Genomic DNA, 118,866 nt, shown 5'->3' on the forward strand with positions numbered 1-118,866 from the left:
AATACAAGGTTTTGGTCTTCTCCCCGTGCTGTAACAAATTTAGGGAATGCTGGAGGCAGGAAAAAAGACAAATGTCAACAAAATAAAGGCACTGGGAAATGAAGGTATTTAGAATTGGAATCCCGAGGCTTGGAGGAGGAAGTGAGTGTGTTTTTCAGGTTCTTGAAGCATCTAATGCACAGAACCAGGGGAGTTACTGACGGTTGTATACTTTATATTTTGCTCTTCACGAAAGATTAGAACGGTTGTACCTAAAGGGAAGAGATTTTAATTTAGAATACTAGCTAGCAAGACTTAAGAGCGTGCAATAATTGTAAGGCACAGAAAACAGAGAGTCCCGTGTGCTGCTAGTGAGTAGAAGAGCAGCATTGCTGGGTGGATCCGGAACCCCGGGAGGCTAGTGCGCATCGGAAGGGACTACAGAGTTTTACGGTAACTCAGTAGCTCCTTGGCCTCACCCTCGTGCGCAGGCGTGGAACCGTTGCCTGGGGAGCGGTTGCGGGGGTGCCCAGCGGTTTGCTGCACGGTGGGTTGGCCAGCCTGACATCCTGGCGACCGCCCCGCACCGAGAAAGTGTTCCGGGCGCCCGCTGCTCCATGGCTGCGTCAGCCCGAGGTACGGGAGAGTGACCAAGAACGAAAATGTAGGATTTACCAAAGGCAGGAGCTCAGGTCCGAAGGACGTGGGAAGGTCCAGTCCTCAGGCTGCCCCAGACCCCTGGGCGGAGGGAACCCGAACAGGGAGCTTCTACCCTGGAGACACTGAGGCACAGAGAAGCCTGGGAGGAGAACTGGAGCTGTGATAAACGCGTCCTGCGTACCGGCGGCCCAACAGGGGATGAAGACTGGTGTTCTGGAAAACTGAGGCTGAGGGTCAGAGCTGTGGCACAGGCGCGGGCTCAGAGTCCTAAACCCCAGCATTCTGAGCCACAGACGCCCAGACCATACCCCGGGGTCGGAGTGCGCGAGTATGGGAGAATTGTTGGGGGCCAGGGGTCGCTTCGGGCTTTTCGTGCATAACTCACGCCGAGCTGACCCTCCCTCTTCTCAATCTAAAAAAACTGAACTAACTCTGTCACCGCTCACTCAGGTCGGTTCTTTTGGACCGGTTCGAAATGACACTTGCCTCTTCCTGATGCCTAGGCTCCATCGACGTGAGTCTGGTGGTAGTAGTCCATGGTGGCGGAGCCAGCAACATCTCGGCCGACCGGAAAGAGCGGGTGCGTGAGGGCATAGCCAGAGCAGCTACCGAGGGCTACAACATCCTCAAGGCCGGAGGGAGCGCGGTTGATGCTGTGGAAGGAGCCGTGACTGTCCTGGAAGACGACCCGGAGTTCAACGCAGGTAAACCATGCTTTGCCTAGTGAATAATGCCAAATTGGAGCAAGCTCCTTCCCAAATAGATGCAGTGTCGCTGAGTCTGGCTGGCTTTGTAGTCAAACAGTATGCTAGGACAAGATGCAGTATTGAATTTATTCACTCTGCATTAAGCAACTTGTTTTGAGAATTTTAATCTATTAATTCACCTTTTATTTAACCTGATCCCAAGAATTCAATACCAAAAACAAAGCATCTTACTGGGTAACCCTCCATAGCCTCAAATTCAAATGCTGGGGTTACAGATGTAGACTTTTTATATTTGTGAAAATGTAGTCATTTTGATTTGAAGAAGTGTGTGTGTGTGTGTGTGTGTGTGTGTGTGTGTGTGTGTGTGTTCTCTGCCTTCCCCTTTTAGGCTCAGAAATCCTGAAACAGATTCTGGGAGAGTTCTTATTGTAATATCTGGTCCCTAATAAATAATAAAGTCCCTAATTATCTTTTTAACTAGTAAATTGACTTTGGATATGTCTCTAGGTGGAGAGGGTTTTTTTTGTTTTTTTTTTTTTTTTTTTACAGACCAAGCCATAAGTGGAAGCTTGGGGTTTACAGCCCCTCTTATCCTCTGGGAAAGAGAAAAGGGTTCCCACACTCAAGCAATCCAAAAAGCATCCCTGAATTTGGGAGTTGGGAGAACTTCCAAGTTGGTAAATATGGCCACGTGCCAGTCCCAACTCCACAGCAAAAGAAAACCCTGCATCTGGTCCTCCTCCAGACCCAACTTCACAGCTAAAGTAGGCCCAGCACCCAGCACCTTTCCTGACCTGGTATGGGTGTCTTCATCTTGCTGCTTGACTGCTCCTTTATATAACATGTTGGTAATTTGTCTGACTGAGTTCTGGGAACTGCTCTAGAAAATTAAGGCTCACAGTCATCTGGCAGAAGTTACGGATTAATCTACTGCTTAGAATAAGCATCTGAAAGAAGGAAGGAATCTTGGGGGACTAAACCCCTAACCTGTGGGGTCAGGCTCTTCAAGTGGCTAGTGTCAGAAGGTCAGTGTCTGCCAGAGCACTGACATGGGGAGGGAACTCACGCATCTCTGTCAGAAGTGAAGTGCTGAGGATGTAGGATACCCCAGAGCTCTTTCCTGCTCCCTTGGAGTCTCTCCCCGCTTTGTCGCCAGCACCAGCCTGTTGACCTACTTTTGTCAGAGGAAAGTAGCTCTTTGTTTCCTAAAAACTCATATAAATGCAATCAGAATGAATTATTTTGTGTTTGGCCATGTTCTAGGATAATAATCATCATAGTTAGTGTCTCTGCACATCCCAGGTAGGAGTGTTCTAAGAAATTCAGATTAACTCACACAATCTGCACTGTGGTGCTGTGAAGTAAGCATAAATATTTTGCTCATCTCTCAGAACACTTCAGACCCAGAAAGATTAGCTTACTGGGAAGACATTTATTTCTTTTGTCCTAAAATAGAAAATCTAAGATCTTAAGATTAAAATACTTCTTAGAGCTGCACCACTCATACACCATCTGTCATGGGAAAATTTTCAGAATAGCATAACCAATTAATCATCAATTAGTCATCATATATGTACTGAGTGTTTGCTCTGTGCCTTGACTCTCTTAGGCACTCTGACACTTAATGAAAAATTCCATAAGTCAATCCACCTATCTATAGATTGAGACATTACAGTGCACTTTCATGGAAGTTTCTGGAGACAGAATTTATAGCTGCTTGTCAGTCAGTGTGCCAGCAGGGTGGGCCACAACCATGCCTGCGAGGGTCATTCTAAGCTGTGTCTACTTGCAAGAAAGATCAGGCATGCTTGAGACATACAAATATACATGCAGGCAAACACTCATACACATAAAATACAAATTTTAAAAAAACATAACCAAACAGAAAACAAAGCAAAACCCTGCTGCATATTAGGTGGCTAGAACATTGAAACTTGATACACACCTTGAAGCACACAAAATTGTATTCATAACCAAATGCACCTAAAATTTGTAGAAGAAAATGTTTAGGAATAGGGGCTAGAAATTGATTTTCTTGCCCTTATTTTGAAACCTCCAAGTCAGTGTGAAGTGTCACCAAGCTTAGAAGCCACTATCAGAGTGCTTTACAGTTTTAATGTTTTAATCTCATGTATTTACATGCAACAAAATCTCCGTTCCTAAGGGATAGTTCTTCCTGCGACAAACAGATAGTATGCTAACCACTGCCACAGTGAAGATACAAAACGTCCCATTGTCCACATCCCTTTGAGTCTGTACTTCATGTAGCCATATCCCCTGTTAGCAGCTATTTCCTGTGCCTGTGGTTTTTGCCACAGTGTCACAATGAAATCTTGTGACATGGTAAGTTGTTGCATCTGAGTTCTGCTTACCGTGATGTGTTAATGATCTCCAGAGCCACAGGGATCCATGATGTCATTCTTTTATAGCTAACAGTGTTCCGATATCTAGTACGTGCATCACAGCCAAGGAGAGCCCAATACAGGACTTACTTACTTAAAACCTGAATTTCTACATTTTATTAACTCAAGTTATGTGGCTTTTGAGTGTGAACTTCGGGAATAACAATGTTGTGTTAGAGAATCAAAAGATTGGACCCTACCCCCACCCCGGTAAATGTACCACCACCTGTATAGCCGTTCACCAGCTGAGCATGATCCACCTGGAGACACTTTAAATCACTGTAAACACAAATAGAGCATTTTCTCGTGAACTCAAGTTTTACTTCTTGGGCATTCAAGAGAGGTTGTGGTCTCATTTGACAAGAGTGCACATAGCTTTACTAGGAACTTGCAAACGCTGTGGTTGTTAATGCCTTCTTCTGTTTCCAGGAACACACAAACACTCCAGTGGACTGGTTTTTTTTTATTATTATTATTTTAACTTTAGCCAGCATGACAGTCAAAGTAAACATGTGTTGTAGTACTCATTTGCATACCCTAAAATGGTAAATGATGTTAAACGGCTTTTGTATGTGAAGTACCTATTCATTCAAGCCCTCTGTATGTTTTTATTGGGTTATTTTCCTCCTGAAGAGTTCTGGGGATTTTTTTATATTTGAGCTATAAATCTCTCATCAGATATATAAATGTGATCAGCAGATGTTCCTTCCTCACTCTGACTTTGTCTCTTCTGTCTTTTGTGCATGTCTTTCAAAGAGTGTAGAGTAGAATAAGGTAGAAAAGACTGGTTATTAGATAGTGGCTTTTTAATTTGTTTAGTGAATCACTTAAAGCACTGCCAGTACTGCCTGTTTGTCAAGCCTGACGTGACTTTACTGTTAACTGGAGCAGAACAACCTGGAGAATTAGCTGAAACAATGGGCCGTTACCCTTAACAACCTGCTGACTGCCATGGATCCCTCTGTAAAATCTGGGTTTGCTTGCCCGCCCCATCTTGTGGTTTCTAGAGTTTAAAATGAAAATATAATCTGAACCTAAGGCCATGCTGGCATCAGCCCAACGGTGCCACCTCCTCTTCCACTCCCCTTGGTGCGGGAGGACCTTCTCCAGAAAGAGCCCTGCGTCAAATGCATGTTCTTTATTTTGTAGAAGCACAACTTATCCATTTTTGTTGTTGTAACAAAGCATGTGTTTCCTATCATAGCTTAAAGAATAGTTACCTAATTTTTTTTCTTTTTGGTTCTTGTCTAAAATTTTTAAATATATTTGGTTATGAATAAAATTTTGTGTGCTTCAAAGCATGTATCAAGTTTCAATGTTCTGTATAAATCATTGGAAAAATATGTAGGAAAACCAAACTGTGTTTCCTTTTCCACATTTATAGAATATTTAGCAGGGCTTCGTTTTGGTGTTTGTTTTATTCGGGGGGGGGGGTTGTTTGTTTTGTTGTGGTTTTTTATTTATACTTTATGTGTACGAGTATTTGCCAGCATATTTGTGTGTCTCATGCATGTCTGGTGCCCTCAGAAGTGAGAAGAAGGTGCTGGACCCCCTGGAAATGGAATTTACAGACAGTTGTGAGCCACCATGTGAATGCTAGAAAATGAACCTAGATCCTTTGGGAGAGCAGCCAGTTCTCTTAACCACAGAGTCATCTCTCCAGCCTGAAGCAGGGTTTTTAGTACCACCAATTCTCTAAAACTCTGGATTCGATCAACTATTTTTTCTACTTCAGTGGTTCTCAACCTATGGATCATAACCCCTAGAGGAGTCACATATCAGATATTTACGATTCATAACAGTAGCAAAATTAGTTATAAAGTAGTAACAAAATAATTTTATGCAACATAAGGAACTGTATTAAAGGGTCACTGTATCAGGAAGGTTGAGGACAATAGCTCCACCTGGAGTTAGTATAGACTCAGCACATGTTAAAGGCTCAGTTGCACAATCCTGTCTCCTGCATCAAACACCAATCACAGATACTGAGTCCCCGGTTGGTTATACTTTTACCTGTAGTCAGGTTTCTTCATCAGAATGGTTGAAGATGGAAGTTACAAAATAATCCCACACTAGCTCATAATTACATATACTAAAGGGTTATTTATTTAGGGGTAGATTCACAGATCTCAGTCTTCTGCACAAACAGGGAATAAGAACCGAATCCAGAAGCCAGGAAAGAGAGAGCAAGCATACACTTTACATCAGCATTTATAATATAATAGGCCATGCACAAGTAGGTTGGTATCTTAAAGACTACTGACTGAAGGAATTCCTACAGCACCTCCCCCTTTTGTTTAAATAAAAGAGTTCTAAGCCTAATACAAAACTATATATAATAAGAACAAATACCAAGTATAAAAATTAGGATTATAACCAGCATAAACAATATTAAGCAAGGAACATATGCTAAATGTTGCAATAATCATTCTATCCTAAGGAGTCTAAGTCTTATATAGGAAATGGCTTGGCTAAATCATAAGAGGAAAGTAATTACGACTATCTAATCTTCAATCCCATCGAAGGCCTGAGAAGGGATATAGTAGTACTTGAGTAGGCAGGAAGTGCAACCAAGCAGCTTCCAAAATGTACAATAGATGACAGAGACAACTGACTACCTGAGCAATCACCCAAAGTCTCATTCGCAGTGTTGAAGCACCATGGCTAAGGCCTAGAGTAACTGACAGACCATTTTCTGAGGCAGGAAAATTTTCAGAATTGTCTTATCCTGTCTTGGCAAGTTTTGGCAGTCTTTTTTCTTGTATCTTGCTTGTCCTGTCCAGACATCATGCATTTTGTCAGTGGTCGAGGCATGGGCGGTTCCTTGCCCAAAAGCCAATTTTGCCAAGAAGAAACAAGCTCCAGGTACAATGTCTTTGGTGCTCAACATTCTCTCAGGAATAGATCAGTGCTACCAGGAGCAATCGTGTCTCACATCAACAGAACCCTAAGTTATTTAAATTCCATGTTCTACGGATCTTTGAAGTGGTTGAAGATTACCTATCTATGCAGAATTCAATCTCTATGTATCTAAAGAACCTGATTAGTCTAACTATAAGTATGATAAATATGGATGACTATTGACCTATAATACTTAATACCTGTATAACTTAAAGACTAAGACTTCATATTAGAATATTAAACAATCTTTAAACAAATGTGTAGCAATTGAGGACAATGACCTCAAAATGTAAACAGCATACAGGTATCTTGATCAGAGGTAGAAGTGTATAATGCAATATGATAAATATATCCTAAAATTGTATCAATATACAAAATGTTGAAACAGAGGTAGAAACATGTATGCATACAATCTGACAAGATAACTTTGCATAGATGTACAAATATTGTAAACAGAGATAGAAATATATTCAATATAACAAATATAATTTGAACTTGTTTCAATATACAAGAATCTATACCAATGTAAATTGCCTATAAATAATAGCTCACAAGTATTCACTCTATTACTCACTATTAGTGTGAATAAGCTCACACTAATCTGCCTATTTTCCCATCCAATATCTCTTTTTTTCCAAAGGTATCCCTGAGCCTACATAATTTCCACCCCAACCCCCAACCCTATACCAGTTATAATCAACCCCTAATTGATGTCCCTAACTCTGAAGATAAACTGTTGGGAGAGGGGATGTTGTCTTCTAGAATTGTTTCCAGTTGTCATGGGGTTAATGTTCTTTCTATGGGATTCTGTAAAAGTAAAATGATAGGTAAGTTTCAAGATTATTGTTTGGTATAATTGCAAATAGTCCCCAAATAGTTGATAGGGTTTTGCTGAGGTTCCTATTTGGAGTTCTGGCCAGAACATTGTATTTAAATTTTAACCAAGTTAAAACCATCTTAAGCAGCTGGTACCCAAAACCAGTCTTAAAGTAGTGCTATCAGCATCATGACATCATATCAACCAGGTGAAGTCGTTGTTGTGGAGCCCTATCTTCTTCCTGGAAACTTCAAATATTACTGTAGGAAAATCTATTGTTCATTGTGGAAATTTTAAACATTATTCATATAGACATATATTCAACAAGAGATACAATATAGACAAAATAGGTATGGAGAAAAGTAAAATTTTTCCTAAGATCTTTCTTCTTTCTGTCTCATATAAGATGACTCCTGACATGAGACAGAAACTATGAATTTTTCTTTTAACAACATTTAGTGAAGGATAGCCATTGTCCAATTCCAAAGCCAGCTTTGATTTTTAAGTGAGTTATATTTCTACTGGGTATTAGATATTTAATAAAGAATGTACATATGAAATTTTCCCTGAAAATGACCTGTCCTCATAAGTCATTTTCCTCTTTAGGCATCCAAATGTCCAAGGTCTCGTGACTTTTTGAAGATGTGTATTCTTTTGGAAAGACAAGAGCATGACCCTGCCCCAACCCCTTTGAGGTTTCCTTACCACCTGTATGATTGTCACCTCTGTGGATGAACTGTCATTTATCTGTCTCAAGGGGTTTCTCCTTTTCAGAGCGAATGTTTATTAATTTTGATGGTATCATAGCTTGTCTTCTCCTGTGGACACAAGAGCAAAACCCCTTCCCCAACGTAACACATCTCCTGATTTTCATTCTGAGGTCAACACATCCCTGAAATACATACACCAGCTGATTTAATTCAAAAGTCTTTTCTATTATCCAATGTCTCTCTGCTGCCATTGTTCCCTTCTCACTAGCATTAAGAAAATTCAATTTTAATAAAGCATTATATAATCTATTTCTGGAGGTATTTTCCATCCTTTCTGTTTATTTAACATGTTCTTTATAGTTTTATATGATCTTTTTATAACTGCCTGACCTGTAGGATTGTTTGGTATACCTGTAATATGTTTTATACTATAATAAGCAAAAAAAAAACCTTTCACTTTCTTAGACACATACGCTGTACCATTGTCTGTCTTTATTTGTGCAGGTATACCCATGATGGCCATAACTTCTAATAAATGTGTGATTACTGAATCAACCTTTCTGAGCTTAAAACAGTTGCCCACTGAAAATCTGAATAAGTGTCAATGATGTGGTGTACATATTTTAATTTTCCAAATTCTGTAAAATGGAACACATCCATCTGCCAGATTTCATTCTTTTGAGTACCCTTTGGGTTAGACCCTGCAGGTAGCGGTGTTTGATTATAGAAAGAGCAAGTGTACATCTCTTTATATTCTCCTTAGCTTATTGCCATGTAATAGAAAACTCTTTCTTTAAACCTTTGCTATTGACATAATGTTTCTTACGAAATTCTGAGGCCTTCAGCATGCTTCAATCAATAATCAGTCAATTTCTGCATTACCTTGAGCTAGAGAACCTGGAGGACCTGTGTGGAATTGGATGTGTGTTATGTATATGGGACAAAGTCTATTCCTGATTTTATCTTGAACCTGTATGAATAATGAAGTCAATTCTGTATCATATGGTATAAATTTGACAGTTTCAGTATGCAAGACAACTCTTTCTGAGTATTATGAATCAGTAATTATATTGAAAGATTCTTTAAAATCTCTTAGTACCATGAAAATAGCATATAGCTCTGCTTTTTGGACAGAATTATAAGGGCTTTGTTCCACCTTACTTAAACCTGACTTGTAGCCTGCCTTTCCTGACCTGTTTGCATCAGTATAAAATGTACAAGCTCCAATTATTGGTGCATCACATACAATTTGGGGACGAGTCCAAGTAGTTCTATTTATTAAATTTATTTTATTGCTTTTGGGATAGTTGTTGCTAATCTCCCCTAAAAAAAAAATCAGCTTTTTGACATGGTTCATTGTCTTCCCTTAATTTTTTAATTTTATCAGTAGTAAAAGGCACTGTAATCTCTGCTGGGTCTATACCTGCTAGTTGACAAAGTCTCAATTTACCTTTTATAATTCAGAGAGTTTTTTCACATAAGTTTTTAAATTTTTACTTTGTTTATGTGGTGGAAAAGAAAGATCCATTCTAAGATATCTTTCCTATGCATTAAAATTCTTGTAGGGAAAATTCTGGAAGGCAATTTGACTAGAATGCAATTAAGATTTGGATTCACTCTATCCACATGTGCCTCCTGTAATTTCCCTTTAATCACAGTTAATTCTTCCTCAGCTTCAGATGTTAATTTCCTGGGTCTATTTAAGTCTTCGTCACCATCGGAGGTTTTGTTTAAATGAATTATCAGATCAGGCATTCTCCCAACAGCTGGTTATAGTCTGGAAATGTCTTCTAACAATCTTTGAAAGTCATTAAGAGTCTGCAATTGGTCTCTCCTAATTTGTGCCTTTTATGTTCTAATTTTCTGTAAACCTATTTTATAACCTAAGTAAGTGACTGAATCTCCTCTCTGTATTTTTTAGGAGCAATTTGTAATCCCCATTTAGGCAAAACTTTCTTTACTTCTTCAAACATTCTTTCTAAAGTATCTGAATTTGAATCAGATAACAAAATATCATCCATGTAATGGTAAATTATAGACTTAGGAAATTGCTTATGTATTATTTTCAATGGATGACTTACAAAGTATTAGCACAGGGTAGGATTATTGAGCACTCCCTGTGGGGAGGACGATCCACTGGTATCTCCTAGTAGGCTGTGAATTATTATAAGTAGGCACTGTAAAGGCAAATTTTTCTCTGTCCTTTTCTTGTAAAGGTATAGTAAAGAAACAATCTTTTAAATCAATAACTATAGGAAGCTATCCTTTTGGTAATAGAGAAGGCAGAGGAATTCCAGATTGTAGAGGGCCCATAGGTTGAATTACCTTGTTGATAGCTCTTAGATCTGTCACCATTCTCCATTTTCCAGATTTCTTTTTAACAACAAATACAGGAGAATTCCAAGGGCTAGTCAATTCTTCAGTATGGTGAGCATCAAGTTGTTCCTCCTGTACCAACTGTTCTAAAGGATGTGGTTTGTCATCTGTTAAAGGTCCTTGTTTAACCCGTATTAGTTTCTCAGTTAACTGTTTTAAAGGCAGGGCCCTTAGTATCTCTGAAGATTTGATAGTTGCTTTGTGTTCTTGGACAGCCTGAATGGCTGGTGCCTTTTGTTTATAATACCTTATAATATCCTTCCTAAAAACATGAGCTTTTTGAGACTGCAAGAATGTTAATCTTGGCATTCCATCGCTGCAACAGGTCACAACCCCATAAATTCACTGCAGTATTAGCTACATATGACCTCATCCTTCCTCCTGTCTTTCTGCCTCTATGAATTCAACCCATCTTGTGCTTTGTTTCATTTGAGATAGGGTTCCAGTTCCTAGGAATTGAACATCTACTTCTTGAAGAGGCCAATTCAGGTGCCAAGATTCTGGAGTAATGATACTCACATCTGCATATGTGTTTAGTAATCCCTCAAGTATAATGTTAATTGATTTTCACTCATAGCTTTAGGTTTTGATCATTTATAGAAGTCTGCCAAAATATACGTTTCCTATTTCCTACTGGAGATTTGATTTATCCTCCATGTCTATTCCATCATCCAAAACAGTATGGCTTTTTTTACAGTAGGCACTGGATTTTTTAATTTTCATGGTGAGACATGTTCCCCACAGTGACCGGAAATGACTGGACTACATATGACATGGGGGCCTGCAAGAGGTCCCCCAAGAGTTTCCTGATGGTATTTGGGTTGCCTTGTCTGTCTTTTGTCGATCTACATTCATTGGTCCAATGTCGACCTTTGCCACACCTCCTACGTATTCCAGAAGGCTGAGACTGCCTATTTTTGCAATTTCCAGAGGAGACTTCATTCCTAGGAATTCCTTGTCTATAATCCCTTTTCATATGTCCTATTCTACCACAGTTAAAACATTTGGCATTTTGATGTCTCCTCATACCTTTGGAAATTGCTTCTCCTACCCAAACCTCAGTACTATAGTCAAATGTCTCAACGTTCATTGTATTCAGGATCCATTCGTCCATTACTACTGATCTAACCTTTAAAGGCCCAAGTATCTTTTTCCATTCTAAGTTGGTGTTTTCAAAAGCTAGAGATTCAATTAGTACACATCTGCTTCTTGGTCTGCCACTCCTACTTGTACAACCTTTGATAATCTTTGTAAAAAGTCACTTAAGGGTTCTCTCTGGCCCTGTTCAACCCTAAAATATGGCTCAATCCTCTTTTCTAGTTCCTGAATCCTGTCCCAAGCATTTAAAGCTGCTGTGCTGCATAGGGACAAGGTGTGTTTGTCGTAGAGAGCCTGGTCCTGAGGATCAGAGTAATGACCCTCACCAAGAATTTGATCTTGGGAAGTCTCAAATCCTTTTACTTTTCCCTGTTGTTCTAAAATGTTTGCCTCTTCTTGCCAGTAGCATTTCCATAGCAGCTGGAGTTCATTTTCTAGGACTGCTGAGATTAACTGAAGCCTGAAGCCATTTGTGTGGAGTAGCCTTATTGCTTGAAGCCCACTTTTTCACCATTTCCCTAACAAATGGTGAATGCAGGCCATAGGATACTATTGCTTGCTTAATTTCTTTTAGATTGCTCATACCTATAGGTTGCCATTATATTCTTTAACTACCTTAAGGTATTTTGTGCCATATGGCTTCTCAGAGGATATTACCAGATAGGCAGCTAAAATTCTGGGTAAGTCATTCAGGACTCTGGCACATACTGACGAGGCTAAATCCTGTCCTTGTTCCTTTTCTCCCTGCTCATCAGTTTCAATAATTTCCTCAATCTTCAAATCTCTTTACCACTGCCTTTTGTAAAGTCTAAATCTCCTGTCCAGTGTTCTGTTCTAATGCCCTCATTGATGATTCCAGGGTATAAAATTTGTCCAATCACACCTCATCCTTGGACATAATTTTGATGGCATGCATATTGCCTTCCTGGAGAGATACCTTACCATTAACCTATCATAACTTTTAAACAGATTCCAATGGTTAAATTCAACAGCACAAATTCTTTCAGATAATGTCTCAGCACCCTTCAACATTGCTTGGATTTTGTCTGTCAAATTAATATTAACCTTTTCAATAGTATTAATTTTTTCAACTAGTTGTTTATTATTAGTTTGTAAAGACTGTATTATTTCTAAAAGTGCCTCATTCTTGGCTCTGTTATCAAACCATTTTCTTAATGATATAATATGCAAAACAAAACTAATTCCCAAAATCAAATGAATGGATGTATAGGGAAAATCACATAAGCCTTGCAGCAGGGAAAATGGCAAGCAAGGGAAAGCATGCACAAGCCACGTGGTAGCTCTGCCGTGACTGTGATGAGGTTTGGCAAAGCCTCTTAGTAGGTGAAATCAAGCCAGGCGGGCATGGCTGGGCCATGGACCTTTTGGATCTTTTTTGGCCTGTATCTGTAGGTGTGGAGTTGGGATTCACATGACCGCCAGATGAAGATGGAAGTTACAAAATAATCCCACACTAACTCAGAATTGCATATAACAAAGGGTTATCTTTTCAGGGGTAGACTCACAGATCACAGATCACAGTCCTCTACACAAACAGGGAACAGAAACTGAATCCAGAAGCTGGGAGAGAAAGAGCAAGCGCATACTTTACATCAGAATTTATAGTATAAGAGGCCATGCCCAAGTGTGCTGGTATCTTAAAGGCTATTGGCTATAGGAATTCCTACAGAAGATGATCGGCTCCCTAATAGTGACTTGAAGACTTATTAATTATAAAAGATTGTCCGATAACTTAGGCTTGTTTCTCACTTGCTCTTATAATTTAAATTAACCCATATCTTTTCATCTTCGTTCTCTTGTATGGCTTGGCTACCTATACTTTGCAATGCCCATACTGCTTGCTTGCATCCTCTAGCATTTCCTAGCAACTCGTCCTTCTTCTCAGTGTCCTCTGGAAATCTTTCTATTAAACCAATCAGAGTGACAGTTCTTCACAGTGTACAAAAAGATTATCCCACAACATTTACCTTTGTGGCTACAAACTGGGATTCCTATATTGCCCTGCTCAGGTTCAGTCATTTTCTATGATGACTTAGAAATTCAGAGAAATTATTACTTGTATTTGCTCATTTGTTTTAAAGTAAATAATGAAAAATAATAATGATCAGCCAAGCCAGACATGGCGGCACACACATTTAGTCCCAGCATTCAGAAGGCAGAGACAGGTGTTATCTCTGTGAATTCAAGGCCAACCAAGTCTACATTGTGTAAGACCCCACACTTTTCAGTGGATATCCACACCGAATCCAGGCGCGCTTTCCCGAACTCGGGCCCATAAGAATGGACAACTGTCCTGAGGGTTAAAAGAGACACACACAAAAGAGACCTTTGCTCATTTACCAGAGTAAATGGCAACTTTATTAAATTCAAGTCGGGTATTTATAGAAGTGGGCAGGGGGATCAAAAAGGGCAAGGCCTCCTCCCATCCAGGAGCAGAAGGAGAAGATTAAAGGCCTCCCTGCGCCTCAGGCAGGATCAGCTGGGGGAGGCAGGCTATGGGCCTACTGCTAAAACCTTGAATATAGGTGAAATCACCATAACAAAGAGAACCAGGTTCTTGCTAAGTTATCCCCTCAAGCCAGAGCTAGAGCAGAATCTCCAGGGAGCCGGAGGTCACATGGCCCTGCGAATCGCCAGGAGAAGGGAAAAAGACTTTTGGTACCTACAACATTGTAAGTTCCAGGACAGCCAGGACTGTGTAAAGAGACCCTGTCTCAAAACAAAACAAAAACAGATCCCAGCCACACAAGAGGGAATGTGGTACAAGGCCTGGTCTATTCTAACACTTAGTACATATCTACTGTGGCTGAATTGAAATTCTGCCACTGTGTCTGCAGCTTTCCTGCTTGCTACCACATGTAAATAAACAACTGTGTGTTGAGGTGGGGTGTTAAATAACCAATGAGTGAAGAAGGGTATTTTACACTCTAGAGGCATGGTCCTTCCTGAGCAAAAATCCTTGTGGGCTGGGCTGGGCACTGGGGGTGGTATAATGCATACTGTCATTATAGCTTTTCACAAAGAAGCGAGATCTTCAGTGGCCAGGCTGTCACTTCTTGTCTACCTAGTTTAGATGTGGTCGGATCTGCTCTGGCACCTATGTGTTTTATCGTTAGAAGATTACAATGATGCTGAGGTCACCTGGAGTATCAGTATGATGTCCAGTTGGTCTTGAGAGCCGCCACATCAGTGTACAGGAATATATGATGACATCTGGGGCATGTGATCAGCTCCCGGTACAGCTGATGGGACAGACCAGTGACTTGAGGGCTCAGACTGGTTCAGTCCTTCAAATTCAGGACCTGGTCTTCACACAGCATCCCATGTGCCCGCCAGAGCAGCTGGTAAAATCCAGGGAACATATTTACCAGCTTCTGATCGAGGAGCAGACTGTCTGTGTGTCTGCTAAAAGTGTTTCCCCCTATTATAAAGTGTCATAAGTTACTTGTATATTCTAGACAGAAATATTTTATTACATACATTAGTTTGGTCTGTAAAATTTTATCTCTCAGGTGGGCCAAAGATAAGTTGTAACCGCACTGCCTTTCAATGAGTCCATTTAGAAAATTTGCATTTTATACAACTGCTGATAGGTTAAGGGCTTACATCCGCTATTATGTTTTGGGATCTATTTACCCTCATTTTTCTTTTTGTTCTTTCTTCCTCTAAGTTATTTGAACATCGATTTTAGAAATTTATTTTGCTTTATCAATAGTATTGAATATATATCTTTGCATAGAATTTTAAGAGTTTGCTCTGGAGACTGATATTGATATATGTATCAACTGTCTAATAATATACACATCTTACCAATGGAGGCAAAGTGCAGGGACCTTACCTCTGTGCTCAGGTGGTGCTAAGTTTCAACTTCCAGTTGTTTTCAGTTTTCTTTTCTGTATACATTGGGAACAGTTTCAGGATCTTGTTACTTTTTGCAACAACCAACAACATAAACCAAGGAGGAGAAGGCAAGTCCACTGTATTTGCCCAAATTTTCACTCTTTCTGCAGCTGGTTCTTCTCTCTTGGTTTTACAGGATTCTTCCTCCTTTTGTTGCCTCTCTGCTCCAAGGCCTCTTATAGCCATCCTTCCAGGTTAGGTCCACTGGCACCAGATTGTTTTCCTCCATCTATATTACATGGTACATAGACATACATGCAGCAAAACACCCGCACATATAAAATAAATAAATTTTTAAAAGAAAGGAAAAAACTGGGGATGGCTCCTCAGATAAAGTGCTCAATTGTGAGAACCTAAATTTGGATCCCCAGAACCCACACAAGTCCACAGTAGACCACATCTGTAATCCTAGCACTCCTACAGCACCACAGGAGGTGAAGACAGGAGACTCAGCAGCTGCTCATGTGCCAAACAGCCTGGTGTGTACAGCTCTACCATGATATACAATGCCAGCGCTCCTAAGAACACAGATGATGATCTTCATTAACTGACTAGAGTTCACCCTCCCTGTGGCACCAGGAGAGAGCACTGGAATGCAGTGAGTTGGCGACTACCTACAAACCAACCTCAGAAAAGGGTCAACCTTTCAGGCACTTTGACCTTGGGCTTCCCAGCCTGCAGATTGAGAATTAACTTTCCGTTGTGTAAGCAACCTAGTCTGAAGTATCTTGTTATAGACTAGTATAGTCCTGGTTTCAAAAGCGCAAAGGATGGGCGCTTTTTTAAGACATGGAATTCTGACTTGATAGGTCTTTTCTTTCAGCTCTTGGAAAATGCCTCCATGGTTTCTTCTGAGAAATCCTTTGCTATTATATTTGGTTTTCCCCTATAAGTAAGGTGTCATTTCTGCTTTTCCAGTGAGTGGGATTGAAGCCTTGCAAAGCCCTCTACCATCCCTGACTTCTCAAGATGTTTTTTATATTGATTATTGTGTCTTACTGTGAATATCTCCAGATTTAATAGTATTGGGGATTTGTTCAGCCTCTTGGATTTGTACATTTAGACCATTTGTCAGTTGTAGACAATTTTCAATCATCATGTCCTTGAATGCTTTTCAGACCTAGGCTTTTCCTGCCCTTTGGGGACTCGAGTGAATTAGGTGGTAGACCTTTTGTTAGGCACCTCACCCACCTCACCCAGCTCACCCCGTCTACTTTGTACCATTTGTTCAGTTTGGACAATATCTTTATTCTTTCTCTTGAGTCAACTATTCTTTTTATTAATTCATACCAATTACTCAGATTAATGAAGTTTTCTGTATCATTTGATTATGATGTAATACTACTGATTTTTCTATATTTACTTAATCTATTTGGTTACTATGAAAAGAAACAAAGACTAGGTTGCTTTTATAACCGACTTTTGTTATTATTATTACTCTGTGTGTGATTGTGCATGTGTGTGAGTGTGCAAGTGTGCGAGTGTGTGAGTGTGCAAGTGGGTGCACATGGACAATTTCCAGAAGTCAGTTCTCCTTCCACTGTGGGTTCAAGGAATGGAACTTGGTTCCTCTGGCTTTCATGGAAAATGCTTTCAGCTCATGAGTCGTCTTGCCTGCCCCTTGATTGCTTTTAAACTGAAATTTGGGGTTGTTGGTTTTTTAACTTTTAGTAGTATATGGTAATTAAACATTTTAATAATTTACTCCCTCATTACCCTCTTTCTTCCCCCTCCAACTTTTCCTAATCTTCTTTCTTTTCCAAACTAGTCTCCTGCCCTCTGTTTTTATATTCTTTAGTCTTTATATTTTGGGTTGTTTCAGGGGACAAGCTCTCACAGGGCAGTTCAAGCTGGCCTAAACTCATTGCGTAACCCAGGCTGGCTTCTAGCATATAGTCCTCTTGTGTCTGCTTCCTGAGTGCCTAGGTTACATGAAATTACACATATATGCCGCCCACCAGCCCACAATGTATCTCCTATAATGTAGAATGTATTGGCTAGGCCATTCAGTGGTATGAGTCAGTATGAATAAAGAGATCAAACATACTTATTGGTGGCCAGCTACAGAGACATTTGGGCTCTCACCATAAAGTATGATATAGGCTATAGGATTTTATAGATTGTCTTTATTGGATTGAGAAAATTCCTTCATATGAGACCAGCATTAATCTATGCAGGAGGGTGGATCCCCATGACCTAATTATCTTCCATTAGGCCCTACCTCTTAAAGGTTCTGCTACCTCGATGCTATTGTCCTGGAAACCTGTGGGAGACAAACTGTGTCCAAACCAGTAGGTACCAAGTCAAATGTGATTCCACGATGTTCCTCTAGCAGTAGAACAAAAGGTGGGCTGAAAGAGGTAGGTCGATGGAAAATCTAAGTCTTTTATAAATTTTCACTTTTGCTTTTCAACTTCTTCTTTGTTTAGGTTGTGGGTCTGTCCTGAATGCAAAAGGTGACGTTGAGATGGATGCTAGTATCATGGATGGGAGGGACCTGTCTGCAGGAGCAGTGTCTGCCGTGCGCTGTATCGCAAATCCCACTAAGCTTGCACGGCTTGTTATGGAAAAGGTACGAGTGATGGATGCAGGGCTTCCTGAGAAGCTGCGCCTGCTGCACTTCTGGGGTGAGCGGGCCAGGCTGTGAGCAGTGCTGGAGCTCGCTGTCCCAAACACGCACAGGAAACATATAGTGCCATTGGACTGTCGCAGATCAGCCATTGCGTTAGTCCTGTTTGATAACTAATAACTGTGTGACGCATGCTGACTTTGCCATCTCCTGGCCTTGCTTAAGTCAGCTGGGGACACAGCTCTGCGACAGATCATTTAACCAAAGCTCTGACATTGACTGCCAACACAGAAGAAAAGGGGGCTACAGTTCAATTTTCACTTTGGGGCCTTTTAATGCTAAAAAATAGTTATTATTTCCACACAATAGAACAGGTATTATTAATTATTTTATAATTGATTATATTTATAATTATTTTATAATTTATACTTTTTAAAGTTATTTATTTATTTATTAAAAAATTTCCACCTCTTCCCTGCCTCCCTTTAACCTCCCCCTCCCCACCTCCCCCTCCCTCTCTAGTCTTAAGAGCAGTCAGGGTTCCCTGCCCCATGGGAAGTCCAAGGTCCTCCCCACTCCATACAGATCTATAAAGGTGAGCATCTAAACAAACCAGGCTCTCACAAAGTCAGTCCATGCAGTAGAATAAAATCCCAGTGCCATTGTCCTTGGCTTCTCAGTCAGCCTTCATTGCCAGCCACGTTCAGAGTATCCATTTTGATCACATGCTCCATCAGTCCCAGTCCAGCTGGCCTTGGTGAGCTCCCATTAGATCAGTCCCACTGTCTCAGTGGGTGGACACACCCCTCATGGTCCTGACTTCCTTGCTCATGTTCTCCCTCTTTCTGCTCCTCATTTGAACCTAGGGAGCTAAGTCCAGTGCTCCAATGTGGGTCTCTGTCTCTATCTCCATCCATCGCCAGATGAAGGTTCTATGGTGATATGCAAAATATTCATCAGTATGGTTATGGACCAAGGCCAGTTCAGGCACCCTCTCCTCTGCTGCCCAGGGAACAATCTGGGGACCTCTCCTTGGACCTGGGAACCCCTTTAGAATGAAGTCTCTTGCAAACCCTAAAATGATCCTAGAGAAGCTAAATAAGAAGGTGAACCTGAAGAAAATCATATATTGTTATCCTCCTGGATATTGGAACTAGACAAGATTGCCAGGCAAACTTGGGTGCACAGGGGCGTGGGGGTGAATGTAAGGGAAGATGGGTAGAGAAAAGGGAGAAGGGAAGGATTCGGGATAGCTTGGGGGAATGGGATGGGTGGGATGGAGGAAGGATGGATATGGGAGCAGGGAATTAAATATCTCAACTAAGGGAGCCATTTTAGGGTTTGCAAGAAATTTATACTTTTTTTAAAAAAGCCTTATTCCTCCCTTCCCATGCTGATTTAGACACCTCATTGCTTTCTGACTGGCCATGGTGCAGAGAAATTTGCAGCAGACATGGGGATTCCAGAGATTCCTGTAGAAAAACTGATAACGGAGAGAAGCAAGAAGCACCTGGAGAAAGAGAAGCTTGAGAAGGGGGCCCACAAAGCTGACTGCCCTAAGTAAGTTCCAGATGCCACCCAGACTTCCGGAGCCATAGAGGTGGGGAGTTTGGCAGCGTCCCCTCACCTGTGTTCCCTGAGTGATCCAAACTCTGTGGAGGGAAGGCAACTCCCCTTCATCATAACTTCACCCTTACTTATTCCTCCTGTATGCATAAGAAGTCGGACTAACAGGTCTCTGGTTCCGTGAAGCAGAAGGTTACTAGCCAGGCTTCATGGCACACATGATCCCAGCCATCGGGAGGCAGAGGCAAGAGGACAGGTTTTAAGACAGTCTGAGCTGTAGAGTGAGGCTCTAACTCCAAAATTAGTAATAATTCAGTAGAACCCAGGAGCTCATAGGAGAGCAGAGTTCAGTCTCATAACACTGAGTTGCTAGAGTTTACCGGACATCAACCTTCAAATAACCTAGGCAGATTACATATATTCAGATACATAGTATATGTTATGTATATAATAGATCATATGTATTATAACTATTAAATTATAATTTATAATTTTATAATTAATTTATGCCACCCTTTCCTAAAGAATCGGTTTTGATGGGTCTAAGACAGAGAGGCCAAGCAGGTATCATGTGCGAATCTCTGAGATAATTCTGATGCCTTTCCAGGTTATGGGATTGAAGATGTTAACATACTATTATTCTCTCACTTGCTCTCAGAGAGGATCATGCTATGTAGCTCATGCCAAGCCTGGAATTTGCAGTCCTCCTGCCTCAGCCTCGCAGGCACTAGGACCTGAGGCTCTAATCTTTGTGGACTAGAGTCAGAGAAATGTGGCTGCTGGATCAGGGCTTCATGTCCATTTTCAAAGCTGTCTTCCTATTGCCTTCTGAAAGTTGTGTGTGAGCTGAGAGTGTGGTTCAGCGGGAGAGCATGTGCCCAGTGTGCATAAAACCCTGTGCTCAATGCCCAGCACCAAGAACAAAGCACCTCGAGCTGTCCGTCTGCACCAGCCAGCACTGCTCTTAGATATAAATGGGTGGCCCCTTAGATATAAATGGGTGGCCCCTTACCCTGGAGCTTGCAATTTAGAGAGGTCAGACAGTCTTATCACAGAATGCGTTGGCCACCTTTGTCACTCAGCATTGGCCCAGCATGACTACCCATGGCCTCCGCCCTTGTCACTCACACTCTGCAGCCTCAAGGAAGGAAAAGCTTTTCTGCCTGTCACGCTGCCCCCTCCTGGAAGCAAAGGCTTCCTGAGTCCAAAGTCTGGGCTGTGCCAGTGTTGAGATCAGAAATGAACACTTTGGGGTAGTCTGGGAAGATATAAACAGCAGGACTCAAGTGGAAAATTATCTACAAAGTGACGTGTGTGATACTTACCCCGAAGCATGTTCCCTCACAGTGGCAACAGTCCACTTCTTTGCCGCCACGCATTTCAGTGTAAGCTTCTGAAGGTACTCATGAATTAGTGCCATCTCTCCAAGAGTTAAATCTGTGTATGTGTCCACCTCAATAAGAAGCACTTAGGCCATTTAACTTTTTCTGGTAGCCACATAAAAAAGTAAAAGAAACATAAAAATGAATAATTTTTTTTGTTATTGTTAAGAGTCTACTAGCTGGCCTGGAACTCTATGTACACCAAGCTGATCTCAGACTCACAGAGATTCCCCCTGCCTCTACCTCCTGAGTTCTGGGATAGATGTACTCTTTAGAGATTTAAAGTGCCGGGTGAAAACCGGCCTGCTGGTGGCATGTAGAATAAGCAACAAATGCTCCTTGAGCCTAGAATGTTAACATGTAATGTGGGAATTTAAGCGATTCTAAGTTCCAGTTTCACTTGGCTACTGTTCCTCATCTTTATTCTCTTCCTTTTTCTGCTTATTTTTGGCAGAAACTCAGGAACGGTGGGTGCTGTTGCCTTGGACTGCAAAGGAAATTTGGCTTATGCCACCTCTACTGGAGGGATTGTCAATAAAATGGTCGGCAGAGTTGGAGACTCACCTTGCATAGGTAGGGCTAAGGGGTAGCTCATGCTTCACCCTTGCCTCCCATGTCATCAGATTCTCGTCCTTTCCTGTGTCATGCAGCTCCTAGGAGTGGCAGTTGGGTTGGTACAGGTTGTTGGGGACCGCTGCTCTGGGGTGTTCACATCTAATAAGCACATCAGGTTCCCCTGGATTACATTTCAGGGACATCTTGGGAAGGAAAGTGGAGGTGAGGATTCTGCAGTCCTAACTGTCTTCTCTGTAGCCCCAGTTTCAGGGTCCTTGGGTTGCTTGCAGAAGGCTGAACACATACTACCTCTTCCCAGGCATGAGTCACATTAACAATAAAAATAAAAAACTGGAAAATTTGGGCTGGAGAGATGGCCCAGGGGAAAATACCTGCTGTGTGTGTATGAGGACCTGAGTTCAGATCCCCAGCACCCAGGTAAAAGGCTAGTGTAGCAGTGTGCATCTGTAACCCAGCACTGGGAGAGGCAGAAATGTGTGGATTCCCAGAGCTTGCTAGCCAGCTAGTGAGCTAAACCATCAAGCTCTGGGGTCAGTGAGGGTGAGAGATCCCATCTCTGAAAATAAGGAGGAGAGAGTTCAAGGAAGATGGTGGAAATTTACCTCTGCCTCCACATGTGTACCTGCGTATGCACACACCCGTGCACACACCCACGCACACACCCGCACACAGAGAAAACGTCATGTCTCCAGGTACTGCGTGTGAGTAGCACACTCCACTCCTGTAGACTGAAATGCCCTCATATCAACACCTCATGCAGAACAAAAGCATCATGGGTTTCGCTCTGCTCTGTGAGGTTTGCACTTTCTGGTGGGAATCCCCACGAACCCCTGCAGCTGGGTGACATTTTAAGAAACAGCTAAATTGTTCGTCTGCCCAGGGGAGCAGCTTAGACTTTTAATAGAAAACTTGACCTTGTGTGTATGTTGTGATAGGCCTAGTGATAATTTACACTCTTGAGAGTTCTTTGTACCCTATACGGTGATAGCCTCAGAGGAAATGCATGAAGCCTCTTTAAAAACCAGAGGCCTGCCTGTTGAGGTGCTTCAGTACTCAGAAGCAAACATGAAACACTCACTTTTTTGTTCTTTAGCAAAAACCCTGCTAAAATATGGCTGCTCAGCACTACAGCCTGCATCCATCTGGGATCAGACCAGACCCCAGGCTCCAGGCTCCAGGTTCCAGGCTCCAGGGCCAGGCAGGTCCAAGAGCCTAGGACTAAGTTCAGGCTTTGTGAGTCTTTATGACAAAATACTGAGAAGGAAAATCTGTGATCTGAAGTCCCAGAAGCCACTGTCTTGGTTTTGGGCACCAAATGTGCTCATCTTGACCCTTCTGGTCAACAGTCCCCAGGAGGGCCCAGCTGTCCCTCAAGGTGACACTAGGCAGTTAGTAACATTTACTTTAGCAGTGCAGTTATTATACTGAGAAAGTGGGTGCCCGTGCCAGAATCCATGGAGTCACCTTGACCTTTTGTGACTCTAAAGGTACTGAAGAGAAAATGAAGACTTGGCAGCTTCTGAAAGTAAGGCCCTCCTGACAGCATGGAGTCAGTCTGCTTCACCCCACAGCAAAAGCTTGAAGGAAAGGGAAAAGCCTGCTCCTATCGGAAAACTTTGTATTCTTTACCTAATCTCTGTCCCCTCAGAACCAGAACCATGGAGTTACCTGCTTTCAAACACCCTGGGAAACTAACACTCAGCAGAAACCTGTCCTCCTGAGCCCTTTCCCCATACCCAGCATCATTGCATAAGGCAAATGCCAACATGATGCTCTGTAGCAACCAGAACAGAGTAAAGGGAAAGCCTTTCAGGCTATGGGACCCTCAGACTGGTGGCTCTGTGTGAACAGATAAAGAATGATGGAGAAATGATTATAGAGCTGCTTAGAGTAAGATTAGGGGAGAAATTTTATCAAAATCCCTTTGGCTCCAGAACCCTTTTTATGGATAGCCCAGAATAGTTTAAGCTACTTTCAACAGATAGAATTGCTTTCTAAATCATCATGGTGTGCATCAAGGTAAGCCTTGGAAGGTTTGGTTTTGTCAAATTATTTTAATGTCTAATGGCTGTCCTAGTCATCCAGGTGACGCCTCCAAGGTCATCTTCTTCCTGTGCAAAAGGAGAGGCACCACTGAGAGAAAAAATGTGGCTGTCCTTTGGGACAAAGGAGGCGTTGCCCTGGTGCCCCTGCTCTGTGAAAGGCCACACCTGCCTCCTGAAGGTCCCATCACCCTGCACTCTGTGTGTTTACAAGTGCCCCTCTTGTACACTTTTCCATCACGGACCATGAATAGGGATCTGACCTCTGTCTACACCTCCAGGATATAACATTATGTAGCATGAGCCTTGTGTTTGAACTTCTTGACTATGTTGCTCAGTTAAAACCAGTCACCTTTTTTGAACAGGAGCTGGAGGTTACGCAGACAATAATGTTGGCGCTGTCTCAACCACAGGACATGGAGAAAGTATCCTGAAGGTGAATCTGGCCAGACTCGCCCTCTTTCATGTAGAACAAGGTACGTGGACTGTGGTCAAGTGCGTAACTGGTAAAGACAAGTTCACAGATGCTGTTTATCACTGATGGGGTAGCCTATGGAACCTTTTTTGCCCCAAGGTAGTTCATACTATTCTAATACATGCCTACATTCTGGTAGGATCTGGACTAGAAGAATCTTTAGAATACTATTCTAGAATATTATTCTCTGGGCTGGGGAAATGTCTCAGTACGTAAGAGCACTTGCTGCACAAGCCTGAAGACCTGAGTTCAAATCCCAAATATGTGTAAAATGTCAGGTATGGCTGTACAGGTGCCTATGGGCACCTCAGCCCTGTGGAGATGGAAACAGGTGACTACTGGAATTTGCTGTATGACAGGATGAAATAAAGAAAGAAAGAAAGGAAGAAAGAAAGAAAGGAAGGAAGGAAGGAAGAAAAGAAGGGAGGGAGGGAGGGGGAGGTGGGGAAGGAAGGAAGGAAGGAAGGAAAGAAAGAAAGAAAGAAAGAAAGAAAGAAAGAAAGAAAAGAAAAGAAAGGAGAGAGGGAGGGAGGGAGGGAAGGATAGAAGGAAGGAAGAAAGGAAAGTAACAAGCCCCAGATTCAGTGAGAAACCCTGTCTCAAGGGACTAAGGCAGAACAAGAACATAGTAGGGTAGGCCACCTATGTCATCTGACTTCCATGCATATGCGTGGGCAAGTATATAATACATCACAGAAAGGGTTGACCTTGACCATGGAGTAAAAGGGAAGATGTCTCAGCCCCATTTAAGCATGCATGTTGTGGTACTTTGCTGGTGAGTACGACTAGATGCCTGACAAGGAGCATCTTAAGGACCTTTGTTTTGCTTCACACTTTGAGGATGTATTGGCCACAGTGCTGGGCAGCTTTGTGTCAGTGGGAACGTGCAGTAGGTGCTTGCTCATATCTCAGTGGACCAGGATATAAGGCAGGGCCAGTCCCCTCCCCTTTTCCCAGAACCACTTTCTCCAGTGAAGCCCAGCCATAGATTTCACAGTGTCCTAAAGCAGCGACACAGCTGGAGTCCAGCTGTCCAAACCTGGGAGCCAGTGAAGATTATCGTGTGTGATGCTTCTCAACCTCTTCTTGTTTTCAGGAAAGACCGTAGATGCGGCTGCTGAGTTGGCATTGAATTATATGAAGTCAAAGCTCAAAGGTCTAGGTGGCCTCATCTTGGTGAGCAAAACAGGAGACTGGGTAGCGAAGTGGACCTCTGCCACCATGCCCTGGGCAGCGGTGAAGAATGGCAAGCTGCAGGCCGGCATTGACCTTTGTGACACCAAGACCATGGACCTGCACTAAACCCCAGAAGATTGTAATCTCTTCCTAGCCTGGAAGTGAGGTTGAGCTGCCTGGTGTGGAGACCTGGCTTAATCAATTAGATGCAGACATGGAAACCTTACGCAGTCTGACCCTCCTTTTGTTCCCTTGATCAGTAAGGCAATGAATGTTTGGTTGAGGGTCGGATTCTGAAGCGACGAGATGCCTGTGTTAAGACCAGTAAAGATGGAAGCCTTAGGGAGCCCCTTTCCCAGTCTCCATCGTGCAAGGCTAGAATTTTGACCACAGAACTGCTTTTGGGCTGGGAGAACAGCAATTTGCAGAGGCTAGCTTGGGAGGGTATGAGAGGAAGGGCTGAAGAAAGGTGTTGGAGAGAAAGACCCAAGTCAGGTGAAGCTCAAAATGTTGCAGAGTTCATCCTGAGACACAAGAACACCTGGCAAGATGTGCAGGGAGGAGTTCTTTATCTGTGAGGGGCACTGGATCTTTCCAGAACAGAACACTCAAACTTCTCCAACGCATATCTGGGTACTTGAAGAGTCTCCATGGTTGCCCGATCTGTAGACTAATGGAGTCTGTGAAGTTTCTTAATGTCTTGGGTTTTTCTTGGCTCACAGGTGAGCTCCCAAAGCCAGCTCCACCTGACCCCAGTTCCAAGTTGCCTTCACATGGGCTTGATTAGGCTCATGACCTTTCCCACTTCTCCAGCAGTGGGTTGGCAGGTGGCTGGAGAGATGACACTGACTCACTGAGGGAGTAGACTGCCAATACTTTGGGACAGTCCCACACACGCTGAATCAAATGTTGAGGGGGGTGAGAATGACGCAGAGAGCAGTCTCCTCAATGGAGAATGCCCTATGCATACGTCATCACCCTGGAAATGGCATGTCTGCTGTGCTGTGTCGGCTCAGCTTTTTAGCCTATCGGAGATTCCCCTTCTCTCTGGGAAGAAACTGGTTAACCTTAAATCCCACATGCCACTAATAAAATGTATTTTTGAAAGAATAAATGTGGTTAGGTGTCACTGTTGACCAAGACTGTTGACAAGTCCCCCTCTTGGTCCCTCAGTGCAGGCAGGTATAAGAGATGAGGGGACCTTTTAAGGGTGGTATGTAAGTGTGGTATATTCTGCCACGTGGAGTTCAGTGGGGACTTTTTTAGAAACATTGAACTTGCTCTGAGTGTTTAGGGAGAAACAAAACTACCATTTCCACGTCTCAGCTAAACTCATGACTCTCTCTGCCCAACACTTTGCCCAGGTTCACAGCAGCTCCTGACCCAGGACCCTCTTTGTGAGCCTGTGGATGTGTTAACATTCCAGAATTTTTCATCTATGAAAAGCCTCTAGGACTCTGAAGTTTAAAACTAAGTGCATCAGAAGGATCCTCTGGACAAATTCAGGAACTATAGCCAGTCCCCAGTGTGAGGGCAGCTATGCCTTTATAAACCTCAAAGGCCCCAGCATGCAGTACCTGCTGGTGTAGCAGAAGGCATTTTCTTAAGAAGCATATTTGTTTGCTAATGCTGCTGTAACAAAATGCCTTAGGCTGGGTGGCTTAATTATCAGATTTTCTCAGTTCTGGACTAGAAGTTCAACATCAAAATATGGGATTTTTGTTTGTGTTTTGTTTTATTTTGTTTTGTTTTCTGCTTGTTTCTGGTTGGTTGGTTGGGAGGTGTTGTTTTGTTAGGGGTTTTTTGTAGTTTGTTTTGTTTTTTGAGACAGAATCTCTCTGTATAGTCCAAGCTCACCTTTGAGTTCTTAATCCTTCAACTTCAACCTCCCAAGAACAGAGATTACAATTACAGGCCTATAAACATGTACTACCCTGCCTGGCCACCTAATGTGAGGTTTTTTCTGAACACACAGAGCCCTCTTCTTACAGGGACACCAGTCACATGAATTCAGATTTCCCCAAACCCACAACACTCTCATTTCAAGTTCATCGCTCCTTTGGTGTCCCTGTCCCCAGATCTAACCACATTCTGAGTTACTGGGGAAGCAAGGGGCTCAGAAACCCATCCTGTGAACTGAAGGAGTTACAGTAGACACGCAGAACCATAGTAGGGGTGAAAAGGGAGATAATTGCCAGTGGATACCTGGAAAGGGGGGGGTGGAAACAGAGAAGCCAAACGGAAGATCTGACCTTGAGTGTCTATGTTCTGCCACGCACAGGGAAGCAGCCCTGGTTAAAAGGCCACTCAATCCTTTCCTACGCTGCAGCTTGCCTTTTTGTCTTATTGACAGTGTCTGTTGCCTTACAGAGGCTTTTCAGTTTCAGGAGGTCCCGTTTATTAATTGTCTATCTCAGTGTCTGTGCTGCTGGTATTCTATACAGTTGTCTCCTGTGCTAGTGCATTCAGGATCAAAATAGATAAAGAATTCAAGAAACTAGACATCAAAAAAACCAATAATTCAATTAAAAATGGGGTGCAGAACTAAACAGAATTCTCAATAAAAGAATCTCAAATGGCTGAGAGACACTTAAAGAAATGTTCAACATCCTTAGCCATCGGGGAAATGAAAATCAAAATGACTCTGAGATATCATCTTACATCAGTCAGAATGGCCAAGATCAAAAGCACAAATGACAGCTTATGATGGAGAGGATGTGGAGCAAGGGGAACACTCCTCCATTCCTCCACTGCTAGGGGGAGTGCAAACTTGTACAGCCACTTTGGAAATCAATATGGAGATTTCTCAGAAAAGTGGAACTCAGTCTACCTCAAGACCCAACTATACCACTCTTGGGCATGTACCCAAAGGATGCTCAATCATTCCATGAAGACATTTGCTCAGCTATGTTCATGACAGCTTATAATAACCAGAACCTGGAAAAAACCTAGATGCTCCTCAACCAAATAATGGAACATTTATATAATGAAGTACTACTCAACTATTTAAAAACAATGACATCAGAAAATTTGAAGGTAAATGGGTTAAACTAGAAAAGTCCTGAGTGAGGTAACCCAGACTGAGAAAGACAAGGATGGAATATGCTCACTCATAAGTGGATATTAGCTGTAAAGTAAAGGATAACCATGCTACAGACCACAGACCCAGAGAGGCCAGGTAACAAAGAGCGCCCAAGGCGGGATGCATGGAATTCCCTGGGAAGGGGAAATAGAAGAGATCTCCTGCATAGACTAGGGACTGGTAGAGATGGAAACATGAGGGATTGGGTTGGGGGGATGGAAGGGAGGGAGTAATGAAAGACATGTCTTGATGAGGGGGAGGGTCAGGTACAAGCCTGGTACAAGGGAAATTCCCATGAATTTACAAGGATGACCCTAGATAAGACTCCTAGCAATAGTGGAGAGGGTGCCTGAACTGGCCTTCTCCTGTAATCAGATTGGTAACTACCCCAATTATCATCAGAGAGGCTTCATCCAGTGACTGATGGAAGCAGATGCAGAGATCCACAGCCAAGCACTGGGCCGAGCTCAGGGAATTCTGATGAAGAGAGGGTGAAAGGACTGTACGAATCAAGGCGGTCAAGGTCGTCACATGAGGGAGCCCACAGAGGCAGTGAACCTGGGCTCATGGGAGCTCACAGCTGGGGAGCCTGCCTGGGACTGACCTAGGCACTGTATGTGTGTGTGTGTGTGTGTCTGTGTGTGTGTGTGTGTGTGTGTGTGTGTGTGTGTGGCAGTTGTATAGCTTGGTACTTGTGAGACTCCTAGTGATGGAAGCAGGGCCTGCCCCTAATGCTCTGTCTGGCTTCCAGGCTTTTCCTCATACTGGGTTGCCTTGCCAAGCCTTTGAAAAGGGAGGAACTTAGTCCCACCTCAATGTGATGTGCCACGCTTTCTTTGTTGGTACCCATGGGAGGCCTTGTCCTTTATGAACATAAACAGGAGGAGTGGATGGGCGAATGAAAGGAGAGGAAGGAAGGGAGACTGCAGTAGGGATGTAAAATAAATGAATAAATTTAATTAATAAAATGAAAAAATAAAAGACCACTAGATACCCAGCTGTGATTCTTGGGCTAAGCAGCTGTGGTCCTGGGGTCCCTGATGGTCAACCCCTTTGTGTAAAATCCCAGTGTGTATTTTTGCCTTCAGACCTTGGTTCTAGTGAGATCCACCAGAATTACCTAAGTGGAAACCACAAATGGTTCTCCCTTTTGCTTCACATGTTACTAACAAACTAGCAAGAAACTGTCCAGGAGAGAATGACAAAAGACTGCGTGAGCATTTCTAAGCCACAAGAGGGCAGCAAACTACACCATGTAGGCAGTTTTCAACGCCCAAGCAGAGTCTGGCTCAGAGTAGCCTACCCTACCGAGAACATTTGGAACTGACAGGGTTCCTTATCCCAACCTTCCTTTCCACCCAAACACCACAATTATTTTCAGGCGAGCTGTCCATTATTCAGGCTTCCTACTGGCCACCAGGGTCCAAGGGTCAAGCTGCCTAGCCCCTGCCTTCAGTTGTACCTTTCAGCCAGAAAGACAGGTAAATTGCCATTGGTCACTACCAGCCAGAATGGTGGGATAATTAGGACCAGGAGAAGACAAGCGCCTAGGAAACTGTACATAAGAGACATGGGAGCCAGCCCTCTGCCAAGTGGCTGAGGGAAGTCTCAGGTAAGGAAGGGCCTCTGCCTTGTAACCGCTGCTTAGAAAATGGCTTTGTGCTTTCAGCTAAGCTCTTGGGTGTGGTCCTTATTGGCACAGGTGGGGTGGGTGTCCCTATCATCAGAAATGGAGGACGAAGGGAAACTAGGCAAGGTCACTCCTCCCAGGTCTCCCATTAGTCATCTTTGTACAAAATCCTCCCTGTGTTTGGATTCTGTAGCTATTCTAGGGCAACAGGTAGCGACAGTGACCCCAGGAAGCTTGCCCACCTGAGAACACAGGTGTCCTGCTCCCTGCAGAGGGGAAGCTGTGACCCTGGGAGGAGCTGAGGCCAGCAGAAGTCAGAAGCAGCCCCAAGTCAGGAATGGGGCAGGGAGGATGTTTGGGCTGTGGGTAGGACTGGGATGGGTGGGTATGGAATATGGTTGCCATTTGTGACTCCTTCCACAGCATAAATGCCACTGGTGGACATCCAGGAAAGGTTGAGCCATAGTGAGTTCTGTATCTCCTGAGAAATCATAAATGTGTGAAGAAAATTCGGGCACCGGGCACCATCTAGACTTTGTGAAAAATGATTATTAGGAGGGGGGAGGCTAGAGTATACCTCAGGTCATGTTAAACCTATATATCAGCTTTCCCATTTACAAGTCCTGTAGTCCCTACTGTGATGTCATCCAGATCTGGGGCACTCCGAAAGCACTATGGGTCAGAGGTTGGGAAAACCAATGCATGCTGACATCTTTAAGCTTCAAATCCTGTTTTCCTTCAACCCAACATTAAAGTGAAATTGGGTTCTCAGAACCCAAGCTCCTGAGTTTTGTGCAGAATCTAGAAAGTGCTGATAATTGCACAGTAGTAGGGGTCAGACATGATTAGATTAATAAATAAAACCAGTGTGGGAGAGAATTTAACCAATATCTTAAGAGTTGACATCTACTATGCAATTACCAGAGCTTTGTAGATTCTGTACAGAACTCGGGAGCTTGGGTTCTGAGTATAACAAGAAGCAAAGAGGGGCTGGAGAAATGGCTCAGCCATTAAAGGCTCACAACCAAAAACATAAGAAACAGAGAGGTTGACAGCAGGTACAATAGCACACACCTGTATCCCAGCACTTGGGATGCTCAAGCAGGAGGCTTAGGAGTTTAGGGCCAGCCTCAGCCACATAGTGAGTTTGAGGCCAACCTGGGCTACATGAGACCCCATCTGATAAAACAAAATCAGTAGGTTGAGTCTTCTCATCCTAGAAGACAAAGGCTCAATGGTCACCACTTAGTACCTAGATGGGTCTCAGATTCTTATCTTAAAGGTCAGCAATCTTTCACTAAATACTTTTCAGAGAAAGATTTCTTTGAATCTGAGCACAGTGGTGCACGTGTTGTCTTAACTTTTTGGATGTCTGAGACAGAATTCTTTGAGCCCAGGGTACAAGGCTATCCTGGATAACAGCAAATCCTATCTCAACAAAAAATAACCTTTAATGCAACTAAGTTAGTGCATGTGAAGTGTAGAAATTTTAAAAAGGGTAAAGTAAAATCAATAACAGCTTGAGAGATGATTCAGTGCCAACGGGCTTGTGCAAGCAAGAGGTCCTGAGTTTGTATCTCCCCAGCACTCATGTAAAAAGCCAGGCACAGAGTTGCAGGCATTTAACCTCAGATCTGGGAGACAGAGACAGGAAGACCCCAAGAGCCTCTGGCAACCAGTCTAGCCAAAATGAGCAACCCTGCCTCAAAAATCAAGGTGGAGGCTGATAGAACAAGACACTCAGCATCCACTTCCACACTTAGTACAAGTACACACACTTCTCCTACTAAGAATACATAGTTTTCCCAAAATGAGACCCTACATATTTACTTCAAGTAAATTTTTAAAAACTGATATGTGTTTGAATGTTTTGTGTGTTTGTAATCACATCACGTGTGCCTGCCACCCACGGAAGCCAGAAAAGGGAGTTAGATTCCCTGGAATTATAGTCACAAACAGTTATCAGTTGCCACATGAGTGTTGGGAACTGAACCCAGAGCTTCTGCAAGAGCAGCCAGTGCTCTTAACCACTGAGCCATCTCTCCAGCCCCATGAAACTTGGTCAATATTCTCTACCTTCCCACGTCAGGAAACTGTTATATAATAGTCTGTCCCCATTCAAATATCCCTATCTTTAAGTGGGGTTATCCAATTTCACCACCATTTATTTAAAAGTATCACAGACTTGGATAGAATCCTGCACCCACAATGTGATGCTTTCTCCATTGGTTAAGTTACCTTGAGTGGTTGGGAGAGGCGTGTGACTTAGGACCACAGCCCAGGGGTGCTTGCTGGCTATGTGCCAAATAGACCATTCCCAACAGAAAGGCTGACTTCCTTGCACCACAGAAGCTGAGCAACACGGGACTGTGAGATGGGACCCGGGCAGAAGGCTGGAAAGGGAAACGTCATTTGTGCCAAAGCAAGGGCTCCACCCAAAGTCTGGCAGAGCGTGAGCTAGGATGAGAAGAGCAGGTGAGAGTGGGTCCCCCCAGTGCAGCTACCAGGAAAGGACTGAGCCACCCCCTTCCTCCCCAGGTCACTTCCCCTCCCACAGAGGGTCTGTTTGTTGTACTTCCTAACTACTCTCACCTCCAACCTTTCCCAGGACCCTGGGCCCCAACACAATAGCCAGGCCACCGATGCACCCCAGTGCATTGAAGGCAAAGGGCATCTTCAGAAGTGTTTACAAAGCTGTGCAGCTGAATGCCACTCACTCCAAACCCAGGAATATTTGTCTTGGGCTAAGAATTCAGCGGTTCTGCTGGTCTTTGAGCACAGCCTAGCACTCCCTACCCTGTGCAGATCCCCAAGGACTTGAACTCCTGAACCCTCAGCATTCTAGTCAGAAACCAAGTATTTAAATCTTAAAAGCAAGAAAGAACAAGGCCAAGTTTTCCTTCCTCCGGGCTTGTCCATGCTCCTCCTCTGCACCCACTGAGTGAGGTGTGGGCCCCACATACCTTCGGGCTGACCTCACCCTGATCCAGCCTGTCTGTCCCAGCCTCCCGGAGTCCTGGCCATTTCATCTTATCTCTAGCATAAATCATGCAAATATCACACCATACATGCCTCATGACTAAAACTTGTGCCGCTTTCCCAAGCCCTTTCCCACCCTGTCCCTTTGGTAGTAGAAATTCCAGCATATTTGTTGGCCACTCTCAAGCAGAAAGGGCCAGAACCTGGGGTGGGTCCCTGTCACTTGGGTAAAGCTCCCCCCACCTAGCCCTCAACTCTGCCTCCAGGTTCCCAGCTGAGCTGGACTGAAAGCAGGCTGTGGAGACTGGGTCCCAGACCTGTGGGTGCAGCTTCTCTGCTTTGGTGCACCCCTCCCCTACCCCCCAAAGCTTGCAGAAGGATAAACCAATGTCCTGACCAAGTCTTCGGTGGCCTCCCAGGCAAGGGCTTCCTTGTATTTGAGAAAAGAGGTATCAGCCTTGTTCTCTGTCTTGTTTTCCGGCCCCTACAGTCCGGTGAGGGACGGTTATACCAGGGAAGGAGCTAGTGTCCTACCACAGCGTGTTGAACAATCCACACCCCTCTAACATCAACAGGCAAGGTTTCCCTGCCCTTCACCAGGGCTGTTCTCAGAACACCATGCAATCAGTCCCCAGGAGAGCTGCCTGCCTCTGAGGCCTGGCACACCGGGCACCAGACCCTCAAGCCATTTGGTGCTGCTGGGTCTGTGAGGCCACACCACACACAGCCCACCTTCTGAGTCCATTTCTGCCTCAAGGCTTCCTAGGAACCACATGGGAGGCAGCTGGGTCCAAGCTCAAAGAAGAAGCCTGAGGAATGAGGAAACCCCACCTACTTTCTTGGAATCTGTGCTTCTCAGCCAGTCTGGCATGGACTCTCTCTCCCCAGAGCCCCATTCTGGAAGGCAGAAGGATGATCCGTAGTAACCTCTCCCCGAAGAATGGTGGGGCTAATTACTTAATGCATGGAAAACCCTTCGACAAGTGGCTGACATAGTGCGTGTGTTAACCATTGTTTAATAGTATTGTCATCCCAGACCACACCAACCAGACAGCCCTTTGTTTTCTGAGCCCCTGACGGTTCTTCAGCCTGCTTCTTTACAGTGGGCCTCTGGCTGAGTCGGGTGTTGCAGGCCTGTAATCCCAGCGCTGAGTTCCAGGCCAGCTTCGCAACAGAGTAAGAGTCTTATCAAATAAATAGATAGATAGATAGATAGATAGATAGATAGATAGATAGATAGATAGATAGATGGCCAAGCGTTGGCTATTCTGGCCCATCCCCTAAACTGGCAGAGACTCCGTTGTTCCCTGCCTGACGCCCACACAAAGGAGAACGCCAGTTTCATGTTCTACGGCTTACAAAACATTTCCACTTCTGCTTCTGCAATGTGGAGTAGACAGGGCCGGAACAGTCACTCTCTGGTTCTAAATGAGCCCGACCAGGGAGAGCATGGCTGGAGTTAGGATTCGAGACCTGACATCTGACATGCTGTGGAACTGCACAGTGTGAAGACTTCCACACCAGCTCTGCTTGATTTCAAACCCAGTTTGATTTTTCCCCCTCAGCAATAAGCTCGATCCCAACCAGTTAAGTGTGTCCTGCTCCGAAAAAGAAGCTCAGATGCCAAAATAATTAGAGACAGTCACACAATGAAAAGCAGATGTCCTGCCCCTGGTCTCTGGAGCAGGGAAGGGAGGACAACTGGCTGATGGGTGGCCCCTGCAGCCACTCTGCCCATGAGCTCAGCTGCTGGCAGAGAGTTCTTCATGGAGAAGTGAGCCTCCTGGGCCCAAAAAAGATGCACAGCAGAGCCGGGGCCAGACCACAAGGCTGCTTCAGTCTGGGGGTCAGAACAAAGAGTGTTCAAGGCCGGCCACATTTTCATTAGCTCTCACTAATCTTACCACCCTGGAAGACAGATACTATGCCTGTTTTTCAGAGAATTCTTTCTTTGGATCTTTTCTGAGTCAGGGTCTCACTATGTAGCCCCAGTTGGCATGGTACTCACTGTTATGTTGACCAGGCTAGCCTGAGCTATTCACACTGGTCTCCTGCCTTCTGCCGCCTCCCAAGGGCTGGAAGGACAGATGTACATCGCCACACCCAACTATGTGGTTTTCCAAACTAGCAAGCAGGGACACCAGAGTATGAGCCAGGGTCTGTGGGACTCCAGCAGTCGGGCCAGCCTGCAGATGCAATCTTCACTTCAGGAGCTTTACCTCTGACAGTCTGGCCAAACCAGCATGAAACTGTTGTGAGAGCTGAGACCACATCTTCCTTGCCATATCTGTGTGTCCAACTCACAGGGTTAGGACCCTTTCCCATCCTGGTCTTTAAGGACAGGATTAGCATCTAGTCACTATACAGGCTCTAAGATAGAGTTACCAGCAGGTCAAGGCCCTTGGGGAGGAAGACAGAGCAGACAAGACTCATGAGGATGGGGTTGGGTGGCAAGAAGGGGTAGCAGGCACAGACCATGACTGTGAGGGCTCTATGTCATGGACCCCACTTTACAAGTCTCCCGTGGAGGGCTCTATTTCTGTAACTGATGTGGCTGACCATTTCCCTGACAGGGAAGGCTTGAAGTTGTGAGTGAAGAGCGACCCTCAGGCCAAGCAAGGAGAGACAGAGGCCAAGCCCAGGCCTGTGTCTACCAGGGGCGGGTTCCTGAGCCCCAGGAGAGGCACTGCTTTCATTCATTTAACAAACCACAGCTGTGGCCACAAAGCAGGAACAATGCAACCCAACTCCACCCAAAGCCCAGGCCTCCCTCCAGCTGGTGCAAGAGAGCACAGAGCACAGTGCGACTTTCGAAAAGACCCAGCAGGCTGAACAGCACGAGCGCCTGGCTTTGTCTTCAAGCCCAGAACCACCCTAGCGGCCCCAGGTGCCACTCTGGTTTCTCTTGTGTGTCCTGCCCACAAACTGTACTCCCTCTCCCTTCTGCCCACAATGCTTCTTCCGCCCCACGGTGCATGTCAATACATGAAGCCATGTACAGGGTAGGGAGGGTGCACTCAGCAAGATGGCTAAAGACGATAATGGCATCTTCTGTGCAAGTCTGGTCATCTGTGTTAAATGCCTAGAACTCACCAAAAAAAAAAAAACGTGGAAAGAGAGACTAGGCTCCACAAAATTGTCCTGTGACTTCCACATGAATGCTGTGGCACACACAGGGAAAAGGGGGAGCATTGCACACACAGCCTGTCCCAGCTCCACCAGACCCAGCAGTGAAAGGAGAAAACTGACTCCCAAAAATTGTCCTCTGAACATCATGGCAAAGGCGCAGAGAATAATAGCAATTTAATTTTTTTAAGTGGCTACCTGTTCAGTACAGACACAGTTTCACTTTTTGTATGGTTTTTCTCCTTGAATAATTGATACCATATGTACAAACCTGGTAATGCAGAGGGTTGACTGCAAGGGGCTGACTGCAGAGGATGGCTGCAGGGGGCCAGCTTCAGGGAGCCAACTGCAGGGGGCTGACTGCAGAGAGTTGGCTGCAGGGGGCCAGCTTCAGGGAGCCAACTGCAGGGGGCTGACTGCAGAGAGCTGGCTGCAGGGGCCAGCTTCAGGGAGCCAACTGCAGGGGGCTGACTGCAAAGGATGGCTGCAGGGAGCCAGCTTCAGGGAGCCAACTGCAGGGGGCTGACTGCAGAGAGCTGGCTGCAGGGGACCAGCTTCAGGGAGCCAACTGCAGGGGACTGACTGCAGAGGACTGGCTGCAGGGGGCTGGCTGCAGGGGACTGGCTGCAGAGGATGGCTGCAGGGGGCTGGCTGCAGGGGGCTGGCTGCAGGGGGCTGGCAGCAGGGGGCTGGCTGCACCAGTGCTGGACTGACTGTGGAGGGACAGAGTCTCAGAAGTGCCTGCTCTAAGCCACAGGACTTTTCACACAAAGCTCCAGGCCTTTGAAGGAAAGGAAGAAGAGAGGGTGTGACTTCCCGTCAGGAGTGAACTGTAGAGGGCCTTCTTCAGCAGCTCGGACTGTAAGTGGTCACACTGAAGGTGAAGGTGACGTTTTATGGTAACTGCTTTCTGTTTGCCAGAGTTCTAACATTACCTTCCAGAACGAGTTCTTCTCCTTTCAAACTCTGTAAAACCAAGTTCTGTTGGCAAAGAAAGATGCAGAAATAAAGTGTGACTTCTCAGCTGGGTGTGGTGGCTCACACCTGTATCCCAACAGTCAGAATGCTAAGGCAGGAGGATTTCCACAACCTCAAGGCTAGCCTGGGCTACATAGTGAGCTCTGGCCAGCTATAGAGTGAGACACTGTCTCAAAAAGAGGAGAGTGCAAAATTGCCCTGCTGGCTAGTTTTATGTCTGCTTGACAAAAACTAGAGTCATCAGAGAGAAAGGCGCCTCAGTAAGAAAATGCCTCTATAAGCTCGGGCTGCAGGCAAACTTGAAGTGCATTTTCTTAATTAGTGATTAACTTGGGGGGACAGCCCATTGTGGGTGGTGCCATCCCCAGGGTGGTGGTCCTGGGTTTTATAAGAAAGCCGACTGAGGAAGCTATGGGGAAGAAGCCAGTAATCAGTACTCTTCCATGGCCTCTGCATCAGCTCCTGCCTCCAGGATCCTGCCATTTCAGGTCCTGTCCTGATTTCTTTCAGTGACAGCCAGTGCTGTGGACATGTAAGCCAAATAGACCCTTTCCTCCACATATTGCTGTGGTCATGGTGTTTCACCACAGCAATAGCAACCCTGACTAAGACAGAGCTCACTGGGTGAGGGTACCTGACGTCAGGCTGAACAACCTGATTTCTACTCCCAGGACCTCTCTGATGGAAGGAGAGGACAGAATCCCACAAGTTATCCTCTGACCTTCTTGCATGCGCTCTCTCTCTCTCTCTCTCTCTCTCTCTCTCTCTCTCTCTCTCTCACACACACACACACACACACACTTAGATGGAATTTTAAAACAAATTTATTAATTAAATAAAACATAAAACAAAAGTTTGGCTGCATCCATTACCACATCCAGAAAGGAGACCACAAAGAGCTGCTTGGAATAGGGACGGGGCCAGCAGTCTGCTTAGCTCGAGCCAGCAATATTGAGTGCCGACTGTGAGCACAACACAGGGCATCAGGATGAGAACAGTACACAGACAGAATCTCTACTAACCCCAGGCCAGGTGACAAGAGAGACCTGGGGCTGCAGGGGGAGGGAAGCAAGGCTGTCAATGGTAGAATCAACAATGAAGCACAGACCGCGGGTTAGAGCCAGCCTCCTGTGTTGAAATCCCAGCTTTTCTACTCGATGACTGTGAGGGTCAGGGTGACTTCCTGAGCCCTGGTCTCTCGTCTTTGAAATAGGGCCTGAAAAGCTCTTTCCAATCCTGTTGTAAAGATTAACTTTGATGCCCATTTAGCTAGATGCCTGGCAGAGATAGATGTTAGTTATTGCTGCTGTTGCTGCTGCTATGACTAATGACACTCGGAGAGAGGGGGAGGAAACCTTGTAGGAGTTGCCTTTGGGCTGGGTCTTGAAGGCAGAAAGGATTCCAGCAGACAGATAGAAAGCAGAGAGGTATAGAGGCAAGACAACTGAAATGGAGAATTTCCCAAGGCCAGGCCTTGGGAGTGGCACTGGGTACAATCGTCAGATTGCAAATATGAAGATGTCACACACGTTGGACACTGCCCCTGCTGTTGAGCACATCCCCCCACTGATGTTCACAGACACCTGGAAATGTGGCTGAGGGGAAAAGCTCAGAGCCTGTTCATTCGTCCAATAAATATTTAACAAGCCTCTGCTGTCTAGGCCCTTGGAGCAATGAACTGGGAAGCAGGCAGTATTGAGTAAATATATAAAGAAGGCCACCTCACACAGCGATGAAGCCACACCCTTCATGACAGGGTGAGTGACTCAGGGTGATCAGGAAAGATCATCTGGGGGGCGGGGGGTGGGGGGCGTGGATAAGTGACATTGATGGCAAGGGTAGAAATAGTCCTGAGAACGCCTGGGCTGAGGGAAAGCAAGACAAAGGCCTAGACATACACCTTCCAGCAGCAGGGCACTGCCGTCAGGGAGGGAGGGACCAGGTGAGATCAGGGAAGCACATGGAGGTAGGGTCCTGTGGGGGCTTGAGTTGAATCCTCAGTGTTGTAGCAAGCCCAGGAGGATTTGAAATGACTAAGGTAATGCCATCCTGTTCTGACACCATTTTGTGTCTGCTTGGACAGTTCCCAGGCCTCTACCCCCTCCCCACACAGTCGTGTCTGCCTTGGCAACACATTTGAGATTTTTATGGCCTTGACTTGTAGTCCAGATGTATTAGCAAAATAATTGGTAGGTTGTGTCTCAAATAACTACTATGCTCTGCCAGGAATGAACATTGCAAGGTTACTCTGACCCTCATCTAACTTTGATGTATCTTTGTGGGTTTTGCCATTAGAAAACTCTCTATCTCTGGAGTTGGGCACCAGGAGACTTTTCAGAGGCACAAGCCTGCTCTTGGTCTGGCCATCAACAAAAAGGACTTAAAACTCTTAACTGACTTAATCAATGTTGTAGTCAATAACTATCTTGCATGGATCAGTACAGCTTTACAGAGATGGGACATAACCTGGTGTATGTTTTCATAAACAGTCATGCCAGGGCTGAGCATGAAGTTCAGCTGGTAGAGAGGCTGCCTGCTGTATTAATTACTTCTCTGCGGCTGTGGCCAGACACTGTGACTGGAAGCAACCAATGAAAGAGTTCATCATCTGCCAGACTCTATCCTGGTGGGGAAACATAGCAGCAAGGGGCAGGCATGGAGATGGGAGCAGGAAGCTGAGAGCTCCCATCTTCATAAGCAAACACACAGCCGAGAGTAAACTGGACATTATACTCTCAAAGCTCACCCACATGACGTACTTCCTCCAGAAGGGATACACCACCTAAACGTCTCCCCCGGGAGCCAAATCAAATGCCTATGGGGGCAGTTCTCATTCAAACCACCATACCTAACGTGCAGGAAGTCCTGGGTCAAACCCTAGTACCCCATACACTAGGTATGTAGTATACACCTGTAGTGCCAGAACTTGGGAAGTAGAGGCAGAAGGATCAGGAGTTTAAGATCATCCTCCACTAACTACATAGGAAGTTTAAGGCCAGTTGGGGCTACATAAGACCTTGTTTCCCCCACCAAAAAAAAAAATTATTCCAGCTATTGTGGGGAAACCAGGATTCAAAGCAACACTAACTGGACTTGAACCCCATATTGAACTAGAGCACTCCAGTGGTTTGAAAGGAAATGGCCCCCAAAGGGAGATGCACTATTAGGAGGTGTGGCCTTGTTGGAATAGGTGTGACCTTGTTGGAGGAAGTGTGTCACAACGCAAGCAGGCTTTGAGGTCTCATCTATACTCAAGATACTGCCCAGTGTCTTAGACCACTTCCTGTTGCCTGCAAGATGTAGGACTCTCAGCTACTTCTCCAGCACCATGTCTGCCTGAACACCACCAAGTCCCACTACGATGATAATGGACTAAACCTCTGAACTATAAGCGGCCACCTCAATTAATTTGGTTTCCTTTATAAAAGTTGCTGTGGTCATGGTTCTTTTTGCAGGAATAGAAACCCTAACTGAAACAAACACTAAGGAAGCGGTCCCCATATGTCCCATCACTTTCAGGACAGGTCTCAGATCTGACATTGGTCTGGCCTGAGCGACTGTCACTGGCTGCTGACAATTGTCTCTTGCCTGACGGAGGCAGCTCTGTTTCCAGTCTCTGGAACTGAGGAATGCATGTCCTCATATTTCCTGGCACTCTGGGTCCACCCAGAGAAAGACCCACCAGTAACTTCAGAGGAAAGTAAATTACAGTCAGTTCTGGCTGTTTTCCTGAGTTTTTACAAGGTTCCATTAAGTTCAGAGCCTAAGTGCATTGAGCTACGTTTGCTCATGTGGCACTGGGTACACTCAGAGCGGCGCTCTGCAGCTGGGTCCTCCAGGGAGAGTGCTGGGCTGAGTAGCCAGGCCCCATTTCAAAGCCTATTTCTTCACTAACTATGGAAGCAACCTCTGATAAATCTGTTCTCCAGAAACCACAAGGTAGAGTAAATGTTCCCCCATAGCCTTCCCCGCTCTGCCAGATCAAAGGCTTTCTCGGGAGTTCAGACTTGGGGTAAATCAAAGGCAGCAGTTAAGGACTTCCTAATCTATATCCATCCAAGCACTTGGGAGGCAGAGGCAGGGGGCTCTCTGTAAGCTCCAGTCCAGTCAGCCTGGTTTTCATAGTGAGTTCCAAGCCAGCTAAGACCACATAGAGAGACCCTGTCTCCAAAAATGAGGAGAAAGAAGAAGAAGAGGAGGAATCACGTGAGCTAGACTTTGGCAGAGGAACATTCTAGAAACATTAACCCATAGGTGATTTTTTTTTTTTAATCACTTTCCTTCTTCTCTTAGCTCTGCCATGATTCAGACAGCCTAGTGGCCCCCAAGGCAGGACTGTGAAAGAACAAGGCGATGAAGGGGGAAGACTTTTCCTGGATTTTACAATTCAGACGCCAGGCCTCTGGAACATGGAAAAACCACCAGGTGCCAGCCGTGCATAAAAGGCGGCCTCGAGCCCCATCACATTCCCAGCTGGAGGGCTGGGTGTGGGAAAGCAAGTGTTACTCTGAGACCCATTGCCTTCTGTCTGCTCAAGTGTGGGCAGGAAAAGGAGCTAAAAGCAATACAGAGAAGGGGTTCATTGGAAGTGGAATTGGGGAAAATAAAAGGACAATGTCTTACAAATATGATCAAAATACAAACATGGATTGCTGCCCGCGGTAGCTCACTCAGGGAGGCAGAGGCAGATGGACCACTATGAGTTTGAGGTCAGCCTGGTCTACAGAGTGAGTTCCAGGCCAGCCAAGGCTACCTTTGCATATTAGCTCCTATCTACAAAAAAAAAAATTCTTTTAATTAATTTTGAAGTTAAGAAAATAAAAATGTATACATGTACATTTAAGAATTTTTTTAAATTATTTTATTGGTGCTTTAGCCTGTATGTATATCTGTGTGAGGGTACTAGATCCTGGAGTTACAGACAGTTGTGAGCTGCTATATGGGTGCTGGGAATTGAACCTGGGTCCTCTAGAAAAGCAGTCAGTGCTCTTAACCACTGAGGCATCTCTCCAGCCCCATTTAAGAATTCTTAATTCTTTGTTATAGTTTCTTTATTTAGGGGAGAACATTTGTCACGTGTACCTGTGGATACTTAACATGCCACAGCATACATATGGAGCTCAGAGGACAACCTGTGGGGCTCTGTTCTCTCCTTCCACCTTCTGGATGCCAGGGACTGAACGCAGGTCTTCATACTTGACAGCAAGCACACTCACCTGCTGAGCCATCTTGCCAGCCCCTCAGGCTAATTTTTGTGACCACCAGGCATCAGCAGGTCTCCGCATGGTCGGGGGTAAAATGCCTCTGCTGAGACATTGCTCCATAGAAAGCAGTGCTTTGTTTTTGGTGAGTTTATTGTTTTTTAATTTTTAAAAAGGATTTATTTACTAATGTATTACATGTATGAGTGCTCTGTCTTCATGCACACCAGAAGAAGGAACCTGATCCCATGACACATTGCTGTGAGCCACCACATGTTTGCTGGGAATTGAACTCAGCAAGAGCAGTCAAGTGCTCTTAACCACTGAGCCATCTCTCTAGCCAGAGTTTATTATTTTTAAATAAGCATCTTTTACATGGAAATTATTTCTAAGAATTTTCAGTCATGTACATGATCCCTAAAATGTTCATTTTTAATATTTATCTACCTGCTTGATTGACGAGTGTTAAATGTATATGTTCATGGGGTACATTATCTTATGTTGATAATATGCATACATAGAAGAAAGATTAAATTGAACTTATTAGCCTACCTGTGAGTCCGTTTTATTGACCAACACATTTGTATCAATAGGGGCACGGAAGTGAGAACTCCTGGAAGCCTGTTCCCGACAGCTTCTCGTGCCCATGTCTCACCGGGTGCTGCCGAACCACACATTTAGAGAGATTCTGACAAGGTGACCAGACCACAGTCATTACAAAGACCAAGAGAAGAGAAGCTTTGACATCATTTTCAGCTGAGAACGGCAGTTCAGATCTGTAATCACATCACAGAGGAGACTGAGGCGGGAGAATCATGAATTTGATGCTAAACAGAGCAACTTACCTTTGATGTCTTCTCTATAGGACAGAGAAAGACATCCATGAAATGATGGCTATGAAACCTATCCTGGAACTAACTCTGTAGACCAGGCTGGTCTCAAACTCACAAAAATCTGCCTGCCTCTGCCTCCCAAGTGCTGGGATTAAAGGCGTGCACCACCACCATCCAGATAATTTAATTTCTAAAATCTTTTGAAAGAGGTGTTTTAATTCCATCCTGCTAAACCCACTGGAATATTTATTTTTAAGGGGACAAAGTGCAATTTTTCATCTGGTAAGTTAACCTTGTAAGTCACCAGGGAAGCCATTTACTGAATTTTTATATCTTCAGAACTAAGATACATTCTTTTTATTGTTATTTCTTTATATAGAGTAAATCAGGGGCTGGGATGTGGCTCAGTTAGTAGTGTACTTGCCTAATGTGCACAAAACCATGAGTGTAACACTCCCCAACAAAACATCAATTAGGAGTGCTGTGGGAAGCTCAAGGTCATTCTTGGCTACCTAATGAGTTCAAGGACAGCCCAAGCTACGTGAGATCCTATCTCAAAGTAAAAATTAAATTAAATTAAAAACAGTGCAACTTAGTAATTGCCAAAAATTTGCCTTTTGCAGTATTTTTGATTTTGAGAAAACTTGCTTATTTGTTTACTAGCTATTTATGTAACATTTAATATATCAGACTATAACCAAAAAAAAAACAAAGAACAATTAGATAAATATGCAAACCATTGAATAAACACTTGTGTTTTTATACATATTCGTGTGTGTTCTGACTTTTGTTTGTTTTCATTGGCATGATTTTACGGACACTTAGTTCCCAGGCCCCAGTACAGATTAGGAGCAGCCAGACTGCTGAGCACCCAGGCATGGCTAGACATGATAGAAAAAGAAAGTGATGTGAGGACCGCAGAAGGTGACAAGGACACATTCAGGACCAGTCTCCTTGGCTGGTGACCAATGTCAAGTGTGTTCTGGTGACAGGTGACATCAAGTCCCAGATGCAACAGAAAGTTAAGAAGTTAGGCACCACCCCAGGGAATGCTCCCCAAGATGACCAGGATCAAATTTATATCTGCCCTTAGCACAGGGAACGCGTGAGAATGAAATCATGTCTTAGGGCTGGTGAAATGGCTCAGAAGGTAAGGGCACTTTCCTCCAGGCCTGACAACCTGAGGCCAATCCCCAGGACTCACATGTTTCCCAGATGCTGCCCTCTGACCTCCATACAAACGCCATGTCATGTGCATGTGTGCACACATGCACACATTCATGCACACATTAAATTTTAAATTTTAATTATGTTTTATCTTTGTTAGCAATATAATAAACTGTTTTCAATTATATGTCATATATTGTATGATACACACACAGTGCATGTATGCTATATATGTTATATATAAAATATATAAACATAAGAACATAACTATTAGTTAGAAAATATAAAAATATAAGTAATAGATATTAGATTAGACAGAAAAAGGGAAATGCTGCTTTATTTGGGGAGCACCTCTTTTGAGGACCCTGAATCACCTAGAACATGATGATGGACTAAAATTGTTTGGCAAGGTGTCTAGAGCATCAGTCGGCTAGGGACACAACTTTGGAGCCTCACCAGATTCCTCTGGGCAAGACATCAACTGGTCCTTTAACTTTGGAGTTTAAAAGAACCTATGATCTGCACCCACTCCCTTCGCATAGATGGCAGCTAGAACCCTGCTAGGCTGCTAATTCAATCAGCAATAGAACCTGGTGCTGGTCCATATGTGCCACCACGTCAGCTTGTTTTCCCTGTGATGACCAGCTGAGAACAGAACTTTGTAACCCACAGTTCACACTGGAAACAGAGAAACCTTAGCAGCGGTTATCCAAATCTATGAGTGGATACAAGCTCAGAGCAAGGAAGGTGGCAGTGGGCAGACAGGCACAGAAGGCAGAGCCCAAATGACTCACTGCAGAAGAAAGAACCTGCCAAGGTCAGCGACAGAGTAAGCAAGCATCCTGGGAAAGGCTAACAAGTGAGCTGAATTGTTCTTTCAACCTTCAAATCCTCAGGGTAAGCCTGTAGAAGGGAAGGGAAACAGTTCCCTCCCTGCAGAACAGAGAGTCCCAGAAGTTTCATCATCCACACCCCTCAAAGGGAACTTAGACCCAAATGAAGAACCTGCTGGTTCTGCTGGGACACCCTTGGTTTAGAAAGGCACGTCCCCAGCTCTCACCCTCTGCCCCACCTTTCTATCCCCAAACTTCAGTTCAGTCACACCTCGTGGAGACAGTTCCTGCCTAGTTGGGAGCCAAGAAAGCGTTCATATTTGTAATAAATCAAAGCCTACCTCCACCCTCCCCAAAGCCCTTGGCTCCAGGAACAGAGACAGCCAAGACATTTTATGCTTGAGTACACTTGGCAGCCTGAGGGTGCTGTCTGATTACAAGATGCCATTCTGCAGCCTTGAAGGACATATATGTGCTGAACAGATGTTTGCAGGCTGAATGACAATCTATAGCAATGACCAAGACCTTCTGATGGTCAGAACAGTGGACGTCCCAGCGTGACGACATCTTCTCTTTCCTTCCCAGCTTCCCAGCCTCGACCACCACCTCCAATACCCATTTTGCTGTTGGAAGAGATGGGTTTCCAGGCTGGAGCGAGCCAGCTCCAGCAAGGGCCTGTCTAAACCCAGGCATGTCCCATACAGAAAGAGTACACAGAGCCGAAAATAAATGCAGTATAGCTTGTTAGGGCAGAAAAACTAGAAACTAGTGCCCATCAACAAGATACTGACAAATTAAATCATAACAGAGTCATACAATTTGACATTCTACAGCACAAAAGAAGATCAAATGTGTTTCAAAGTAGCAAGATGTCAGTGGGTAAGATACTTACCGTGCAATCAATTGTAAAGAATTGAGTTCAGTTCTGCAGTGCTAAAGCCAGGCATAGTGGCACACATGGAGAACGCAAGCATTGGGCAGGAGAAGACAAGGGGACCCATGGGACTCATGATCCAGCCAGTCTAGACTAAATGATGAGCTCCAGGTTCAGTGAGAGACCCTGTCTCAAAATATAAAGTGTAGCCTGGTATGGCACCACACACCTTTAACCTGATCATTCAATGGGTGTATCTCTGGGTTCAAGGACAACCTGGTCTACTTATTGAGCTCCAAGCCAAGCAGGACTCTATAAAGACCCTATATCAAAAACCAAGGTGAAGAGAGACAGTGGAAGGCAGCAGTTGTGAATCTCTGACCTCTAAGCATGCCCACACAGGCTAGCACACCTGCACGTATGCACACACAGTTTCAGGAGACACAGCATTAAATGAGAAGAGTAAGACCAGAAGTTCAAGACAAGCCCCAATTATACAGCAAGTTCTAGGTCAATCTGGGCTGTGTGAGACCTTGTCTTAAAAAACAGATAAATAGTGAGGTAAGCAAGAGGCTCGACAGAAAAAGGTACTTGCCATACATGCATGATGACCTGAGTTCAATCCCTGCAACCATGTAAAGGTGGAAGGAGAGAGCCCAACCCCACAAAGCTGTTCTCTGACCTCTGCACCAGGGCCCTGTGGCATATCCACACACAATAAAGACAAGTAAAATGTCAGAAAAATTAAACAAGCAAAAAAGAAATGCACGGTTCTCACAATAAATCCAAGGGGGCTACAGACGTTTTGAAGGAAATTGCACTAGGTTCGACCTCATTGCAGGTAGACTTTAATTTAAACTTTAAATTGCACCACATCTCCATGCAACTGTGTCATAGGTGAACTGAGCTGTGGTTAACTACTTGAATTCTGTCATCTAGATAAATATTCATGATTATAATTTAGAGATCTCCTTCAGCCTTTTAGAGTCAGTGAGATGGAGGATATAGGACCATTATTTTAGGTCCCCTAAAAGCTCAAAGGATCTAGACATCATCACTGCTAAACGAAACAACCAAATCCTCAAAAGGAGCCAATCCCTTTCTAGGAGGGTTCTAGATCAAGGCAACGATCAGCTTTGGGGCAGAAAAAAAAAATGAATCAAACTCATGAGGGGAAAGCTGCTGTTTGGCAGCTGTTTCCTGAACAATCACAGAGCTAGCCACTGGGAGAGGAGGCAGAGACTCTACAACTTGCCCCCCAGTTGACCTCGTGAGCTGACCTGTGGTCTGACCAGTCCTTCCGTGGCTCACTAGGCTCAGAATGGCCCACCCAAGAACTCCAACCTGCTTTCTGGGCCTTGCTCGGACTTGCTCTCCAGCTTCTGCTTTTGGGGATCGACCAAGCGTTGAAGCCAGGGGATAAACATCTGGTCTTAGGCAATATCTCCTGGCAGTACCTGGTGGAGGGCACTGTTGGCTTCACCTTTCCCTCCTGTCATTGCCACTAAATTCATAAGTGAGGAAAAGGAAAGGGCTCACTAGGGGACACCGAATATGGCCCAACAACCTGGTACCCACACACATACTCACATGTTATCCACATACACACTGCATGGTATGGGGGAGGGGCTGGGTGACTTAGGAACTTAAGAATCCAAATACCCATATGAAGTATCCAGGCCCATCCGTCCCCTCAGGCTGTGGATGAGGCTCCTCTTGACCTTTTCTGAACTCAGGCACAAAGCATATCACTGCGGAAGACTCCTAGCTCAGATCTCAAAGTTCTCCATCGACCTAGTGACCAAGACTCTCCAAAGCCAGTCACAGCCAATGCAGGAAGTAAGGAAAGTAAAGGGACCAGTAGGATATATACCAATCCAATACTGCCTTCACGGTGCCAGTAACCAAATGGCCTCTCTTTCCCAAGGAGTTTGTCTTTGCATGGTATACCTGCCCCCAGTGCAGCCAGAGATGGCAGCCACCCTATACCCCGTCCTGTGCTAAGCAGGCTTCGGACTCTAGCCTGAAGATCAAGGGGGGGGGGGTGTCTTAGGGATGGTTCTGGAATTTAAGAAGCTTAACTCTCAGAACCTTGAATGACACACCCCTGCAGAGGTTCAGAGAAGGAGTTTCACAGATCCCAGGGCAAGAAAAAAGGCCCACTCCTACCAAGCAGGGCTCTCCCCAGGGCCAGGATGAAAGAACTTATCTGGTACTCTTGATGGTAGCAATCTAGGGACCATAGCCTCAACGTCAACCTCCAGCCTGTGCCCCCTGAGTCTGAACAAAGCCATCGCTCAGGAACAACACTGCCCTTCCGTGACCTGAGCCAGAGACCCAGTCAGGAAGGAAGGGTGAAATGGGGGAAGAAGCCCCTATAAGTGAACTTGGAAGAAGGGAGCTGGAGAAGGGGACACATGGAGACAAGCAGCAGGAACTAACGCAGCATCCAGACCAGCTTGAAGATCCTGCAAACTACGGTCTTTCATGAGTGTGTGTGTGAGTGTGTGTGTGTGTGTGTGAGTGTGTGTGTATGTGTGAGTGTGTGAGTGTGTGTGAGAGTGTGTGTATGTGTGTGTGTGTGAGTGTGTGTGTATGTGTGAGTGTGTGAGTGTGTGAGTGTGTGTGTGAGTGTGTGTATGTGTGAGTGTGTGTGTGAGTGTGTGAGTGTGTGTGTATGTGTGAGAGTGTGTGTGTGTGTGTGTGTGTGTGTGTGTGTGTGTGTTGTGGAGGCCAGAGGCGGCATCAGGTGTCCTCCTGTCGTTCCCCATCTCGTTTTCCAGACTGAGCCTCTCACTGACTCCGAATCTGGCCCATTTGGCTCGATGAACTTGTCAGCAAGCTTCTAGGCTCCCCTTGTCTCCATCTCCCCAGAGCTGGGATTTCAGACACACCCAGCTTTTTGTGTGGATGCTTGACAGCCAACTTAGTTCCTCATGCACGCACAGTAGACAGTGTACCCACTGAGCCGTCTCCCCAGCTCGATACACTCATTTTAAAGACACCTTGATGACACCTAAATCATTCTGCGCACAGTCACTGGGCTGTGCCACTAAGTAGCCGTGCCACAGGTCCAGAAAGGCTTCACTGTTTAACAGCTGGTTTGGGATTTGGAGGTGGGAAAATACGTAGAGACAACCTCACTCTAGGACTCAAAGACAGAAACAGAAATGCTCTTTACAAAGCTCTTCTGTGGAGGAACAGCTTAAGAACTCTATCTACAGTGATAGCTACATCAGTCTCTGTGCTAGGGTCAGACCAGAGACACAGAAGTGAGCCAAGCCTACAGTTAGAACTGAACTAATGGACAGGACAGCTCAAGAACAACGGAAAAGTACATCCTAATGACCCAGGGCCATTGAGAAAGTGGCAAACCAAATGCTCACAACTTTAAATCCCCTTCCTGTTGTATCATTAGAAGAAGCAAGCAGCCCTGGGGAGGGTGGGATCTTAAGCAAGACAGTGCCCTGTAGCAGGGGCAGACGCCATAGTTAACTAGAAGCTGAAGGCTCTTGGCTGACCACACTCCTTACAGCCACTATACAGGAAGCTCATGAGGGGGTCTTTAAATGCCTCCCCAGGTCTTCCCCAATTCCCGGGCCTACTACAACATTGTAGGTACTGGGCATCTATTGACTAAGTGGATGGATGAACATTTGAGACAGTCTGAAGTCTGAAAGGATTTGTGGAAATGAAGAATGGCCAGGGAGTGCAAACTGGGAAGCAAAGAGACTGGAAAGGTCTGGATTTCAACCCAGCTAGGTTATATGCTGAGACACAAGGACATAGAGAAGTAAAAGAGTAAACACTGAGCGTGGCCTTGGGAAGCCAGCAGGCTAAGGTGAAAGCCTGGGAACTACAAACACTTAAGAACTGTCAACATCAAGAAAGAATGGCCAAGGAAGGAAAACAGGAAAGTGCAGAGTGTGGGAGGGCCTGGAAGAGAATGGAACAAGAGGGAGGAGGCTATAGGGCAAAGGCCAGGAAGAGGCCAAGTCGGATAAAGACTACAGGTACCCTTCAACTGGCCATCAGAAGGACAGGACTCAAGGGCTGCTCTGGGTAGGAACAGACCAAGCCCAATCTGGGGCCTGGGTCTCTGATGTATACTGTGGAGAAGTCTCCATTTGTTTACGTCTGCTGTGTGCAAGGTCTAACCTGACCAATGATGCCCAAGAATCATGACCTTTGCAGCTTGAAGTCTCGCCACTTTCCTTGGAGGGAGGCTGTAGGAGGATCCCAGTGACATTTTAGAGCCCTAGGTCTGTGTCCTTCCCTGTGATTGATGAAGGGCTTCCAGCCTCTGGTTCACCAAGGATGGCAAGTCCTCCAGTTGCTTGCTGGAGCCCAGGGTGCCCAGTGCTTGACTTCAAAAAGAGGACACAGATGCCAGGCAGTGGTGGCACACGCCTTTAATCCCAGCACTCGGGAGGCGGAAGCAGGTGGATCTCTGTGAGTTCGAGGCCAGCTAGTTCCAGGACAGGCTCCAAAGCTACAGACAAACCCTGTGTAGAAAAACCAAAAAAAAAAAAAAAAAAAAAAAAAAAGATACAGGTGTTCAGATTCCCATGACCTCTGACTTGAGTTCCCCACACTGCCTGCAAATCCCACAAGTGGCCTGTTATGTGAGTTCAGTTTCAATGGGAACAGAAACTGGATTTAAGAAAAGAAATTATTTACTTATTCCACAGAGAAGATAACAAAGTAAATAATGCAATATCCTAAGTGGTACCCAGTCCCTGCCCCCGGCCTCTTATGTGCTTCCTGGATCATATAAAAAGCCACCTGATGCCCCCACACACTCACTCACACTGCGACACCTAACCCCACATCCAGAGACCGCCAGAGCCTCCTGGACTCCACCATGAAGATCGCCATCCTCACAATCGCCGTTGCCATGCTGTCTGTCTGCAGTAGCTCGGGTAAGTGCCAAGGCTCCCTTTCCGAAGGTCAGAAGGAAGTGGCCAGTCCCTCTGTGGCTGCCTGGAGGTCCTGAACATGGTGACTCTCAGAAAGCTTGAGTCCGATGGCCAACAGTCTTTATGATCTTGGGGAAAGCGTTGAGCTGTTAGAAAGCCTAGAATCACACCTTCCAGATACTGAACCTCTGCACTCCAGGGGCCAGGGAAACCTGGATGGGAGACGGGGAGTGCCCATCTAGACCAGCATGTCTGCCCCAAAGTGGAGTAGGGATAAGGAGCCCTTCGAAGCCCAGACTAGGACTGGCCCAAGATGCCAAGAGCGCCAGGTTAGGGATGTCCCCACCCAGCTCTGGCAGTCAGTCTGGAAGGGGAAGTGCAGAGACTTTTGCCCTCAAACCCAAGGCAAAGTCCCTTGTCCCGGGAGGAAAGGAATATTCCAGAAAGAGATCTTCCCTTTGGGAAGCTGCCAATCCTGGGTGGAGTTTTTCTAAACATTCTGTCCTCTGGAAAAGGGATTAGAGGTCTCTGGATAGCTATTGCTATCACTATGAAGAATGGAAGAGAAATGAGAGAGGGAGGAGGGAAGAGAAGGAAGGATGAAGGGAGCAAGGGAGAATGGGCCAATCTCTCTCCCTCCAGGCATTTTGTGCTTCGGGAATGGGGTTGGGAAAATTTCTCCCTCCATCAGCTGCTCCAACTGCCCTCTGATAAGTTTGTATTATTTCTCTAAAACCAAACCCCAATTACTGTACTTGGAAAGGTTCATAATGCCTGTGGATACAGGTTTTGTGACTATGGGAATTTAGACCCCAAATCAAGGGGAAGTAGGAACGGTTGTTTTAACCTAACACTTTTATTTGTTTTCAGGGGAAATGACATCACTTTGGATTAAAATGTTTATTAATTAGGTAAACAGTGCTGTGCGTACAGGTGGGCGGCTAAACTGGCAGGATATTCATTTGCATATCCACGTGTTCACATGTTAGAACTCCGACCGGAAAACCAGCTAATGCTCTGTGCAATGTGCTAGTCACTGTCCTCAGCCATTTTACACACTATCCCTTTCACTTTCGTAACAGCCCAGTGAAGTGGAAATACTGCTCCCATTTTACAGATCAAAACACTGAGCCACTGGAAGAAACACCCTGCCTGGTGTTTTGTGGAGAGAGTTTAAGTTGTAGTGAGAATTGTTTTGGTTTTGAGACAGGGCCTTCTTTTGGTCTGAATCCACAGTCATCCTGCCTAAGCCTCCCCAGTGTCATGGGTTAAGTGACAAATGTGAGCTGCCATACCCAGCTGGAATAGGAGTCGGGTCCTGAGTCAGAGCAGTGAGGCCAAATTTGCCCACAATGCAGAGAATTCCGGGGCAGGAAACTTGAACTAGGTCAGAAGACAGAGGGAAGCAGGGTAGGAAATCGTGTTCCCAGGAGTGGGCACCGAAGCAGACAGCACAATCCACACAGCACTGCTGTTGCGGGGAACATGGTGAGGTGAGAGGCTTGTCGGCAAGCTGACTGTGCCATCAGACTAGAATGCCATCAGACTAGACTGTATGCGTACATTCATCTTCCAGGCCAGGTCTGGGGACAATGCGAGGCTGGCATAAGGACTGTGTCGCATGCCCTTGGTAACATGTGGCACAGACCACCACTAGCCATGGGCGAGGAGCGTTTTGGTAGAAAGCAAGGCTCCCAGAGGCCTCCTCCCAGTCCCCATGCCACAGCAAACAGCCAGACAGGCAGCTTCTGTTACCCACTCTGTCTAGAATGATGACAGAAACAATGGCCAACCCAAGCCAGGAATCCAAAGCCAAAAGCTGGCTGTAACCTAGAAAGTGCTCACACGGTGCCAGGTTTCCACACTTGGAGTCTCACCAGCTCTGACATCTCCTCCATCACCCAAAGGCTGCTGTCTCTTGTTGCCCTGACTGGTCCAGCGGGGCGCTGGCCAGCCTTTGGAGAAGAAGCTGAATCCATGTACTTCCTTTTGCCTGTACTCCAGCTTCTTCAGATGTCTGCCCAGGATTTCTTCAAGTCCTTGAGATGCTCTTCACAGACTCAAAGTCCAATTATAAGGCAGCCCTGGAGTTTTACAGCCCTGGCTCAGAACTGCAAGACGCAGGGATGCAGCTGAAGAAACTGGTGGACACCCTCCCCGAGGAGACCAGAAAGAACATCCTGAAGCTCTCGGTAGGCACCATCTGCCACTCACACTGCTTCTAAGTGCTCCCCAACTACAGTATCATACCATTTAGGGGGTTACAAGGCTAATGGATTTCCCTGTGGTGTTCCTTGCTTTCTTCTTGCTGTGTGTATGTGCGCTTGTTGTTCTTGTTGTTGTTTGGGGGGAAGGTCTCTCAGAGGTAGCCTCACTGTCCTCAAACTCCTGGGGTCAATTGTTGTTCTTACCTCAGCCTCCTGAGTAGCTCAAACTATGAACTTGTTCCAGCACACTCAGTTCGCTGACTTTTTCCCCAAGAATTGTATTTATTTAATATGAATGTGTAGGTATGGGTGGCACGTGTGAAGGTCATAGGACAAGCTTTATGGAATTGGTCCTCTCCTTCCATCATGTGGGTCCTGTGGATCACACTCAGGTGGCCGAGTTTGATGGCAGGAGCATTTACAGCTAAGCCACTTTGCCTGCTCCTTTAAGGCCTTTCAGAAGCCATCCAAGGCCTCTACCCCGAGTCCCTTGCAGAACTTACTGTAGCTTTTGTCTCTGTTAAATCTGTATATGCCATCTACTTCTGGGGTTCACTCACCATTATGTGGGGGTTTTGTTTCTTTATTCTAGGAGAAAATCCTAACAAGCCCTCTGTGTAATCAAGGCCTAAACTTCTAAAGCTCAGAGGACTTCAAAGATATTCCCCTGCTAAGAGCCCCCATTGTTGCCCTGTGCCCCCTGACCACCCCACACCTCTCTTGTCCTCCTCTCCGCAATAAACTGCAAGCATCTCATTGGGCCTGTGTGCACTGGTCTTTTCATCCACCTGCTGGAGCCAGAGGTTGGTGCCAGAATGAGTGTCACGAACCAGAACTAAGGGAGGGCAACTGAGTCCTGCCCTGGGACCACACAAGAAATTCCAGAAGGCCTCTTTCCTCTAGGCAGCCGCTGTTTACCATCAGTAGAGTGCAAAGCCCTCTAGCTAGGTCCCACCATCTGTCCAACTTATCCCACAGATCTGGGATACGCCCCTCCCTCCCCAAGTCTGGTCCCAGATGTTACTGGATTTCATCTCCATCCTCTGGGCTACCCTGTTCCAGCCAGGAGCCTAGTGGGTAGCCCTTAGCCCTTCCTTGTCCAATCAACCGAGGAGACCTGTGGAATCATTCACTCCCTCCATATCCACAGACCACACCATCATCCCAGGCTGCTACAAACCCAAAGGCCCCTTTACAGGTTCCCAGCCAACTTACTGCTAAGCAGTTCAGTGACCACACACCTACCACAGGAAGTTTAATCACGTGTAAAGTCTCAGAAGTGCCCACGCACACTCCATCCTTCAAAGCATACAGCACACTGACCATAAATACTCAAGTTCAACACAAGGCCCATACCAGCCCTTGTCTCCCTCTGCTAATGCACCCCACCCCACCCCTATGCCCTTAGTTTCTAAAGCCAAGCCCCAATTCAGGACCTTTGTACAGGCCACACAATATCAGCTGCCCAAAACGCTATTGTTGTGTGATTTAGAATTTGTCCTAATATCAGTGAGCCCCCACTGGAGCCGGGCTACACCATCCGAAGAAGTTAACGAGTATGCAGAAGGCCTGTAGAAATAGGAAGGGCCGATGCAGAGGGCACCTGAACAAGGAGGCTGTGGGAGGGAATGCCAGCCAAGCAGCCCAGCCCGCCCTGGAAGCTACGCTGCGTGGGCGAGCACGGGCCACGCCTGCTTCGTGCGTCATGACCACGAGGGGGCAGTGTAGTCCACGCTGTCCCCCTGCTCCCAACGTTTTTCTGGAACTCCTACCAGGCCCCAGTGCCTTGGCTTTTGGGTGGAGCAGAAGATGAGACCTTCGTTCTCTAGCATTGATCTTGAATCATTCCGTCTGACTTCTAAACTTTGATTTGGGAGAGGTTTTTTTTTTTTTTTTTTTTTTTATAAAAATCAGAATTCTGAGGAAAAAACCCCGGGGAAAGCACGTAAACGGTGTGGCACAGTTGAACCCCGCCAGTGACTGGTCAGTAATTAATTTGGAATTAGCAGTAATTCCACTCCCAGAAGACCTTAAAGGCCGTCCTGACGGAGCTAGACTCTGAGATGGCTCCAAAGACAGAGAGGACCAAGAATCGGAACTAACCTACCTCCACCTGCCTGGTTTTAAAGTTCCACAGCACAAACTGCAACCTTACAACCTTCATCGCTTGCTTACGTTTGGCTTTAACGGTATCTCTTTCATTTCTCACACAACCCAGAGCTCAGGCCCGTCTCCTGTCCTGCTGCTGGTAGAACCTCCCACACAGGAATCTAGAGGGGCAGTAAATTAGAGACAGCGATGAGAAAAGTCCACCGTAAACACCTATGTGTGTACACATAAAACCACCACACCTGCTTGTTCATTGCCTGCCATGGAGGAGGGCCGGGGTTGTAAAAATTCCAGGTCAGGTCAGGGGGGATTGGTGATTCCAAAAGAGATTATTTGTAACAAGTAGGGACCTGGTGGGGACCTGCCCCGCTCCCTCACTCGCAAGGCCCCAGATTCTCAGGCATCCAGGTCATTCTGTCTAAGATGCATACCTTCGCCTCCATCCACCTAGGTGGGTATTATTCAAATGGATAAGCTCCAAGGTCATAAAAAGTTCTGAATTATAACTACCTAGTCACTGCCAGGGAAATATTTACCTCGCACAAACACAATGCAGTTGACTGGGGATAAAGGAAGTGGAAGTATATTGCAGTGGGTTTCTGCCTTAAGAGGACTTTGGTGATGCATAAGAATGTGTAAAATTAACCCAGAGAAATGTACAGTACCTTAGGTTCTTCAAACGCAGAATGCAGGGTAGAGAAGGTGGCTCATCTGAGAAAGTGCAAACTCAAGGACCCAAGTGCCAACCCCGACACCAGCACCCATGTAAATAGCTATGCATGCAGCAAACCCCACACCCCAGTGAGAAAGCCTGTCTCAAGGGGAAAGAAAAGGACATCTGGGATTGACTTTCGACAAATACACGCACGCACACACACACACACACACACACACACACGCACACGCGCGCGCGCACGCACGCACACACATACACACGCGGCAGAATGCAAGAATGAACTCACTATACCCACAGAAAGAGTGGATTATCTGCACAGTGCATATGAAATCAGAGGAAAGTAGGAACTGCCACTGGTTTTTATTATTTGTTTGTTTGTTTTCTTCTCCCCTAGCGTGGGCTAAGCAAATATCTTGATTCATAAGCTACAGCTGGAAGGTTGAGGTCTTGCCTAGGCAGGTTTGGTTTGATGCTGCTGATGGTGTTAAGTAGCCTCAAACTAAGAATGGTTCTTACATTTCAAGAATAAAGAAAGGCTGGGTATAGTGATGCTTTCCTTTAACCCCAGCAGTCTGAGGCAGAGAGAGTATAAGTTCTAGGCCAGCCTAGTCTAAATAGTGAGCTTCGGGACAGATAGAGCTACAGAATGAGATCATTTCAGAAGGGAAAAAAAGGCAGGGGGAGTAAGAGAAAATCCACACTTCTATTAAATTTATATATATTTCTAAAATCAGTCATCTTCACTATGGATATACTAAATTAAAACACAATAGGAACTGGGCAGTGGTGGTGCGTGCCTTTAATCCTAGCACTTGGGAGACAGAGGCAGGCAGATCTCTATGAGTTTGAGGCCTGCCTGGTCTTCAGGGCTAGTGCCAGAACAGGCTCCAAAGCTACACAGAGAAACACTGTCTCAAAAAACTATCATCCCCCCCCCAAAAAAAAAACCCCACAAGAGGGCCTGGCAGTGATGTACATATTTAATCCCAGTACTCGCACTCAGGAGGCAGAGGTGAGTGGATCTCTGTAAATTCAAGGCCAGCCTGATCTACAGAGCAAGTTCCAGGAGAGCCAGGCCAATACAGAGAAACCCTGTCTCAAAAAAAAATCAAAAAAACCAAACAAACAAAAACCAAAAACCACAGAAGGATGGTGTGCAAATATGCCCTTCCTGCATTTGAGAAGTATTAAGCACAAACTACAAAAACAAAAGTTTAAATGTTTCTATATATATATATATATATATATATATATATATATGTATATATATATATATATATAAGCGGGGTCTACTGGTGCACATTCTGAGGCAAAAGCAGACAGATCACCATAAGTTCAAGATCAGCCTTATCTAGAAAAATAAATAAATAGCCAAGCATAGTGGATCACATAAGGCAGAGGTAAGCAGACCTCTGTGAATTCAAGGCGTTTGGTCTATGTAGCAAGTTCTAGGCCAGACTAGAACTATACAGTGAGACAAGAAAGAAAGAAAGAAAGAAAGAAAGAAAGAAAGAAAGAAAGAAAGGAGGGAGGGAGGGAGGGAGGGAGGGAGGGAGGGAGGGAGGGAGGGAGGGAGGGAGGGAGGGAGGGAGGGAGGGAGGGACAGGGAGGGACAGGGAGGAAGGAAGGGAGCGAGGGAGGGAAAGGAAAAAAAGAAATTTTTGCACTCTATTAATTTTAACATTCATAAGTTGAGGACCTCAGGGAAGAGAAAGCCCACGTTTCTTGGTGGCTTTGTAATGAAAACTGTGAATCTGGGTGAGGAAGAAAATTTGAAAACTATGCTACCCCCATCATCTGCAACCGCAGGAATTTTAGCCCAGAAGGGACCACCATTGCAGACTCACAAGATCCATCGGTTATCAGGAAAGCTGCTGTCTGACACATGAGACAGTCAGGGTGAGCCTGGCAGAAGAAATCTGCAAGTGACTCACAAGGCAGGAAGAGGAAAGCAGAAGCAGCCCTACCAACCTTATCAAGATGAAGGGGCTAAAATGCCGCCCAGCTTGCAGCTGACACCAGGCATGCTGTTTGCAAATACCAAGGCAGCTGTGGGTAGTAATTCACCACTACGTGATCAGTTGCTCCAAAGGACTTCAAATAGATTATAAAAGAAGCCTTGATTGATGATGATAGGGCCAGGCAAACAATGCACTCTGAAAGCTGTAATTAGGGGACAGTCCTCCCGAGCACTTACTGAATATATCAACAGGCATATGAGAATGGGAGGTGAGTCATCAGTAACTAGCCACTCAGCTTACTTCCATGAACTAAAATTATAAAATTATGGTATATGCAAAAAAAACTGAAAATAGATTCAGCTAAGGAAGCATGATTGCCAGCTTCAGAATTGATAAACTGGAGCTAGAAACATGGGTTTGCTTCCCTGGCCAGTAACCAGGTGCCCCGTCCAGCATGCAAGCCTTGTCAAGACCTTTACAAAGTACCTGAAGCTTTGTGCCCGTAGCTCTCAACCACCCTGTAGACTAAAGGCATCTCAGTGCAGCACTGTGGGTTCCTCCTCTCACAGAAGTATGTCCTCTGTCATCTAGGACAGGGTAGAAATGTTGTCGGGGTGAGGAGTAGATCTCAGGAGGAGAAAGGACTGTGGGGTGCCGGGATCTCCTGGCCCTCTGACCTGAAGTGTCCGTTTCAGTCTGAGTCCATTTCAACTCCTGGAATTGAATGCCTTTCTCTGCTCCACTGCCTGCACTAGGCCTTCAGCATTATTGTAAGACCTATGAATTTGTTTCCTATGATTGTCTTAAAGGTGCACACCGAGCTTAGGAGGTCAAATGTCCAAAATGGATCTCACTGGGCTAAAGGTACAAACGATCAGACTTGGTGGCTCACACCTATAACCTCAACGCTTAGGAGGCTGAGGCAAAAGGATTGCTATGACTTCGAGGCCTGCCTCAGAAAGGCAAAAACAGCAGGAACTAAATAGATGGCTCAGTGGGTAAAGTGTTTGCTGCACCAGCTTGGGGACTCAAGTTCAAATCCTTAGCACCCACATAAGAAAAAAAAATCAAAATAAAACAGCCAGGTGTGGCGACAGGTCTGTGGTCCTGATGCTGAGAGATGTATTAAGAGGATCCTTAGACTCCTGCCCCGCTCCCGGTCTCCTGTGGGAGGAAGCACAAACTCAGGAACAGCCCTGTTTCCTGCTGCCCACCATGCCTTTGGTTTGTCCCCCTCCCTCACCCCCCAATTAGGCTGGGCAATGAAACTTATATATTAATATCTGAATCCAGAAACAAAATTCATGCTGTTCACACCTCATCCCTTTGCATAAACAGTTCCCAGAATTCCCAGGTGAACCAGTTTTCATCCTTCACGGCCCACACAATGTTCAAGACACGCCTGTGACTCATGGCTCACCCAAAATTTTCATTCCACCAGGCATCCTAAATTTTAATTTGCTAAATCTGACCAATTTAAGATTCCTTCACATCTCAGCATTTCTGGAACTCGGATGCAGTGGAGGGGGGGGTGTAAAGCTCTCTCCTAGCAGGCACAAAGCCCAGGTACACCCTGTGGTTCCAACACTTGCAAGGTGGAGGCAGGAGAATCAGAAGCCCAAACTTTGCTTCCCTGGCCAGTTTATGTAGTAAACACCAGCCTGAGAAATATGAGACTCTATCTTGAAATTTAAAAAAATACAAAAGAACACAAAAGGAAAGCAAAGCCCTCACACATGAGCCTGTATCACAAGGCTTGTGAGTCTCTAATGCAGTGGTTCTCAACCTTCCTAACGCTGCGACCCTTTAACACAGTTTCTCAGGTGTGGTGATCCCCAACCATAAAATAATTTTGTTGCTACTTCATCACTGTAATTTTGCCACTGTTATGAATCATAATGTAAATAACTGATATACAGGATATCTGATATGTGACCCCCCAAATGGGTCGAGAGCCACGGGTTGAGAACCACTGCTCTAATGGAAAAACTGCTATGCACGTGACAACTGAGATAGCCAATTCCATTACAGGGCCCAAGACTCTTTTTATTCCATCTCTCTGTTTCTAGACAGGACCACATCAAGAACCAGCTGTCTCAGAAAGAATACTGGACCCTTCCTTCCAAAGATGACCCAACACACAAAACATTATACTTAGCATTGATACATGGCACAGGCAGTGGTTATATGCAAAATTACAAAGAGCTTGAAATTCAACAAGCCCTGTAGTCCCACATCCTTGTTCCTAATGAAGATGAAATCAGATCACAAAGCTTCTTCCTAAACTACAAGTCATTCTCAAACATATCGTTTCATGGCTGATAAATTTGAAATCCTGATTATTTTGTACTTTATGGATAAATGTTAAATATTAACCAGATAATCCAAAAAAGGTCTTTGAATGTCTGCCACTAGAGAACAAGAATTTCAGACTGTCCCACAGTGATGGGACACTTTGGAAAGTCCTGGATCGAGAACAACGTAATGATTGATTCGCTAAAGTTCTGTTTCTACTTCTTCAGATTAACCAAGGGAAAGAGAAAGGGGTGGAGAAAGAGAAAGGGGGAGAGAAGAAAGAGGAGGCAAGAAGAGAGAAGGATGTGGAGATTCTGCCTGGTTCCTCAGTCATGTGGGCAGGCTGTCATGTGCTGACTCTGAAAACTGAAGAAAAATGTGACAAGATGTGACAAGAAAGATGCCTGCCAAGGGTCAACCCTCCCTGGAATTTGAACAAGCCAGGGAAGAAAACAGAACATCCCGCACTGAGCTAGCAGGTACATACCTGTAATCCCAGTACACTCTAGGTTGAGGCAGAAGGATTGTAAATTTGAAGCCAACTTGGGTTACATTTCAAGAACAGCTCAAAATATAAACAAATAAGCAAAACCCATCAAGATGGTCACAGAACGGATGATGCTTGACAAATGTTTATTGGGTGGATAATAGTCACCTGTACCAATAGCTGCTGAAGCCCACCCTAGTTGCAAAGATAAGCCCACACCCCATCACTTGCGAGAAAAGAAAGCACACATCGATCTTCTGCCTCAGCCTCTGTTCACAAGTGGCCGTAGCTATGATTGTGCAAGCTCTGAAAAGCTACCTCAGGGAAGGTGTCCCTTTAACTTGCAGGTGTTGTTTCCTTTGGCATGGCAAGATATAATTTCCCATTTTTAGAACAATGCTCCAAAGAACAGTCACAAAAACAACCTCCAGCGGGGGCAGTTTTCTTCCTGGTCACTGCTACAGCCCTGTAAAACAACAGAGGGATTTTTTTTTTAATTCCAAACACTATTTGCATCTCTCCATACTGTTCATTCTACAAAGGCTGGAAAAGACCCCCCCCCCCCGCCCCAGCAGTCCTGTTCATTCTGCACAGGCTGGAAAAGCCCCCGCTCCTACCCTAGCAGTCCCGTTCATTCTGCACAGGCTGGAAAAGACCCCTCCCACCCCAGCAGAACCTCAAAACAAATTTGTGCCTAGTAGGAAGCTTTGGAAATTCCTATTGTTGGTTGTGATTGGGTCTGGCTGTGCCTCCTTGCATGGTTTCCATGCAGCAAAGACTTAACGGAAGCTGTGAAAAGGCCGGTATGTATTATTCTTTGGGTGCCTTGTACGAGCCCAAGATCAGAAGAGGACAATGTGTTCTAGAGAACATCCAAATAGCAGATGAAGGTGAGGAGCCAGGAAAAAGAGCAGCCACCTCTAGCCTTAGCTATTAAGAAATCACTTTCAGGGCTGAAGAGATGGCTCAGAGCCTAAGCCTGCTTCTTATTCCTCCAGAGGATCTGAACAGACCTTCTAGCATCCAAGTCAGATTATCCAACTGCCTGTAACTCTATTTCAGGAAACTCCAACACCTTCTGGCCTCTACAGGCAACCATACCCACTGGGCACTGGAGATGGGCACATGGAATGGTAGAGCTCAAGCACTCTACCATTGAGCTATCTCATCACCCCTTTTTACACAGGGTCTCACTAGCTTGCCTAGGCTATCCTCCAATTTCAATCCTTGTCTCTCAGGCCTCCTGAGTAGCTGGGGTTACAGGTACATGATACAATTCTTATTGCTTTTCATCTTCCTTTATATGACTCTAGAAATAACTAAAATTGTTACTTTAGTAAAAAGCAAGAGAAACTGTGACTTCCGTCATGATAGAGCTCATAGATAAGCGATTGCCTGGGTCACGGGACCATTAGCCTCAGTTAATGGTCCACCCAGTCCATTAGCCTCAGCTGTCATGTGGCATCAACAGCCACCCCTGCTCACTTCCAGAGGAAGGGTCCTTCCCAGGGTCTGACTCTTCTATAGTGAATCAGGAAGGGGGGATGCCATCAATCTCCTTGTGTGGTCCGCTTTCTGTGACTACAATGAACTAACCAGGATAATGTCTTTCTAACTGCCAGGCCAGTTAGAGCTACAGGAGACTGAAGTGAACAGCTCACCTTGTGATCAGAAAGCAGAGTGAAAGGGGTAGTGACTAAGGTCCCACAATCCCTATAAGGTTTTCCGTACCTAATATTGGGTTTCTCTGCTGATAAAATAAATCAGATCAGGCCAAATTAAGAAGTCCAGGTTTAATGAGCAAAGCAACTCCTGGGTGGTTTCCAGGAGGGGAAGAAGAAACCACATGTCAGGTGTAGCTATCCGGTCTTAAATACCCTGTAGGTATGGTCTTGAGCATCTCAGCGGTGAAGCTGACCCTTGGCAGGCTTTCTCAGAGGCGAGGTCTGGAATGGGAGAAGTGGGGCTGGGTGGAGCTTCCACCGAAACAATCCCCCATAAGGGCACACCCCTAATGACCTAAGTCTCTCTTACCAGGTTTCACCGCCTTCCAATGGTACCCTGGAGACCAAACCTTTATCCAATGAACCTTTTTACAGGGCGCATTAAACATGCAAACTGTAGCGCCTCTTGGTATTGTTTTGTTCTGAGGCCAGCAGCTTAAAATCTATTCACCCAAACTGTGAGCATGTTGCCAATACATCCATTCCATCCCAGCAACTCCTATTTTCTCTTCGTAAACCTTGGCCATGCATCTGTCTTCTTCCTCTTTCTTTCTTTGTTTCTTTTTTTTTTCCCCATTGTCATTTGTCTAGTCTCTGTAGAGCATTTACACACTTGCCTTTCAAACCTTTCCCCTCTGTCTCTCCTTCCCTAAACAGGGTTCCTCAATCCTGGCACCACTGATCTGTAGGACCAGATCACTCTGTGTTGGGAGCTGGAGCTATAGAACACACATTCTTCCTCATCTTCCCACTGGCAATCAGAAGGTCTAGGAGAAGAGTGAGGGGGTGGCTAGGAGGCAGAATCATCACTTTTTCAAACTTGAAGGGGCCTGAGATATGATCTAATACAACCCCCTCATTTTACAGATGAGGAAACATCCTGAGAGGGGGAGGAAGAGGATGTGTCAGGGCCAAAAATGTAGGGGAACAAGTGCCAGGCCAAACAGGAAGTCAAAATTCCAGGCCTTGCAGCAGGATTTCCAGTCCCACTGGAACACAAGGATTACTTCCCCAGGTTCTTTCTCCCTCCAAAACTTTCTCCCATTTAGAAAACCAGAGTGAGCAAGATATGACAAGCCCCCGGCACAGGAGGGCCAATGTCCATGCCTGGGATTCAGTGCCTAAGCTTCTAGTGAACAAAAATGAACGCCGATCGCATCCAGAATATCTCATGATGACTCATCCTTTGGTCACACCTCAGTGCAGTCCTGTAATCATGACTGAAAGGATGTCATACCAACTGACCACACCTGTCCCCACTGAAGACAATAAAGAACAAGAGATCTGCAGAGCATGGGAGGGGGTCTGGGGACAATGTCTGCGCTGGCCCTTTCTAGGCAAGCCCTCTACCAACTCAGTTATAGCACAGCTGGAAACATTTTTGATTAAACTAAAGGTTTTAAAAAAAATAATCAGGAAAGCTGGGCATGGCGGTGCACACCTGTAATCACAGCAGTTGGGAGACCAAAGCTGGGGAATCACAAGTTCAATGCCAGCCTGAGATGTGTACCTACATTTTATCTCAAAACTCAAATAAATAGTGAGGGATGGCAAAATGGCCCAGCAGGTAAGGTCACTTGCTACCAAGTTGAACAACCTATCTTTAACCTTCAGAACCAACATATGTGTAGAGTCCCAAGAGTTCTCCTCCAATCTCCCCATGACCACTGTGATACATAAACACTCACAGGTATATACACACACTAAACAAATGCAAAACAATAAATAAATAACACTTCAATGTAAACACCAGAAAAAAAAACATGAAACAACAGAAGAAATGGTAAGCGTATCCCACTCAAGTGACAATAATGTGAAAACCCTGCTCGCCTTCCCACACTTTTTAATTTTATTTTATATTTGAGACATAATCTCGCTCTGCAGCCTAGGATACCCTCGGAATTCACTAAACTAGCTGACATTAAACTCACGAGTGATCCTTCTGCTTCGGCCTCTCATGTGCTAGGATTACAAGCATAAGCCACCCACGCACCTAACTATTGCCACATCTTTAAAACTTTTTTGATTTAATATTGAGTCTGTATGTGTGTGAGTGGAGGGGGCAGAAGAATGTGTTGGATCCCCTGGAGCTGGAGTTAAAAGCACTTATGACCCATCTGATATGGATGCTGAGACCTGAACCCTGGGTCCTCTGGAAGAGCAGCAAGCTTTCTTAACCACAGAGCAATCTGTCCAGCTCCCTCCTCTGAATATTATCACTTAAAGATGACTGTGCCGTGTCCCACTACAGGCTGAGTCATTCACTCTTCCTTTCCGGATTACCACCCTTACACCAACTTTCCTGATAGACCCTGCAGACTGCAGGCCACACTCACCCTCTGGCTCCTCTCGTCTCTTTACACACATGAACCCACCATGATTGCAACCATTCTATTATCTGGTGATGAAAAGTGATCCCAGAAAGGCAGATAAATGTTCTAAAGTCTACAAATAAAAGGCCAAGTGTGAAGACAGCAAGGAAAGAGGAAACCCCACCCCATTCCTTCTGCACAACCCTGGGCCTTCTGCCCTCAGTTGACTCTAAAGACTGAAAATGGGAACCTCCCGTGCTCTGGTCCTTGAGCTGAACCCACAAGGTAGATGTTCTCGGTATCCACTATCGCCTACTTCCGGGCCATGGTGGCTCCTTAGCTCCTGGTCTAAGTCCTGCAGGGAGTCCCGTGACTCTGTGGTCTCCTCCAGACACCTGAGTCACCATCAGAACTCTGGTGGTTTAGGGAAAATTTAAAATAACATTTATACATGAGATGGGGTGGAGGCCTGTTTATTCAGCTAACCCCCACTTCACTGGCCCCAGTGACCCTCAAAGGATGTCAGAAGCCATCTGCTGCGAGAGCGCTCCATTGTATACTTTCGGGTGCCTGGCCCCTCCCCTTGCCTGGGCAGGTGCCAGGAAAGCCAAGCCTAGCTGTTGGGGCCATTGTTCTCCCTCAGAAGAGGATCTTGAAAGCAGAAGGAAATTAGAAACAACCACACAATGAATACCAGATTCTCCTTTCTCCCTGCTTTGGTTGCCAGGAGGCTGAGCATGGCTAGCTGTCAGCACACCCCACCCAGCACTTCTTGCCTTCCAGGATGTCTGCACAGCAAGAAGTGCTGGCCCCAATCACTTAGAGTGATCTAGATTTAGCTCCACAGCCTCTCTCTCTCTCTCTCTCTCTCTCTCTCTCTCTCTCTCTCTCTCTCTCTCTTCCAGCTGGATGCAGATTCCTTGAGGGAAGAAACACATCAGGACTTCTTCTCCCTTAAATATAAAGTTCCAGTTACTCCATGTTTGGTGATTGCCTGTGTCCATCTGGACCCACGTGATGGTACAAGAACAAGGGCACAGGCACATTCCTAAACATTTCAGTTTAGGACCCCGTGTCATCGTGCCCGTTACTGTAAACCTAGAGACAGGCCCTAGGGGAAACCTACTGCCACTGCCTTGCTAAACGGACATGCTGTCAAACTGCCTTCTAACTGACTTAGTTTACACCTGTAGATTGGTGCTGTCCTCACCCTGCCCAGAGAAGCTTCTCTCTGCAGTGCGCAGCAGCCAACGCAGAGGCTCAGAACTGGTCAAAGTGCTGAGAAAAAGTGAAGTATTGACTGCTCAGCTCTAAATGAGCTGTCTCTGCTAACTGCTCCCCACAAGACTCAGGAAAGATATTGGGAAAGGGGACAAAAGAATGTCTGACCCAGAAGATGGGGAGGAGGGTTATAAAACGCGGTCTTCTGGATGTGGCAGGGCTGTTCCTCTCACGGGCGCCCTGCAGCTGTGGCTACCTGTACGAGAGCTGCACGGGGTCAAGCCAACACGATCAGGCAGCACTGCACCCAGCAGCCCTGACTGGGCTCAGTGGGTCACAGAAAAGAGAGAGGACTTGAAGTGGGGAGGGGGATGTGGCCTGGTGCTTGAGGGGAGTGGGGGAGGGGGAGTTGGAATGAATACAAGCAAGATACATTGGTTGCAGGTAGAAAATTGTCCAAGAATAAATGGAAAGATACTCTATTAAAATAATAAAGACAACAAATGACCCCCCATGTCAGAGATGACAAAGCAGAGTCTGGGTGGACCAAGCCGGAGTCAGACACAACTGACTGGAACAGTTTGTTGGGACCCAAGTACTCTTCACTTGTGCACAGAGCCTTCTGCATTCTGAGCCCTCCCCCGTGTGCCGGATGAAGAAGGTGGCCTAGGAGAAAATGTCTGGACTCACACCTAGACAGCACAGCAGAACTTCTCAGAGCAGTGAGGCATTTACACGTTCTCTGCTGAGAACTTTTTTTTAAAAACACATTTTTTCCCTGCTGGGGCCATTATTCATTTTAACATAATGTTATGTCTTTAGCCTCCTACGTAAGTAGACACTAGTTTTAAATGTTGCAGGATATCAAGCGCATATATCTAGTCAAACTTCTGTTTGCTTTTTTGCCACATCCATAGAAACCATGTGAATAAACAGAGGAGAAAGACTTGGCTCCCAGTCCTACGAACTGGCCTCATGCCATCATTCCCCAAAACACTAGAGGACAGATGCCAAGAGGGAAGAACCAGCAGTAATGGTGACAAAAAGTTCTGTCTTACCCTGGGGCACTCCGAGTGGTCAGGCTCCCTGGGAGGTGGGAATGCCCTGAGACTAGCCAGCACACTTCACGACTGCAGCAGGAAAGGAAGAAGAGCCACCATGACCCAGTCCTCTACAGATGAAGTTCCAGGCTTGGAGGATGTCAGTGAAACCCAGCTTATAAGTGTTAGACCTGGCTTTGAACCCCAAGTCTCTCTGGACAACTCAAGGGTATCCATCCTCCAAAGTCCACCCAACTCTTCAGGACTTAGAAGTTTTATGCCGTTTAAGTGACCTGGATTCTCTGGATTTCGTCTCATGATACCCATGGCTTTCCGCATGGAAACTCCATCCATCAGAACAAGAAAATGCAAGGATGGATCTATGCTTGGAATTCCCAGAGTATAGCTGCACTGTGGTAGTTCGAATGTAAGTGGCTCCCATAAGCTCATAGGGAGTGGCATTATTAGGAAGTGTGACTTTGTTGGTTGCAGATTCAGTCTTGTTGGAGGAAGTGTGTCACCATGGGGGCAGGCTTTGAAGTATCCTTTGCTCAAGCTTCATTCAGTGTGTCAGTCTACTTCCTGTTGCCTTCTGATCAAGTTGTAGCCAGCACCATGTCTGCCTGCACGCTGCTATGCTCCCCACCATGATGATAATGGACTAAACTTCTGAAACTGTAAGCAAACTACCTCAATTAAATGTTTTCCTTTATAAGAGTTGCCTTGGTCATGGCATCTCTTCATAGCAATAGAAACCTTAACTAAGACACACACAGATAGTATTTTTTTTTTTAGACAGGGTTTCTCTGTATAACCACTCTGGTTGACCTGGAATTTAGTATGTAAGCCAGGTTGGCCTTGAATTCACAGAGATTCACCTGTCTCTGCCTCTTGAGTGTTGGGATTAAAGGTGCACACCACCACTGTCCAGCCAGAGAGGATACGTTTGAAGAATCTGTTATGTCAGAATGTTAGACATAAAGTAAAAGTCAAGGATAGGAATACAATCGCAAAGCGAGTCAGCCCATTTTCACACCACAGGAAAACAAATCTCGAGCCCAGCTGGACCTCTTCATGTTTCACCTGTCCTGTCTTGCTGTTGTAAAAAGCATCTGCCCTTTCTCAGAAAATGTCGCCGCTCATCCAAGTGACAGCCACCACCACTACACTGACTGCATCCCTGTGTCTCTATCAAAGCACGAAAATCAACTATCCCATCTTGGTTCAAAATTTTGACCCTCAAACTGAGGACCCAGCTCAGCAGAGGTGAGGTGCCTGCCATGAAAATATGAGGACCAAAATTCAGCGCCCAGAACCCACGCAATCCCAGCACTGCAAGACAGAAATATGCAGATCCTGGGGCTCACCAACCATCGAGCCTAACTCAGTCTATGACTCCCCCAGGCCAGGAAGAGACCCTATCTCAAAAAATACAAGGTGGACAGTTCCTAAGGAACAACACCCAAGATTGACCTAAATCTCCACATGCACTTGCACCTGTACATATATGTGCATGTGTACATACAAACACATGTGCATGCACACACACAAACCACCACAACAAAAACCTTTAACCCTCCTCCTCTCTCTCTTCTGCTGACTCCTTTCTCCAAATCAACTGCAAATGGAGAAGACCTCCTATGTCTACCTCCTGAACTGCCCCACCATGGTCACTGTCCCACCTCCTCTTACCCTGAACAGCCAATTTTCTGATAGTGTATCTTCACCACCTGAGTGTCCTGTAAGTCCTAAGCCCTTACATCGGTAGGGAAGTGCTGTGGGAGTTCCTTCAGCTCCTTCAGCCAATCGCCGCTGAGTTACCAGCCCATTGGGGCGTGGTCTCTCCCTTTAAAAAAAGCAGCGGCTGTCCTCCACTTTCTCTTTGTCTTCCGGCTCCGTTTCCGGCCCCTGGACTCCTTTCCTGTTCGCGCGGAGGGGCTGTTGTCTGGGACGGTAATCTGTAAGTTTTTTCCCCTTTGAATAAATAACCATTATATTAATCATAATTCCAAACTGGTGTGGGATTGTCTGTGACTTACGCCTTCAGGGAAGCCTAGCAACTCTATGAGAGCTGCCCTCTTAAGAGCCAAAGAAAGGCTGCTAAGCATCAAATTCTGAGGCTGCTCCTCAGCATCTACCCTACCTGGTCCCCCTGTATCCACCAACCCAGGGAAAGTGTGTGCATGGACAACAGTGTCCAGTGCTTAGCCCCAAGCTACTTCCTTCTCTTTGGGTAGCAGAATCTTTTTGGGTTGCAAAAGACGAGTAAGTTTTGGTTTTGGTTGTTTTTTGTTTTGTTTTTTTTTTTTTCAGTGGGATAGGCACAGTCCCTGCTTGAAGCTCAGGTACGTAGCCTTTCTTACCAGTGGGATGAAGCAGGGATTAGCAAGGTCTGGGAATAACTCATCCACCACCAGCATCCCACCAGTAAAAAGGACTTGAAAGACATGTCCGTTCTAAGCTGCCAGGCTACCCTTCTAGAGTTTACACTGCAATACTGAGACACAATAAAGAACACAATAAATAATAATCTTCTGGGACTAGGGGTGTAGCTCTGTTGGATGCCTGCCTGACATGTACAAAGTCCTGGGTTCTCTTCCCAGCAACACATAAATCAGTCATGATGGCCTGCATCCATAATACTAGTACACAAGTTAGAGGCAGACAAATCAGCAGTTCAGGATCATCCTCAATTATGTACCATGTATGTTCAGGCCAATCTGGGATACATGAGACCACACTGTGATCAGGGTGTGTTCTGAATGAATTGATTGGTTAAGACTGTATAAATGGGGATGTGGAACCTGTTTGGGTGGTAGGCAGTAATCTAGCAAGGAAGATTTAACTGAGGTTTAAAGACTGGGAAGGAGTGAGCCATACAAAGTCAAGGAAGGGCATCCCAACAACGAGAACAGGAGTGGAGCATGGGAGGAAAGACTAGCTACGTTGTGGGGACCACAAGGTTTTCAAGATAAAGACATGAGTGACATAGGATGGCAGAGGAAGCCAAGGTCTGATGTGGAACTTTAGACGTCACAGAACACCAGCAGTCGTGCCGAGAGCAGCTAGAAGACAAGGCCAAGGGCAGGTTTGTATCCCCGAGACCCCTGTGGCTGAGGGATGAAGAAAGTATGAGGAGAAGGAGTGGGGACTTTGCAGAAGCCCCTCCTGAGAAGACTTACTCTTTTGTCTTGTTTAGTAGAGCACAGGAGATGCAGGTTCTGGAGAGTAGAGGGGGGTCATTCTGGATTTCTCTTTGGACTTCTATTGTGGAAATGCCAAACTTGCCTGAGAAAAAGAGTGGCGGCACACACCCGTAATTCCAGCACTCAGGAATCTGAGGCAGAAGGATTACTGTGAATCCCAGGCCTACCTGAGCTACAGGGTGAGATTTTGTTTCCAAACAAAACAAAATTTAGGCAAAACACCCATACATATAAGACAAAAATAAATACAATTTTAAAATTTTTTAATTTAAAACCATGAAAGCTGATTAACTAGAAATGACTGTCCTAGAAGTGGGATTTGACATCATGGAGACAGATATGTTCTTTTGAACAAAGGCAGAAAGGAAAACAAAGGGACGCATCTGAGCTTCAGGCTAGAGATACCACTTCTTCTGGTGTTAAATTGCCTATCAGCTCTAAATCCAAAATATCCTTTAACGCTGTCCCGCCTCCACTCCTATCTGTAACCCTCCCAACGCTCACGAGTCCTCCGCTGAAGAACCTGAACCAGTCCCTGCCTCAGCTCCCTCTGCTCATCTTCCACTGTGACACTTGTAAGGTCAATATATCCCTACGTCCCCACTCAACTGCAGCAAAAACACAGGAGGGGAAAAAGGGGGTGATCCCAGAGAAACCACTGTAAAACAACACAGATTTCCCAGACCTGAGCTGGAGAAGCACCAGCTGCAGAGAGAACCAGGTGTCCAGACTGGTGACCAAGGCAACCAGAGAGTTCACAAGCAGAGGCAGAAGGCACACCCTCTACTTCACCCTACACTGACAGGGGTGACTTTATGAGCCCAGTTTATTGATTTCAACCCATGTGATTTCACTGGTACCACCCAGCACCTGGCGTAGCAGGGGAGACTCTAAAACGGGAAATAGCCACAAGAGTCACAGTGACTAACCCCTATTGAGTTGTTACAGTGTTCCAGGCGCTGCGCCAAGCGTTTACAGGTATTCTTAGGAAAACCCTATGAAGTTACTATCAGAGATGAAGACACCAAGGTTTAGGGAGACTGAGGACCAGTTACTAGCATTAGCTTCCTGTTTGGACAGCTGGCTTGTCCCAGCCCTGCTGCTGTGTGAATGGGTTCTGTGAACTCTCCCCAGGCACCTCTAAGGTAGGATTAAATAAGATGAGTCACATTGAAGCATTTTAGCTAATGCCTAGCACAAAAATTGTGGTTTCTATTGATCACTATAATTGCTGTTATGATGGTTAGGATGTTGATCAAAACCAAAGCAAACTCATGTCTCTTCCTCATGTAAAAACCACCAGTGGCCTCCTGATCCCCAAAGGACAATCCCACTATGACTCTGCCTGCTGCAAAACACTCCAGCCACGCTATGCCTCTCAGCACTTGCTGGACGTGCCCTGCGTGCTCCTGCTGCCTCTCTGCTTACGCTGTCCTCACGTTCTCCAAAAGAAAGAGAGAGGCTGCCCAGGCTACGGGCTGGGAAGATAGCTCTGTGGATAAAGTGACTGCCATACACGTATGAGGGTCTGAATTTGAGACCTCAACGCCCACATAAACTGGAGAGACATTGCTCATAACCCCAGCACTCAGATCAAGGGCAGAGACAAGCAACTCCCCGGGGCTCCCTGACCAGCCAGACTATCCTAATGGATGAGCTCCCTGACAGTGAGAGACTCTGTAGTCCTACGATGTTATTATGTTGCTATGCTCTTTGGACTCTTCCGGGAGGCCCGCCACCCGGATCCCAAATGAATGACACATGGAATCTTATTCTTATTTCTAAACATCTGGCCTTAGCTTGGCTTGTTGTTTACCCACTTGTCTTAACTTATATTATCACATTTACCCTTTGTCTCTGGGCTTTTCCCAGTCCCTTGCTTCTTTAAATCTTACTCTTACTCCATGGATCGCTGTGTGGCTGGGTGGCTGGCTAAAAAGTCCTCTTCTTCCCAGGCAACTCTCCCAGCCGGTTTTCGCCTTCTATCCCAGCTTTCTCCTTTTATCTGTTCTCTCTGCCTGCCAGTCTTCTCACCCTTTGTCCTGCCTCACTATCGTCCACTCAGCTCTTTATCAGACCATTAGGTGTTCAAGACAGGCAAAGAATCACAGCTTCGCAAAGATAAACAAATGCAACATAAAAAAGTAACACACCTTAACATGATATTCCCAACAGATTCTGTCTCAAAAATCATTGTGATGACCAAGGAAGACACTGGACATTGACCTCTGATCTTCTCATGCCCACTCACAACTACAGTAAAGGCTGGTGAAGAAATTCCAAGAAGAGCAAACATCTCAGGACCACTCTTAGTGGAGAGCGAGTGGTATCACCTCCATGATTCAAGGGCAGGTCTGGGTCTCCTCTCTTTTCTAAGGAAACCTCAGGACAACCCTTGGAACAAGGCTTCAGTTTAAAAGAAACCAAGACCTTAAGGTGTTTATGGCATAAGTCGAGGACAAGGTGGGGTCAGAGGAGAGTTGCTCCAGCCCACTGCCCTTCCAGGACCTTCCTCATTCCCAGACACTTATCCTCTGTTGTCCCACACCCTTCCCAGACAGCCACACGGTGGGGTGACTGCTGGCAATTGCTTCAAATCATTAATCGAAATTATTATTAATTTATTCTCTCAAAGACCAAAGCCTGTGATTGGAAAGGAAGGAAGGGAGGGAGGAAAGAAGGAAGGGAGGAAGGGAAGGAGAGAGAGAGAGAGAGAGAGAGAGAAAGAGAGAGAGAGAGAAGAAAAGCAAAGCTAATCTCAAGGAAAGGCAGTCTCTGAAGGATCATTAGCAAAATATTCCCATGAAACAAGCTTGGTGTGTCACAAGCCCAGTACCAAGAGAACAACAGTAGAGTTCACAATTTCTGAGTCTTCCTTCATGTTGAGCACTTTCCCTTTGTAGTCTCGAATGTCACCTTTATGTGGTATTATGATCCTCACGGCTGTTGCCCTGTTTCCAGCATGGGGGAGACGGAAGCTGGAACTGGGTAACCTGGACCCTGAAGTCCCACTCACTATACTTACTAAATTGGCTTATTCCATTGCTCTGTCTGCAGAAGGGCTCTGTTAGATTCACATACAGGAAGGTGGAGGGATTTGTGCTACTCTTGTGGTTTCTTTTTATTTATTATTGGGGGGGTCAGAAGACAACGGTGTGGAGCCAACTCTCTGCTCTCACCTTTCTCTCTACTCCCCAGGGATTGAACTCAATTACCACACTTGCTCAGCAAGCACCTTCACCCACAAAGTCACTTTACTGCCCCCCTTCTATTAGTATCATTGTGTGTGTGTGTGTGTCTGTCTGTCTGTCTGTCTGTGTCTGTGTATCTGCATCTGTGTGTGTGTGCATGTGTGTGTGTGTGTGCATGTGTGTGCATGTGTGTGTGCATCTCTGTGTGTGTGTATCTGCGTCTGTGTGTGTCTGTCTGTGTCTGTGTGTCTGCATCTCTGTGTGTGTGTGCGTGTGTGTGTGTGTGTGTGTGTGTGCGCACGCGTGTGTGTGTGGTGACTGATGGCTTTGGTTCAACTTGTCATCAGCTTCCCTGAGGACTATTTGAGCATGGTGGCACCAGAGGGATTTCTTCCACCTCACCCTCATTCTAAGGCAAAACAGTACATTCAGAACCACTTGGAATGGGGAGGTGGAGTGAGCAGTAATAAAAACAAGAATAAAAATTAGCCACCGTTGGGCATAATGGAGAGGCTGAGGCAGGATGTTCAAGGCCAGCCAAGCCCACATATTGAGTACCAGGCCAGCCAAAGCTATATAAGACCCTGATTCAAATAAAAACAAAAATTTAGTCATGATTATCAAGTACTTGAGAACTCAGGGTTCAAGAAAAAGGAAAAGAAGTCAAGAAAAAGAAGCTTAAACCCCAGGAGACTCAGAGACAACAGCAAACAGGACACGTGAACCCAGACAGCACTACTGACCTCCAGGAAGCCTGTTCCTAAGAGTGAGTCAGCTTTCCAACCAGAAAGGTGGGTGACAAGAAGCCTGGTGAAGCCAGGACTGGAGTTTAAATTCTAGGTCTGGACACTGTGCTCTGTGTTCTGGGGTCACATCAACAAGAGGATTAACGTCTATGATGAGAAATTCCGAGTTAATTCCGAAGCTACCAAGGAGTCTGAAAAGGGCTGGGAGAGCCCACAATCACCTCACTCAGGAGGTAGAGGCAGGAGGACCACAGCTTGAGGCCAGTCAGAGCAAGACCTATCTAAAGAACCTGAAAGAATTCCAGCTTCTGCCCCCTCAGAATAACAAGAGGCTCAAAAACTCAACAATCTCCGCATTTCATGGCACGGGGTTGGGGGGGGGGAGTGAGGGGGCAGAAGCAAGCAGATCTCTGCGAGTTCCAGGCCAGCCAGGGCTAAAGAGTAACAGCCTGTCTCAAAACAGACAATTAGTGAGGAGCAGCGATTCATACCTGTAATCCTGCAGCTGGGAGGCTATGGCAGGGTCTCTGTGAGTCTGGGAATTGGGCCTGGCCTACACAGTAAGACCCGTAGAGAGACAGACGGACAGAGAAAGAGGGAACAGGAGCAGGAGAGGGAGCAACCCATGGGTGTGCCGGCCTGTAACCCCCAGCACTTGAATGGAGTCAAGAGCTTCAAGAGTTCAAGGGAAGCCTTGGCTACATAGCAAGTTTTAGGCCAGCGCAAGCTACATAAAGCCCTGTCTCAAAAAAAGTAAAGAGAAGGAGGAAGGGAGGGAGGAAAGGAGGGGAAGGGGGAGGAAGAAGAGATACCCAGGAATGCCAAGCACAGCAGAAAGCAGGGGAGGACTCAGGAGAAACCAGACCTGCTCACACTTGGAGGTTGAGCTTCCAGTGTCCATGCCTGCATGAAAATACATTTCTGCGAAGTTCCCACCAGCCTGTGGTGGAACGCCATTATGGCAGCCCTAGCCCACCAACACCACCTGCATCACTGGCCCCTGTTGCTTCCCGCCACTGATAACAATCCAGGCTACCCTTCACTTACCTCATTGAGTCTTCCAACCTAGAGAACACTATTATCCTCGTTTTAAAGTTGGGGAAACTGAGGCTCAGAGAAGTTAATTACTTCCACCTGATGAATGGCACAGACAATACCGCAATCCAGAGAAGCAGGCTTCAGAGCCGGTGCTCCTGGCCACCGTGCTACACTGTTTGGGACCCTCCCACCACGAGTCTGTAGGAACTCACACTCTGCCCGAGCTCCCAGAATAGTTGGGTGAGCCTTACAGACACTCCCTGGCCAGTGGTGAGGCTTAACCCGATCATCCCAAATTGTTCTCCTGGAACCTCAATGATGGTATGTCCCTCAAGAACCCATCAACCTCATGTCCAGCAGCACACGGCCATGCCTACAGGACTGCCATATGCTAGTTCTAGAGCAAGAACGAGGAATACAAGTGTATTAAAGCCTGGGAGGGAGGAAAGTAAGGAGGGAGGGAGAGAGGGAGAGAGGGAGAGAGAGAGAGAGAGAGAGAGAGAGAGAGAGAGAGAGAGAGATCTGCTACATATGATTCAGGGAGCCATCAATCAATGCATCCATTCTTTGGGGAGCACCTCTTCTCTTTGCCACATGGATGCAGGAATGGAACCCTCTGCTGCCAACTCACTGGTCATGCAGGGGCTTCCCTGCCTCAGTGTCCTTGAGGAAGGTCGTTCATTGACTCAGTTAAAAGCTTTGTTCACGAGCAGCAGAACTGACAGCTGCCTACCAAGCATGAGAATGTGGCCCGTGCCTCTCCACGTACCAGGAATCAGGGCTACAACAGAGATGGGCCCTCCTGACCCCCTCACCAAAAGGACGGCAGGGCAAGAGAAACAGCCATTGGTTCTGCAGCACAGTGGTCTGGTAGAAGCTGGAGTGGACACTCATTTCTCGCCATTGGCACACCCTCTTATGGGCCTCCTGCCAGAAAACACTGAGTCACCCTTTGTAATGGACAAAGCCAAGCTTTCTCAGCACCCAGTCACTCTGGAGGATGGGAGGAGTGAGAAACTTGACTGGTACTCACGATGTTCTGTGTCTAATTTGTAAATCGGGCAGGCACGGGCTGGCTCTCTTCCCTCCCTAACCCCTTGCAGTAGGGTCTCTCAAGGTGTGGTACCCAAACCTTCTGCGTAACTCTCCCCAGGTTCTACTCAATCAGACTCGCTAGGGTGCATTTATGAAGTACCGCGGTTGATTCTGGGACCTATGCCCTGCGGAATCCTTTATTGACCAGTAGCCTGTCTGAGGAAGCTGGACATACCTTGATGTTGACTAGGAAGGAAGCCCACCTGTCCTGGATCACTTGACTTGCAGTACTAAAACCTGGACAATCCGGGTGAGGGTGGGGGGAGCCAAGATGGCTGATGTATGCTACTTGTTCTGCTGCTGTGATAAAATATGTGGTAACCACAGCTTAAGAAAAGAAAAGTTTATCTTGGCTCAAAAAAGTTAGCGGGTATGGTCCACCGTGGTAGGAGTCACGGCAGCAAGAGTTTGATGCGGCTGGCCACCTAGCATCCACAGCCACAGCAAGAAATGAAAGTTCAGCTTGCCTTCTCATTTGCATGGGGTTAGGACCTTAGCCTAATGATGCTCCTCACTTTCAGGGTGGGTCTTCCTGCTTCAGCTAAACTGAGATCACTCCTCACAGATGTGCCCAGAGGCTGGCCAGGTCAGAGATTCTAGGTCCTGCCAAGGTGACAATCCATATTGGCCACTATAGCTAGCCACCCCAGCACCTCTCAAAATCCGCCCCCCCACACACACACACAAAAGGGCCAGGAGAAGGGGTGCTGTCAGGTGAGAGATCTTCTCCACGGCCCTCAGAGTTAGAGTTGGAATGTACCACAAATATACTCAGAATGTACGTGGGTGTGGCTGCAGTCTGGGATTTCACAACATTTCAGAAGAAAAAATGAAAACAGACCGCAAAGAACTGACTCAGGAGCACTGGAAACGGGTCCAGCTTCCGCTGCCTGTCCTCTGCCCAGAACCTACAGTCACTACAAGAGCAGCAAATACCTGCCTCGAGCCTGCTGTCCCCCCGAGAGGAGTGAGTTGTAAGAGCCATTCCTTTCCTTTCCTCTGGAGAACATCTCTACCTCTCATCCTCTGTCAGCAGGGATGAACCAGCAAGCAAACATACTCTAAGGTCAAGTCCTAGGCCAGCCACCAGGAGCTCCTCAGCCCACTCCTGCCATAGCCAAAACGTCTCTCAGAGTACACACTGTCCTGGGCCTTATTTATCATATGAGAAAACGGAAATCTGGGACCCAAAAGTAGGCCAGGTATCCCACAGAGTTAAAAGGTAAGTCCTTCTCCTGACCACCATGTGAATGAGCCCTTCTTCTAAGCTAAAACTGACAGAGCAGAAAAGGAAATCAGTACTTGCATTGAGGAGGTTAGATATAGGCTGGTCAGAAAGCAAGAGTCTGTAAGGGGGCCAGTGAGACGGCTCAGGCACGTGCTGCCATACCTGATGACCTGAATTCAATCCTTGGAACCTACCTGGTAGAAGAAGAAAGTTAATTCCCACAAGTTGCCCTCTCCTGCACCTACACACAAACAAAACATACACATACAAATAAATAAATGTCTTTTTTAAAAAGAAAGAAAGAAAAAGAGTGTGTCAGCGATTAAGAGCATGTACTGCTTTTCTAAAAGATCCTAATTCAGTTCCCAGCACCCACGTGTCAAATGGTCCACAACTGCCCGTACTCTAGCTCCAGGAGATCCAACACCCTCTTCTGGACTCCAAGAGAACTGAACTCCCTCCCCTACCCACCTCTCTATCTCATACACACACACACACACACACACACACACACACACACACACACACACTTAAAAATAAAACTTGGTTTTTGAGACAGGGTATCACTATGTATCTGTGGCTGGTCTAGAACTCACTATGTAAACCAGGCTGACTTTGAACTCATAGAGATCCACCTGCGTCTACTGGGATTAAAGGAGTGCATTACCACTCCCAGTCAGAATAAAATCTCCTTTTTTAAGCACGTGTGGATTCATCAAGTCCTAACACCCACATCTTACAGATGGAGAAACAGTCAAACATCCTTCCCAGAGCTACAGACAGAAACTCCATTCCTGGCCTCCTTAAGGTCTGTCCAGTGGTCATAGCCACAGGTACTGCTGACAGAGCTGAGGTTTGTTGTGTCCAAGGTGACAAAGGCCAGCCAAAAAGTACAACTAAAGTACCTGGAAGACTGGAGTTCTAGCTTTAGGACATCCCTAGCACATGTGAGGCCCTGGGTTTCATTCCATTCCCTGCACCACCAAAACATGATAGTCCTAAAACTAAGAACCATCAAGACAGCTCAGTCAGTGAAGACACTTAAAGTCGAGCCTGGCCTCCAGGACCCAGGTGGCAGAAGAAGAAAATTGACTCCTCCAGGCAGTCCCCTACCTCCGCACATGCACTGTGGTACTCATGGACACAGACTAAATAAATTAATAAATTTATTATTAATTTTTAATTAATAATGTAATTTTTAAAAAACAAAGTCTAAACTTAATTAAGCTAGGGATCACGAAACATTTTTACTCTTCATACCCAAAAGAAGAAAAAGTCAACACCGAACAGTTTTAGAATGAATTCTTCAAAAGCGTTTTGAGTTCTCCATAACTGAGTATTTTCTTTTCAAAAGTTACCATCATTAAAAAAGAGAAGCCATAAATTTGAGTAGGAGAAAATTGAGGAGAACATGGGAGGGACTGGAAAGAGGGAAGAGGAGAGGTGATGTAATTGTGTTTTAATTTTAAATATTAAAAAAGTCACCTTCAAGTTATAAGCCATGACAAAATGGGAGCAATTGTCCAACAATTAATGTGTCTGTAGTTGGCTCAATAAAGCCCTGGCTGTGCAGAAGCCTCCAGGGAATGGATGAGTCACTTCATGAGGCAGAATCGCTGAAGGCAAAGCCTTTATGCTGAGGATATTTCAACTTTTAAATAAACGCTTTCTAAAATGGCCTCTTGTCCCTGCCTTCTGAAACAGAGCACAAGCCAAATACGGAGGTTTATGCTTACAATTCTGGTACTGAGGAGGTTGAGGCAGGAGGATTGACATGAGTGTGAGACCAGTCTGAACTACATGGTAAGATCCCATCTCAAACAGTAATAATAATAATAATAATAATAATAACTGATAAAATAAGTAAGACAGAGCATATGAGCTTGGGATGAAGATCAGGAGAGGCTCCTTCACCCAGATTATGCAAGGCCCTAAGTTTGATCCCAGGCCTTACAAAAATAATAATAATAATAATAATAATAATAATAATAATAATAATAATAATAAAGCAGAAGGCAAGACACAGTGCTTCAGCACCCTCCTAAGGCAGCACACTAGACCTGGGAAGCTCTGCTCCTGTCCCATCCATCAAGACTGCGTATGAAGAACTTCCTATCTCCACGCCAGGCTCTTGTCTCAGCCCATCTCTGTCCTCTAGCTGGCCACCTCAGTCCTCTGACAACCGCAGTTACCACACCCCACGGGTCAGCAGTTTCCTCCATCTGTATTTATTAAAGTGACAGAGCTGGAAACTTCTGAGCGTGTCCCAGAACCACACTGCAAATCCTTGTCCTGGCAGTCAGCGCAGGACGGTGCATGTGCCTGCTCTGAAGTCCTTATACTCTGCTAGGCGGCCAGCACAGGTCACTGTGGCCACATTTTTAAGACAAAACTAAGCTTTACAGTTAAGTAAGGGTCACAGGCGCCTGGTCAGTAAATGGCAGGTGTATAATGTGAGCCCTTACTGCTCCAAACCCACAGGCTTTGCAAATTCTTGAAGTACCCGCTCTGTTTAAGAATCCATTATCCAAAATTCACTAAGAGGGACTGGGGATTTCATGGGTAAGGGCTTGCATCCAAACGTGAGAACCTAAATATGAATCCCCAGAACCCACATAGAGCCAGGCACAGTGGTACACCTTGGTTTGTTTTTAAGTTTTTTCAGCCTTTTTCTAATGTGTGTGTTTTGTCTGCACCATGTTGTCTATGCACCATGTGTATACTGTCCCAGCAGAGGCCAGAATTAGATCCCCTGGACCTGGAGTTACAGCTGGTTACTCGCCAACATGTGGGTGCTAGAAACCGAACCTGGGTCCCCTGAAAGATAGCAGTCAGGGCTCTTAATCACTGAACCATCTTTCCAGCCCAGGACTGGAGTATTGCAATTCCAGTGCTTTTCCAGAGAAATGAGAGGAGGAGACAGGAGAATTCCGGAGAGTTCTCAGTCTAGCTAACCTGGTGTACATAGTGGCGGGGGCATGGAAGGTGCTGTCTCAAAAAAAGGTGGAAGGTAAGGACCAACACCAGAAGTTTACTTTTGAACTACACGCGTGCACGCACACGCACACACAGTCACGGGTGAGGATGGACTCATTATTTATTCTCAAGAGGTTGGCCTCTGCTGTTTCTTCCCAGTTCTACAGACCCAGAATGTGTTGCCAATAATGTATCCATTTTAATTATATTCTAATAGTTTTTCTTTCCAATGAGTTGATTATAACAGTATGTCAGCCTTTTGGCTCACTGCAGAGTACCCAAACCACATTGAGGCTGACTGGTATCCCTTTAGACTTCTGACTACCAATGACAAGCTGCCACCCAGCACTGCCTGGAAATGCCCCTTCTACCTTTGTTAGAAATTCCCTTTCTCCTTTTGCATCATGGTGAGCCCACACCCTATCTGGTCCCCTGAGCCTGCCTCCCTCCCAGTCTTTGCTTTCAGATTACAATCTCACTGATTAAGTCACCAAGAAAACAGAAGCCAAGATCAAAGGCTACCTCATCTTCCTTCTGTCCAGCCTTTTGCCTGCCTGCCTTCATCCAGCTGTGAGTTCTCACAGCAGGCCTGCTCTTTGATGGAATGACCAACTGCCCTGCTTTGCCTGGAACTAAGGGTATTCCTGGGATCTGGAACTTTTCATCTTAAACTGGACTTTTAGCTAAAGCTGGGCAGATAACGCTAATTACAGATGGGCTTTGCTTGTTCCTTGCCAGGGCCAGTACACCCTCCAGGGTGAAAGGATAAACCACACGGAAGTACCATGGCAGGCCCTGTCAAGGTATGCCCCTAAGAGAGCGTGCCATGCAACAGAGTTAGCGCAAGATGTTTATTAAGGGAGGGAGGACGGGAGAGCGAAAGAGCAAAAGGCTGTCTTGGAGTGGGTACATGAGAGAGGCAGGTAGACAGACAGACAGACAGACAGACAGAAAAGAGGAGCAAGAGCAAGAGAGAGGACCATGTGGGCACTTTTAAGGGGTGTGCATGTGGCATAAGGATGGTGGAAAGGCACCTGGCGGCAGGTGATGACATAACATCCTAGACGGACAGTCGAGGCAGGCTGGCCGCTGTGGCAGAAATCAACAGAGTACCAAAAAACCCTCTCCTTCCTTCTCCTAATGCAAGGGCTTCATCTGGCATCTTCCTGTCTTCTGCCTCTTCCATCTCTCTGTTTCTATTGAATCATTGTCCTGAGCAGGCCACAAGTTTTAATATCTGCCATCTTAGAGAATTAAAAAATAATATTACCCAGGGGCTGCAGAAATGGCTTAATCGTTAATAGCACATGCTGCTCTTCCAGTGGACCTGAATTCAGTTCCAAAGTACCCACATCCAATGGCTCTCAAGCCCCGACTCTCCCTCTTATGGCCTCCATGGGTACCCACACATAGATATAGAGATATACACATACACATGAATAAAAATAAACAAGTAAAAACATTTCCCTTGCCCCGGCTTTCTCTTCTCCTACCAGCCGATTTTTAGCCTTCCCAGCTGATTTATCTGTCCTCAATGAATCTCTGTTTCTTCTCAGGCCTCCATTCTCTTCTCCCCAAGAAAATCTTTATCATCACTGGAGCCACAAACAACGTAACCAAGAAAAGATTTATTTGGGCTACAGATTTCAAAGAAGTCATCCTAAGGTTACTTAGTTCAATGTACTTGGACAGAACATCATGGTACCAGGACCCTGTGATGGAGGGCAGAAGAAAGCAGAGTAAAGGAAATACAGGACGAGGCCAGAGAAGGAGACAGACAGACAGATAGACAGACAGACAGGATGAGATGCCTTAAATTCTCAGCATCTAGTCTCTACCACAGATTCTAAACACATATCTTGAGGTGGTCAAGTCTAGCCACACTGAGGAAACCACACTAGAAGCCATGGTTTGCTTGGTAAGGAAAGATGGGGGTGACCAGCATCCCCGGCTACAGTCAGATTCCCAAATAAAGACACAAAAACTTATTAATTATGAATGCTCGGCCTTAGCTTAGGCTTGTCCCATTAACTCTTTTAACTTAATTTAACCTGTTTCTATTCCTCCACATGTTGCTTCGGGGTTTTTACCTGTCTTCATGCTGTATGTCCTACTTTCCTGCTTCCTCTGTGTCTGGCTGCTCTCTGGTATCTCCTTGTCGTCTCTTTTTCTTTCTCCTCAAGCCTAAATTCCTCCTCCTGCTTACACTCCTGCCCAAAAGTAGCACCTATATCTCCTCCCTCATATTGGCCATTTAGCTTTTCATTAAGCCAATCAGGTGCCTTAGGCAAGGCAAAACAGCAGCACATCTTTACAGAGCTGAGCAAATGTTCCGCAACACAGCTCTCCGGCAGCACCTCTCCTCGGGCTATTCAGTGGCTCAAATTTGCCATTCTTCTTTGAACTTGAGTTTAGCTCGAAAAGCACTTCCTGGAGCCTTATCTCCCATCAGGCTCACTTAATAATTCAGAGACAAGGGCTGAAAGATGAGTCATGACAACGTGGTCTCTGACCCTTAGAAGCACAGGAGACAATTAGATTAGTTGTAGTAATTATATCAGGATTAATTATATTCATGTAAGAGCTACAGGGGTGTGTGTGTGTGTGTGTGTGTGTGTGTGTGTGTGTGTGTGTGTGTACTTGAAGGCTCGAAGGAAAAGGAAGGTGACAATTGTTTTAGTTCATAATGTAGAAAGGATGAGGTGAGCAGCAAGTACAGTCTACCAAAGCCTGTGTGTTCTAACATAAACCAAAGAGCAAGCCAGCCCTGATGGCTCACACCTAAGATAACAGCACTCAGGAAACCTAGATGGGGTGAGATCCTGTCTCAAAAAAAAAAAAGAAAGAAAGAAAGAAAAAGAAAAAGAAAAACACTCAGGTTTCCTTGCTACCAAAGCCTCCAGAGTTAGAGCCTCACACTTCATGGCCCTGCTGTTTAGTTATGCCACAGAGTGAGGCTTGTTTGCTGACTAGGCTCCCAGATGCTCATCCAGCACTAGAGGCAGAAAGTTTGCGAATGATGGTTTACCTTCATCCCTCTCCCCTAGTTTTCTTGCAGAGAAAAAAAAAACAAAACAAAAGACTTCTAAACAGGTTGTTCCCAATAAGCCAGTGCTTGCCCAACTGGTAAAGTTCAAGGGAATATATTAGACAGTAAAGATATGGGGCCTGTTGGAGTTCCTCCCAACACAACCCTCCTTGTAGGACAGCCCAGGAACTTTCAGCACAGTGGCCAACCCTGAAAATAGAAAGAATGTCAGAGAAGGATCTGGAGAGAGATGCCTATGGGGAGAGCCTCGGCTTCCTTAGCAATAGGGGTGCAGACTGGACGATGGTGCCTGGCACCATGGGACACTGGCAGTGCTCAGAGGAGTCCTTCTGGCTGAAAATGAAAGTCCAGCAGCCCCAAACCCAAATATCTCGGCAGAGAGAGAGAGAGAGAGAGAGAGAGAGAGAGAGAGAGAGTTAGTTCACATGTGGGGAGTCAGTTGTCTCTTCAGCCATGTGAGTTCTGGGCATTAAACTTAGCAGCAAGCACCTTTACCCACTGAGCCATTTCACCAGCCCGAGCAACAGCATCAACAATTACTGTAGATAGGACAATTCTTTATTGTGTCTTGCAGGAGTCAGCTTTGCATTGTAGCAATCCTGCCACCACATACTAGATGGCAGTAGAAGTCCCCTAGTTGTGACAAGTGTATTCAGACATTAGAAGGATAGCACCCGTGGCTGAGAACCACTGCCCAAGAAAAGAGAGCAAAGACAATGGGAAGAGGGAACCCTAGTGTGGACGGCATGTTGAGGAACACAGAGGCAGGACACAGTGGGGACAAGGGATGTCATGTCTGCAGTAACAGAGGAGTCTGAATGCCCTATAATATCCCCATCTGGCACTCCTCCAGGCCTCCCCTTTGGGGAAGAGGAAAATTAGTCAAATTTAGATCTCTCTCCATACCCACAAGACCTCATAAAGTTAAGAGAGCATCGTCCCTCTAACTTTTTTATTTTATTTTATTTTTTAAAAAAATAAAAACAAACTATCTTTTTTTCATTTTACATTTCAATCCCAGTTCCCACTCCCTCCATCTTCCCCCCTACTGCACTTCCCATCCACTCCTTGAGAGGGCAAGACACATTGCTTTGGGGAAGGTCCAAGGCCCTCCCTACTATATCTAGGCTGAGCAAGGTATCCATCCAAAGAGAATGGGTTCCCAAAAGCCAGAACAAGCAATAGGGAATAAATTCTGGTGCCACTACCAGTGGCCCCCTCAGTCTGCCCCAGCCATACAACTGTCAACCCCATTCAGAGGGTCTAGTTTGGTCCTCTGCTGGTTCCTCCCCAGTCTGACTGGAGTTAGTGAGCTCGCATTAGCTCAGGTAGATTGTTTCAGTAGGTGAAGCCATCATGGTCTTGACCTCTTTGCTCATATTCTCACCAACAGAGGCAATATCATTTTTACTGATAAATCTGTCACTTATATTTGCCTGAACCACTCTAGTCTAAGACTAAGTCTGAGGCCATTTTGACAGTAACTCTGGTGTTGCTGGCTATAACCCGACAGCTGCAGAGACTTCTAGCCTCCATCAGCCTGCTCTCAAATGCACATATATGTGGATGTGAGTCCACATACATGCATATGCAAACAAACATACATTTTTAAATGTATGTATACATGAGTGTTTTGTATGTGTGTAGCACACACGCCTGTACAAACATAGATGCATGTGTACATATATGCATACACACTGTTACATGCACACGGGCATGCATCCACACATATACCCATAATTCCACCATTCAAGAGGTTGAGGTACAAGGACCACATATTTGAGAAGTGAATGGGCTTACACACTGGGACCTCACCTCAAAAAAATAGAAAACAAGGGCCAAGAGCTGACTGACTTACTGAACCTCTTCCACATTGTTTGTCTTCATTTTGTTTTTTTGAAACAAGGTCTCATGTAGACCAGGCCTGCATGAAATTCACTATGTACCCGAGGATGATTTAAATTCTTGGTGTTCCTGCCTCCGACCCCCAAATTCTGGGGTTACAAGTATGTGCCTCCATGCCTGAACTATCTTCTGTCTGTCTGTCTCTCTCTCTGAGTCTTAGCCTTACCCTACAGCCGTAGGCTGGCCTGGATCTCATGCTAGCCCTATTTCAACCCCTCAAATGCTGGAATTACAGACATGAGTCCACACATGTGATATGACCGACTGCCCCACTACCCTGCCACTGTGACTTTTCCGTCACTGTACCCTAGAACTGTGAACCAAAAATCCCCTTTTTCTTCATGTGCATTGTGAGGAACTTCACCACAGCAGGGAGGAGAGTAAGGAATTCGACCCCTTTCAAATACTTCACCCATCTTGTGAGCCACCATTCATGATATCTCTCCCCCTGGAATTCTTAGGCCTCTGTCAACCCCACCACCACTAAGTAATAACAACCAGAAGCCAGGCACCTCCCCTCCTCCACCCAGCCCAGGGCCTCTCTGTGGCTCCTGCCCACTCTGACTCACACCAGCCCTCACCAACCACATGAATTCAGCCTTCCCTTGATGCCTACGCCAGGACCCCACTTCCCCTCCCTCTCTTCCTACCCGCTACCATAATTTCCCAAGGAATGATCCAGACCCTGGCATGAAGATAGCCAGAAGCTCTTGTTTAAAATACTGTGACAGTGAAATAGACCAGACCCAAAGGCGACCCGTGAGTGCACCTTCTGAGGTTACTCAGATAGTTAGCTGTGTAGAGATAGGAGGGTGGCTGCAGGGGCTCAGGCAGGGGGATTGGGAAGGTAATGTTTAATGGGAATGTGCAATGAGGACCAAGTTTTAGCTGGAAAGGAAGGGTTTGTAGCGATGACGGTGACAGCAAACATGGGTAGATTTAAACCACGTAAAAACTATTTATTAATGTGTCACTTCCTGAGCATGATGGCCTGTAGCTCCAGCACTTGTGCCCATCCTCAGCGGCAGAGTGAGTTCCAGAACAGCCTGGAGTACATTAGACCCTGTCTAAAACAATAAATGAGCAGTAACTTCAGCCAGTTACCAAACCCACTAGGCCTCACTTTCCTTATTTGTAAAATGGACACAGCACCTTCTTCTCAGGGATCTTCTGAAGGTTGCATGAGATATAGAATATGACAACTAGGCTCCTCAAAAAAAAGTGAGTTTGAAAGCTTTTAATCCCAGGCACTCAGGAGGCAAAGTCATGCAGCTCTGTATGAGTTTGGGGCCAGCCTGGTCTACACAGAGAGTTCCAGCACATAGAGACCCTGTTCACAATAGACAGACAGACAGACAGACAGACAGACAGATAGAGATTAAAAAGTGAGTTTGAGGGACTAAAATGGCTCAGCAAATAAAAAGTACTGATGACCTGAGTTTGATTTCCAGAACCCAAGGTAGAAGAAATTGAAACCTTCAAGTTGACCTTTGAGTTCTAGGTACATGCTGTGGCACACATGCATCCTTAGTCATACACGTTCTTTACACATATACTATAATATATATATATATATATACACATACATAATGTATTCTCCATACATACATTCATACATACACACACACACACACACACACACACACACACACACACACCAGTAATAATAATGAACAAATAATTTTTTAAAAGATGCCTCTGGCTGGGCAGTGGTGGCACTCGGGAGGCAGAGGCAGGTGGATCTCTGTGAGTTCGAGGCCAGCCTGTTCTACAAGAGCTAGTTCCAGGACAGGCTCCAAAGCTACAGAGAAACCCTGTCTTGAAAAACCAAAAAAAAAAATGTCTCTTTTAAAGAAAAAGGTGAGTTTGTCATCCAATCAGACCACGAACACTTACTGAACACGTGGGTCCTGGGGATTGAAGCAAGGGCAGACAGAAACTGACCTGATAGCCCAGGTGCTCACAGGCAGCAGGGGGGTCCTTTCTGCAGTGCTCACGTGTCTGAAAAGCTACCTGCCAGAGAGAAACTCCTGGTCAGAGGTAAGTAAGGTCCTGATCTTAGAGGCTGAGGCTAGAGTCTGACAGAGCTGGGTGAGAAGGGACACTGTCAGACACGACACGGGAGAGACAGGGGGACAAGAGAGGTCTCTGAGGAAAGCCAGGGTTTGGTTATCTGAGCTGGCAATGGCTGTTCTGAGGCCTGAGGCATTCCTAGTCAGAGACTAGCTCAGAAAAAGGCCCAGAGACCTTGATATATTTGAGGAAGAAAACAGAAGGCTAAGGTTGGTATGCGATGGGAATGTACACTGGGAAACTTGCTGTTTTACTGGGTGTGAGGGCAGGAGAGTGCTCTTAATCCAGGAGGCCTTCAAACATCAGCAGCCCGTGCAGAAGCCCCTCCTCACAGGAATTCCTCTCCAGAGACACTGTTATCTTCAGAGGAGAGGGTACGTGGTCTCCTTATCCCTTCATTCATCCTCCTTCTGCCATGGATCTTGGAGGTTATCTTCCAGAACCCCCTTCTTGTCAGCCAAGCCTGAAGGTCTGCAAGGGTGGGCTGAGCCCCTGAGCTCAGCCCACAGTAAGACCAGACCCTTCTTTCGCTGCTAGCTACTCACAGTCACCCCAGCCACACCCCTCAACAAAACCCAGGACCCAAGCAATCAGTTCTCTCTCATTTACCCACATAGTTCAGAGAACATGATTGAAAAACAGCATCTTAGGCTACAGTGTAGCTTAGGGGTAGAGTGCTTGCCTGGTACCTGCCAGGCCCTAAGCTCCACCTCTATCCTAGAGAGAGAGAGAGAGAGAGAGAGAGAGAGAGAGAGAGAGAGAGAGAGAGAGAGAGAAAGAGAGAGAGAGAGACTAATGGAGGAAAAGAAAAAGGAAGGGAAAGGGGGAGAAAGGGAAAGTAAAACAAGAAAAAAAATGTAAGAGAAAGAATATTTATGTGTTTGTCTGTGTGTTAATGTATTTGAGTGGTTTGTCTGCATGTATGAATATATGTGTACCATATATTGAAGTGCCTGTGGAGGCCAGAAGAGAGTATAGGATCCCCGTAACAAACAGTTGTTAGGAGCCATGTGGATGCTGAGAACAGAACCCCAGTCCCCTGTAAGAACAGTGCTCTTAGCCACTGTACCATCTCTGTAGCCACAAACTGAGTAATATCAACTAATTTTGTACTTTTTTTATCTCAGAGCCTCGTGCATGCTAGACACGAACACCCTCCAGGCCTTCTCCACTTTTTTATTTTATTTTTCTGAGACAGAGTCTTACTATGTAGCCCTGACTGGCCTGGACTCCCTATGTAAACCAGGCTGGCCAGAGGTCTTAGAGATTCACCTGCCTCCATCCTGAATGCTAGGAGGAAAGATGTACACAGCATGTCCAACTTAGAAAATGGCTTTTGCTGGGGCCAAAGAGTAAAGTGCTTGCCTGATGTGGAGAAAACCTTCATTGATATACCAGTACAAAAAGGTGAAGGAACAGCCCAGTTGGTAAAACACTTGCTAGATGTGGTGGTTTGAACAGGAGTGGCCCCCATAGGCTCATAAATGAATGCTTAGATATGAGGGAGTGGTACTACTTGAGAAGGATTGTGAGGTGTGGCCTTGTTGGAGGAAGTGTCTCACAGGGGGTGGGCTTTGAGGTTTCAAAAACCCAAGCCAGGCCCAGTGCCGCACTCTCTCTTCCTGCTGCCTGCCTGCAGATCTGAATACAGAACTCTCAGCTACTTTTCCAGTAGCATATCTACCTGGGTGCTACCATGCTCCCCTCCATGATGATAATGGACTAAACCTCTGAAACTGTAAGCAAGCCCAATTAAATGCTTCCTTTTATGAGAGTGGCCTTGGTCATGATATCTCTTCATAGCAATACAGTGATCAAGACACTGAGCAAGCATGAGGACATTAGTTTGTGATGGCCAGCATTTATAATCCCAGAGCTGGGGAGCCAGAGGCAGCTCAGTCAGAAGCTCCGGGTCAATTAGAGACTAGCCCTCAAAACAGCAAAGTGGATGACCCCTCAAGAACAATACCCAAGGTTGACTGTGGCCTCCAGCCACAGGCATGTGCACAAGGGCACATACACAAAATAAATCATCTTAATCCCCCCACATAACAACAATTCGTTTGTTTTTCTCCTTTTAATTTTCCCTAGTTGACCTCTACAATAGGCAGTGCTTAGAGAAAGGGCACATGTTGTTACAAGAACCACTGGAAGGCTGGGCTTCTTGGCTCGTGCCTGTAATCAGCACTCAGGAGACCGAGGCAGGAGGATCTGGAATTCAAGGACAGCCTGGCTTATGTAATGAAACTTTGTCACACAAAATAATAAAATAAAAAGAAAGAATCACATTAAAATGACCCTTCCTGGGACTCTTGACCCAAAGTACCTCTCTCCCGTTGACACAGTTAAAGATCACAGAGTACCTACTTTGGCACTCGCTGGAATAAGGCCATTGCGCAATTTTTTAAGGGCTTTATTTTTTTTTTTTCTCAAGAGTTCCACAACTTGTACAGTTTGGGGTCTACAAGTGGTAAATGTGCTGGGAGATTACCTAAACATTTTTGTCAAGCCAACATTTTTGCCTCTGGTACAAGAAAGGTTGGAAGGTTGCCAGGCTGCTCAGAACACTTTTATTAAGATGTTTCTCTAAGAGCCTGTCACCACGCAGAGGAGAACTGCCTGGACAAGGAGCAGGCCTCTACTCGGAGGCCTAGTGCCTTCCACTCCCTTCTTCCACTGTGTGTGAGCCAGGTAAGGCACAACATCAAAACCGTCTTTCCAGAACCGGCTGGGAAATTGGGTGATGAAGTTTGAGCAGCTCTGCCCCTTTCACCCACTACACTATGAAGTTTTGTTCTCAGAAACACTCCAAAATGGCTTTGGGGAATATGGGTATCTCACCTCCTTTGGACTTCAGTGAAAGACTTGGCTGGTTCCAAAGAGCTGGAATGCAGGGGAGAGGTGGATAAGGTGTCAGGTGCTTCTTTCTGGCTTGATAATGCCAGGTTGGAGAATGGCATTCCCTTTCCCAGCCTCCCACCATGGCTAGTTCCTAGCAGGAGAGCAGCAGTCGGGCTTGGAAGCCTCACCCAAACCCTGCTCCCTGCCTGCCAAGGAAGTCAGTCCTCTGAACACTGCAGGGCTTGCTGGGGAAAGCATGCTAGACCCAGCGCCAGCAGTTCTGGGCGGTGCTAGCGCCTGCCAAACTTACCTCTCCTCCTGTCAAAGCCCCTCTGTGGCTGATAGTTTCAAAGTGGGAGAAAGTGGAGCTTGGGGATTAGATTAAATCACTGGTCACGACAGAGTTCATTCCACATACATCAACTCTGAGGCTTGTCAGGCCAACTTCGGCTTAGCACAAAAGGGCCTGGCCCTTTCTGAATGGGCCCTGAACTCTGAAGCCCTGACCTTTGTCCTCAAGCCGGGCCTTCTTTCCTGAGCTCTCTGCTATGCAAGGAATTCTGTTGCAATGTAAAAAACAAAAACTCTCCCTGGATCTGCTGCTTTCTGATCGGACCAAGTCAGAATACTCAAGTGGAGGAAGGCCCCTTGCCTGATCCAGCACACTGGCTCACTGAGACTGAAGTCTTCCCCCTTCCCCCAAAGCCCTGCGGGTGCCTTGATGCTTAAGGAGATGTGACCCACACAGGAAACTCTAGCAGCTGGGATAGCCGCCAGGCTGACCTTCCACCAGGAGCTAAGCTGAATTGGGAAGAAAGGTGACGAGGTTTCCTTCTGCATCATCCTAGAGTGAATCCCCAGTGCTGCCTTCCTACCCCAGAAGGTTGCATTTCCAACCCTTTAACCTACATTGTACCCTCAAACCTTCAGAGATTCACTTGCAAGACACTTCAAAGACTATACCCCTATTCATCAAAAAAAAAAAAAACCTCTGCGTACAAACTTTTTCTATTTCTCTATTTTTTTAATTGAGAGAAAGGAGTGTGTGTGTGTGTTATATGGGGTGTGGGTGTCGATGCTCATGTGTGTAGCCTAGAGGACACCTTCATGGAGGTGGTTCCCTCCTTCCCACCTTTACATGTGTTCACGGCTCCAACTCAGGTCACCAGGCCTATGAGGCAAATGCTTTCACCTACAGAGCCATCTTGCTGATCCTGGTTTGGCTTTTCTTTTTGATTCAGAGTTTCACAGTACGGTCCAGGATGGCCTGGCACTCACTGCATAGCTGTGCCAGCTACTTTTATGCCAACTTGACACAAGCTAGTGTCCCCCAGTGAGGAGGGAGCCTCAAGTGAGAAAATGTTTACACAAGGCTGAGTTATACAAGACTATAAAGCGTTTCCTTGGTGATCAGTGAGGAAGGCCCAGCCCATTGTGGGTGGTACCATCCCCAGGCTGGTGGTCCTGGGGTCTATAAAGCAGGCTGAGCAACCCATGGGGAGTCAACCAGTAAGCAGCATTGCTCCATGGCCTCTTTATTGGCCCCTGCCTCCAGGTTCCTGTCCTGACTTTTCTTCGGTGATGAACAGTGATGTGGAAGTTTCCCTTTCCTCACTGAGTTGTTTTTGGTCAATAAAAACCCTAAATAAGACAAAATAACCCAAACTAACCTCATACTAACAGCAATCCTCCTGCCTCAACAACCCTCCAAATGCTTGGATTACAGATGTGAGCTACCACACTGGGTAAGATTTTTTTCCCCCAAGACAGGGTCTCTCTACATAGCCCTTGGCTGACCTGGGGTCAACAAAACAGGCTGAGCAAGACATGGGGAGTAGGCCTCTGCATCAGCCCCTGCTTTCAGGTTCCTGTGTAGGAGAGGCCAGTCTGGAACCCACAGCAATCCTCCTGCTTCAGTCTTTCAAGCACTGGGAGTACAGAAGTGCTTCCCCATGCCCAGTAGGCAAGATCGTTCATGATCTGTTCTCACCCTCCTGCCTCTTCTTCCCCACCACTCACCAGCACATACCCTTTTCCAGGTGGGGCCACTTTCTTATTCCTATTGCGTCTGCCTCTGTCTCTGCGCCATCATTCAAATTGTCCCCATGATGTCAAACCTGGAACCTTCTTCAAGGTCCAGCTTGCCTTCTTCATAAATCTTCATCAAGGTCACAAAACAAAATAAGTAAGAGAAAAGACTTTGGAGCTGCCCAGTCTAGGTTCAAATGCTGGCTCCCCGTGACTTTGGGAAAATTATTAAAGTTTTTAAGACAATACTTTTTTAAGTAATAGTTTCCTCTGAATGTATGGAATATGCAGAATGGACCTGCTCCTTCCTGCTTGCATTTAACCCCTAAGAGACTTGAGAAAAGGCAGAGACAAACTAACTGTCCAGAACATAGAGACACACGATGTCCTAAGACTCATTATCTCGTGCAGTTAACACCTCCGAGACATTTAGAAGTGCCACAATTTTTACACCAGGAAACACTGCATGAAGAGTGGCCGCCACCAGAGCTGGAGATCTCAGCTAGCATCTGCCCCTCCTAAAAGTGATCTGCACCCAAATTACGGGAGACCCCAAAATCCCAGAGTCATTAGATCACTAGTTGATAAGAGCAACCATTCTGCCTGCTCTTTAAGAGGTTGTCAGAACTTCTGGATTGTCAAAAGAATGCAACAGGCTCAGGAATCAACCCATCCACAGCTCAGGACCACCCAGGAGTCGGGGGCGGCTCAACCTCACCAGGCCTCTTACTGCAGCTTTACAACAAGAGGGACTGATAACCAAAAGAAAGCTAAGAACCAGCCAGCTCTGAAATTCTGCCCTCTGTCAGAGATCTGCATGGTATGTTCTCTACAGCATCAGGTCAAGGTAACGCAGGTCAGAAAAAGCTGCCAGGACTCACAACCATCTGTAACTCCAGTCTCAGGGGGATCCAGCCCCCTCTTCAGATCTCTACAGGGTACTAGACACGCACGTGTCACACAGACTTCCAAGCAGGCAAAACATTCAAACACATAAAATTTTTAAAATAAATAAATAAAGCAAGAAATAAATACATAAAAGCAGTCGTTGGGTGGGGTACACTCTTTGCCAGCTTGTGTGAAGCCCTGGGCTCCACCCTCGGCACCAAAGGATGGAGAGAGGAAGCAGCAATTAGCTATCTATAGCATGATGAGTTCATTACTAGACCCCATCTGGCTGACTGGTGACAAAGCCAAGGATGAATAGGAGGTACTCAGTTCGTCTGGGTTCAGGTCTCAACTCTTGACACTCAAGGGCAAATAGCGCAGCGACGTGAGAGCTCAGTTTGTGCCGCCAGCCCAGCGCCTACGGCTGATAACACCTCCTGCGCTCATTTTTGATGAAAGCGTTTCCGTAGCACCTGAAGCAGAGGAAGCGCGCAGATCACTTCACCGTCCTGAAAATGTTGACTGGATGCCCACTAAATGACAGATCCCGTTCTCAGAGGGCCAGGTGCACAATTATCAACAACAAACAAACTCTCTTTAAGGAGTTTACTCTCAAAGGAGACATAGGGAAATATATGATAAAATGGGGGAAAAAAGGGGAGCCACATTTTCTCAGATACATTAAAAGAAACATGTGACGGGGAAAGCATCAAGCATGTAAATGGGACTTGAAGTGTGATTTTGATGTGGCCTCCTTAGAAAAGACCCCCAGAGGAGGAGGGAGCCTGGAGTACAGACATCAGGAGATACAGAATGTGGTCACTCTTAACACTCAAAGGCGGTGTTCTGGGTTTGGCAGGAGCAAAGCATTTTCTTAGTGTTCAAATGGGGTTTTAAAAATGTTGTGACTTTTATTTATTTGTGCAGGGGATGAGGCACAGGTATACAGCATGTAGGCAGAGCACAGAGGACAACTGCCAAGAGTCCATTTTCCCTTTCCACCATATTGATCCTGGGGGATTGAATTCGGAACACCAAGCTTGGCAACAAGAACCTTTACCCTGACCATCTCACTAGCCACCTCCACCCCTTTTTTGAGACAACATCTCACTATGTAGTCCCGACTGCCCCGATACTTAGTATTTAAACCAGGCTGGCCTCTTACTCCTGAGATCCATCTGCCTCTGCCTCCTGAGTGATAGAATTAAAGATGTATGCTATCACCTTTAATTTTTTAATTAAAAAAATAATTAAATTTTTAATTTTAATTAAAATTTTTAATTAAATGGGCTGACAGTCCATGTTTCAGACAATGTCTCACACTGCAGTTTAGGCTAGTCTAAAATTCACTGTGCAACCTCCACTGGCCTCAAACTTGCAATGAACCATATGCTTCAGCATCCATGGGCATTTATATCCAATATAAATGAAATAACAGAATAATACAAATAATAAATAAAATAAATAATAAATAAAAAATAATACAAATGAAATAACAGAGGTAGAAGTATCTATCTTATTATTTATAGATTAAGAAAGGAGATCTTGAAAGCTACAGCAGGAAATTAAAGAATAAAAACATCATGAAGATTACATTCTAGTGAATGAGGAGGAAGTTAACAAATTTAGGTATTAATATGTGTCCAAGAATAGTGAGTAAATGAGAATATGGAAGAAGTAAGAATGCTGGTGGCCACTGTGGTGGCTCATGCCTCTATTCCCAGCATTCATTCAGGAGGCTGAAGCAGGAGGACTGAAGTGAGTTCAAGGCCAGGCTGGTCTACACAGTGAGGTACAAAGTAAGAAAGGAAGGAGGGAGGGAGGAAGGGAGAGAGAGAGAGGAGAATGGATGCATGGCTGGCTGGCTGGCTGGCTGGCTGGCTGGCTGGCTGGCTGGCTGGAAGGATGACTATGTTATACCTGAAGACAGGGGAGGGAGAACTTGTTAGCTACAAAAGGAATGTTAGAGGTCTCTCTAGTGACGTGGTGTTTACTGAGAGAAGAACTTATCAAACAGAAGGGCATTCCAGGCATAGCTCATAGCAAAGAGTTGATTGCCAGGTCAAAGAACATCAAAGGACCAAGGGGTGGAAAGTAGGAGCTGGACGCTATGCAACCTTCGACCATGGCTAGCCCTTGAGCTGTGTGTGCTTCCCAGTGAGGTGGAGAGCTGCAGAAAGTTCTAAGTGCCAAATGACAGCCTAGGCTGACCTGATTTGTCTGATGCTTTGAAAGAATCAGTCTTGTTGCTGCGTTATTAAAAGATCAGAAAGGGAGACAGACCAGTTAGGAAACAGCCACCATAATGCAGGTGAGATCTGTGGCTCAAATCAGGGACGTTGTGGTAGTCACAGGAAAGGGACTGCATTACAGATGTGGGACGTTGTGGTAGTCACGGGAAAGGGACTGCATTACAGATGTGGGACGTTGTGGTAGTCACGGGAAAGGGACTGCATTACAGATGTGGGACGTTGTGGTAGTCACGGGAAAGGGACTGCATTACAGATGTGGAAGATGGGACGACAGGGACTGCTAATGGCGTATCAGATGCAGTGGTGAGCTCAGGACCTGTTCATCTGAACAAGCTGATGTTTATGAAGGTAAAGTCTGTGAGCCACAGCGGTAGAGAGTGGGGGTGGTGAAAAGAACTCTCTTAGCAAGTGCTCAGACGTCTCCTGATTCATAAAGCACAAGCTAGGGACCACATCCCTAAGTTCCATTACTGGCTACACACCCAAGAGAAGTGGAAGCAGGGCTGACAAGATGGCTCAGCCAGTAAAAGGAGATTGCTACTGGGCCCAACAACCTGAATTCAGCCCTCCGGACTCACACGATGGAAGGTGAGCGCCAACTCCCAGAAGTTGTCCTCTGATCTCCACTGGCACATTTCCGCACCTTCGAAAAAATTATTTTGAGACAGAAACTCACTATGTAGCCCTGGATAGCTTAGAACTTGCTGTGTAGACCAGGCTGGCCTCTTACTCACAGAGATCCACCTGCCTCTGCCTTCTGAGTACTGGGATTAGAGGTGTGCACCATCATACCCAGTAGTAAATGTAAATTTTGACTGGAAGAGATATTCATTCATCAGTGTTCATAGCAGAAAAAAGTAAAAAGCATCCCAAATGTTCATCAACAGATGAACAGACAAACAACATGTGGCACATCCATGAAATAAACTACTATTAATATTGAATAGTGATTACCTTCTGACAAGTGCTATAACACTGAGGACATTACTGTAAGTGACCAAGCCAGACCCCAAAGAACAGATAGTTTGGAGTCCTCTTACATTAGGTGCTTGGAGTCACGGGATTCATAGAGTCACAGCAACGAAGGCGGTCACGAGGAGCTGGGTAAAGGGAATGAGGAGCTGGTGATTATAGAGTTTGAGCTGTGGAAGATGGGAAGAGTTCTGGAGCTTTGTGCATGCTGAGGACCACACGAGAACAGGAAAGCACTTAATGCCACCGAAGTGAATATCACAAAAAAATAAAACCAGGGGCTGGAGAGATGGCTCAGAGGTTAGATCACTGACTACTCTTCCGGTAGACCCAAATTCAATTCCCAGCACCCACAAGGCAGCTCACAACTGTCTGTAACTCTTCTGGCCTCCAAGGGCATCAGGCACACAGATAGTACACATAGAAGTAGGCACATGGGAGCTCACGCTCTGTCTCTCTCTCTCTCTCTCTCTTTCTCTCAAATAAAATAAATAAATCAAGAAGAAGAAGAAGAAGAAGAAGAAGAAGAAGAAGAAGAAGAAGAAGAAGAAGAAGAAGAAGAAGAAGAAGAAGAAGAAGAAGAAGAAATTGTAAGCCAGACCTAGTATCCCAGCCGCTTGGGAGGCTAAGACAGAAAGATTCACAATCTGGGCTACAAAATGAGTTCAAATTAGTGGAACCCTGTCTCAAAATAAAAAGTTAAAGACAGGACTTGAGAGCTGGAGTAAAGTGCTTGCCTAGCATGCACAAAGTCAATGACCACCGATAAATAACCCCAGTATTCAGAAGGTGGGAGGCAAGAGGAGTTCAAGGCCATCCTTGCCAATACAGTAAGTCTGAAGCCAACCTCAGGCCATCATCGGCTACAAAATGGGATCAAGGCCAGCCTGAATTCCAAGAGACATTTCCAAATAAATAAATAATATATAAACAGGAAGAAGAAGAAAGGAAAATGAAAAAAGAAGAAAGGGAGGCAAGGTATGTAACTCAATGGTAGAATGCTTGCCTGGCAACTGCAAGGCCCTGGGTTCTGTCATTCATAGTGAAAACAATCAGGTTAAAATGGTTTTGTTGTTTTTAAAACGTTTACCAAGGTCACAGTGTGAGTATGACTCAGGAACTTAAATATAAAATGAACTGGGTGTGGCAGCACATGCCCGTCTGTAATCCTAGTACTCAGGAGGTGGAGGCAGGAGGATCACAAGCTCCAAGCCAACCTGAGCTGCACAGGAAGACCCCGCCCCTGTTTAAAAATAAATAAGCAGAAAGAAAAAACAAACAAACTATAGCGTGCCCAGGGTTACAGCAACTGAAACCGGACTGGAGCCCAGGCAGCCTCAGGTTTGTCCACTGCCCTTGAAGCAGGACAGTCAGGGCTGCAGCCGCATGGCTGCGTGGGCTGCATTTGGAGCTTCCACACCCCAACATCTCACCCTCAAAATGTCTATTAGCTTTGAAGCCACAGACTAACCAGGCAGAGAATTACAAGGCTCTCAAGATCTAGAAGTGGTTCTATGGACTGACTTGCTACTCTTTTGCCAAAATAACTGACCACAGCTGACCAAACGCAAGCTCTCTTCTATGCAAGCTGGTTTTTAGATCTCAGGAAACGCCAAAATCCCTTTGTGATCTGGAAGCAAATGACAGGGCAGGTAAAGTTGATTTCTGGAATCCAAAGGAAGCCGTGTTTACACAAATATCCAGCTCTCAAACCCAAAAGAAAGAGGACACATAAACTATTTTCTTCCTTTGTTTGAGGCTATGAGAGAGAAAGAGAAAGTGTGTTTGAGACAGTGTGTGTGTGTGTGTGTGTGTGTGTGTGTTTGCTACAGTGTGCGTCTGTGTGTATGTGAGTGTGTGTATATTTGAGACAGTCCTGGTATGTATATACCCAAGGCTTGCCTTTGAACTTGTTTGTAACCCAGAGAGGCCTTGAATTCATAGCAGTCCTTTTGCCTAATGAACACCACTACTTTCCTTATTTGGTTGTTGTTTATTTGAGTTTTGTTTTTGAGATAGGCTCTTGATAGATAGCCCAGGCTGGCACATAGGTACTTGCTATATAAACCAGGATAACCTAGAACCTGCAGCAATTCTCCTGTCTCTGCCTTCCCAGTCCTGGGAGTCTAATGATAACCCCACACCCAGCGCAAATCAGTTTCTAAGGAAGCATCCATGATCAAGTGAGAAACATCCCTGTGAAGGTAAGCGCAACCCTCTTCCTGTAGCTTCAGTCAAAGCACATGGGGCTGGTGAGATGAACCAGAGGGGAAAGGCAATAACTTCCAACTTGGCTTAGATCCTGACTTTGATCCCTGAATCCCACATGGTGGGAGGAGAGAACTGACTCACATTTGTCCAGGATTTGGGTTGTTTGAGGACAGGGATCTAATACTAAACCCCTTTAAATCCCAAGATACTTAATCAATGATGAAATAAACTGAAGCAGAAACAAACACCTTCTTAGGAAGGCAAACACCACGAGAAATCAAACTTGTTCCCAAGAGCAAGAGGGTACAATCTACCATGAGCTCCACAAAGCCAACCAGCGCCTCTTACCATCTTTTGCTCATTTTGTTTACCAGGCATTCTTTGCAGACCCTCCCCCAATCCACCATGTAGTCTAGCAGAAGCCCAGCAATGTGGAAATTGGTGCAAGTTCACCCAGGAACCTTGGGAAACACAGAGTCTTGGAGATTCAGGTGGGCCAGGATGGGGGGAGAGAATCATCAAAAACTCAGAGCATAGGTTGTTGGGAAAACATGAGTTCCTAACTACTAGAAAGGCTAAGGCAGGAGGATTAAAAGTTCCAGGACAATCAGGACACCTTAATGAGATCCTATCTCAAAAGAAAAAATGACAAGAGGGCTGGGGGCTGTGGATCAGCAGCAGAGGGCTTATCTCATGTACACAAGATCCTACATTCAATCCCCAGTACTGATAAAAATAAAAAGCAAGTCAACTAACAATAAGGCAAGGTATTGGAAGAATGTCGTGAAGACCAGATGTGTGGCCCAGCCTCACGGCTTGGGTACCTGTGAGCACTCCAGCACGACTGGAATGTAAGACGCCCTGTGGGAATAAAGGGGCACTGAGACAGAAACTGTGTCACAAGCCACCCTGAGTGCTAAGGACATGAACTTTACCCTGAAAGTCATGAGGAGCCATTGGAGAACCTCAAGAAAGAACAACATGATCTGATTGTGTATGTGTGTGTGGTGTTTGTTTTAGATGGACACTCTTTGAGCTCACTCTGGTATGGAAGAAAAATACCTAAGACAGGAAGACAGGAAGTGTCTGTAGGCAGCAGTGAAAACCTCAGCCATCAGAGATGTCAAGGATGTGGGCAACCTGTGGTGACCAGAAGTTAGCACAGAACTCAGGAGGGTGGGGGTGACAGCAGGAGGAGATAGAGTACAATGCTGGGCACCCCAGAGGTACAGCTTGGAGCTTGGGAGAGTAGGCTGGCTTGAGATTCAGTGGGCCCCCCAATGTTATCCAGAGTCCAGAGTGGTGGGGAGGGTGATGGAACCTCAAGATAAATCCACAAATCCATGGAGGAAGTCTGCCATTTGTGAGCTTATAGGAAAAGAGGGTTAAAGTGGAACATGTCCTCTGTACATGATACGGCCAGCACTTCATATGTAGACCAGGCTGGCCTTGCACGCACTGAGATCCACCTGCCTCTGCCTCTAAGTGCTGGGATTATAGGTTCATGCCACCTTCCTCGGCCCTGTTGTGGTCTTGAAAACAACGTAGCCGTGATTACTCACAGGAGACACTCACAAGAGAGGGCCATCCGTAGTGCTCCCTTGAAGCAAGAGGGTTGAGACCCGCTCTCTGCCATGCAGCCCCAGCCCCAGCTGCACTCAGTCTTGAGAGGTGTCGGAATATGTAAGAGGCGGAAGGGTGACGGAAGAGACTCCAGGGGGCACAGTGATCCACAGCTGTAAACCCAGCACTCGGGAGGATCTCAAGTTTAAGACCAGCCTGAGTTACATTATGAGTTTAGGGACAGTTTGGACTACGGAGTAATACCTTGTATCAAAAATAGCAAAAACAAAAACATGGGGGCTGGAGAGATGGATCAGTTAAAAGAATTTGCTACTCTTGCAAGGTTTCTGGGCTCTGGCAACCTGAGCCAACTCCTTCCCAGCCGGACATCCCGGGAAGTCAGGGCATCTGCTGGTGCTTCCCTGAGCCTTCTCGTGCAGACACTATGCCACTCTGTCAAGAAGGCTGTCATTGTCCCAGTCCCCACCACTTCTCTCACCTGCATCTGGGGTGGGGACTGAAGCTGCCCCAGCTTTATCGATGGTTTCCTTGGGTTGATTCCGGTCACTGCAGTCCAGGGCCGAAGGCTGTGCTGTACTCTAACGATAAGGATAAAGATGATTATAGAGTCATTCAACACCATTCCATGGATTAACATTTCTCAAATATATACTGCAGGGATGTACGGAACGTTAGAGAAAACACCTTTCCCAAACTACTCCCCACACCTCCCAGGCCAGCCGTACCCTTGCCTGAAGCTCTGGCTACAGAGAAGACGGCAGAAGACCCTGAGCTCACAGTCACATAAATTTCATACAAAGGGGACACTGTCTCCGGTTCGTCAGTCACCAGATCTAGTCCCTGTCCTCAAGGGCTTCACAGGGGTAGGAGAGAAACAAGACACAGATCAACACTGTGAACAATGTGTAAGAAGAAGGAGTTTTTGTTGGACCAAATGCTGGTCATTTCCTGTTCATGGAAAATTTTCTCTCTGTCCAGCTCTAAGCTAGAAGTCATGGGACATACAACCAGTAGGCTGTACTCCACAAGGAGTTCCTGAAGACTTATGAGATAGATCTCCAATCCAGGGGTCGTATCTATCATATCACAAAGGAAAGCCCACATTGCCTCATGGAGAACTTAGCTGCCAGTCATGGCTTCAATAGGCTACTCTTTCCCTGTCATTCTAGGAAACTATTTTAGAGATTCATTTATTTATTTGTGTCTGATCTGTGTAAGTATATGCACACAGGTGGGGATGCAAGCTTGTGCACACTCAGGAAGGCCTGGAGGGGCTGCTGGGCATCCTTTTCTGTCATTCTCTGCCTTCTACTTTTGAGGCAGGATCTCTTCCTGAACGTGGGCTGTTCATTTTTTCAGCTATGCTGGTAGTCACATGAAGTGTGGCTTGAATTATTCTGTTGTCATTCAGTTGTTTTTGTTTTTAACTAATTAGAAAAAAATCAGTGCTGGGGTTACAGGCTTTTGCAGGGACACCTGGCTCCTTACATGCATGCTGAGATTAGAACTCTAGTCCTCACGATTGGAGAGCAAGTACTCTTAACCCCCGAGGCATCTCCCTAATCCTCGTCCTATGAAATTTCTCTTACACTGGTCATCTGAGCACACAGGAGGTAGAAGCACGAGGATCAGGAGTTCAAGGTCATCTTTGGCTACACAGTCAGTTTGAGGCAGCCTGGGCTATATAAAACCATGTCTCTTAATTGCTGAGCCATCTCTCCAGCGTATAAAACCATATCTCAAAATAACACAGGGGTTGGAGACAGCTCAGCGGTTAAGATCACTTGTTTTTTTCTGAGGCTCTGGGTTCCATTCACAGCACTCATATAGAGCATCACACCGTCTGTAACATCAGTTCCAGGGGATCCAAGCCCTCTTCTGGCCTCCTTGGGTACCAGTCACGTATATCGTGCACATTCATACACTCTGGCAAAACACTTAAACGCATAAAAGTAAATAAATAAATCTTTACATTTTTTTAAACACAAAACTTTATTTTAAAAAAAAAGAAAGCAAAAGAAAAATAAATTACTCTCCCTCAAAAGAAAAAGAAAACTAACATAGAGGTTGTTGAATGGGATGAGCTGAGGCCCTGCACTTCAAGTGTGCATCTTACCTGACTTGCAAGTCCTCCCTACAGATGGGCTTTCTGCCCTGTCCCAGTTTGTGAAGCCATTAAACTTTTCCTAACCATAAACAATTAGCGCATTCTTCACGACACTTTCCCTATGGCCTAGAACAACAGGCTGCTAGTCTCTGCATCCCAGAGCCTAACACGGGGCCTGGGCACTGTGGAAATACTTGTGACTTGGAGGAATGACAAATGAATGACTGGATGGATGGATGAATTATTAAAATGGTCTTTCCACTAAATGTTTCCATCTCTCTTTAACGACTTATGGCACCCGAGCTGGAAAGGTGGCTTAATGGGCTGGAGAAGATAGGAGAACTTGCCACTCTTGCAGAGGTCCAGAGTTTGGTCCCTACCACACACATCCGGCAGCTCATAATCCTTTGTATCTCCAGTTCCGGGGATCTGACACCCTCTTCTGGGTTCCATGGCCCTGGATTCACGTAGTGCAGATGCGTACATGCAGGTACTTATGCACACCCAGAGAACAAAAGTAACAAATCTTATTTTAGATGACATGAAACATCTAAGGCCCTTAAAAGCTTCACATAGGTTGGTCCCATCACACTGATTCTTTATTACACATTTCCAAAATTCCTGAAAGATTAGTCAGATATGAAATATTTTCCAAAAAACAATCGTGGCTTTCCCAGAAAAAGTTTGGTTGGATAAGTGTTTGATAACTGTTTCTTTTCTTTCAATTTGTTCAGTTCTCAGTTACAAAATGCATCTCCAAAGAAGTCCAAATAACCACAGAAGAAAGGAATGCTTTTCCCTTTCGGCAACAACAATGAAATAATAAGGGCAAACACATAATCACGGACCATGTGCCAAGCGAGGCCAAATCGTTTTCATTCACATGTTAACCCCTTCCAGCTCTGGAGACTTGCTATGTAATCGTGAGGCAGCTCACAACCACCTGAAATTCCAGGCCCAGGATCCTGTGCCTCTTCTGACTTCCCCAGGCCCTTGCATGCATGGGTGCGCAGACATATACTCAGGCACATACACACGCAAAAAAATAATAATTTTTAAATTGTTTCTATTGAGCTATATATTTTTCTCTGCTATCTTCCCTTCCTCCCCTCTCCCCTTCTGTCCTCTCCCATGATCCCCACACTCCCAATTTACTCAGGAGATCTTGTCTTTTTCTACTTCCCACGTGGATTAGATAAATAAATAACCTGTTAAATATGTGAAGAGGTAGAGAGGATGCTCAGCGGTTAGAACTCTTGCACAGCAAGAGTGAGGACCTGAGTTCAGATCCCTAGAAACCCACATAAGTGGCAGATAGGCATGACGGCCTGTCTGTGATCTCAGTCTCAGAAGGCAGCAACAGGGAAACTCCGAACAAGCTGGTCAACAATACTGACCGTGGTCATCAAGCTCTGGGCTTGCTTGAGAGACACTGGCTTAATAAGGTTGAAGGTCAATCAAAAACAATCAGGCCTGCACACACCACACATGCATACCCATATACGTGTGTTCGCACACATACAAAAACACGCATTCAAGCACATTCACATCACACACACATACACACACAATTGGTAAAAGTGGAGGGACTGCATGGAGTTTCCAGCCAGTCAGCAGTGTGGTAGCGCATGCTTGTAATCTCAGCACTCAGGAGGCAGGGGCAGGAAGATCAGGAATTTAAAACAAACTTTAACTACATAAGCTCTTGTCTCGAAAAGGAAAATAATGTGGAGTTTATGGTATCATAACCTTGAGGAAGGCGAGGAAGGTTGTCTAGAAGAGCTACCTGGGGAGATGAAGCACGCCTTGAGGCAAGATGAAGCAGAGTGGGCTCTGGCCATCTCGTGGGGGCCACAGAGAGAGGAAGAGATGGTAGGGGCTTCGGGCTTTGGTGCAAATGTGTAGCATCAGTCTGGCCTCTCATGAAACAGTCTTCAGGTCTGCTCCAAGCAGTTGTGCAAGCTAAGGAATCTTCAGCCTCACTACTCTTTTGCCATCCCCCAGCCTTCAGGGGGGACTGAGAACGGGTGGCCAAGCTCTGGTCTGTTAGAAATGTCTTATGAGAAGGCCCTACCTGCATGAGAACACCTAGAATGAGGATGACCAAGCGGGAAGAGAGGACAGGGAGGAGACGTGAGAGGAAAGTAAGTGGAACAAGCCACAAACTGAGAGAAGAGAAGGAGTCCATGCGGTGGCCAACTGTCTGGCCAAGCATCTCCCCTCATAAGCCATCAGGTCCCAGACCAAGGCCTACCCAATCCTCACAGTGCTGAAAGTCCATGTAGCAAAGCCTGCTGGTACCCAGGCCCTTGCTTCCGGCCATTCTGTCCCCCACTAGGCCATCTAGCTTCAAACTTTACTTCCTATCTTATCAAACAGAACAGGGACTGGAGCAGGCAAAATGGACTGTGCAAGGGCCTGATATCAAAAAGTGGAACTGAGCTTACCCAACAGATTAAACATGGCTTAATTGGACCCACATTACTTAAAGGAAGAAGATTAATGGAATCCTGTATCCCAGACCAACTGCACTCAAGAGAGGAATGGCAAAGAGAAAGCCATGGAAACAAACGATAAATGGCCCCATGATGGTGAAATCGCAGACATCCTTGACAAGCTGGTAGAGGCGATATTTCTGGCTGGAGCAGCCTGTCCTGAAGCTCTCAAATCACACACTTCACAGGCTTTGGTTGCCCCACCTAAACCTGGCCTAGCCAGCTTCCTTGAGTGTGGGTTCACACGGGTACTGCACGGCTGGCGTAATCTGATTGGCCTGGAGGCCCATGGTTGCTAGGGAAAACAGTTTCATGAATGTAACGAATCAGGTTTGAACCTGTTCCTCTCATTCCTACGTGCAGATCCTTGTATAGCCCCGTCTGATCAGCCAGTCTGATTGCTCCAGGGATTTGCAAAATCCTGGTCGGTTTTAGATTGCTAAAGCTGGCTGACCACACGGGATAGCAAATTAAAGAATTATCTTGGAGTCATTTGTTTCCTCTTTGAGATAAAAGAATCAATGGTGAGATTCCTGACTTCCCATTGCCCTAGTGAATGATCTTTTTATCTCAGTTTTAGTCATCAGAAGCTTAATCTCTGTGGAAGAGGAACCCACAGGAGAACTCTGGGGAGGCTGAAGAAGCTGGTAAGGAACCGGCACAAATTCACAAACCAGTCATTTCTTAAAGACGAGGTTTCTAGTATCACAGGTTGGTGTTGAACTGTCTATGCAGCTGAGGATGGCTTGAATTATGGGTATGCATCTCCACTGTGCCCGGTTTATATAGTAAAGTGCTAGGAATCGAACCCAGCATATCGTGCATGGTAGGCAGTCACTCCACCAATGGAGCTACATCCCCAACCCTCAAGATTGTTTTTAGCAGGACTTTGTCCCAACCTGAGAAACATAAACATATGTTTGGGAGACCACAAATATTTTTTCTGCACTCATATGCCAGCATGTCATAGCCAAGTGCCTCCTAGCAAAAGACACAGGGCTTTGTCTCATTCTGCAGTGGTCTACACTGGCAACCTGGCCACTGTCATGTGTCTGGCAGACTCAAAGAGAACTGGAGGGCAGGCAGGGGGAGGGGGAAATCAATCAGTTGTAATAAAAACAAGGCCAGTCATTCCTTCCTTGGAGAAACTCATTCTGGGAGTCAGAAAACTTGGGAGGAAGGAAGAAAGAGTGAGAGGGAGGGAAGAAGGGAGGGAAGGGAGAACAAATAGAGGTGTTTCATTTTAATGTCTTAATAAAACAAAACCTGAGGCAGGGGCAATGGCTAGGTGGCAACAGCGCCTGCTTCACGAGCATGAGGAGCTGCGTTGAAATGTGCGGCACATGTGTAAAACCCTGCGTGTCCGCGCTCACCTGCAACCCCAGCATGGTCAGCAGCAGAGACGGCATTGCTGGGGCTTCCCTGGCTGCCAGTCGAGCTCCAGGTTCAGGGAGAGACTGTCTCAAGGGCATATGGCAGAGAATGACAGCAGGACACTGGGTGTCCTCTTCTGGCCTCCACATATGCCACACCTCATGTTGCATACATGACACACTCATATACTACATACACTCACACACACATGCATACACACAGTGGGAAAATAAAATTTAAAAAAAATATATACACATCTAGAGTACCACTCAGAATTTCATCTCATTGAAAGATGCACACACTACTGGGCAGTGGTGGTGAACATCTTTGATTTCAGCACTTGCAGGACAGAGGAAGACGGGTCTCTGTGAGTTCCAACGCCAGCCTGGTCTACAAAGAGAGTTTCAGAACAGGCAGAGCTGTTACACAGAGAAATCCTGTCAAGAAAGAGAGAGAGAGAGAGAGAGAGAGAGAGAGAGAGAGAGAGAATGAAAAGAAAAAGAAAGATTCATGTGTATGTGTGTGTGCATTCGTATGTTGAAACAAGGTCTTGCTATGTAGAACAGTATGGCCTCTTGAATTCATGATTCTTCTGCCTCGATCTCCCAAGTAGTGGATTTATAAGCCTTGGGCACCATACCCAGTGTGTGCAGTGTGTGTGTGTGTGTGTGTGTGCGCGCGCACACACACACATGCTTGCTGTTATTGTTTTGCTTCTTTTGGGTTTTTTGTTGTTGTTGTTCTTGACTATTTGCTCTTTGGGGATCTGCCACCCAGCTCCCAAGCAAACACATGGAGACTTATTCTTTCTTATGTATGCCTAATCTTAGCTTCTCTTATTTCTAGCCAGCTTTCCTTATATTATTCTATCTTTGGGGATTTTTACATTTTATATACCTTTTTTGTTTTTTTCTCCATGGCTTGTATACTTGGGTGACTGACCCCTGATGTCCTCCTCTCCTTTTTCTGTTCCTCTCTTTTTCTCCTTCTATTTATTCTCTCTGCCTGCCAGCCCTGCCTATCCCTCTCCCACCTAGCTATTGGCCATTTAGCTTTTTATTAGACCAATCAGGTGTTATAGGCAGGCAAAGTAACACAGCTTCACAGTGTTAAACAAATGCAACATAAAAGAATACAATACAGCTTTGCATCGTTAAATGTTCCACAGCATAAACAAATATAACACATCTTCAACTAATATTCCACAGCAGGGGTGAGAGATAGCTCAGTGGTTAGGAACACTTACTACTCTTTCACAAAATCTGAATTTGGTTTCTAGCACCCACATCAGGCAGCTCACAACTACCTGTAATTCCTGGTTCAGTAAATCCAATACCTCTTCTGGCCTACACAGGCATTCCAGTGCAAGTGAGCACATACACACACTCACATACACACTTTAATTTTTTGAAGGGATTGTTCTGTTTTAAATATGTATTTATTTTAATGTATATGAGTATTTTACCTGAATGTATGTCTGCATACCATGTGCACACCTGGTACCCTCAGACCCCAAAAGAGGGGAACAGATCCCCTGGCATTACAGATGGCTATGAGTCACAGTGTGGGTTCTGGCAACTGAACCTGGATCCTCTCCACCTCTCCAACCCCTATTGGGTTTGGAGACAGGGTCTTGCTTTGTTGCTCAAGCTGGTCTTAAACTCCTGGGATCAAGCAATCCTCCTGCTTCAACCTACAGGTCACCATTATAGCTTGGGTTTTTTGTTTGTTTGTTTGTTTTTTGTTTTGTTTTGTTTTGTTTTTAGAGGGGAGTGGCGTTGAGTCGGGGTCTCACTACAAAGCTCTAATTGTCCTGGAACTTTTGATGTATACATCTGACCTTGAATTCACAGAGATCTGCCTGCCTCTAACTCAACAGTGCTAGGATTAAAGGCATGTGACACCATTCCTGACTCTATTTTTCCTTTAATAATTGATAAAAAATAAAATAAAAATAATGGAAAATCAACAGAAAAATCCAAACCACACTTTGCTAACTGAAGCCACGAGCAACATGTCAGATGCCTGCCTGTAATTTGGGGCCCAGCTGATGACTTTCTTCCACCCTCCCTTCTCCCGTGGCAGACCTTCCCACCATTCTCGGACCTTAGGCCCTCACTCCCTGTATCTCCAAGCTTCTCCCTGACCTCCTTGCCATGCACTCGCCATTCTGGAAGCTAGGCTAGTGCAGATCTGAGAGGTGGCACCAGACTGCAGACCTTGCCTTCCTGACCACAGCTGAATTCACACTCCCGCAGCCCAAGGAAAGCAGCTGGCCTGCAAAAAGCTCAGGGATGACTCCGAGAAGAAGAAAAGGAAAGCAGCCGTCCTGGTGTTTGTTTTTCAGCTTCTCTTTATTTGTATTTGTTCTCATTCTGGGTCTAGGAAAATACCTCCAAGACTACACCACGAGGGGGCTGGAGAGATGGCTCAGTGGTTAAGAGCATTGCCTGCTCTTCCAAAGGTCCTGAGTTCAATTCCCAGCAACCACATGGTGGCTCACAACCATCTGCGATGGGGTCTGGTGCCCTCTTCTGGCCTGCAGACATACACACAGACAGAATATTGTATACATAATAAATAAATAAATATTAAAAAAAAGACTACACCACGAGGGACAGACGGGAAACAGGTGTACACGCTGCTGAGGGGACGTGTGTACAGTGATAAGATAGTGACTTGGTGGCTGTTAGAGTTTCTGCCATGTGCTGGGTGCCACGAGCCATGTGCTTGGCACTATGCCAGAGATAAAATGATAAACAAGAATGCCGCATCAGCTGGGCGGTGGTGGCGCACGCCTTTAATCACAGCACTCTGGGGGCAGAGGCAGGCGGATCTCTGAGTATGAGGCCAGTCTGGTCTACAGAGCAAGTTCCAGGACAGCCAGAGTTACACAGAGAAACCCTGTCTTGAAAAAAAAAGAAGCAAAAAAAAGAAACCAAAAAAAAAACAAACAAACAAACAAAAACAAAGAAAAAGAAAAGAAAGAAAAAGAACGCAGCATCCCTCAAAGCTGACAATCTAATGGGGGAGGCAGACTGCCAAACTCTGTCACTGATAACTGAATGTAAGTAGCCCTGAGCAGGAAACCAGAGTAACGAGAGCACACTGAATACTTAGGGAAGATAGAGGAGTCAGGGCAGGCTTCCAGAGAGAAATGTCCCTGAAGCTGAAACCCAAGGGATAAGAGAAGAGAAGCCTGCATCAAAATCGGGAGGCTGGAGAGTGCTGGTTAAGAATACTGGACCAAGCTGAGAGTGACTGGCAAGGTTAGTCTGAAGGCTGCCAAAACTGACAACCATCACAATAAAAAGTAGGGGGAACCTGGGGGGCCAAGGGTTCCCTGGGTCTTGCTTAGGTATGGGCAAGCTGAGGCACCTCTATAAGCCTTGCTTCTCTGCATAAGCCAACCGGCAAGCTGCCCCACTACAGCAGTCTCATCCACTCTTGTTTTTGTTTTTCGAGACAGGGTCTCACTATATAACCCTGGCTGTCCTGGAACTTGCTGTGTAGATCCGGCTGGCCCCAAACTTTCAGAGCGCCACCTGCCTCTGCCTCCAGAGTAGGATTAAAGTGTATGCCACCATACCCCACTAAGTTTTATTTTTATATGGTATGGATGTGTCTGTGTGAGTATATGCCACATGAGTTCAGGTACTCAAGGAGGCCAGAAAAGGGGGTCAGATCCCCTGGACCCTGGGTTGCAGATGGATGTTAGCCACTGAATGTTGGTGCTGGACCGATCTTTGGTCCTCAGGAAGAGCAGGAGTCCCTCTTAGCCAATGAGCCATCTCTCCAGCCACCCTACCCCCATGCAACTTTTAAATCTTCCAAGTGAGTATTAAGCAAGTGCTCGAAAATCCACCACAGCTTACAAGTTCAACCCACTGTCAGGGCACAGCGAATAGGAGACAAGCCGCAACTCCCATGTTTTTTCCTGTGCTCACTCCTGTGACCAACAAAGCCTATCAACGGTTCTCCGTGGTTATATAACAAGAACACAGCAAGTGACACACAGGATCCAACCATTTCCCCTCTGGAAACAACGAAAGGGAGGGTTTGCAGAACATGCAGTACAGGCTTTGTACCTGGGCAATTGGCAAGGTCTGGAGTGGCCATCCAGGGCAGGCGTCTGGCTGATCGAAAGCACTTACTTCCTTCTGATAACCAGCAATCTGTTATTTCCCACTTTTCGGGGTAGTAATTACTTCAAACAAAGGGCAGTAACCAAAAACAGTACTTAAAAGGAGTGGGGTTTTTTTTTTCCTCCAGAAGAGATCCGCAGCTCAGTTAAAACAAAAAAAGATAAATAAAACCTTAGTTCAAAGCTTTAATTTGTCTGTTAGATATGATTCAATAGGCAAAATAATTTGAAGGGAAACATGGTATGCAAACAGATAAAAAGCAAAAGCCTCTCCACCGCCAGGCCCCACCCCTGCAGCAAATTTGCCTGGAGTTTAGTCAACCTGAGCCACCTTCCTCCTACAGTTGAAATCCCTAGAATTTATTTTCTAGGAATTTAGACAATTCAAATCGACTGCCTCCGCTCTCTCACCTGACTTCCCTATCTGCCTGAAGGGCCCTCTTGAAATTCAAGTGGCAAGCCAAACTCGCAGGCTTACAAATAGAAATGCCCCGTCATTCTTCCCCCCCTGGCTTTTCACATTCCAGCCCTCCCCACAGCCTGGCTGCGTGAGCGGAGGACAGAGCACCAGCTGCCTGGCAGCTAGGTACCCCAGAAGAGACCACACACCCAGGAAAAGCACAAAGTCGGCCATACTGCACTGGCTGAACAAGCTCAATGCTTTCCATTTTGGGTCTAAGGTCTCCTTGGTAGGGAGGGGACCAAATGCCCATACTGCAACCCAGTGTGACTTCAGCTGGGTAATGAGAGCTGTCAGGCTCCAGGAGATGGGTCTTAAACAGTCTCCAAGGGAAACCCACCCCTTCTTGCACAGCCCAGGCTATCACTGGGAGGATGACCTTGAATTTCAGATTCTCCTGCCTCCATTTCCTGAGTGCTGGTTGGGATTTCAGGTGTGTGCCACCACCCCAGGCTCGTGATACAGTGAGCCCAGGACTTCATGCATGCTATATGCCCAGGCCACACACAAGTCCTCCAATTTTTATTATTATTTGTCTGTATTTGTATGTGTGTACACGTTTATTCATGAGTGCATGTGCATGTGGGTACAAATCTATGCTCCTGCACGTGAAGGCCAGCGGTCAAAGTCTTTTCTAACTATCTTTAGCTCTTTAGTCTTTTCTATCTTTCTCTAACTCTCTCTACCTTGTCTCTTACTTGACCTTGCTCACCAACTGGCTACTGTCAGGCCAGAGAGCTCTGGGGAGTCCTCTGTCCCCACCCCCATTCTCACTGATAGGGTTACAGACTGGAAGGCCATGCCCACCTCTTACCTGGATTCTGGACAGCAGAATTAAGTGCATCAGCAGCAGGCACGTAGGTCCTGAGCTAGCTCCTCAGCCCCACGGCCCTCTTTTTAAATACCAACATTCAAAAGTGTAAGCCGAAGAGGCTGCCATATACAATGTCATATTTTGGGCAAAGTCTAGATACAGGAAAAAGTTTGGACTGATGCGCCATCTTAGAGTTCAAGGGCAAAGAGTTAAAGGAAAGCCGGGCGGTGGTGGCGCACGCCTTTAATCCCAACACTCCGGAGGCAGAGGCAGGCGAATCTTTGTGAGTTCGAGGCCAGCCTGGTCTACAAGAGCTAGTTCCAGGACAGGCACCAAAAACAACAGAGAAACCCTGTCTCGGAAAAAAAAAAAAAAAAAGAGTTAAAGGAAGAAGCCACCAGGTAAGAGAGAGTCCCAGAGGCAAGGCATGAAACGTAAACCACATAGAGCAGCTTCGATTGGTCCCTGCTAGTCTTTTTCTGTGTTTACCCAATGCCCTATACCCAGTCTTGTTTGGCCCTCGGCCTGGTCCATTGCTTCAATGCAGCCAGATCTAAATAAATGAAAAAAAAAAATCAGCCTTAAAAAATGGTGACTCGGATTAGTTCGAGGATTGGCCATTTGGCTGAAAGTGGCTACAGTCCCTTCCAGAGTCTGGGCTCCCTTATTCCCTGGACACTGACAGTCAGATTGCAGAGCTGGGGTAGAGGTGAGGGTGTCAGATCATTTGCTTTGGGGTTAGAGCAAAAAACTTGCCTTGGTGTCGCAAGAGCTCTGATTTACTTACAGAACCTTTATTTGTGGCTCCCGGAAAGGCGGGGCCCAACCCTCGGAAGCCACCCCTTGGGGCTGTCCCCTTGATAAGGAATAAAGCCAACGTTCTGCACACACTAGACCGCTGAGTCACACCCCTAACCCTCTTCTTCCTTTTTCTCGTCTTCCTTCTCTACACTCTTCACCTGTCTCGGGTTCTTCCCAATCCTCCTGGTTCTTACTAATCCATTCTTGTCCTGGCTTCTCCCTTGGATTTTGAATTGTTTCCTAGTTCTAGGTTATAGTCTGTGGAATGAAGAATTTTTAGGCGTCTAGGTTCTTACCCTCATGCTATGGAACCCATGGTAGGTGGAACTGTCCCATTCCACTCAGGAATGAATGAAGCAAGGAGACCCTGCTCATACTACAGTGTGTTGGCTGATTCTCATTCTGGAGTCCAGCAGACATGGCAGGTGCAGAGATAGGAGGGGAAACACCATGCTTGGGGGGCAACTCTCTCCTACTCCCAATCCCTGTGTGGAAGCCCCACCACGTTCCCAGACCCTCCCCCAGAACCGGGGCTCAGCCTCCCAGGGTCCCAGATTGACCAGAGCAATGCTCCATTTTCAAGGGCGGGTGCAGGGATCCGGGAACCAGAGGGCAGGGCTAACTAACACATTCAGGTGCCTTGTAGTCTCTTACTCATTAGTATCATGGAAGAGTGAAAGCTGGATAGAAGGAAAGACTGGGACCAGCACCGGGCAGAAGGCCTAAGAAGAGACTGACAGCTGCCCAGGGCGCCAAGCCTGGGTCAAGGTCTCACTGCTCAGTCTCTGCCTTCCAGGGCTGATCCTAACGCGTGACCGCTGGTGCCTCGGGTTTCCGAGTTCCCACCCTTCCTGCTGCTCCTCCTAGCCTCGCCCTGCTGAGCCTCCCTCCCACACTCCTCGCTTACACTCCTGTTGCCTCCCTGCTTGGAAAACCTCCCCCAGCTCTGGTCCAAGCCTTGAAACACGGCTTACTAACCCAGTTTACCTGGTAGTAGAAACAACACGCTGATAAATTCATGGAGCTTCTCAGAATATCCTCCAATGAGAATGTGGACCCTGTCTGAACCTGTCTATTCAGCACAAAATTAGTACCCACCTCATGGAGTTGTGAGGAACATAACTTAACACAGAGTTAGCAAGCAGTTCATAGGAATAGCTCGTGCAATATTTACTATATAGTGAGCACGCCGTATGTTAATTTTTCATGCAACAGAAGTTGGAGTTTTAGGAAGAAAATATGTATGTTATTTCACAATCATTCTCACAATGCTGTAAGAGAAATATCATACCATCCCCTTCTTTTCAACTTGTAGATGAGGAAACTGAGACACAACCATCTCCTAACCTGAGTCCTGAGGATTGAAAACAAGTTATATTCCCAGCCTCTTGACACAGAGTTTTGATGGGTAACCCAGGGTCCCAGAGATAGGAACCCACAGAACTGACAGTTTTTTTCCCTAGAGACAGGGTTTTTCTGGGTCACTCTGGCTGTCCTGGAGCTAACCTCAAACTCAGAGATCACCTGCCTCTGCCTCCAGAGTGTTGGGATTGCGGGTGCATGCCACACTGCCTGGCATTTGATAGCTAGTTTTTAAAATTTCTCTAATGTGTGAGTTGTAACATGAGGGGGCCTGTTTGTTGGGGGTTTTTCTGTCCTGCCCAGCCCCCCAGCTGTTTAGTCCCAGAGAAAAATCAAACAGATCTCTATAAGTTATAAAGCTGATTGGCCCATTAGGTCTAGTCTCTTACTGGCTAACTCTCACATCTTGATTAACCCTTTTTTTCTGATCTATGTTAGCCATGTGGCTCAGTACCTTTTTCTGTGGGGCAGCTCACATTCTGCTGCTTCGGTGTTCTGGGCAGGAGTGGGGGGAATCAACTTCCTCTTCCTCAGAATTCTCCTGCTCTCCTTGCATCATTTCCACTTCCTGTCTGGTTTTCCCACCTACATCTCCTACCTGGCCAATCAACGTTTATTTAAAACATGATTGACAGAATACAGACAATTCTCCCGCACCAGTGAGTGTATTGCTTGAACACATGTATGTATACCACATGTGCCATACGAGGTCAGAACGGGTTTCAGATCTTCTGGAACTAGAGTTTTGGATCGTTGTGAACTGACTTGTGGGTGCTAGGAGCTAAACCCAGATCCTCCAGAGAAGTAGCAAGTGCCCTTAACCACCGAGCCATCTCTCTAGCTCCAGGATTCAGGATTTAGTGTTTTGATTTATGTGTATGTCTGTGAACCTTCAAGAGTGTATGTGCATCTAGTATAAATGCATTAGTCTCAGGAAGCCTGAAGGGTGTCAGATCCCCAGGAACTGGATTGACAGGTGATGACAGATGGCCATATGGGTGCTGAACTAGGTCACCTGCAAGAGCAGTGAGTGCTCCTAACTACTGAGTCACCTTTCCAGCCCCAGTTATTGGGTTTTGTTATTTTGTTATTTATTTTCTTTGTTTTGAGACAAGGTCTCACCGAGTAGCCTTGGCTTGCCTAGAGCCCACTGTGTAAACCTGGCTGGCCCTGATCACAGAGATCAACCTGCTTCCGCCTGCCTGTTGCTGGAGTTAAAGGCATGGTCCATCATACCTGGCTCTAGTTGTTATTATTAGTACCTTAATACTTTCAGAGATGAGAAAATGTGTAAGATCCCACAGATTTCAAGAGACACTTCCTGTTTCTTCATGACCCCCCTCCTCAAAATTAAATCTCCCTCCCTCCCTCCCTCCCTCCCTCCCTCCCTCCCTCCCTTCCTTCCTTCCTTCCTTCCTTCCTTCCTTCCTTCCTTCCTTCCTAACTCTAACAGCTTTGATTTCACTAGGCTGGACCACCCCTTCCAGGCTCTGAGCTGAGGCCACTCTGCAGTGTTGACAACCGAAAGCCTCGCCTCTCTGGACTGTACAATGCAGTGGATCGTGCCTGCTTTCCTGGGTGGAGCTGAGAACACAGGGTGAGATGTTCTGAGATAAAGCACGCTGTGCACTAGAAGGACCTGTCTGTCCAAAGGGGGGGGGGAAGAAGAAGGATTCTCCATCTGTAACCCTTTCCAATCTCAGCCCTCCTACTGGAAAGCCTTCCCGTGCCTGCCAGACCTCAAGCTTGTTGTGGAAAAAAACCAGAGGCATTTATGGGGAACTGAAACCACCCTGCTCAGCAGAACGTTCCCCCACACATTTGCTGTGGCACAAGGCTGCTACTCTGCAAGCAGCATTCAGTCTCAGGAGGCCCTTGAAGCTGCCTGACGCCACAGGGCGGTTCAGAGGCTGGTAAACAGCACATGGTATTCCAGCTCTGAGGCAAGCATTCATGCACAGAATTCTTTGTCCTCGTGAGCATAGACAGAAAGCTGCTGTGTGCGGCAGAGCCCTAGGCCAGAGCCCCGTTTTCAAAATCCCCAACCAGAGACCATGCCAAGGCCAAGCATGCCACCAGCCTTTAAAGCACACTTGAGAAATAAGCTTGCCCAAACATGGGCTTCTGGCTTGAAAACTTAGATTTACTTGTTAATTCTGAAGGGGAAAACATGGCAAGATTACAAGGAAGAAGTCTGGCAAGCTCCTACTTAACTGGAGTTAGCACACTTATGTGCCTTCTGAAGGATGAACTAAAACGCACCCAACTTTACTTCTGCGAGTGTCCTCCCTCCTGAAATGCATCACCTGATGTGATCATAAGGAACAGCGTCAGACGCACCAGACCAAAGGACATTGCTACAAAATGACTGGCCCCGTGCCCTTCAAAAAGACCAATGCCCGGACCAGCAAGAGGGCAGCAGGTAAAATTACCTGCCACCAAAGCCTGAGGACCTGAGTTCGATCCCTAAGAACACCTGGTCCCATTGTCCCAAGGTGCGTCCTCTGACTTCCACACTTGAGCCACGGCATGCGTGCACATATGTGCGTGCACACACACACACACACACACACACACACACACACACACACACTAAATTTTAAATGAAAACAGTTAGAGTTGCTGGGTGTGGTTGCATGCACTTTGGGAGGCGAGTTGAAGGCCGGCCTGAGCTGTAAAGTGACTTCCCTAGTGACACCTAGATTGAAGCAATGGTAGCTCACAACTGTAATCCCAGAATCTGAGAGACAGAGGCAGGAAGATCAGCTTTAGTGTGAGGCCAATCATGCATAGGGAGTTTCAGGGCAGCTTAAGCAACAAGTTTAAGACTCTGTGTCAGACAGCGTTAAAAACAAAACAAAGTAATAGATTGAAATAATAGAGAAGATGACAACTAAATTCCAAGGAGGAACCAGAGATGGTTGAAGGCTAACTGGGAGAAGAAGTCAGCTCTGTTGAGGAAACTATCGGGGTCATCGAGAAACTTATGAATGGGTGATAAATTGAGTGGCCGAGCAATGTGAGTCTTACTGAATGCAATTATATTAGGGTTGCATAAGGAGATGTCCACACTTACTGAAGTACTTGGAGGTTAAAGTGTTATGACATCTGCAGTTAGCTCTCAAACAATTCAACAAAAAAAAAATAATATGATTGTTATATAATATCTATATGGAGAGAGATTAAAGTAAACAAGAAAATCATTTGCAAATTGGAGAACATGTGCTAGACATGATGGCATGTGCCTTCAATCCCAGCACTCAGGAGGCAGAGGCAGATGAATCTCTGTCGTCGAGGCCAGCCTGGTCTACAAAATGAGCTTCCAGACAGCTTGGGCTGTCACCCAAAAAAGCCCTGTCTCAGAAAACCAAAACAAAAAAACAAAAGAATTGGAGAACACCCTGGAGGTGGTGCTCACACCTTTAATCTCAGCACTCAGGAAGCAGAGGTAGACAGATCTCTGAGTTTTGAGGCCATCCTGGTCTACATAATAAGTTCTGGGCCAGTCAGAGCTATATAGTGAGACCCTGGGGAAGAAGGGTTTGATGGTGAAAGGAAGGATAGAGGAAGAGGCACCAGCTTCAGCTGCATGCTTAGCTGAGTCTCCTGAGCTGCATTTCCTAATTTCACAGTTCAGGTGGCACTCTGAAATAAGATGTGTGCATTAGCCTCGTGCAAGTCCTGCTGGAGGCTGCCACTTTGGTCTGGTAGGCCGGAGACTTAGCTATATTTCAACACTGACACTTCTGCTCCAAAAAATTTCAGACCATTTCCTGCTACAAGGAAAATCATTACTCAGTATTACAACCATACCTTTCTTTTCACCCAAAATGTCCCATCCACCTAACTCTCCAGCCTGCTTCCAAAGAGATCACGGACTGTGGGAACTGGCCAGAACTAGAAGTCTTAGTGCCTTATCCACATCAGCAGGAAGTAGAGAGAGGCTCACAATGGACCCTAGTGAACCCAACATGGGAGACTAACCCCAGGGAGTTCCAGGCGAGTGCTCTTTTGAGGACACTGGGAACTCTGCGATGTCTTCCAGTCCCTTTGGAAATGAGAAAACCCTATGTTCCCCCAAGGAAATTGTCTTTTCTTTTTCCTTTTTTAAACTTAACTCCCCTTCTTACATTGTGTGTGCGTGTGTGTGTGTGTGTGTGTGTGCGTGCGTGCGTGCGTGTGTGTGTGTGTGTGTGTGTGTGTGCTTGTGGAAGTCAGAGGAGAACCTGCAGGAGTCCGTTTTCTCCTGTTACCATGTGGGTCCCAGGGATTAAACTCAGGTCGTCAGGCTCGGCAGCAGTCACTTGCCAACTGAGCCATTTCACCAGGGCAAACTGCCCTTTTTTACGGTAGACTTAACTCTGAATGCAATTACCACATCTGGGGATGTAATTGGGCAGTGTCAGCCTCACCTACCGTAGGTTCGTCGTGGGTTCAAGCCCCAGCACTGCCTACACCAGAATGGCAGCATACAGGGCTGTGATCCCAGCAGCCCAGAGGAAGAAGCAAGACCGAGATTCCCGTCCAACTCTTTATGTCTCCTTTCCTGCTGCTCCTTCTGTGGTGATAGCCCTTGCAAGATGGAGACCCCCTGTTCTGTAGTCACTGCCTCCAGTCTGAGTCTGATGGAAAACTCCTGAGAGGTTCCTTAAGGTCGAGTGGCCAGTTACTATCTACCCATCCTACCCAGGACTCCCAACTGTCCCAGCCAATAAGCTATCGCCTAGAGGGCTTAAGAGCCTCATCATCTCCTCTAGATGAGTCACTTCCCTTCCCTAAGCCCACCCACTTTTCAGAGTTCCAAACATTCTGGATTTTTACACACATCATATGATTTGGTCATTAGAAGAAGATTTTGAAAACGCTGGCCTTGGGCAGCGTCTAGCCATGTGCTCAAAAAGTATTTACTGAATGAGTGGACATTTCAGACCACACTAGTCTACACCTCCCCTTCCCCAAGCTAAAAATAAATGAACTGATGTACAGTTGAACAGTTTGGGTACTTCTGCCCAGGG

At 46.0% G+C, this 118,866-nt stretch overlaps 2 protein-coding genes and 1 long non-coding RNA gene across 4 annotated transcripts; 2 read left to right on the top strand and 1 right to left on the bottom strand.

The window, feature by feature from the left end:
- The first annotated feature begins 459 nt into the window (after positions 1-459).
- Asrgl1 (asparaginase and isoaspartyl peptidase 1) lies at positions 460-25,583 on the top strand. Its single transcript, XM_048458265.3, has 7 exons — positions 460-615; positions 1,143-1,343; positions 18,001-18,143; positions 19,543-19,700; positions 21,543-21,661; positions 24,072-24,182; positions 25,278-25,583. The coding sequence occupies exons 1-7, from the start codon at positions 597-599 to the stop codon at positions 25,481-25,483; spliced, it is 957 nt and encodes a 318-aa protein (XP_048314222.1). The 5' UTR covers positions 460-596; the 3' UTR covers positions 25,484-25,583.
- A 25,238-nt stretch (positions 25,584-50,821) lies between these two features.
- Scgb1a1 (secretoglobin family 1A member 1) lies at positions 50,822-53,942 on the top strand. The gene is made up of 3 exons (XM_048458401.3): positions 50,822-50,982; positions 52,984-53,171; positions 53,779-53,942. Exons 1-3 carry the CDS (start codon positions 50,925-50,927, stop codon positions 53,824-53,826), a joined length of 294 nt encoding a protein of 97 aa, XP_048314358.1. The 5' UTR covers positions 50,822-50,924; the 3' UTR covers positions 53,827-53,942.
- Positions 53,943-61,149: 7,207 nt separating this feature from the next.
- On the bottom strand, positions 61,150-115,090 carry LOC146893566 (uncharacterized). Of its 2 annotated transcripts, none has more exons than XR_015003201.2 (3): positions 114,306-115,090; positions 100,773-100,872; positions 61,150-61,180 (listed from the first exon to the last, which is right to left on the bottom strand). It is a non-coding gene; the product is annotated as an uncharacterized LOC146893566 (long non-coding RNA). The 2 variants fall into 2 exon arrangements; XR_015003200.2 differs by lacking the exon at positions 61,150-61,180 and adding an exon at positions 96,139-96,170 and having other exon boundaries at positions 114,306-115,089.
- Positions 115,091-118,866: the final 3,776 nt, after the last annotated feature.

The sequence above is a fragment of the Myodes glareolus genome, chromosome 7, assembly GCF_982192425.1.
Source record: "Myodes glareolus chromosome 7, mMyoGla1.1, whole genome shotgun sequence".
Lineage (NCBI taxonomy): Eukaryota > Metazoa > Chordata > Mammalia > Rodentia > Cricetidae > Myodes > Myodes glareolus.

Coding starts and splice junctions, on each gene's coding strand:
- Asrgl1 (XM_048458265.3), top strand. Junction 19,701..21,542: donor CACAAAGCTGACTGCCCTAA/GTAAGTTCCAGA, acceptor TATTTTTGGCAG/AAACTCAGGAACGGTGGGTG. Junction 24,183..25,277: donor CCTCTTTCATGTAGAACAAG/GTACGTGGACTG, acceptor TCTTGTTTTCAG/GAAAGACCGTAGATGCGGCT.
- Scgb1a1 (XM_048458401.3), top strand. CDS start 50,925: ATGAAGATCGCCATCCTCACAATCGCCGTTGCCATGCTGTCTGTCTGC. Junction 50,983..52,983: donor GTCTGTCTGCAGTAGCTCGG/GTAAGTGCCAAG, acceptor CCTGTACTCCAG/CTTCTTCAGATGTCTGCCCA. Junction 53,172..53,778: donor AGAACATCCTGAAGCTCTCG/GTAGGCACCATC, acceptor TCTTTATTCTAG/GAGAAAATCCTAACAAGCCC.